Genomic DNA, 123830 nt, shown 5'->3' with positions numbered 1-123830 from the left:
TTCCCACCAAGCAGGTAATAGTTTGTATGTGCTTCAACAAATCTGAAATATTTTGGGTTTCTGTGTCTATTAAATTATATAACAAAACTTACAAGTTACATACCAAAATAACAAGTGCCACAGGGCATAAAGGCCCTCCTTGTATGCCTACTTTACGCTTGCCACTTTAGCGCCTTTGGCCAATGCCTGGGATTCAAGGCTGTGTGAACTTGAGCTAAACAAGTCATTAAAGCGTACGTTGTTTTCTAGTGCGCATTCTCTTAAGGTAGCACAAGAAGAACAAGGGTGAATCAAGGTAAACCTCAAACATCTGAGAAGGATGCTACTGGCCTTTGAGGACACTCAAAGTAAAAGTTGTAAGATGTATTTCAGTATGTACTGTGCTGGAAAATGGGAACTCCAGATTTTGGTTTGGTTGGGGTTTTGGTTTGGTGTCTCTTATCCCCAAGCCAGTTAGGACTATTGATCTTTAAAAGGGCTTTTTGTGAAGTGAGAATTCACTTTCTAGTTGATAAGTTTTGTCTGATTTATGACTGCATATTTTCAGATAAAGGCAGTTCTTGAAAGTGCTACCTTTGTTGGTTTTGTCATATTTTGAATCATGCTGCTTTTTCATGAGCCCACTAATGAAAAGTGGCTACAAAATCCCTTCTTCCCTCCCTGAAGGAAGACGAGAAAGTGTCTGAGCCCTAACCCTGTAATCATACTGTGTTTCTCTAGGGTAAACAATTCCTGGTTTATTTTGATGGCTTAACTTTTCCTCTTCAGCATTTATGCCAAGTGTAAATCATATTGCATTTGCTTAGTGGACAGATTAAGCTTTCTTGTCTCCCAGCTGCATACTGCTTGCTGAGGATCTCTTCTGATCCTGTCAGTGCATGTAACATATATGGATGTAAAGGTCTCATTTATCACTTCCAGAATGCCCATCTTGAACATGAATTTTGCTATTTCACATTTGAAGTGGTTTAGACATCTGACTGATCCGGTTTTGGATTGTCTAGCTGTAACATGAAAGAGCAGAGTGGGCTAGCACTAAATTCAGCATACTTGGGCATTCAAGATTACACCAGGTCATAGTGTACGTGACTTTTTGTGACTTATTTTAGTTGCTGGAGCTCCTCCATATGTATAGTTTGGGTGGTATTTTTTGTTCCATACATGTATAATCTTGTCAAAAATCTGAACTCACATTAGCATCGGTGGATGAAAGATGTTTGCATTGAGATTATCTTACACATCCTGTAAAACATACCACATGTTCTGTAGACAGTTGGCTAGTTATCAATCATGAATGAGTATGTTACTCTCTACTCTGTTTTCCTTGATGGAAGGGGGTCCTAAATAGTTTCAGTAGTGGAATATTAAAGAAGAAATTTTGTTTCATATTAAGCCAAGCTCTTTCTTATTTCTTAAATCTAATTCATATGTTTATATAAAAATCTATAGTCATCTTTTTATCAGTGTAGTGCAAATGTGCTACTACTTTATTCATAAACTATAATGAAGTGTCATGCCAGATATGCAACAGAACATATTAAGATCAACAAAGTAGTTACAATGAACCTAAATCACACTGCTGCAAATAGGTATTGTATAATTTTGGAGCAGTAAATATTTTCACAGCTACATGCTCCGTGTACAGAGGTAACTGGATGCGGTATTAGTGCTTTGTCTAGATTCATTGAAATGGACGTGTACTGTTGATAGGAGTACAGGATAGTACTGAAGAACCCAAACCATTCTATGATTCCTCTGAGGTGTCTGCCAAAAATATAATGCTGCATCTGAGTTCTGTTACTAATTCTAGTTTAAGTTGCTGTGGACGTGCATTTAACTGAATTTAATTATGTTAATAGGTTTTATTATACCAAATATCTGTTGCATATAAAATAAAAGCTTTCATTTTGTCTGTATTCTGTACATAAATTCTGAGTTTCTACAGTGGATAATTCATTATCTCTTACTGGAAAAGTGAAAATTGCCCTCATGTTCCTCAGGCTTAGGGAATTAAATAGCATATCCACAATACCTGCTTCTCCAAGTGCCTTATACTGTGTAAAAGAAAAGTGTTTCAGACCTGACAAGGGCAAGAACCCTTTTCCAGGTATAACCTCTTAGAGATGTACAGCTAACACCTGCGGAAAAATTTGGAAGCTTCTGAGTTAGGCTGAAGCTGCATTCTGAGTCAAGGAAATGCAGCTGATTGGGAGTCGGGGGGGGGGGTGTGTGGTTGCTGTGTTTTGCCATTTTTTTGTTCATTTTACAAGTTAAAAATGCCTTAGTTGCTTGACAGTGATAAAGCAAAATGCTGTCAGTTTTGTGAAGTGAATGAGCTTGTAGGTCACTTGCACCACCTTGTGATCACAATGATGTATAGCAGTCTTTATAATCGGATGCTTTTTGCCATTTAGAGGTCATAATGTATATATATGTACAGCAGATAAATAACCTGTAACCAGAATTTTTTACTTTCTGTGTATTTCAGCTCTGGTGAAGTTAACTGATTTACAATGCCTACACATTAAAAATATAATTTCAGTATACTGTTTTTCTGTTGTGCCTTTGTACTCAGCATTTTTTTGTATCATGTTAAATGCTGCTTTTGCAGTTTCTGTAATTAGCATGGCACAGGCTGAACAGCTCAGATTTATAACAAGTATTATCATATGAGAGGAAAAATGCCTTTTCAGTTGGTGGTTATGAATGTGCAGTGTGTATTTCATAAAGCATCTCATACTAGCTTTTAGCAAGAAGGTATTTTAGCAGTGCCTGTTTCATGCTGTTTTACCACGTGAGAGTTCTCTCATGTATGCTATTTAATACAGTTATTAATGGCTCTCCAAAATGTTTTTCAGAACAGCGTTTACCTTTTAAGTAGATGGGCATGGAGATTTGTTTTTTTTCATTTTCAAATACATTGTCCTATTCCACCCTTCAGCTTCTTTACACTCAAGTGTAGTGTCCTGGGTTCAGCAGTAGCAGTCATGTTTCTCCTCCTTGGTAGCTGGTGCAGTGCTGTGTTTTGACTTTCAGCTCGGGAACAGAGCTGATAGCGATGTTTTAGTTTGGCCAAGGACTTTGTGAGCCTCATGCTCTGCCAGGGAGGAGGGGAAGCCAGGAGGAAGCAGAGACAGGACACCTGACCCAAACTGACCAAAGAGGTATTCCATACCACAGCACGTCATGCCCAGGATGTAACTGGGAGTTAGCGGGAAGGGCTGGGAGACTGCAGGGTTGGAGGAGGTATCGGTCGGTGTTTGGTCGGGCTTGGGGGCCGAGTTATCGGTCAGCTGGTGCTGAGGTGTTGTATTCTCTTCCCTTGTTACTTCCTTTATCATTATTATCATTGGTGGTAGCAGTAGTGATCTGTGTTATACCTTAGTTACTAAACTGTTCTTATCTCAACCCGTGGGAGTTGCATTCTTTTCAATTCTCCTCTCCGTCCCTCCGGGAGTAGCGGCAGGGAAAGAAGGGGGGGGGGGGGGGGGGTGAGTGAACGAGTTACCTGACTGGGTTTAAACCACGACATGTAGTCAACTTCGAGATGCTTTATTGGGAAACTGGGAAATACTGGAGACATAGCATTGCAGCAGAATGTGATGCCACACACAGCCTGAGTGAGCTTTGGTACCTGCAAGGTATGTCTTCTGAGTGCGCTAATCTGCTTGACTTCTCCATCAGTAAAGAATCCACAGGGTAGAATTAGTTCCTGAAAGGTTTTAATACATCTTACTCTTGACCTGTCTTGTGTCATTCTGTCTGATGAAAACCCTATAAATAGTTACAACTTGAGTTCCTGGAGCCTTCCTGCCCCTGCACACCCCTGAAAAGGGGAAAATATTCCAACAACAGAAAAATGAGATGTCAGGGAAAAGCAGATGGATGTTATTTGTGTGTGGCCATGGTCTTCTGCAAACACTGATACTTCTTCATTTTGGGTCTGAGGAACTCAAGAGCTACGCATCGCTTGGTAGTTTTGCAGACAGAACTGGCAGGCTTTCCTGTAGTCCTGCACTGTTGAGGTCTGTAGCAAAACAGCAGCTCATGGGATGCTCTGTTGCTGCAGTGTAGTGTTTGCTGCTGCAGTCTCAGCCCTTACTTGTAATATATGTCTGTGTGATTGATGAATTTAAATATGCCAATAGTGAAAATATTTGAAGTAACCTGGTAGCATTTGTGTAGGCAGAAGAGGTTTGGATCTTTTGCAATGAGAGAGAGCTTTACCCATGAATACAAAAATTTTCAAATATGGGGGGCTTACGTTTTTTTCCCCCTTACATACTGTTTTTACAGCTCTCAAAAAAGATGAAGAACCATATATTGTAATGAATTCATAGATCATTATTATTCAGAGAAGGCCTCATTTGTGAAGCAGTTCTGCAGTATTTCTAATTCTGAGATTGTATTGAAGCATTTTTGGATGTGCAATAGATGAATAACTCTTTATGATGCATCTTATCATTTTCTACCTCTGTTGTGACATCCTTTATTTTTACATATCAATGCATAATATACAAACAAAGATAGTTCTTACCATGTAGCAACTGAACCTTGACCTCACTACTAATGCAGCAAAACTTGCTTTTTGAAACAGATTTGGGTTTTAGTCATGTCAGAGGATGTGTGGAATATGCAACATATGGAACTCAAACATCCAGCTTGCACTCAGGCAAAGATCCCACGGATTCTGGTGGATCACATGTAGCCTGCAAAATGAGTGTGTAATCTTGGCTCAGTGCCTTCCTTGGCTGGCTGGTCATCTGAGAAGCTGTGAAGCCTGCTCTATGATTTCTCGGCTTGGCCTGTGCATAATGGTTTCAATTCCCAAAACTGCTCATCCAGTGGGGACCAAAAATGGATTGGGAGAGGGAGGAGATGCAAAGCCGTGTAAGATAAAGAGAATTAAGCTTAAAACACAGCTTTAGCCGTTTGCTTTATGTTGCATCCTTTCCTATGATGAGTCAATGCAGAAGGTTGACACTGTGGGAGCTCTGTCTTAGGAAGCGCTATCCCTCTCAACTGTGGCACTGGTAAAGGATTTACTTTAGTTCAGGGATACTATGCAGTTTGGCCCCAGTAAGGCATGGGGTTCACGTTGCACCATCAGTCAAGGTCTGTGATGGAGGTGGACAGGTGGAGCATTGGTTGAAACTATGCACTACAGAGCCAGAAAGCATAAATCCTACTTTTTGTAAAGTAGCCTTTGGTTTTGAAGGGGCTAGTTTAGATACCAAGATTCTTCAGAAAGTTAGCCAGTATCAGGTGCTTGCTCTTCAGAGAGCATGACTGATGCCCAACCACTTAAGAAGATCGAGCCTGTAAATCAGCAGCCAGAAGTTAAAGATCATCCCTGGGGTGGGCAGGGAATATGTAAGCCCTTGCCATGTTTGTTCATCAGAGTCAAAAGACAACTGGAGTAGTTGCTTGTGCTTTCAGAGTAATAATTCTACAGTCTGCTTCCCCCTCATGGATTTAGTGATTTTATTTTTCTGACCATGGTTTTGTTTTGTATCCCTCTGTCCCAGAATAAATAATCCCAATGCACACCATCACCGCTTCCTGCACTGGGCCATGCTGGTCACAAAAGCAGGTCAGTGATTACAAGTATAAGGGGAGGAGAGAGAAGGATCCAGAGAAACATGAGTAACCTCAGCAACAGTAGGGCAGTGACAAGAAAAAGCGTAACTATGGGAAACCAGAAAAGGAAGTAGGAAAGAACACATACAAAAATTAGGAGCAAACTGAGCAGCAGGAAGAGCAATAAGAAGGCAAGGATAAACAGGAGAGGGAAGAGGAGAAGCAGGAACAAGACAGAGTAAGAGAGAAGGGAGAGCATGGATCAAAGAAGGAACAAGTGCACCTGAAATCTGAACCCTAATTGCTATTACACCCAAAGTTCTCTCTTCAGGTTTAAGGTTAAAAGGTAAGTGTATAAGTAATTTGTCCAGTTGTGTCAGGAGAGGAGGGAGAGAAGAAGAGGATCTGCGGTAGATTCTGTATCTTGAGTAGTCTCTACTTCTATCTTCCTCTGAATTCAGCAGGACATCAGATGTGGTCACAACCCAAAGCAGCATCTATTTATTTTTTTTCTCTTTAACTTCAACCTTAAGGATCTCTCCTTCTCCTGCTCTGGGGGATGGAGACATACTAATGATCAGAGACTCTTTACTGGTTCCTCTGTGCATAACTGCAGGTTTGGGCTTAGCGTCTGTATTCGGCTCTTCCTTTTGTGCAGGAGGGGCAGATGGGGCTGCAGGCTCCATGGGTTTCATCTCCTTTTGCTCAGGCTTGTTCTCTGCTTCAGCTTGAGTTTCCTAGAAACAAGAATTTCAGTGTTTTCCAGTGCTGAAATTCAGGAAGCAGTTCTGTATATGCAGTGGAAAGGCACAGTGTGGATATTGTGAATATGGTATGCAACATGTGTAAATTTGCATTGAGGTGCTGAAAATCAGTATCTAAATGAAAAATGCAATTTCAGAATACATAAAACCTATGAAAAGCCTGTTAATAATGATACTATCTGCTCCTTATAGCAGGATGAAACAGACATGTTTGGGAGCACACATCCCTTTCTTAGGTCTTGCCTTCCTTTATATGCTTACACTAGTACAGAAGAGAAAGTGTTATGTAAATATTGACATACTGTTGGTTGCCCCAATTCCTTGGCCAAGCCGATTTGCTGTTAATTTAAAAATACACATTAAATTGAGCAATGTTTCTGTTCCAGTAATAGTGTTGTAGTCATTTGTGTAAGCGAAGTTCTTTATTTAACTAAAAAAAATAAATAAAACCACAGCCAGTTCAGCTGTAAAGACAGAAGAGTGTTCTGCCACCTTTGGGTAAATACGTAGAACTGAGCAGGCTCTTACTAACATTTCTCAGAACAAAGTATAATGTGGGAATTATTTTTCATCAACAAAACAGTTTTCTCCTAAGTGCAATGTATTAGAGATTTAATCAGTTTTAGCTGTGTGGCCTACATATTAGATTTTGTTTTCAGGATTTGTGACAACCAGAGATCTGACTCTATGTTGGGAAGTTCACTGTGTGCTCAAGTCAGCTGGATCAGATTACTGTGTTAGGATATTTCTGTATTTACTGTTGTTTCCATAAAACTGAATCAGATGCCCTTGGGGTCTTTGTCAAGTCTATTTTATCCTTAGTTTCTTTGAGGATTTTTGTTTGCTTGCTTTTTTCCTTGCTTCTGTTTTCTCTGCTCTGCATAGAGTCCGGATCCAGGAAGATCTGAGTCAAGTTTTAGAATAGTGTTTACAGAAATTAGGTACAGCAGTTGTATCTCAGCTACTGGGAGTTCTTGCTGTTGGTTGCATTAAGGCTGCATTTTCACCTACTCTGTTTGCCCCAGCCCTCCCAGTATCTTGCAGCACCTGGAAGAACCTGCATTCTTTTCTGTGGTGTTACCTGAATGTCCTGTTGTCTCTTCAGCTGCAGCAGCTTCACAAGGCCATCTTTCCCTTTGCCTCCAAGCATCGCCTTGAACAGTTTTGGAGTTTCCTGTTTCTGCCCAAAGAGACTGGCCAAGCCCCGTGGTTGTTGCACTGGTGGTCCTGGGGCAGGTTTCCCCTTCTCCTTCAGCAGCACCCTGGAAAAAGGAAGGAATGAGAACACATAGCAGTGCTGTGAAACTGAGCAAAGCTCTTGCAGAGCTAAAGTGTTGTTCATGGATGAAAATCTGGCAATTCTTTTTGTTTTCAGGTCCAGTGGCAAGAGCAAAGCTGGAAAAGTTAACGGTTTTACCCAAGGCCCTGGTAGAGTTAGAGGCTACTGTTCAGATTTGGAGTTGCTTACCTATACCCTGGAGAATAAGTGAAGGTGTCAAATTAAGGTGTTGCAAAGCAGGTGAGAGCTTTATAGGGTGAGAAGTAGTGTGGAGGAAGAGAAATGCCTCATGTCTGCCGTGGTAGTCTCTTAACCTGGCCTTCTGGATGCAAATTCAGAGCATATTTAGTGATCAACTGGGAGTCCAGCTGATGCTTGTGAAAGTAATAATTTACCAAACTAACTTCCAGCATGGCCTATCTCTCACAGGTCAGTTTAGACAGTGGTATGTATTTTTGGTGTTCTTCAGTAGAAGAAGACACCCTGAAGATACAAAAATTACTGCCAATAAAGTGGCAGACTAGATTTTCACACCTTCTGTAGCTATACTGATTTGCAGCCATAACAAGAAGTGTGAAAGAGTGACAAGGGTAAAGATTGGATGACAGTTCCAAGGTAAATGGAGACAGTGAAAAGCAGGCGGTTCCCATGCTTCCAGTTTCCATTAGGTTACTATACAGTTTTCAAGGCAACTTTTCTATCCTTGCAAAAACCCTGACTTAAAGCTTTTTATGAACAAGGACTATACTTGCAGTCTGAAGTACAGTAAATCCCATAATACTGTAATTTTCCCCAGCATCTTGTACTTCGTAAATCTGGGAAGTCCAGAAGCAAAGATTTTAGTCTTTTTACTGTCATCAATTTGAAAAGTACACTTCTGCAGCTTGCATGAGTTTATTATGAAAATACTATACATTGACTGTCAGGCACGTGATAGTAGAACAAATTTCTTGCTTGAATTAATTCTTTGCATTTGTTTCAAGGAGCCCTTTAAAGGTGAGAGATCTCTGATGTAAACCTTCCAGGGCACAGCAACTGATAACCTGACTCCAAAACTGAACATAACTGCAATCTTTATCAGAACAGTGCACAAATTCCTGTTGGTGCCTAGTTTTTCTAGAGACATGGCTGACCACACAAAGAGCATGGGACAGAAAAATTGCTGGGTGAGCAGAATACATGGCCTCCAGCACAGGGCAGGTACTGTGTATCTTTAAAATTAAACAGGGTGTCCTGTATCTAGTCTAATATCTAGAGAGGGTGAGAGCTCAGATGGGAGTGAAGATACAAAGGATGGATGATTAAGCTCCTGCAGTTGAGAAAGGCTGTCTGGAGGAAGCAGTATTCAGTGGTTAGGCAAGATACGATTAGGGTGGGCAAGAAAGAAGGTGGCAGTGTGGGACAGAGACAGGAAGAGCAAGTAATGATGGTTGTACAACTGTTTAGAAAGACGCTGGAGAAAAGTCAGGAAGGATATCCCTCATTTTAGTGGTTTAGTGGTGGTCTTGGCAGTCCTGGATAATGGTTGGACTTGATGATTTTAAAGGTCTTTTCCAACCTAGCTGATTGTATGATTCTATGATAAATGCAGGGGACCATCAGTCAGTGGATTTGTTCCACCTTTCTACCTGTTGATGCTGGTTTTGAAAACTGGGCAATGAGTTCATTCTGTGTCTTGATTCCCTGTTCCTAAGGGACGTGATGATTCTCAAGATACTGTCATTTGACAACCAGGGCTGTTGAAACATGCTGAATGCAACCATCTGCTAGCACTTACACTAACCAAAATGTCACTCGTGTGCTATGTTTAGTCTGTTCTGGTGGAATTTCTAATCTGGGAAAAGCCTTCCAACCTTTGATAGCAGGGCAAGGCAACAGCCGAGAGCAATGAGTGCTGAAGTATACTAATAATGACAATATATTTCAAGTATCTGGACCTTTTGCAAGGTAGCAAGTTACTAACTTTGTCATAAATTTGTGAGAAAATATGACAATATTTTGCTCTTTCAAAGCTGGGGAAATAGTGATTCTAGCAAGCTACAACCAAAGCAAGATGAAAAGCAATTTGGGTTTGAAATCCCATTTCAGAATCTTTTTGAACAAAATGGACTTTTCTCCAATCTGTGTACTTTTATCTTGTTGGGCATTACTTTAAATCTGTTCCTAATGTGAGAGGTAATAAAGGGTTAATGAAATTTTGCTTTCGCCAAGCATATGTGGCCTGCACAAGATAAAGGCTTATCAAACATGACCATCCTGTAATGTAACACCAGTGAAAGAAACTGAAAGAACTAACACCCACAGGACTAGTCAGAACTGGCTCAAGACCCAGGATGAAAAGTTCACCTTAGAGGAAGACGTCTTACTTCATCCCCGAAGACCCCTGAGATGACCACCAGGAGGCAGACAGCATGCGCCAAAAGGAGGAGACCAGGGCAGATTTATGGAAATCCTTTTGGAGAAGCAATTGTAATAATTCCTCCCTGTTCTCAGGATAACTATGTATTCAGCTGATGCAATATGGAATGGCTAAAAAGCTTGTGTACGGGTATAACTGTGTGCCTCTGGCTATGGTCATGTGCTCAGCGCTGTTTTCTTTGATCCATTGACTTTGTCCCTAATAAATTTTATTTAGAAGTGAGCACGTTTCTCGCAGTAACTACTGCTTGAGGTTTTGGAAATGAATACAAATATGAGTGCATTGAAGCATATCTCTATGGAACTAATTCTGAGTGTCTGTTTGCATCTTTGAAAACCTGCTCCTTAACTGACTGTCCTGCAGTTTGTTTCTTGACTATGTAAGGAAACTTAATATACCTCTGTATCTCCTATTTGTTTTGTTACCTTAAATACAAAGAAGGTGGCCGCTACAGTCAAGACTTCATTCTTCTTACCATATTTCCACAACCCTTGGAATCCCTGCCAAGACCATGACTTCCACTAGATACTGCCAGGCAAACCTGACTTCTAAATACAAATGTGTTTACATCTGTTACTCTTCCAAGAAAGGAGTGCAAATCTGTCTAGAAGCCACAACTATCCATTCTGCAGTGAAATAATGTGATTTAAAAACTGTTACTAGGACATACTTTGCTTTCTTCATGAGAAGTTTTTCTGAGTCAGGATAGTGCACCAAGATTTCGTTGAGTGTTTTCTTGTCCAGAATGAAAAGGTTGGCAAAACCGTGAGCCACCACGTTGGCAGTCCTTCGATTTCCTCCACCTGCAGCTAATAGACTGGAATGAAAATAAACATTGTCAGTCACATTGTTACTTGTCCTAGTGAGGAATTTCTTTGCTGATGATTCTCCATTAGAGTAATCCTAAAGCATGTACCCAATTGTTCTATCTGATGTTCTTTATTGTGGGGAGTGAAGGTGATAAGATTTGCATGAAAAAGAGTTTGGCAATGAGCTCTGAGGCCTTGAAGCTTCGACAAGCCCTGGGGCAATGAGTTGGAATGTTAAAGGGCAGAGAAGGTAAACAAAGCAAGCCTTGGGAGTATGGACCAGGATGTAGTTGTGGCGGAATCTCAGTTGTAGGCCAGAGGATGTGGGGGTTGTGAGAGGGTCTGCAACGTTGTGATTGGACTATTTACCCAGATAGTTTCACAGTGGCCAATAAGACTGAACGTTGTATGTATGTGCAGGTTGGGAAAGTACCGAACAAGGGGATAAAAACGGCTTGGTGACAGTAAACAAGGATTTGAGTCTCTGCATTAACTTGATTCTGTGTCATGATACGCCACACTTTAAAGGCACTTTGCAGTAGGGATTAGAAATATTTTGCCTCAGGAAGGCAAATTGTCACTGCTGGTCAGGCATATGTAGATGTTAAGGGCTGTGAAAATTCTTTCTAGATAGATTTCTCCCAAGAGACACTCACTGAAGGGACTACATTTGTTTCAGTCCTCATGTGAACTTGGCATTTCCTCAATTTTATTGTTGAAAATTGTTTATATCAGAAGCAGAGCAGCACAAATCCCTTATTAATGAAAGGGTTATTTGCAATGAATTAATGATTCTCCAGGATTTTGATTTTCTTGAGTGAATAACTTCTGTGGGACTCCAGTTTTCAGTTTTCTCACATACAGTTTCTCATGTTTTAATGTTGGCAAGTTGAATTATATGGATTAGGAAGGCCTTTCAGGCTGAGAGTGACAAATGTGTCCGCCAGAAAAACAAGGCTATTTTGTTTTGAAAGTAAGGCATTAGACCAGTTTAGGGAGCAGCTGTTGGCCATAGGAAGGATATCCACATAAAAATTAGGTGTTTTACAAATAAAAATTAAATTGTTCATCCTGCAGAAATGAGGAGATTTCACTTCTCAGCTGTGGTGATAAGTAAGAGAATTCACATTTTGCTGATAGTACTAAAATTGCTTTACCACTGTATTCAAGGAGATCTGCCCCAAATTTTCCCAGTGAGTTAATATTTTTAGAGAATACTTAGCAGTCCCTACATTTAAAATTTATTAATAAAGGATAATCTGGAACCCATAAAGCATGTATTAATTGTTACCTAATTTTAATCAAGGATATACGATTGATTTTGATATTACATGTATTTATAAGACACATCTGTAAATATTGGATTATACTGATAATATATTTGATTTATGATAATATAAGACTCCTGCAATTTTTACATATACATGCAGAATGCTTTTCTGCAACCCAAGACAGCAATCAATATATGAACTCAAGCTGAAAATGCAGTTTTCTCTTTAAACAATTCTTTACAATCCCTCAGATAGAATAAAACTATTTGCACAATAAGAAAAGCAACTAAAGAAAATTGCAAACAGCTTTTGGGTTCTGATTAATCACTTCTCAACAAGTCGTTGAGCAATCATTTTCAGGCTTTCCTAACAGAAAGCTCATTTTATGGAGGCAGACTAGGACTAAAGAGATCAGCTTTTTCATTATGGTGATGATGTGAGGTGAATTTTACAAGTAAGGCAGTTGTCTCAAACAAAATCCCCTTTGACTAAAGACAGTGTTACAGGTTTCATCATTGAATCTAGTGTGCTGGTACCTCAGAGACCAAATTTTATAAACCCCCTACATTTGCCTTGCAATAGTTCTTGATAATTTAAGATATATATTAACAAAGTATTTTTCCTTTTTAACCTTATATATTTTACTCCAGTTGTTACCCTGAAAAGCTCTAATATTAGTATGAGATGATAACTTTTGAATTTTTATGCTAGCAAATTTAATTTCATAGAATCATAGAATAGTTTAGGTTGGAAGGGACCTTAAAGATCATCTGGTTCTAGCAGCCTGTGCGAGGGTCTCACCACCCTCACAACTCACATAAAGAATTTCTTCCTAATATGTAATCTAAATCTCCCCTGCCAGTTTAAAGCCATTCCCCTGGTCCTGTCACAACAGGCCCCTGTAAAAAGTCCCTCTCCAGATTTCTTGCAGGCCCCTGTTAGATACTGGAAGGTACTACCATAAGGCCTTCCTGGAGTCTTCTGCAGGCTGAAAAAAACCAACTCTGCCTGTCTCCACAGCAAAGGTGCTGCTGCAGCCCTCTCTGATTGATCATCTCTTAGGTACAAAGTTGTCAAAGTGACAAAGTGATGAGTCAGCTTGCCTAACTTTAAGAAAAAAAAAGCAAAAGATGAGAGATCTTCCTATAAAAAATAAACATATAGTGGAGAAATGTTTTAATTTTTCCAGAATTACCATTTTCTGATAGGAAGTATTCCTAGTAAAATATCTGTGAATGGATGAATGAGGACATGTGGCTTAAAGTGTAAATTTCTCTGCGCTAATAAAGTGTTGTATTATAGCTGAATTTCTCTCCTTCTCAATTGTCTGTGCAGAGAGGCTGTCATTAAGGCAGCAATCTGTTTGCCTCTGATTCTGAGATTAGTTTGCTTTCCAAAACTGATATTATCTATATGGGAAAAAAGTAATGAGGCTAAAATGTTATTTGGAAGGCAACTCCTATTACTTAATCTGTTTCTGTAAAAATTTCCAAGGATGAAATTGGCTAAGGACATGTTTGAACGTTAGTCTTGCAATGGCCTTCTAGGATTCAGGGATTTTTTTTGAAGTAAACATGTTTTGTTTTCTTCAACTCCTTCACCCTCAGAGACTTTTTATGCATCATTTACATGCATTTTGAACAGAGTGAGATTAGATAGCAAGTGTCTTATAAATCATGTAGTTAAACCCCTTGGAATGAAGCTGATGTATTTCTCTAAACAAATCTTGAATCAGAAATCAGAAGGAAATCAGTCTGATATCAGGTGATAACCATGCTGTGAATACTGAGGAGAAAACTTGGATGTGTTAAATGAAGCAGTTTCTCCCATGAAAGAATATTTTTTCATTTGCTTTTGCTATACAGTATTCAGAAGACCCTGACAAAACTTATACAAAAAGGCTCTATACAAACTCATTATTTTTTAACACTTTGCCACAAGGAAGAAGACAAATCTCTACCAACAAATTTAGTGCTTCACGTCTTTGATTTTCTTCAGTTTTGGAGGTGTCTGCCACTATTCTCCTTGAGTTTGTCCTCTACCTCACATTTAGATGCAAATTACGTGAGTCTGAATGGGTATGCTGCCGCAGTAAGTCAATGATAAGAAAAACAAGACTAAAAGTGTAGAGTTAAAGCATTGCTGAGGGTTTTAATGGCCATATAGGCAGTTATGTGAAGAGTAACGCATACTGCAAAATTAGTCTTTTAAAGGCTGTTACGTAGTTCTCAGGTGCTCACCTGTATTAGGTCAAAAGTTTGCAAATCCCTTTCTTGCTTTAAAACCAGTCATTATAATGTCTCAGTTTAAAAAATAAAGCCCTTGCTCCAAATACAATACTAATAAATGATCAAAAACTGTGTGTGTTACACGTTTGGGCTGCTGTAGCCTTTTCTTTTATCCTTTCACTGTTCAGCCTGTACCGAACACCAGTGCATTCTCAGCCTTTCCACATAACTTATAATGCAGCATTTTGGTTTGAAGCTTTGCTCAGGTATTATATCGAAACAGAGAAATACCTTTCAAATACCCTTCTCTCAAACAGCTGATATAATTTCACTTTCCCACTCAATGAAAACAGTCTGTATCTGTGGGATATATCAGGTTTTTTTCCACTTGAGGTCTAAGCAAGTTCTGTACACATGTTCCTGGATAAATGCATGTCCCTGGACTGTTTCTGCTACTACAAAGGGAGACACAAGTAGAAGATAAATGTTAACCTGGCACAGATCTGATTACCTCTTTTCAAAAGGCAGATTGAAGCTACCAGCAAGAGGATTAACAATAACAGGAAGGCAGATGGAAGAAATCAAGGATCCAGTTTATCACATACAGCAGCACATGTATTTTATTACTTATCCTCAGGCCAACCTCAGCAGGGCATGTAGTACCTAAAATCTAGCAGTTGCTTGGTTAATTGGGGAACATGGCGTGTAAGAGTTAATGGATTTTGCATAGCAACCACATGAAGAACATAAAAAACATTTGTAGCTCTCAAAGAAAAATTTTATCCTCCAGAAAACTCAAACCCCAAAATCTGATATGTCAGCCTTTTTCTTGTTTTGAATGTTCTTAAGCAAATACATTTTCAGATGTGGATTCCTGATTTTTGGCAACTGGATCCCTACTTCAGATCCTAAATGAACTAGTTTTATTTGCTATTTTAGATTATTTTATCTCCTTTGTTGGAAATTAATTATCATTTTTACCATCTGCTGTGTAAGGGCAATTAGTCTCACTCTACAGGCAATAAAATCTATTTGGTCCTGCATATTGCAGACCTCGGAACAGGAAGATGTGTTAAATCTTTTAAATGCTGAAGGAGAAATTTGTCTGTATATCCTTGTGTACATTGCTGAAAACTCTGGTCTGAGATCTTGCCAGATTTGTCTGTGATGCTTCACTAAGATTTTCCTTTACTTACCTACATCTCCTTGCTCAGTGTCCTCTTGGTTGATCCTACCCACTTCCTAGCCTCCCTGTGGTAGCTGTCATGCTTACCAGGAAAGTAAAGTTAAACAAGAAGTAGAACAACCATTTATTATTTGACCAATTCTAAAGAAAGTGTTAAAACAGTGATTGACCTACCTGATCTCCCCAAATACAGCTCCTGCTCTTAGTGTAACCAGGACTTTTGTACCATCAGGGCCTCCAAGGACTTGAACTTCACCCTGTTTGATGATGTACATCTCTCTGCCAATCTCTCCCTGAGCACACACACAAGAAAGATCCCATGTTTTAGCAGGGCCAGTTGTTTGGTTTTTTTTTTGTTAGAATAATCAGTCAGATTCTTTAAATATGTTTCTACTCTCTCATAAACAAGTTTACTGCTATTATGGAGAAATTAAAGTTTTTACTGAGCACAAATGCAGGCACTGACTTTGGCAGCTCTAATTGCGATATGGGTCAATATTTGAACAGAAGTAAGACCATCTAGGCCATCTTGGAAAAGAAATGATAATCAGGATTGTAGCAGTCATATGCACCAACTGTTCTGGTCGAAACTAAAGTACAGCAGCAGTGTATTTAATAGTTGAGACGTTCAAAAAAGCCTCTGCTTCATGGTCTAAAAGCTTCAGGTTTTACACTATTATTTTTACTATCACTTGCCTAATATAAAAGGAAAATAAAGAATAAACAGCCATTAAATTTATGTAAGCTTTTGTGTAATCACTGGATGATTGAAGAGATTATTTGTTTATTTATTATCCTTCACATATTTACTAGGTTTCAGTGGTGTGACATCAGTACATGCAATATAAAGCAGGTAAACTGGAGCAAGATAATGAACTTTGCAAACATGATCATAGAAGTCCTAACAACATTTCAGTAAGGCAGACGAATAACTATTTTCGCAGTCATGCAGCTGGAGTAAATGAGGCAAAGAAGCAGTTTAATTTTAAAAGTGAAAAAGCAACAGCAACAAAGCTAGGATGAAATGCAAGGCTTGCACTTCCTTCCTAGGAGCACTGGTTGCTCCTCCCAGCCTTTTTGCATAGCCTCCTCAGTAAATTATGATGAGGCCAAAATACATCAATGGAGGAGGTTGTTCTAACAGGGCTTTTTTCCCTACTGTGTGTTACAGCATTAATAGAATTGCTATGGTTGTTGGCCACATAGTAAATTTATACAGGTGAGAGGCATTTTAACTGAATCAAGCTGGAATTTCTCATAATCCATCCTTGTTGAAAACTTTTTTCATCTGACAGCAGTATCAAGACCTTGAATCTTTTACTGTCATTTATTATCTCTGTTCTTGCTGCAGTCTAAGATCCTTCCATGATGTGCATTGCACAGCAAACACACCAAACTACTCTTCCACCCTTCCTGGCTAACAGTAATTCTGGGATTGGTCTTTGAAGACAAACACCTGATCCTTCAGTGCATGTACAACTGTTTAACTTCCTACACTGTGGAGTCAGTGGGACTAATTTAGCATTTGGGAAGAGGATCATACACTTAACTCTTGGAGGGAGCAAGACCTAGTGAGCATGATGGACCAGAACTGCTAAAGAAAGTAAGGGGTTCTGATTTTCACTTCTGGGTATGGTGTGAATTGTGGGTCACTTGCCAGAACAGTAAAAGTGCTGATACTTCATCCCCCCATGTTTTCATTACATCCTGTCCTGCCTAAGAATGTTTATATTCCTTCAGAAAAGACACTTTGGCTCACTTGGTCAGAAGCTGAGCTATCTACCTCTGTTACTATAAGGCTGCATTTGATGGAAGTCTTTGTGAAGGGACAGTGTGACAGCATTCAGCTGAAAGTCTGGAGGTGGCTCTGAGCTGTGAACGAAGGTAGAGCAAGATCAGATCCTGCTGTAAGGAGTGGTTTTGATGCAGTGTAATTTCTTCATTCTTGGATAATTCAACTTAAATGTCAGAACACACAAATGAAGCACGTGCAAAGCATCATACATTGAGACCTGTAAGCTAGGTTTGTATGTGTATATATATATATATAAGCAAAATAACCTTGATCAATTTTAATTATTAAAACTTCATGATGTATGATTAGATAAACCTTATTTACATTAAATATTTTCCCATATTACTATATTTTTTGTTTGATAGTGTAAGTTTTAAAATCTATATTGTCTTGTCCTAGGTTGAAATTTGAGAGCACATTTGTTATTATTACACAGAGAACCTTAATTACTTTTATGCTACCTAATTCACTTGGGGTTAATTTTATTTAAAGGAGACACTATTGACTGGATCTGAACTCTTTTTTGAAAATACATACTATTGATTATTATTTGAAAGAGACAAGAATGCTCACCTTTTTGCAGACAAAGTCACCAGGTAAATACACAATGGATTTCAACCTTAGCAGCATGTCATATATCATCTGGGTATCGCACCCCTGTTAAAACAGAATTGATTGCTCTAGTAATTCAGTAGTACAAGTGACTGTTAGTGCCTACACTGAGCAGCGAAACCCAACAATACATGAATGATGCAGAGATTCATAAGTGTAATACAAACTATAAACATCATAAAGATCTGCTGTTAGAAGAGAAAAAAGACTGAAAAAATGTCACTTCACATCTTACAAAGTTCTCTTTAGGTTGAACATCTCATTTTTTACAAAGTAAGCTTCTGTACATCTAAATTCACTGTGGAAGATCAGTTAGTGCCATGTTCAGAGCTTTATAGATCTTTGATGTGAATTCTTTTTACAGATCCAGGGAAAAAAAAAACCACAACAAATTATGTCAAATGGTATGAATCTACGAATTCCATGTCTTCAGCAAATGTGGCAGAAACCATGAGCTATGTGATGTTTTTACAGTGATATCATATGATTTCTTGTAATTATCTTAACAAAGAAATTAGTGTTAAGGTTACAGTATATCAACTACTTCTAAACATGCAGTGTCTCCTTGTTTTTGGTGTCAGAAATCCAATCCTTAATACCCAATTTAACTTGTATCTCTGGAAAACTACCATGATAATAAAGAGAAAGCTCCTTTGCACAATAGGGCACTAAAAAGTATCATTCGCTACATCCAAGTTATGTTGCCGGAACACACAGCATTCATGTCTCTCAGGCAGACATAGGCAGCATACAGCAAAGTGGAGTGTATTAAAAATTCCATTCCTTATGTCCGACTCTTGAGATTAGTTATATTCTGAAATCACTTAAAGACTGACCATAACATCAGCTTTAGTATGTCAATGTAACAGCACGGTGCCTCATTTGCCTTTTTTTTTTTTAACATCTGCTTTCCAAAAAGCATGTCGAAGGTACAAGAGAAGATACAAAAAGCATTTCAAAGGCAGGCACTTGGCTTTGTGCTTACATGTCTCCATTAACTGAGATATTTCTTAGACCTATTTTGCCTTGCATATTAACAAATCAATAAATGCTCTTAAGGGTTGCAAGATACAGAAAACAAGTTTTCTGTCTCAGGAATACCACATATTTTTGCATTATCCTGTAAAGCTACTTGCTTTGAATAAGTCAACTTTATTGACGATGGCAAAGTTCACATCAATTGCAATGGCTAATTGCATTTTGGATGGCATCTGCTCCAGTAATTCTGATTCATCTGTGGAAGAAAAAAAAAAAAGAGCAAACTCTATTAGTTAGAAAATATAAAGGAAGAATGCCCATAAAAATGAGCATCATACAGAAAAATAATTTAATGGAGCTATTCTAGCATTTACGAGTTTCAATGTGGAAGATGCTAATATGCTTTTACTAAGATATTGTGTTTTAAGTTACATATCTTGTCTAATGGTATAACCAGAACATTATACAAATGAAAGGAATTTGTGAAGTAGTAAGTATCATACTGCTTTGGAGCTTTTTTCCTTTCTAAAGTAAGTTGAAGTCCTCTCACTTCTCACATGCAATTCAGAAAAGGAGGAATGTGAATTTCACCCTAAGTCTGTATATGTACCACCACTTGGAGTTGTTACATAACTGGAATTGAAAAGCCTTACCCAGCATTCCCTGAGAGGCCCACGTGTACTCATACCAGGTTCGAACTCGATTTTGGACCAATTTTGGAATGGAGTAAGTGTTCATGTAGGAGACAGTGTTGTCCATAGAGGAGCGGTAGTAGTTCTGTCCTGCTGTGGCTGCTCCAATTACATCTCTCATCTGCAAACATCAGTTGTGGTTACTACACATTTCAGCAAAAATAGTTCTGATTTGAATATCTTGTCAACACATATAAAAAGAATAAAACACTTGTTTGCAAAATCACTTATTAATTGTACCTTCAGGTGCATGTTTGGCATAGGTGCTTAATCTGCTTTTTCAGAAGTATTACAGATTTAATCTGATTGTGTTAGAAAGTCTGTAGTTATAATTTTAAAGGAATCATTTTGGGTTTTATTTTATTGTGTCTCATATTTCTGGACATGAATGAAAACTAAAGAGAATGTTTTTCTTAAAAATCCATAATAAAGCTACTCTGCATTTGGTGTGCAATGCAAGTCAGAAGTGAAGCAAAGTAGGCAAAATTTCTCTAATAACTTCAGCTGGCACCACTAGAACCACTGTTCAAATAGGTAAGAGATCAGATCTAGATGCACTTTGATCTAAATGTGACCTTGAAGTTTTTAGTAGAGGCATATCACTTAACATTCCAACACAAAAGTAATTCAGCTTGTAGAAAGTAGATAAGTTAATGTTTGTAAATATTCCTTCTTCAAAAGAAGCTTAGCAGAATGACTTGATATTGCAGTGGCCAAAGATTAGGGTATTGGTGGTGTGAATTTTGCTCTTTATTACAGAGATGCAACTGACTGCAATAGGAATATTAATTTTTAGGCAGGTGTGCTAAGCCAGGAATAACTCAGTAAAATTAAGAGCTTTTTGTAAATGGGAACGTCAGTAAAGCAGTTCGTGTGTTAAGATTTAAGGTTTAAGTCTGCAAATGACTGTACTGGTTACAAAAACTAATCTGCAGAATCTTCTTGGGGAATGGTGGTTTCATTGAAAGTTATATCAATTTAGGAAAAAAAATGCACCCTCTGAATTTTAATGCAATATACTTGTATTTAATAGTTTTCCAGAAGAAATATATCATATGAACTACTTTGTTTTATTTTTGGTAATTTTTGTTTGTGAATGAATTTTAAATCCTATAGGCAAGAGTCTGTTTCATGATGGTTATCTCTTCATGAACTTCTAAACAGCAAGACACGTACAATTTTGAACTGTTTGAACAATTTTCAGTTTTCATCTCTGTTTTTGGTAATAATTCTTCCAATAACAGACATGTACAAATGAAAAGTCTGGAATGAGTTTTACAGGAATCTAATAAGACACAGTCTTACATAGGAACCATGGGATTTGTTTCTCTGTAGGCAAGGCATTTTAAAACTTATGAATCAGAGACACAAGTTTAATAGTTACAAGCCAGAAATATTTCACTTATATTAATTTGGAAATCTAGCTGATTTCCTGTGCTATGGGTTTTGGTTTTTTTTTTCCTTCTGCCAAATGAGACCAAGAGAAATAGAATACAATATATTTTCTGGTTAACGATTATATTGTAATTTATGGAAGAGAGCAGAATTCTAGTTTGACAAAAATCATGGGGTTTCCATTAACAGTACTCTATTGGCAGTAGTATTAAACATGACTTATTGAATAATTTGTACTTGTTAATATCATACCTACAATTATATTTTTTTATGTCTGATTTAACGGCATAAAGTGAATACCAAGGGACTGTCTCCTTGCCCGTGAGAAATTCAAAAAGAAACTATGCATAGTTTCAAGAATCATCAGTGTCCTGCAGAGTCTTGGCTCTAAATCAGCTTTTGTGCAAAAGAGCTGCAAAACTGGGAACTGATTAAACACATGTATTTGTTGGAAGAATAAGTACAAATGACAGTTAAATAGAGGGACATTCAGATGAAAGCTAAACTTTTTCCCAGAATTAAGTTGAATATATTGTCACTACATTACAGTGATTTGAACATATGTAGTTACTGATTTTTTGATGTACCTGACCAATTAAGCTGGAGAAGACAAAGACACCCAGGAAAAAATTCAGCAGTTGAAAAACTATCTCAAACAGAGTTTGTGGTTCTGGAAGGCCACCGATGGTGATTAAAGTACGAACTGCCCAATAATAACATCTCAGATACCTGCGGATACAGACAAAATTTTTTGTTACTGATTAGGTATTTTTGAGGTTAAAGTTAAGCAGATACCTACTTGAGTTGAGCCTTCAGTGATGCTTCTCAGTCCAAAAGACCTTCAGCATCTTTTATAAAGGGGTATAATTTTACAAATGATAGTTATATAAATGGCATTGAGCTGAATGTTCTCACTGCAGCAAAATAAGGTATATGGGAAATGCAGTGGCTACCTACTGTTCTCCAGTAACTGCAGTATTACAGAAGTTTTCTGTAACATATTGCCAATATGTACATTACAGTGTTAGAATGCTACCAGTGAAGATGCCATCATGTTAAAGGCAGTGTAAAACTGTTAAGAGACTTCCCATCTGTAGCAGACTAGATGCACGCACAGCTGAAGGTCTTTTCCATGGCTTCACTTGATGACACCAGTGTGAAGGCACGACAAATACACAAGTGTTTTTCTTGTGTCCATTAATTTTCTTCTGCCTTTAGCCACTTTGGTCTTCCCCCTCCTCTGCTCCTGAGCACCCTTCATAACCTCCTGGGTTACGTCAAACAGGAGTTGTATGATTTCACAAACTGTGTGTTAATCCAGGTTCTCCAAACCACTCAACTTATTCTGAACTGAAAGGTTGACTCCTGCATTAACTTCTATAGGCTCTCCGCTACTACCCATACTGTCACCTTAACAAACATTTCTTGCTTTCTTCACTTTCATAGCAGGGAGCAATGGTCAGTCACTAAGACTCTGCTTCAACATGTGGCTTATATTGATTTCTTCACATTGGTCTGCTGGCTATCAATACCCATACCAGAAGTGTGAGCTCTCTGGACAAGATTTTTTGTTCTGTTTGTACAACCCTCTTTGTACATTGTGCCTTGTGCATGACAGAGCTTGTTGCATTCAAGTGATGCTTTTCTATTTGTATGATTACACAAGTTTATGAAAGCAGCGAACTTTTTTTCTTTTTCATTTTGCCAGGATAATCCTACTAACTCTCTTTAAAAAAAAAAATAAAATATATGTAAGTGTCTTGGGATCTCTAAAATTCTGTTTGAAATGTATTTCTAGAACATGGCACCACTAGTAATTCAGCATCCCCCATACTGTGCAGTGGGGATTAATTAGTTCAAATCGTTGTGAATGTACTAACATTTCCTTATTTTTCTGTGCTAACAAGTAATTGGTTTAGGAATACTTTCAAAAGCCTCCTATTAATTAGAATTTGACTTCCTAAGTCTCTGTATAATCATTCAGCTTCACTAATGATTAGGAGTGGGAGTTCATTTTCTTTAACTGTGCAATGAGATTTTCTATTATTTCACCTATGACTATTGCTGCTGAATCAATGAAGATTCCTTTTGTTTGTTGAATTTTGTTGTTTGAAATAAATTAAAAAACCCACCCCAAAACAAAATCACAGAAGAAAAATTTTTGGAGATGTTTGCTTTTAAATAGAAAGTCTTGCACACATCTTCTCATGCCTACCCTGAATCTGAGGCCACCCAATCTACTTGCTTCAGGTGTACATTTTGACTTGGTGGTCTCCAGTTCTAAACTCTGCTGTTGTTCGTACACACTCCACTCCTACTAACAAGTGGTCAGCGTAACAGTGCAATTGGAGGGTTAGTTTTGTGCAAACAGGAGAAAAATCCCTCACAAACCTAACCAATTTCAATAAGGGTTTTTATTGAAATCACTCAGAAGTGTTCTCAAATCTTTAATCTAAAATGTCAGGCTTTACCAAGCAATCAATTTTTGCTTTTCATTGCCAAATCACTTTTTTCTTAGTTGCAAATTAATGAAATGGAGTAATAATAATCACTTTTACAATAGTTTTCTAATTTGAGATTTTAACAGCCAGAACTGTCTGTTTTCATTCAGAGTCCTTAAGTGAAAAATCTCATTCTGTCTGCTATCATATCATTTTTCCTTGTTAGGGGTGCAAAAAGAATAACTAGATTACACCACTATAGTATTTTCACTTGAGTTTAAAAAAGTCATCACCTATGCATGCTTCCAGCCAAGTATGGATATGTAGCAGCTTTCTCTTAGACTTCTGTAGCATAAATAAATAGTAAGAAAAACCCTCAGATCTGTTCTGGAAGAGTTGCAGATTTAAGCATAAGATGATTTCTCTAGCTTGTCTGAATTATAAATCGTATTCATATCATATTCATTTCCCATATTTATTTCCCATAACTGAGAATGCTATAGTGCTTGAAACATGTATAATTTATTAATACAAAAGTAAAGAAATTAACATTACTTCTTTACTAGTTACTGTAGGAAATAAAAACAATTAACCATTTCCCTTACCCCCAGTGGCCTTGGATTACAAGATAGCTAAATCCACCATGATAGTCAATCTAATCTTAATTTTGGGAATGTCTGCAAAGAATGAAAGCAGCTTCTCAAAGGAATTTAGGGGTCACATTCTTGTTTGCAGTGTTGTAAATCCAAGAGGTTTTTTTTCACATCTGCCCACCCCTTTTTGAAGATGTACTTAATACAGCATATTCTTTTGTAATTTTAGTTCAAAAGACACTTTCTACTGTCAAAGTCACATGATATTCACTACCTCTTAGGCACAGGTTTTATATTTTCTCCTTTTATGCATCTTATTATTTTTATTTAAATCTGAAAGAAAAGTTCCACAGTTAAAATATAAAACAGATTTTGATTTTTTTTTTTTCCCTAAGAATGGGATAAATGAGACTGTAATTTTTGTTTAAGGAAAGTCAGAAATAACAGGCCCTTATTTCAACAGTATTAGCAGCTCTGCTTCCTACTAGCTGGTGTTTGGAAACCACCATTGCTCACCATACGGTTTACTGGCCTGCTATAAAATTACTGTTGAAGCAAACAACATGAAACAAAAAAGGGATTTTCCCTCTGCACAACGTAGTGAGTAAGTTTATCCTTCAGGCAATCAAACTACTAGAATTTTCACTAAAATAAGGCCTAGGTATGAAAACAGTCAAAGAAACCCAGTGCAAGTAATATACCTCGTAATATTATGCCAGTAGAAATATCTCTTTCATAAAAGTCTATTTCGGAGTACACTAAACTTCTAACAAGGTTTTAGTTAATAGAGCAAATTAAATCTTTGTGAACATGGCTATCAGATTTTAAAGTGGTATTAACACATTCATTTCAGTCCAGAGGAACATTATTTCAGTGCTATCATGTTTGACTTCCCTCAGATTACTACCAGGGTAGGTTTAAGCAGGGTAAAGAAGTAGCCTTTATAAACTGGTACTCTAAATGTCTTCCTTCTCGGTACCTCTTTTTCTTGAATGACTTATCCACCAGATAGCTGTGAGAATGTGATGATCTCAGGGTGGATGATGTCAACTACAAAGCTTTTATCTAAAATATATCCTACAAGTATTAGCTCTGAAAGCATTAGGTCTGACATGAGTTGGGCTGTGCTTTCACAGATTTTCTGGAGGCACAAAACTGTCTCTGTGTAGCAAGACAACAAGTGGGACGCATCAGACCAGCAAGTACAATGTATAGCTGATACCCATGAGCCGCCTTTTAGGATACGTCAGTATTACTGTGCATTGGGCAAGGCATACAAAACAAGTAGAGTTGTTCTAGACACGTATAGGGACAATTTTCTGGGACTTCCAAGTATCTGCTAAGTCTGTGGCCAGAGCAGGAAGAAAATGAGCTACAGAGAAATATAATTGATGTCTTGATTAATAAATATGCCAGAGAATTTTGAAGACTACTTGTGGATGCCTTGCAAACAGCAGAAGAACTATAACATGATCAGAATTGAGTGATTTGCTTTGCCAGAATTTAATGCTGACCTGGGGGGTTTGCATGAGAATTTCAGCTCCTTTAGCTTTGGTTTCCCTTATGCGCAGTGATGAAATGGACAATTCAGAACAATGACATGAGCCTGCCTTGAATCCTTTCTAAAGGATTTGCTCATTTTCTTCAGGAATTAGGGAAATCAGTCTCTTACTTAGGTAGTTAAATTAGATTGTAAAGAAACACATATAGTTCAAAATGATCACTTAGCTGTAATTAAGAGACCTTTCTAATATCCTGCTTACATAGGCTTTCCACTATAATGTTGCATCAGGGATGCTATCCTGCATTAAGAGAGACTGAGATCTGTCTACCTAGTTATACCAAGCTCATGAATGCAGTTTTAATGCTGGGAACATCTTGTGCTGCTAATTTGGATGAGCTGCACGGAGGCAAACTTGATTGAAGGCTGCCATGCAAAAGACCTCATGTATTCTTGAAGTGGCACTAACACTTTAGAGTCTGGAAACAAGCTGGAAAAGAAAACAGCTAGCACAAATTTGCAAAAAGAAGCTACTTTAATATTTTGCTTGAGGCTTGAGTGCTGTGTATAGCTGTTAGTTGTAAATTGAAGTTCACCCATTAGTATGCCTGCTAAGGAACATATAATCAAATTGATAAGGGAAAGTGTTGTCTGTGTATTCTTTTTAGAATAGAAAGGAAAAAACAAAACAAAAGAAAACACAGAACAACCCAGAAGTGTTGTCGTTTTTAAGAACTGGTTTTGGCCTTAACTAGCAACATTTTATGGGCACAACACTGATTCTACAGAAAACGGTCATGGCACAAAATCAGTGCCAGATCATTTGCTTTGGGTGAGTGTAATCTGAGACCTAATCTAGAATTTTGGTTTATTTATCAAACTGCTTGCTGTAATATTTTTAATTAGCTAAGAAGCTAATTATTATTGTTTATAAAAATTTCTACTCTAAATCCCATGTGATTTCAGTGTGACTTTTGAGAAGTGTTTTGTGTTTTCGTCTCCCCACAGAAAAGGGACCACAAAATACTAGAAACCCTGACCATTGCCTCTGGGCACAACTGCATTATCTGTGATCAACCTAGCAAATAAATTCTACCAGTTGTGTTCCTGAGTGAAATGCAAAAATTTATTTCCTGTGAAAAACAGGAAGATTTTCTTTCCTCTTCTCCAGGCTATTCTAAAGAAGCATTAAAAACCTTAAGACTGAGTAAGCACTCTCAGAGTTTTGAGGTTGCTCAGCATTAAGTTACCTTATTTTTTAATTATGAAGCAAGCATTCCCAAGAATTGCATTAAAAAAAAAATATCTGTAACAGAAATTCATTCTAAATTTTTCTTGTCAGATTTCTGGAAGCCTTGATCCTACAAATAAATGCCTGTGTATTAGCTTCAGTTACATAAGTGGTCCCACTGAGCTCCGTTATCCTGCTTGCACATGTCTGACTGCAGTACTCAAGCTGTGTGTTTAGTGGTGTGTGGAAATTTCAGCCATGACATTTTTTTGTTAGAGAACCCTATTAAAAAAAAATCAATGCTGCTTTACACAAAGTGTGTTTTACTCTCAAAGGCGATTTCTTACCCTTCAAGATAGTGACTTCACATAAAACCTGTGAAGTCTGACAAAATTGCAAGCAAGAGCAGCATGTCTCTAAGAGAAATGTGAAAAGTTGTTTAAAGGGTGATTTATGACAGCAGTAGTGTATTATACATTTTTTTTAAAGAACGTAGTTAATGAACAAATTGAGCTTCTATGGCTTTAACTGTATTATGGCCTTCAAAAGAAATAAACACTCATATATCTGAACTGACTAGGTATGTGTTTATATAACTGCAAACAAAACACATTGACTTCTCTATTTTCTCTTGCTTCCTCTCAATCATTTTAATGAATGTCCCTTACTTGGCATCCAGTTTAGTGCTGTCACAAGATGTTTGTGAAAAAGTGTGCCAATATCCATTCCTTCCCACTGGAGACACTCTGCCACATGTTTAAGTATGACCTCCTCAAAAGATCAGAGAAAGCGGGTGGATTTTTTTTCAGACCTATCACCATGGTATCCAGAGGGACTAAAATGTTGCATTTTAATGACACCATGCTGGCAGAAAAAAAAAATAATCTATGTCTCTGATTCCTTTGAGGGATTGTTCTACAATCCTTCTAACAGTTCCCATGTGCATATGCAATCAGTAAGTTTAATTTATGACCTTTCTAAATGTTTAATTACGTTAGAGTTTAGCAGTGACTCACAAACCTATAAAAGCTGAAAGTGGTAAACTGATTATTCACTGCACCTGCCCTCCAAATATGTTTTAGTAATGAAAGCTGCTAATCAGCAGTCAGGGTGCTAAAAGTTTGCTATCCAAGTACTTGTAAAGTAAGGACATACCTTGCAAGCAAAGGCATGGGAAGCTGAAGGGGATGCAGGAAGAAGCAAAACCAACAAAACTCTCTTGCAAGTGAAAACCACTTACATGTTTCCTTCGCCATCGTACACCCATCTAGTGCTGCCAAGTCCTTCATAGTCTGAAGCCCAATAATACAGGCATGCATTAATGTGCAAGATAAACAGCAAATATCCTGTTGTTCGAATGACCCTGTAAAAGTCAACAGATTCCTTTAAAGCAGCTTACATTTTTCCTTCCTTTTAATATGGCATTTTTGGATCAACAGTGTTTATGTTAACCATCCACTAAGTAGTTCCCCGTCTGTATTGATTCTTTGAAAAAAAATAGCTGGCAGTTATGTCTCTCGTGTTTCTCCAAAGTCAAATAAATATCCTTCTTAAAGTATTTGACAGGGTAATTTTTAAATTATGGTTCCCTGAGGGCTTTATAATCCACTTCTTCAACTGGCTATGAATATTTACAGAAATCTGAAGCTATATTAATGAGGTTACAGGGTACAAATTAATTTATTCACCAAACTCTATTCAAGATAGGCTCTAAACATGTGAAACAAAGCCAAGAAATATCTGAGGTCAGAAATTAACTGCTTTACAAGGGCTGTGCTAGGAAGCCTGCAGTAGATACACTAAATAGTACAATCTAGTAGCTACAGCAGGAGTCAGGAGTTTTATCATTCCTAATCCAAGTTCTTATGCTTATGCCAAGATCTTTGAAGAACATCAGTGATGAGCTACTTAAGCACCAAGCAGCTTCCTGTTTAATACAATAATGATCTCATTGTATATCCTCCGATCAGTGCACAGGAATCAAAAGAAAGATTTCCTGGCTTTAGGTCTCTATTTGAATGTTCATACAGACAGCGGATAAATGAGCAGGAAAAGTACAGGACTTGATAAACACAGGGAAGCCAGTATATAATGAGTTCATCTGCTATGGTTTTATGAAAATTTAATAATAAGGTCTAAGTTAGGTCTATAAACTAACTTAATGAGAGATAATATTTCTATGGCTGCTTCTGTATTATGCACTCCTTTGATGGTTCTTCAGGTGTTGTTGCATGCCCTCCTTTGCCTCTCCATGCCATTGAACAATCCATGTATGTGTACTCTTCTTCTTTACAATGTTGATGAGTGGTGTGCTTCCAGGACAGCTGTGTTTAGGATTGAAAGCTTTTGAGAACAGCAGATAGCTGATGTGGTCTAGTAATATCGCAATATTGACCATGCTGGGTGTTGTGCACAAGTTTGAATCCACACAAGTGGATTCCTGAGGTCTGAGTGAAGGTTCAGGGAGCCTTTGTTACAATTTATAATATATTTCTCTAGGCACTGTTGGATCTACTGCAATGGGTAGATAAGACATAGTCATTTTTGTTAGCTTTATTCCTCCAAACTCAGACTAATGAGTTTGAGAAGAAGATCCACCTAGGCACATAGGCTTGCTGTGTAGTTTGGTTTGACATTGTCCAATTAATTGGTGCCTTATTACTCAAATGGTGACCACACCATGATCTCAGATCAAAACAACATTGCTACATTCAAATGAAATGCCATAGTTTGCAGAGCCTGTCATTTTTTTTTAATATTTCTATCTCCTATTTATCCTTATCTTCTGTATAACTACCTGCCTTCTCCATTTGTCCTTTATCTTTCCTTACCCTAATGGCTTCTAGTAAACCAATTAAACGATCTTTGCCTTATGTTTTTACCAATGAAAACCTCAAAAACAGGGACTCAGTTTTTTTTGAAGTATGTTTTAAAGCACTGAATGAGGGCACAGCATGACGTACATAATAGGTGATTTTGCAAATACAAAATATAACATTTTGGTAGCTCAGTATGCAGGCTTTTATTTGTTTCCTTCCTAGCGCATATCTTAGTTACTCACTGGTGGGAAAGCCTATAGATAATAAAGCATTAGTACTGTTAACCCTGTATATGCTGTTCCATGTTGAAGTCCATGTGCTCTACCATCGTTTTTCTGAACATCTTCAGTGGGATTTAGAACTGCATTTTATTTAGTTATGAAGAGTGCTCTACTTCACACATTTCAGGTTTCTGGCCTGTTAAGGCTATGAGGTAAAAAATTGATTCACTTTGTAGTATTTACATTCTGTAATTTACATTCTGCAAAGGATTTAATATTGGAAAATCATAGAATCATAGAATCGTTAGGGTTGGAAAGGACCTTAAGTTCATCTAGTTCCAGCCCCCCTGCCATGGGCAGGGACACTTTACTCTAAATCATATCACCCAAGGCCTCAACCAACCTGGTCTTGAACACTGCCAGGGATGGAGCATTCACAACCTCCCTGGGTAACCTATTCCAGTGCCTCACCACCCTAACAGGAAAGAATTTCCTTCTTATATCCAACCTAAACTTCCCCTGTTTAAGTTTTAACACGTTGTAATGTAAGCAGGTGTCCTGGGTTCAGCAGTAGCAGCCATTTTTCTCCTTCTCAGTAGCTGGTGTAGTGCTGTGTTTTTGACTTTCAGCCTGGGAACAGTGCTGATAGCACCGATGTTTTTAGTCTTTGCTAAGTAATTACTCCAATCAAGGACTTTTCAGTCTCATGATCTGCCAGGGAGGAGGAGCACAAGAAGCCAGGAGGAAGCAGGACACCTGACCCAAACTAACCAAAGAGGTATTCCATAGCACAGCACATCATGCCCAGTATATAATTGGGAGAGTTAGCTGGAAGGCCTAGATCACTGCTTGGGTCAGGCTGGGTACTGGTTGGTGGGTGGTGAGTGGTTGTATTCTCTTCCCTTGTTATTTCCCATATCATTATTATTATTGGTGGTAGCAGCAGTGATTTGTGTTATACCTTAGTTACTGGACTGTTCTTATCTCAAACCATGGCAGTTACATTCTTTCCATTCTCCTCCCCAACCCTCTGGGAGTGGGGGTGGGGGGGGAAAAGTGGGGAGTGAGCAAGCAGCAGCTGAGTTACTGGCTGGATTTAAACCACAACAGTGGGCCTGTGACCAGAAAAGGAAGACATAAGAAGTAGCGCACAGTTGTGGCACTCATGTAATACCGTGTTACAAAACCGCTTAACGAGGCAGAACAGCCTTGGAGAGTAGCTGCTTCTGTCATTCCAGCTACTTTTGACATTTTAGAGGACCAGTGAGATCTTGCTATGTGTCTCTTATCTTTTCTAAATGTGAGAATTCCCTGTTTTTTGACATGCTAATCAATATTGTACCCTTCAAATTTAGGCTAGGTTGAAGATACACACATCCCATTCTCACTTGCCTTTTAAACAACCATTTCCCAAAACGTAATGTTGTAGTTGCAAAAGTGCTTCTTTGGGTGAAATCAGGTTTGCTAATTTGTTCCTATTTCTTTGAAATCAATACACACACAACATTATTGTTAAATACAACTCAAAACTATCTATATTAAAAATCTATATATTCCAGTGTTCACTGCAAATATTCTAGGAGATACAGGGAAGTCATAGAGTCCAAAGTAAAGGATGTAATATTGAAAATACTTGATTAATCTTAAAAGATCTCAACATTAGGAAAAAGTTAAAAAATATACGCAAGACAGATAAAAACCCGTTCTTTTTCATGAAATAAAATTTGGGGAACAGAGGGAGGCAGTGGTATAGAAACTGACAAGAGAATTCTTCAACCTGTGGAAATTCAGAGAAACTTTCTCTTATAACAGCAAATTTTTTTTTTTTTTTAAAAAGAAATAAAACCAAACCCAAACAACTCTCAAAGTCGAAAGGCTCTTCATAAGTGAAAGGAAAGAGCAACAGAAGAATAAGCTTTGTGTAGGTCAGCATCTCACAAATACTTTAACAGAACTTTCAAACTTCTGAGTTTTGATTTCTTTTGCAAGTACATGAAAATGTGACAATGATGATTCTTTAGCCTTCTTTTCAAGTTTAACTGGCTTCTAAATCTCATAAAATATCTCATTTATAAGGTATAAATGCCAAGTTTACAATTTATGTGCAATCTCAGAAATAGAATAAGGTGGTAAACAACAGATCTTTATTTCTGCAGCACAGCAGCACACAAGAGCAATACGTGCCCCAAAATATAGGCCAGGATAAAAAAAAAACTGTCAGTTTAGGAATTGCACAAGATAAACTAGGACTGATGATGTTGACAGTCAATGACAATAATGGTAACAGTAGATTGGTTCACTGGGATTTAGCAGCATCACTGACAGTTAAGGGGCCTATGAAATTTGCCATAACCATGACCACAAGCTGCTTGAATTGGATCCAAAACTCTTCCTGCCGATGCAGAAGATGAGAACATAGTGCAGCGGACAACAGTGATAATCACCATTTGGGATCTGTGCTGAGTTGATTCTTATTCCAAGTTTAGAAAAAGCAGTGGAGGATCAAATTTCTGTATATGCCAGGTTCATGGTGAGAGCATATTTGAAGAAAAATATTGACACAGGCTCAAGCTCATAACTCCTATTGAATACAAATAAACAGCTACTGAGGATTTGGAACTGCTATTTGCAACCTAAAGAAACTGTTCGTCAGCTCTTTCATTGAAGAAACTTCTTTCTCGTGCTTCTGATCAGTTAAATTTTATCAGTATCCTGATGCTGCTGAACATTTTGTCTGAACCAGGCCAGCTGTACCAAGTTAGTTTTCACATGTGAGTGAAGCTTTACGTTTATTATTTTAATGATTACAACAAAGACAGATGTTTTAAAAGATTTTAACTTGAACTGTTAAAGGCTTCACTGACAACTTGTGAAATCAAATGAGATATATTCTGTGCCAAGCTTTGCATGCTACAAGAGTTTAATAAGCACATACCTGTAGATGTATGCTTTGTCCAGAACAGCTTCCAAACGATCATTAAACTCAAAGAATGTGTTATGCTGAATGGAAAATGAAAGTAATCCAATCACTATTCTTCACTACATATGCTTTTATAATAGTACTGATATTAGTTCACATGCACAGTTTGAAAATAATGGATTTTTCAGTAGTTGGACTTAAACATTTAAATAAAAGGTTAACTGAAAAAAAAGAGATAAAAATAGAGTTAAACTTTGTTTTGGGTGTTGAGAGAAATAATCTACTGTATAGGTCAGACTGCTGCAGATAAATGACTTCTTCCTCAAATATATAAAACTGCTTGGGCAACTTTATCTGAGAGAATTACACTCACAAGAACCCCTTTTTTCTCTTTCTGAAATTCCAATAATTCTTCAGTAGGTGGTCTTATGTAACAACAACTGCATACTAGATGATACCATGTAAAATCAATTGCTCCTGGATTGAATTCTTCCTGTTAATTATTTGCCATTAATATTTGCATGTAGCTTTTTTTCTTTGTTTTTGTTCAGTACATGACTGTATGCCTGAGATACTATTTAACTTTTCATTCTTTCATATTTTGTTGGTTCTGATTTATGTAAGTATGATTATGTAATTTTTAAGTTTTATTGAAAGCTAAAGTGAAGAGCACCCTCATTTTATTCTCAGATTTCTTGTGTTACCCCCCAGCTTTAAATAAAAGCCAGTTTTTTGTCAACATATTGATTGTGTGAAGGGGGTGTATTTAGTAGCAGAGCGGCCTGCTAGGGACTGTGAAATGCAGGTAGAGGTCTGTTGTCTAATCCCTTCTCACTCCCTTCATTCAACAACTCCAGATGTCTTTGAACTCAAAGTCCAAAAGCAAAAGTGGGTTTATGTTTGTTAAATATGCTGTATATAGTTTACATTGTCCTTAAAATTCCCCCCTTTTCTTTTAAATGCCTGACATTGCCAACAGAATGTGAAAGTACATTGGCATCAATCAATGATCTTAAATTATTCTTTTTTATCTTTGAAAACTAAACAGGTAATTTAAGAATAATCTAATTAAAATAATATAAATAAACCATCTTTAATCAGAAAAAACAGTTTGAAAGTAGGAAATAATAGTCAGAAGAAAATTAAGAGAATAAAGTCTTTATCAGCTAGACTATATCTTGTATTTTTTGTTGGCTTGTTTACTGATGTTATAGTTTACCCTGAAGATATTCTCCAATCTCTGAATTTCATATTCCTAAACATTATAAACAGATTTCTATTGTTTTGTAAAATATTTATGTGTGGTTAGCCATCAATCACGAACACAGATCACAGATCTTACCTTTAGCATCCTATTTGCTCTAAACAGTGGGTTAAATCCAAAGAAGAAGTATAAAACTTCAAACGGCAGTACTGATACCACATCAAGCTGTTGAAGAGCAGAGAGGTCTGTTTAAACTTCACAAAAATTATAATGCATTTATTTGATGTCAAAAACCTACTTAGATTGAATCATGATTGTGTATAATTGAACAGTCAGCATGCTAAGCCAGTAACTTCCCAAGTACTGTCAGGCAAGATTATCTCTTGGAAAACACCACCAAATTTGCTCTGCCCTGCTTTTAAGTCCCCCATGCCTGACATTTTAATCTGTTTCATGGGGACTGTTAACAGTATCTCTGATATTTGATTACTAATACATTCTGTTATTTCAGTTATAGTCCTGACCAGACTAAAAGGGCAGGCATGTGCCTGGTGAGTGAAGGTGAGGAGAACTCCACAAGCTCTTCTTAGAAGTTCTACATATTTCAAAACCAGGTTGCCTAAAGCAATGCAGAGGAACTGGATGAACAGGACTTCTTGTTTGCAACCTGAAGAAGCCATGTGTTCCAAAAAACAGATTTATCATAGGATGGTAAGTTTGCTTGTTTTTTTTGTTTTTTTTTTGTTTTTTAATGTTGTCTTTTGCTGTATTTGGAGGTTTCTTCCCATATCACTGAGATTTTCAATATCTCCCTGCAATCCATCAACATTGTGATTACTCTTCTTTACCTGCTTACTTTATTCTTTCCAAGAATTCTATGGAGAGAAGGAAAGCTTTGGCAGACTTGGCTTTGCCTTTCCAAAGATCCTGTGGTACCTTGTTCTGTTGCTGATATCATTTGGGAACAAAACAGGGATGTGGGAGGGTAGGCTTCATCTCACTGTAATCAGATGTGCTTTTGCTCTGAGTGATGCCACCCACGTTGGTAGCAATTAGCCTGCAGCACTGAACTTTTATTCCAAGTAAGATGAAGTTAATACCTGAACTCTGAATAAAAGCCAACCAAACCAAAATATTGAATGAGGACAACAACCTTTTATGGCCTCTGTCCCTCTCTCAGACACATGACTAAGAGGAGGCAGAATTTAGTCAGAAGTGTTTCAAGATCAGTAACTGTTAATTAGTACTTAATCGTATGACAAATTCCCAGATTACATCTATCTTCCATGTGGTGAGAACACTCAACACTCATTAGTTTCTGCATAAGTCAAGAGCACTAGACACACTGCAAGTGTGAACTTAAAATAAACCCATGTATATCCGTTTAGTTCTCTTGCTGTAAGTTTGACTCTGTACTATTCACTTACCTGTATATATCCTGCACTTTTGAACAGCTGAACCTCAAGTACAAAAGTAATGATACCATAGTCACTGAGACAAAAATAAGACACATACAAAAGTATTTACAGAAGAGGAAGGGGCAATAATTGAGATTTCAGAGATGTGGGCTTGGAATCACAGAGCAGTATGTATACAATGGACTACCTATGCTTTGTTGGCAAAAAAAAAAAGTATTTAGGAAAAAGTTAACAATTTTCTTAAGTCAAATTAATCTTTGTTTTTACGAAGTGCAGTAAGTGTCCAAAATATTAGTTTCAATTTTTGTTTACTTGTGTGAGTAAAATCCTATTCAGTACCATGACGTCCTTCATGAGAATTCACTAAATAGAGTTATCATCTAACTTCAAGACTTTTTATTTTGTTTAATGAATCTCTGGCATACTGTGCAATTGTCTTTCAGTGTGTAAGGGGACTACCTTGCAAAAAGTCATCAAAACACGGAATTTTAATGGCAGAATCACAGAATCATTAGTGTTGGAAGGGACCTCTGGAGATCATCTAGTCCAACCCCTCTGCCAAGTCAGAGACAGATAAAGCAGGTTATAGAAACAAGTCCAGGCAGATTCTGAATATCTCTAGAGGGAGAGACTCCACAACCTCCCTGGGCAGCTTGTTCCAGTGCTTTGCCACCCTTTGTGAAGATAGGAATCTTGAGCTGTTGAGCACTGGCCTGGCATCAAACCAATGCTTTCTGGTGATGTTTTTAAACCAATGGTGATTTTCAGTGAATGAAAAAAGTCCTGTGAAATCCTCAGCCAGAACTTGCATATTTACATCAATAACACAGGGTCTGCTTACCCGGAATTTAATAGAGCTGCGGTAGAATTTCTTCATTTCCACTTTGTCTGACTACAATGATAATGAAAAGACAAAAAAGCAGTCAAGAGCAGAATGTCAAGAATGAGCCTCTGGTACCTGACAGTAAAAATAATTCTCTTCTGACAGTAGAAATGATGATAGCTGTATTATTGATGCCCTAAAATTATGAATGAAGAACTACCTGTAGGAAGAAGTAGTAGCTTTAATTACACTAGCTTTTATTAGACCTACTTGAAAAAATATCAAGTTTAGGGCTTGTCTGATTTTAGTCAGGCTTGGCTGTTGGTCTGAAAAAGTACGTTATATTTTTCCCATAAAACTACCCTCTCATGTCATCTCTACCAGTTGTTGCTTGAGGCAAATCCTTTCAATTCCAGGGCCAAAACCTCCATTTGACTTCAGTTATTCCAAGAAAAATGCAAAGAATGTTTCTGATGGTGCTATACAAAAGCAGCTCTTTGAAAGAAAGCATTAACATGCTAGCGTTATTAACATTATAATAATCAACACTGCATTCATTAGTAATGATTAGATATTTATTTTTGAATTGCTCTCCATGGGAACTGATGCTTATACCTTAATAAGAAAGGGTAATCACAAGCATCCAAAGAAATGTATCTATTATGCTTTCTATTTATACCAGGGACATTTCAAAATGGCTTTAAAATCTTAAGGATATTGCCAAACCAACTTTTCACTATTTTTAGTTTAAGCATTAAAGTAAATGAAGGAGATCAGACAGTAGATGATCTCTTCATGCACTAAAATCTATAAATTGTACGAACAACTTCAAGGGAAATACAAGGTAAGCTTCTTACATTAGAGTTTTAACTTTGTTCATAAAACCTGAGTTTTGTAGGATTTAGGAAAGATTGCCAGTTGCTAAATGTCTTGGCATGGAAAAATATATTACACTGCACAGCATTTAATATATATCCAAACTATATTTGCACAGTTTTATCTGAAATCCTCTGTAAAGATATCACTAATATCTTGTATGCCTAATGTGTAAAATTTTATGTAAAAGCACTGAACTAAAGTTTGCTCCAAATTGCATTTTACTATATATAATTTTGAATTTTCTATCTATTGAGCACAGTAGTGTCACACTGAAGTTATCAAAACTCATTTTTTTCCACATTAGGTTTTCTTCTATAAGTTAAAGAATCAAAAGTAGAAAAAAAGTTCCAGATGCCCTTTTGATATGTTAACGCTCTTTACCTTTTTTTCAGATAGAGTTTTATTTTGCATTTTTCAATAAAAAATAGCACAAAAATAGTAGCAAAAAGCAAAATTGAATGTAAATATTTTCCCAAAATAAAATATTTCATATAAATAATTTTCTATGCATCCTGAGATAACAGGGATTTGCTCTGATTTTGTCATCCCTCTCCTCTCCCCCCCCAGTCTCACAATCTGTAACAAAACACACATATCCTGCCAAGCCCTAGCAGAATATGTGCGATCTTCAACTACGATTCTTGCACTGATTCCAGTGAAGCTGCACCAGTTTACTCCTGGTGAGAGTAGCCTTACGCCTGTTCCAGCTGCTCTGATCTATTACTTTCAAACCTGTTTTTAACTTTTTAAGAATGTAGACAATGAATATTTCTCCTCTTTCCAAAATAGGATTATGGAAGGTCAGTGAAGAATAATATAGGTATGGAAAAGTTGTGTAGATTTGACATAGCAAGAAAAAATGTGTCAGATTAGAGGAAATTCCTATATACATTATTTTCTGATGCAAAACTAGTACCGATGGAAATACCACTTCCAGTACTTACTATTATATCTCCCCCTCTTATAAATTGCACTCGGGGCTGGAAAATTAATAAGTCACACAGGTAGCAGATATCGCAAAGGATGTCCATGGTAAACCAATATATTGTATTACTTGGGGTTTGATATGGGAACACAAAGCGAAGGGGAATAAACCAGCAATTCCAATTATAGGCAACTGTCACAAGCATAAGCCATGCTACATAACGATGATCTGAAAGAAAAAAAAAACAACAAACCCACATTGAATTTACAGGCATGAAGTTAGAATCTTTTTTCAGTCTTTTAGACATATTTATTCTACTGCAGCCTCTGGGAATGCTTCTGCCTAGGGCAACCTATCATTCTCCTTTTTTCAACAGCACAGGCTGCTAAAGTGACATAGGCTGGAGCTAGGAGTCACACAAAGAATTTGCAAAAGGGAAAAAAGGTGAGTTTACAAGAACATAGAATTTAATGCAGCTGAAAAAAACTCAATACATTTTGCATGTTATTGGTGTATAACCGATAAAACAGTTATTTGGCCCTGATGAATGGGACAAATTCTTGATCAAGAATCAGAAGATTTGGAGTTTAATTGTGGTTGGTTAACATACCAGTTTTGTGCATACCTTCTTTACAACTGTTGTCACTTTTCATATCTCCTCCTTGTTTGAAATAAATGTTCTTTAGGGCAGGATGTATGCGGCCCTCAAAGTTGCAAACTGGAATGTTGATCTTATGGTGGTTCACAGGTACTATGTAACACTAGGTCACTTTATTATACCTTTGCCCCATTCTATTGCATAGCTTTTAATTTACCTGTGTATGAGTCTATGCTGTCTGGTAGCTGCAGATACTTTAAGTATTTTTTCACTGGAGGTTTTTTTAATTTACAGCATAGCATATCGCAGTAGTGATCCTCCTCTGGTTTTGCTTCTGCTTCCTCTTTCTTTTCTTCTTTTTTCTCTTCTTTTGGTGGGGGTGCAGGCTTCTTCCTTGGTGCTAGCCACATAGAATGCCACAAAGGATGCCATTTTAGTTACTACACTCTGTTTCAACAGGGTACAGATAAAATCTGTTCTAAAAACGCTTGGCAGTGACTAAAGCTACAATTCATTGTAATACTGAATGCCTTAGAAAATAGATTGGAGAATAAAATCATGACCTATTGGAGAATAAAATCTGCTACTAACAGCAGGACACTTTATGTAAGAATGCAATATTACTGTATCTCCTTGGACAGTGCCCACAACTAATACCATAAAAGACTCACAAGAAATAAGGTAATTCATAATACAGCATTCATTAATGCAACTTGGTATTCCTTTTTACATGACTGATGCAAATAGTGCATACAGTTAGGAAGGGATAAGAAAAAACATTTGTGTCAGGGCTAAGAGAAGACATTTGTGCCATGGGCTCATGTCTCCCCTCTCCTGAGATCTGATACACAAGATGCGGCATGTGAAACTAGTGGGAAGCTAATGGTTTTGTATGTTTCTAGGCTCACAAAAATCTTGTCGCACTCCTTTGAGCCTAGTTCTTCCATCTTTGAGCTGTATAATTTTGTTCACACATTTGTCCCATTAATTCTCATGGCTTCACCTCTGAATAAGATACACAGTCTTAACAGTAAACTGGCAAACTGGATCTTTAATGATTTAGGAAATAAAGGATTTTAAGTTCCACAAAGAGAACAAAAGAGGTAAATGAACAAAAAAAAAATAAAAAAAAAGGTCATTCCTTTATCGGCTGCTGTAGTTTATAATAATACTTCAGGCACTATTTTTTACAGCTTATTAAAGAAAGTTATGTTTCTAAGATGTCAGAATATAAACCCACACTTAATTATTTTTAAAATGAAAAAAAAATGAAATCAGATTTTCTCTGAAGAGGAAACACATTGTATTTGTTTTGCATTTCCTTTTCTTCAAAAGTTAATTATTAATTAATTTAAATGATTTTGCTCCATTTGAAGCATGTACATAGAGTCCTCAGTGTGTCTGAAAGACTGCCGCCATGGCTAAAATTTTATTTACTTTTAGACAGCTGATCTAATCTTAAGAGTGACAAATATCTACTCGTATATGTATATGTCTTCATATGATTCAGATTCATCTCCATAAATAAACATATCTGGCAGCATTTTAAAACACAGAAAACTTCTTGTCAAGGATGATTCTACATATTGCTCAAGGCTTTTTCCCCTGATTTCCTCAGTGATAGGGTTCAAATGGAGCTCATACCTAAGGACCTGGCTTACTGTTGACTGATACGGATAAACCTGCTTCAGACAATGGGCACAAACTGATCCATCCCAGTGGGTAAACACACTACACTTATTTGAAAATTTTACCACAGGATTTTTTGTTCCCACAAAATAATTTTCATCTTTAAACTCAACAAGCACACAGCTATTTCTAGAGTGACTTACAAGCTGTAGGACTGCCTTCAGGAGAGGACAGCACTGGGTCTTTCAGCTTTTCCTTATAGACTGTTGCCCTTTCCCGCATTTTTCGGACAAGATCTTGAAGTTGGGCATCAGCATAATCATTCATTTTGAAATCTGAAGGTGTTGGGTTCTGTGTGCTGATTAAAAGAAAAGGAAAAAAAGCTTAACGTTCTGGAAATCAATGGAAGGAAACAGTGCCAATTCTACTTCTGGGCAGAAGTCAGATGTTAAGATTGGATCTTTATTGGCCACAGAGCTGATTCACACCACTTAGTTCACAGTAAGTGGGCACCTAATTTAACTACTTTTGCTTCCTTGCTTATGCCAGCAGCAGTCTACATGATATTTCAAGCAGAGGAGATCATGGTACCCTGTGCTTTGAATCGCCCACTGCAATAATGACTTCCCACAGCTGCTTTTCACAAAGTTCTACTGTAGCTATGTAAGGCCTAGAGCTTATCCGATGTATTTGCTAAGACACAAGGCATACTCTTACCGTCTGTGCATGAAAATGTCCATGTTATTTGATGGTAATACCCTAATGATGGTGGGACATAACCGAGTTAAAGACTAATGTGCAGGTGGGAGGAAAGACTATATTTACTTTATGCTTTCTAATACTGGGAAAATTGATTTCATCTAGGTTTTGTTGCGGGTATTAGCTGACACAAGATAAAAACTGATCTGTTTTTCTAAGTGAAAACAAAACACTGATGTTCCTGCTGAAGTTTCCACTAAGAGTTTACTCAGGGTCATAGTAACACTGAACTGTTATTCTAACACTCATCATTTCTTCAAACCTGAGGACCACTGATTTTCAAACACTCTCAAACTCACATTCTGCAATGAAACTAATGCTTTTAAGAGGATCTATGCATGCTGCACAGACAATTAGAAAATCTAACGGAAAGTGATTTTTGATCAACTCTTTTGGTCTTATTCATACTTGAAATTTGATCCTCAGTTACTTGCTACTGTATGATTATGCAAACTGGAGCTGTTTTACAGTGCCACCCAGCTGGCAGCTGGGCCATACATTTGGTCTTCCTCTATGTGGGGACCAGGATACGGGATTTCTTCTGTATCCTAGACACAACAATATTCAGCTGATGTTACACACTCATGTCAGAGCTGGTTGTAACTGGCTGTGACTGCCACCCCTGTACTGAAACCCTGTCAGCTGTGCCCAGTACTAGAACTACATCAGAGAATTTTTCTTTCTCAACATTTTTTCATGCTGTTTCAAAATCATGGGCTGTGGATGTTACAGCAAAAGAGGAGCCTGATCAACAGTGAAACATACCTGAAATTTCTAGATTCTTAAGACTATCTTCCCAAAAGTAAGTTAGAGGGAAAGCGGTATGACATGGAAGGGTGGGTGGGTTGGGTAGTGGTATTGTGTAGGGAAAAATTGAAAAGCACCACAAAGTGATCTTTGAATAAACACCATTTCAAGACCTAAACCTACTTTGAAAGTCCTAACAGAAGGAGCTATAACTCAAATAGGAGAGTGTTAGAGTGGAATGTGTCTAGCTTTTTAGAAGTACAGCTTTCCAGAGACACACACACATCACAGTGCCCAGGGAAGTATAATTTAAGGATGTGAAAATTCTGCAGCAGTAAAACTAGTGGATAAAATGAAGATGAGCTGTTAAAAGCAGAAGCCTGGAAGTATGTGCTTATCATTCTTCTAATTTAAGTCTTCTGTAGTATCTATTTCTTAAAACTCCCCAGACAGGAGATTAATCAAACAATTCTGATACACTTTGTAACCTTGTCATGGTTCTTTTAGTGTCACATTTTCCCTTTGCTCAAGCCATCTACAGTGTAACGAAATCCTTTCTTTTTTTGAACTAACATGTCACAATTAGTTTTTCAGGTTCTATACAAGGAATTTAAAATCATTCTTACTCTTTTCTGTTGCTATATTTGTTCAGAGCGCTGGCTATCTTTTAGTAAAATACACTTATCACATTTGTCATGCCAAAGGCCTTTTCTGCTTTCTAGGGATAACCTGTAAGTTGCACATGATTTTCTTGTTATTTCACAGCCTTTCCAATAAAAGTTAGTCTCCTCTATCATGAATTTTGTGCTTTATCATTGCAATGTAGCCCAAAGGAATCACATTATTATTTGGCACTGATTAGAAACTGCGAATTTGTTTAAAGTTATATGCCCCACAGTTGATGAGAAATTGATTTTCCTTGCCCTACTTCTCATTTGGTTTGCATTATCTCCTCCTCTATTATTTTGTAGTAACAAAATGCTTACTTTAAATTTGCTTTAGAAGATGCATGTTGAACACTGCTGATTTGAAGATGTGTATTGTACACGTGCTTTGTGTGGAGGTGCACTTAAAATTGTTTTGGCTGGCGAAGCCCATTCAGAATTGACTAAATCAGTTTTAATAAACTGGGCTCCATCTCTCACATTAGGTGGTGCTAGCATTTGTCTCTAAGCTGACATGTTATCCTTTAATCAAATTTATCTCTGACTTTTGTGTAATGAGTTACAATAAGCCTAGGTCTGTATTATTTACTACATCATATACTCTTTTACAGAGCAGAAATGTTTATTCCCTGCTGAAGTATCTATTTCACATGGCCTAAAAGGTCAGGACCACAGCTCATGTACTGTGCACACAGTTTTATTACTACTTTAAACATGTTTTGTTTAACAATAACAACATATGTAACAATAGAAGTATAACAACAACGTAGTTTTCTTATGTTTTGCTTTTGTGGGTTTTATTTTTCGAACTTGTAGGATTAAACTTGTTTGTTTAATGAACAAAATTACGGTGGCTTAATTCTCCCCATGCCAAGAAAAAAGAGTTAGACACCTAACTCTTAGGCATAACATAGTGGAAGAAAATAGCCCTTGAAAGGACAGGCCATGGAAATACTGTCCTGAGCATGCTAATGTATTTAACACCATCAAATACTATGGCTTGAAAGCTTTCTGTGTTAAGAGTTCAAACAAAACAGGGATCAAGAAATTCAATTGGCTATATCAGAATAAATCAAGTTTACCGTTTTGTACATTGCAATCTAAAGTTTAATTCTTTCTTGCTTTTTGGCCATGAGCACCAAATACCTGAGTGCAGTTCCATCTTTTATCTACCAGGTGACCTCTGACAAAATGTATTTCATAAAAGTATACTGCTGCCTGAAAAGAAATACAGACCACTTTTTGCTGATTTCAGTTATAACCCTTCTTTTCGCAACACTTAAAAAACTTTCTCTACTTGGAAATAAAATTCTTGATCTTGCAACAGAACTTCTAATTCTTTTGTTGAGCACTGTCAGTATGATTTATGATTGTATTTACAACTGTGTCTTGAAAAAAAACAATTTACAGCCTTGAATAAATGATGGAGAATCTCTGATTAAAATAATTTTCAGAGCGATATGTCAATACATACTCATACATATGTACAATGCATTGCTATAAAAATGCACACAAGATGTGACAGTACAGCTGAGAAAGGTTTCAGTGAGATAGTAAAATGTAGTTCTAGGCATCATGAAAAGTATTGATTCAAAAACATATCTTCAGTTTGTGCTGACAAGCCCAGTGTGGGTAATGTTATAGAAATCAGAAAACTCTATTTATCCCCAAGTACAAGTAATAACTAGGAAACTTAATGTTTCTCTGTAACAGAAAAAGAGTTGTTAGTCATCTGCTTAGTACAGGAATAAGGATATTCCAAAAGCTAACTTTAGCTATTCTTATTATGCTCCATTGATAGTCAATAGAAGGCATCTTCTCTGAGGAGATATTCAGAATAAGATAGGTTCTTGCTCTGAATTGCCTGAATTATCTGCACAGAAAGCTGATAGAGTTTTAGGAGTGAGCATTAACATTTTCTTTCATGACATTGCTACAAAATATAGTAGTGTGCTAATAACATTTGATAAGACATTGGATTTGGAAGATTAAAATGTAGGACTGATTCCTATATGGGAAAAACTGAATTATTGATATCAATTAATTAAAAATGAGAACAAATCTAACACTACAATTATGTATCAGACATGCATTTAGAAATAAACTGAACGTATTTCTTTTTTAAATGGGTAAATGGGTGGAATTGTCAGTTGCAGATGACAAAAGGCTAAATATCCAAGTGTTTTAGTCAACAGCATACTATAAGCTGGCTATGAAGAAATACTGGTGCAAATGTTACCCTAGAATGCATTTGATATTGCCAGTGAAGGAAGCATTAGTATATAAGCCAATAATTACAGTTATTCTGACCAGCTAGCTCACTGTATAGAGTCTCAGAATTATCAAGACTACTTGGAACATGGCTTTATAAAGGACAGGAAAACAGCTTGATATCCACTAGGACCATTGCCTAGAAATTTTGGTGGAGAGTCATGTAGGGAAAAGAGGTATTTGAGCTGAGGAACAGTATTGTAATAAGAATAAATATGAATAGGAGCATCACAAATCAGTATGAGTTAAAGGTCTCGAGAAAACTTCTGAGCCTTTAAATGCAGGGATCCTAGACAGCCTTCTAATATGTGAGGAGTAGTTGAAATAATGTGATAGTCTTCAAGATTATGACAGCTAAAATCATGAAAACTCTTTTAGGCATTGGTTCCCAAGAATGTAAAATAATGTATACAGCATGACAGGAAATCCTTTTCAGCTAACAAACTTGAAAAATATCAAGGCTTGGAACTTAAATGAGTGATTTGTATAGGTAACACTCATTTGGTCCCTAAGCAAGTGTTTTTGAAGCAAAATGCAGAGGTCTTCCATTTCTCATATCTCATGTATTCATACTTCAGAATGGATATAGAAGCAGCAATGTTCAAGGAAGGCACTGCATACTGGCACTGGACTCAGTTTCTTTGACAGCCCTCCTAGTTATTCAGTCACAACAGGCTGTGAATCCTCTAATCTTCTTTACACTACTTTCTAAGAAGTCTGTCTTAATCCTGAACACATGGGACTCTCACTGAGGTACCGTATTAAAATGTGAACAAAGTTTTACGTTTTTAGTAATTTTGCAGAGCAAACTATGCAAAGGAAAGTAGTATGAATGTTGAAAGTATCAATTAAATTTGAAAAATCATATTTTTTAAACGTCACTGGTGATATAAAGTTGTTTAATTGCGCTGCAATTGCATCATATTTACTATGATGTAAAAAATAAGGGCAGAATCATTTCTGACACTAATAATTTTAGAACAAAACTATAATATTCTCAGAAAGAACTGTATGATAATAAGTGAGGCAGTTTTACCTCACTGATTTTCTTACCTGGTGCTGTGTCATTGGAGCTTTCTTATCTGTTAAGTAATTAAGTCTGTCTGGAACATCTGCCTCTTATCAGGAATTCTTAAAGATATTTCTTCTCATTCCCACACAACATCTGCTACACTCAAATATATTTAAATGGAAACTCATAACTTGTTTACATAAGCGTATAATAATTGATGGCTAAGGGAAAAACATCTTAATCAGCATATGATCCAGTGCTGTACAGACTTCATGAGCACAGCACAAACCCTTCTTCAAACTTTCTATTCAGATGTTATTAATCTGCAAAGAATAAAAAGCTAAAACACTATAATATTTCTCATAGTGTAACTCATGCAGTAAAATGTCTCAGATTTGAAAAACTTAGTTTTCAATAGATGTTTTAATTTTTCATCTGTTTTCATACAGATCCTTAAAAAATCACACCAGCATAGGACTGTAGAGAACTTTAAATCATCCTTCAGTCCTAGTCCCAACAGAGCAAAGCCATTCCTGACAGATTCTTGCCCAACCTATTCTTAAATATGTCTAGTGATGGCTATTCCATAATCTTCCTGAATAATTTATTCTTGTGCTCCACTAGTCTCATTTATTTTCTCATTTTTTTCAGTAGTTACAAATTTTTTCTCAAGAAAAATCTTTTTGTACAATTTATCCTACCCACTATGAACATAAGACAAAATATATGGTCCCTTCTCTTTTATCTTACTTTTTGGCCATTTTAACATTTTCATTTTCTATTACTGGGTGGGTTTGCTTTTTTTTTTCCAAAAGAAAAAGATTTGTGAAAAAGTAATAATTGTGGAATGACAAAGAATATTAGTTAATTTCATAATTTTCAGTGTGCAAAGATGTGAGTACCTGGATAAGAATCTTTTAGCTGATCAATGCTCCAGGAAGCTTTAATTAAACAGCAAGGGTACACATAAAAAAATAAAAATTGGTGGTATAGATTCAGCTTGCGCGGCCAGTGAATTTACCCCATTCTTGGGTATCCAGGCAGACTTTCACAATATCCTGAACTTCATGCCATGTACTATTCTTACCTGTGCTCATTATATAAAATCAGTTTGGTGCAATTGACTGTTGCAATTCTACCTTTGTTAGTGGTAAACCACTATACAGCCACCTGTGCAGGAAGTTATTTCATGTTGTTTTCCCACAAAGGAATTTATCACAAAGGAATTTGGTGAGAGATCCAAATTGGTGAGAGTCATCCTCTGAGAAGTCATCCTCTGAGATGTCATCATTCCAACTACCACTAAGACCATCCTTTCCCCTTCTGCAGGCTCCTGCCACATTCTTTTCCAAATTCAGCAAGAGTAAGCATGTTCCCTGCAGGAAAAACATCATCGCATTTCTCCTGAGTATTATTTATCTGGCACTGACTAAGACTGTGCTGCCAGACCGATTTGACTTCCCATCTGAACCTCATATCTCTGCCTGTCAGCATTTCCTCTGTTGTGCTGCACAACAGGGAAAGTTCTAATCTTAAACAGATAATGTTTGGAAAATTAATAAATAACTGAAGGCATGTTTTTTAAATAAAAAGTATTGGGCAAGATTAGTTATAGGCATGAATACTTCATTTGTCATAAAGTAATAATCAGTTTTTCTGTACTAAATGATAATAGCTGTTATGTCTCTTAGATCTATCACAGAAGATCCCGATGTACTTGCAAATGTTTGGTATAAATGTAATTTATACCAAATATAAATACAGTTTAAATTGTTTTATATTACACACACTAATATACCAGTCACAGTGCTCATTGCTTTGCTTTTTTCTACACAATTGACTCAGCAAACAATAGCAGAGGTAATGTTTTTAATAAATTATAATTTCTTCTATCACAAAAGAGGTACCTTCTTCCTTCAAAAAATGTAAGGTCAATGAGGGATTTGCAGAAAATGCTTTTAATTAAAGAAATAAGTCAGTGGCAAACTATGACAAACTATACCCTTGTTTCCTTACATATTCTAAAAAAAATATTTCTCCCATTTATACACTCAAAAATAAATATATATTAATATTATGAATACATGTTTTCAAATAATGCAAGGGAAAAAAAAGCAGCATTTCAGTCTGTATAATGATATTCCTACCCCTTTACTCGCTTTATTTATTCTTAAGGAAAAACTTCTGAATTCACTCCCTTTTTTAATTTCAGGATACCTACATGACTGTTGTGTATAGTTAAATAGAATGGGTAACTGCATCCAGCAGGATGGATAGAATTTAAAGGCTGCAGGAAAATACATCTCAGCAATGATTACAGTAAGTTTTATCTGTTTTGGTACACGCAGCACACCATTCCCTTTCTATTTAATTTGCAGGTTCTCAATTTATCCAGTGCAGAAATTCAAATCCAAGCAGTAAAAGTGATAAGGTCTGAAAGAAAGACCTAAGCAGCAGGAATATAAGTGCTAGGAAAAGTATTTTGATTTTTTAATACATTAATGTCTTTTCAGTCAGGCTTACAAAATGTACTAGATGCATTCCAACTGTTTACAATTTCAAGTACTGCAGTGATTATCTGGAAACAACTAAGGAATGGTATTAGCCTCTTTACAAAATATGCTTGGAACTATGTTTAAACTGGGATTTTTCAGAAGTGCTCAGTGGCCTCGTTTTACTTTATCTCAAGTCGATCAGAGTTTAGGGCCATGAGTGTCACCTTTTTGTGTCCCTGGTGTTCCTACAGGTATCAAGGACTTCTGGAGACTCTCAGAAGCTTGATGCTAGGTCTGTTTTACAGGGTGCTGAGATTTTGTTCTTGGTCTAGCATAGTTTCCCTAAGATGCATCTGCTTGGTGAACTGATGTGCTGCAACTAGTGGATGGTAAGCACTAATAAGCACGGTAATATTCTTGGTTGAAGTAACTGAGCGAAATGAAGTGCATTACTCACTAAGAACATGCAACCAGCAGTTCTCTTTATTAACCTGGCTATGCACCACATAGCAAATTGCCTCTTGATCTTTGTTTTGTTATCTTTCTTTGCTATTAGCCAAATTAGAGAGGAAAATAAAAACCTCATTTATGAGCCTGAGAAGGACTGGTATAGCTTACTAGGTACCAGGATGTGGCTATGGAAAAGACAAACTACAAGCACAAAACTCAGTCTTCCTTAACCCTGTGCTCATATGGCAGTTTGCAACACTGGAACTCCCTTTTTTAATAAGTGTTGAAAGTTGTGTTTTTCTGCATTTTAAAGCAGAATCAGAAGAATATGTTTATTGGTTGGGAATGCTCATGTATTTTGTAAAATCTGAAAAATTCATTTAGAGCATTTTATATGAACATGTTTTGCTCATAATACTGAGATTCTGAAGGTAGCATATCAGCATATCATTTTTTTCCCCTCTAAACATAACCCAGAACATGTAAGATCATGAGTTGTAATCTCAAAGCTTCTGAAGTCCCGGTTACCCACTATATTTTTTCCTCATGTACTCTTGGATATGCTGCCTGCAAACACAGATTGTCATTTTACACAGCATTTTGCAGAGTAGGGTTCATGATCTTTGGCTGGGGTTTCAGAGTACTGCCTTAGTATAAATAGGACATTGTAATCACTTTGGTAATCTGGGAAGATTAAACAGTCTTACAATTTCAGCCAGGCTTAAAGGCTTTTAAAAGACACAGAGGAGAGAAGGGGGTCATAGAAGCTCTTTGCAGCCTTCCATTTTCTCTGATCTATGCTCTCAGATGCCTTACTTACCATTCTTCCATACTATACTTTTCCTACCACTTGCTGCAACTTTGATACCAGGCATCCACTACTACTTTCTCCTTAGGCATCTGTCTTTTCTCTGCTCTTACATGCTAATACAGTCCTCCTCTTCATCAGTGCTTTCTACACCACTTCATTAGCACCACATGCCGCAGCTTCTGTGTTGGCTCCCAGCCTTCAGTGTAGGGTCATACAAAGGTTTCACATTTGTTTCTCCTATGTGATCTTTGTGATCACTTAAATCATGTCTTTTTAATTTTCTTTGTTAGATTCTGGGTTCCAAGCAGTGCCCTCACAAAGCATGTTGTCATTTTCTCTTGTGTACAAACGGCTATATTCTTCTGTGTGCAAAGCAAGCTGGTCTGGAGATCTTTCGGTAGTGCCTGGCCCACAGCTACAGCTCCTGATGAGCAGCAGGCCATGGTCCCCATGGATCTTGCCCCACACCTGCAGGCTGGCATCATTCCTGACACAGCCCTGTCTGCTTGGCTGTCCTGGGGCTGTATCTGACCCCAGTTCCCTTTACTGGGCACTGACTTCCTTCCCACCTTGCCTCCGCACCTGCCTTGCTGCCACAGGCTTGCCTGGTGATATGGGCTATGGGCTGGCCTTGGCTGCTACCTTCTGTCTGCCCTGCTGGTCTTGCATCAGTCCCAGTCTGGGGAAGCCCCTCCCTTCCCTGTCCACCATACTGGGAACTTCCCATCTCTAGGGCAGGGGCTGGTCCTTGTGGCTCCCTCGTAATGTGATGTATTTGCTTAAGTGCTACACAGTATCTCACACAAAATGCTTGCACTGCATTTCAAAAAAATATAGGATTGTGTGTTCACATATGTGTTTTTATGAACCCTCCAACAGAAAGCAATCTCCATATATTATAAAGGCTGCAATGATGTTTTGTTCTAGTTCCTTGCTAATAAGACTCCACCGTCTTCTATTAGACTGCAAATGAGGTCTTGAGTGTTGTTCTGTTCCCTCGTTTCTTGCTGTGAAGAGACAGCATAGCCTTAGCCCTCCTTCCCAGGTGTTATTATTGCTCAGCAAATAGCTATTCATGGAAATTACCTATCATTCTGATACATTATCATTAAAGACGGAGAGATGGATAGGAGAAACAATATATTGGCAGACAAGGATGACTTGTGTGCAATCCTGTCAAAGCTTAGGAAACAGGCATTAAGAGTTTCAGTCACTCGGCTGTAATTCAGCACCTTGGCACATCAGCCATTCTTGTGCGTCTCCTCTTTCAGACGTAGCATTCAGTTGGCTGAGACGAGTGCTGTGTCTCTCTAGTGTTTATTAATGTGCACTGCCATGTGCTACTGCATTTTAAAGATGAGGAGTGCTGAGAAGGAAAGCAAAATTTTTATTTTTTTTTTCTTGTGGACAAACAATTTCTATTGAAATTTCAGAAGTAAATGCAGTCTTTGTCAAACCTGTCTTTCACTTAGCAAGAGAAAAAACAACAGATTTGTTCTTTCAGGGGAAGTTCAAAAACCTGTTTTTACATATATATAGGTAATACAGGCTGTGCTGCCCCATGAGTAAAAATCTACTCTAATGTAGCTGACCTGGAAAGATGCAGATGGTGCACAGTCTTACACACAGTCTTACATATAAGTAGTCTTACTGATTTTAGGTAAGTTAGTGTTTCATAAAGCCATATTACCCAAGATTTAAAAAATTAAAATTCTTACATGGAAATTCATAATTTTCCCCTGAAATTCTGCATGGAGAAACACAGGTCAGATCTAAATGAAAAGTGTGCTGTTTCAAACAAGATAACTGACTTCTTTCCTCTTCTTTTGCACGGGCATTTTAAAGAACCAAAAGTCACAGAAGCAAAAGATAAGGCAAAACCTTTTCTATTAACATACTTCCCATGAAAGCTGAGGTGCTGTGGATGCATATGGCTTGTGAATAGTTATATATCCACAAACCTTACCTTATTATGTATCTTGCAGTCTATGGGCAAACTAATGGTTTCTTACTGTGAAGATCAAGCGACTTGTTACTACATTTAATCTCTTGGAGGATGATCAGCATAGGAAAATAGTCTATCTAATTCAAAATATAGTATCAGGACCATGAGTACATCAACAGGCTGCCCTGAGCAGCCTCCAGTGGGACTTCTACCCACACCCTCTGCCCATGGGCCTAGGATGCCCGATTCAGCCCAGGTCTTTGTCACTGCCTGAGCTATGTATAGGTGTATCTAGCTCCAGTTTGGTCTCTGGTTCTGTCTCCCAGATGGACTTTGGAGTCATGTTGTAGTCTTGTTTCCAGTCCTGTCTCTGACCCTTGTGGTTTTTTTGCTCCTGACTGGACTTGCTGGATGGGCCCTAAACCTGTTGGGGGCCCCAGAGGTGAATGCAGTACTCCAGGTGAGATTTCATGAGAGCAAAGTATAGGAGCAGCATCACCTCCCTTGACCTTCAGGTCATGCTTCTTTTGATGCAGCCCAGTATACGGTTGACTTTCTGGGCTGCTAGTGCACATTGCCAGCTCATAGCTAATTTTTCATCCACCAACACCCCCAATTCCTTCTCTGCAAGGTTGTTCTCAATCTGTTCATTCCCCAGCCTGTACAGATACTAGTGACGGCACTTGGCCTTCTTGAACCTCATGAGGTTCATATGGACCCATTCTTCAAGTCTGTCAAGGTCTCTCTGTATTGCACCCCTTCTCTCTAGTGAATCAACTGCACCACTCAACTTGGTGTCTCTTGCAAACTTGCAGTGGGACTCTAAGTTGATTATCCCATTGAGCTGTACAAACAGTCCTAGATATGGTTTTGACTAGTTAAACTAGCACTTTTCCAAATGATTTGAGGCATGGAAATACACAGAAATTAGCATTAAACTAAGATAATTCACAACTGGCACCTTTTCAGGAGGCATTTTGCATTATTCTAGTTGACCTCAGTGCCAGAGAGTGATTTGAGTATGTTTCATTTCCTGCTATTTTTGTTGACTACATGTATCTATTTGACTCAAATTCTCCATATGTGTACTTGTTTACATAGATTTTTCCTTATAAATCAACTGAGTATATTTGAACAAAGACACAATAAGGTAGTGACCTTGATCAAGAATGGTGTCTGAACAGACTCCCATGAATCTTCAGGGACAATGAATTAAATTCTCTCCAAGGCACATTTTAGAAATTATTCTGCCTCCAGCTTTGAAAGTCACATGATAGACTTGTTTAGTTTGGTTCCATACAGAGACAGTGACACCAGCACCATGCCTTCCAAGCCCTACTACAGAATTTAGTGGATAACCATTTCGACAGTAGAATTTAATAAGTTTTACTGTATTTTTAGAAGCTGCAGCTGAAATTAGACTGACAATATATAACAGGATGCACACATGACAGTGAGTCAGAACAACTTTGAGAAGACAATGTTTAAGATAAATGTTTTTAATTTCCTTTTAACAGGCAGATTTTGTCTTCTACTAATAAGCAAAATACTCATTTGTTTCATAAGCATATAGTAATTATGTTAACCATGGTTACAGGGTTTATCAGTGGAACTATAACCATCTTACATCATGTTCTACAGTGACAAAAAAAGGAGATGCTTTTTTAAGATTTTTACTTTTGACCTACTGATTCACATTCAAATTACCAAGTTATTTATAAAATTTCCAGTCATTCTAGTCAGAATTATTTTTAATTGTATACATTACTTTATAGAGGGGTATGCAGTAGCATTTTGCTGGATTATTCTTTGTCATTGAAATACAAAGTCTGTCTTGGTGAAGAAGAGGAAATAGATAATCTTTTCTATAAATTAAATAAATCCATGTCAGGGAAAGTCTTTTGCTTTCTGTCATCATGGTAATCAAAATAATAGAAGACAAAAGCAAGCAGGAGATGTGTTTACCCTGTTCTGGATTTAGTGTATCCATTATTTTTCACTCAAAGGTATCTCAACAGATTGGGAGGACAGACTGGCAGGAAACCCACGAAGTTTAGCAAAGGCAAATGCATGTTTCTGTGCCTGGAATGGAATAACCCCCATGCAAGAGTAAAGGCTTGGACATGAGTGACTAGAAAACAGCTTTGCGTGAAAGTATCTGAGAGTCCTGGTGGACAACAAATTAAACATAAATCTGCAATGTGTTCTTGCATTTATGAAGGCTAACTGTGTGCTATGCTTTAAATAAACAGGGGAGTTCAGGGGGATTGGTTATTCAGGGGGAGTGGTTATTTATGATTCAGAGGGAGTGGTTATTTCCCTCTGTGTAACATTTATGAGGTTGCATCAGTATCCAGCTGTAGTCTCCCTTGTACATGAAAGGCACTAACCACATGGTGCAGATAGCTATTGAGATAACTGGGGACTAAAGAGCAGGACATATGAGGAGATGATGAGAAAGCTGGGTTTGTTCAAGCTGGAAATTAAGTGTTCTACTACCCAGTAAGTGGTTATAGAGAACATCGATCCAGACTGTCCTTGGTGGTGCACAGCAAAAGAATGAGAGGCAGCAGAAGCAAGTTAGAGCAAAGGAAAAAATTACTTAGATGTAAAGTAATAATTTTCATAATAAGGATGGTCAAACGATGGACTGCATTGCCCAGAGAAACTGTAAAAACTCTGTTCTTGGAGATACACATTCATAGTTATACTAAACAAAGTTCTGGGCAACCTGATCTAACTTCAGATTTGGGTCTAACCCTTAAATGCTCTTAGCAGGAGTTTGGACCTCATTCCATCTGAAGCAGCCTTCCAGCCTTAGCTGTTCCATGAAGCTGTTTAATATCTTCATCATTGACATAGGCAATGGGGTGGAGTGCGTCCTCAGCAAGTCTGCAGATGACACCAAGCTGAGTGGTGCAGTTGATACACATGACAGACAGGATACCACCTATAGAGACCTTGACAAGTTGAGCAGTGGGCCCATATGACCCTCATGAGGTTCAACAAGGCCAAGTGCAAGATCCTGCACATCAGCTGGGGCAACCCCTGGTAACAGCACAGGTAGAGGAATGAACAGACTGAGTGGTGAAACACTGGAACAGGCTGCCTAGATAAGTGATAGATGCCCTAGGCCTGGAAACATTCAAGGTCAGGTTGGACGGGGCTCTGAGTAACATGATCTAGTTGAAGATGTCCCTGTTTACTGCAGGTGGGTTGGACTAGATGACCTTTAAAGGTCCTTTCTAACCCAAATGACTTTATGATTTTATAAATCTATGCTTCTGTAAATGAATGTGAGCTATTCCAAGATTACTGTTTTCTAGACTTCATATTTATTTCTGTTTTAGCAAAATGGTCACTAAAGATTTTTAAAATGTTGAATTACCCTAGATTTTCTCTGAAGGGACATAGCTGTTTAATTTATTTATTTCTTCTTGGGAAGAGACAGCCTTAAACCTCTGGTTGAGGGGACAAATTCTGATTTAATGGTACAGCTCAGCAAAAAAATGTGCAGGGGAAAAAGCTTTCAAGTCAGAATGATGTCATGAACATTCCAGCTATTTGGACTTTCTCCATTGCTAAGACAGAGTAATGATAACTGAGCAGCAGCATTGTTAGAATTAATATATAAGTGTAGTGGAGCAAATCCTTTTCTTCATTCCTACAATTTAGGATGGCCTACAAAGGAAAATATCAAAAGCACATACTAAATGAATATCTCACACATATGGTTGCTTTAGATTTGAAATACAGCTCTTCAGAACCTTACAGGACAGGAGGGACTCCAAAAGAGATGAAACATGGCACACAGAAATGTTAAGTCAAGATGTCAGAGAAAAAAAAAACCACAAATTTTTAAATTGAATTTACTCACTTAGCATCCTCTTTCCCATCTTTTTGCTGATGCTGTTCCTGTTGAGTTGTCTTAGCTGGTTCAGTTAAGTTTTCAGTTTTTGAAGGCTCATGTTCTTTTGCTGGTACTGTATCTAGAAAAAAGGTTTTAGTTTGTGAATAACAATTTTTAAAGAATTATGGTGATATTTTTTTGGAGGAATCACAGGTTGGCTGACATTATTTCTTTAGAGGACAAGCGCTGCACAACATTGATTCTGGGACCTGGCCTTTGAATACTTTCCTTTTTATTACAGTGCCAGCTGTCCAGAACATGGTTCTGATGACTGTACTTTTTAGAATATGTAACTCATTTGTGGTTTTTAAACTAGATGCATCTGTAGCCAGGTCAACAATGGTCAATACAGAGCTCTTCTATATTTATAAGTGAGAAGAACTCATGCAGTATGATGAATTTTAGTGTGTGCTTATTTAAAAAAAAATACAGAAAGGACAAAAAGATAGATAGATCTGTACAGAAATGCATTGTAAAATCCAGGAAGAAAAATGAAGAGTAGCTTATTTGGTTATGCATAGAAATGATAATGACATTATTTATACTACAGTATTTGAATTATGTTAAACCTCTTGTTATTTCAGCTGCCATGACAGTCCTGTTTGCTCCTGAGTAAATTTTGATCGAAGTATATCATTAAGGATGTGAGTATGTAGAACTTTGGCTAGTCAATTATTTCATTTTTGTTGCAAGTACTTTTTAGAAGCTGTGTAAGTGGGAAGTTTGCAGTTTGAAACTATGTAAATGTTATAGTCTCTTGCCATTTTAATGGCCTTAAGTGATGAATTTTTATAATTAGTCTTATATCTTTATTTTAAATTTTCATGCTGAAAGATAATTTGAAAGCTCTCATCAGTCTGACACTTTGGATAAAGGAGGAACAAAGTCAGCCTTCATAAATGCTTTAAGTAATATGATTATAGAGTTAAAAGCTTGGCAGAAAAACATCATAGTAAATAAATCAGGAGCCTGTTGTGTACTTTAAACTCAAGACAGCTCAAAGAAAATCAGACCTTGAATTTGTTTAGACAGGTAGCTTAAGAGTAGTTTTCTGGTAGTTTATCTCCATATTTAGAGAGTTTTTATTAATTTCAAAGGGCTAAAACCAGTTACAACAGTAAACTGTTAAGCTGCTTACAAGGAAAGTGGTTACTTGAAATGGCATTGGAACAAAAGTAAGTGAAGGACAGTGAGCGCTTCTAGATTTTTTTTCTTAGTGAGAAAAGATTCTAGATTTTTTTTCTTAGTGAGAAAAGATTCTAGATTTTTTTTCTTAGTAAGGTTAAGAATTGTGTAAGCCCTAGTACTCTTACAGGAATTCATTTCTTAAAGAGGATCAGAGACAAGACCTAGACAGAGTTATCTGTGGGTGCCAGAAATAGTCAACCCAGAGCTGGACAAGGAACTGAAGAGAAGGCAGAGAAATTCATGTTCCCCAATGTGCTGGTCAATTGGGGTTTGACTTTGCAAGTTCAGGGTTTAATTTTCAAACAGCCCTTGGAGAAACTGAGTACGAAGAGACAGTGCACAGGATTTGTATTACGTATCACCTGTAAACTGGAGGGATTTTTGCCTCCCAGAGGTGTTCTTGAGCTATGTACATAAATATTTGAAAGATGGCTATAGATTCATGAAGATGTCAAGAGAAATAAACACACATGAAATCTGTCGATGAAGGAGAGGAGAAGCTTCAGTTCTGATGCTACAAAATACAAACTTCAGTGACTTTCCAAGAAATGTTTTTTTTAACAAATGTTCTGTGCAGGGGAAGACAGTTCAGAAATCAGTGGGGTAGAAGTAAAATAAACAGTAAGTATGTCCATCTTAACCCCCAACTTCAGTTGCTAACAAAAGTATTATAAGTTTATTTTCCATGTAAAGAAACAAAGATGGTATGAAGAAGTTGGGTTTGTTTTCCTAGAATTTAGCCCTGTCACTTGTGATAAATAAAGATCTGAAAGGAATTAAAAGACTTCACATCAGCAGGAGTAGAAGCAAGCTGATTAAACAGATTCAAATTCTCAGAAATCTTTGAAAAAATACATTTTATGTCTGTTGACTGAGTGCCAGTGAAGAGTATAAAAGACAAGAAGACATGGAGTAAGATTATTATTTGAAAGTCTCTTTGCATTGACAGGTTTAGTTCATTAAGCTGAAGCATATTATATCAAAATGCTGTACTTGATTTGTATTTTTAAAACACAAAGCAGTTACTTAAGCCGTGATTTTCAGGCACTATGGGGAAATTTTTGTAAAGCAGCTTAAGAGTCAGATTTAAAACAAGCCAAAGATACATTTTAGCTGTGAAATTCAACACTTAATGTAAATGTTCCTCCTTCTGTATCCTGGGTTGCATCAAAAGCAGTGTGACCAGCAGGTCAAGGATGTGATTCTGCCCCTTTGCTCTCTTGCGAGACCCCACCTATAGTACTGTGTTCAGCTCAGGCACCCACCACATTAGAAGGATGTGGACCTATTGGAGCAAATCCAGAGTGGGGCTTTGAAGATGACCAGAGAACTGGAACACCTGTCCTGTGAAGGCAGGCTAAGAGAGCAGGTCTTGCTCAGCCTAGAGAAGAAAAGGCTGTGGGGAGACCTTAGAGCAGCTTCCAGTTACTGAAGGGTGCCTACAAGAAATCTGGAGAGGACCTTTTTACAAGCGCTAAGGATAGAAGGAGGATAGGACAAGGGGGGATGGCTTTAACCTGGAAGAGGGTAGGTTTAGATTAAATATTAGAAAGAAATTCTTTACTGTGAGGGTGGTGAGCCATTGGAACAGGTTGACCAGAGAAGCTGTGTCTGCCCCATCACTGGAAGTGTTCAAGGCCAGGTTGGATGGGGCTTTGAGCAACTTGGTCTAGTGGAAGGTGTCCCTGCTCATGGCAGAGGAGTTGGAAGTAGATGACACAAAACATTCTATGATTATCAGGAGCTTATAACTTGGTCATAGTCCATGAAGAGTTAGTGCCTTATTAGCAGGGGTTTTACAGCAATAGTGATTTTGTACCTTTAATAAATATATCTGCTTTATTTGTATCTACAGGAGAACCGAGTGACTATCTTTTACATAGAAGCTACTGATTAAAGCTTTCCTCTGAGAAGAGAAAATCTTGACTCTGGGCCTTGTTTATTTGCAATACAGTCAAATTTTCATTCTGAGAATTTTTTTTCTTTTTTTTTAAAGATTCAACAATATAAATACATCCTGAAATTAAAGTTCTTCATTCTACCTATAAGGATAGTGTTACAATTAACTTCTAGGTTAGTTCCAGGCTCTGTGTTATATTTAAATTTTCCAGACTTCACAGGTTTTTGTATTGTTTTCTGCACCCTGGCCCAGCAATTGGGAGGGCCACAGAATTTCCTCCCACATCTCTCTAGTCTAGATTTTACGTGAGTAGCTAGGGAACCCTACTGGAATGTGAAAGATACAGATTTGAACTCCCTTATTATGCAAGTGTGGAGGCAAAACAGCTATGCTAATATATAAAAGGTGGCAACTTTCAGTAGCTTCTGCTGCTTTTCTTTTTTTTGGTGAAATATTTAGTGGAAAAGAGAATATACCTTGAGTACCAAAACAAAAAAGTACTCACTGAGAGAGAGTATGTCATGGACTGAAGTTTCTTTTGAGCAGCCCTTTGAGCTGCTACACATTCAAAGATGTCAGTTAAAATTCTCAGTTAATTGGTTGTTTTGTTTTTTTTTTTTGTTTTTTTTTTTTTGGTGCGGTTTTGTTACTGTAATTTTTTTGTTTTGTTTTGGATTTTTTTTTTCTTTTTTTTTTTTTTTACTCTGCCTGGGCTTCTCTTAGGATATAGATTTTCTGACTATGAAAAGCCCTGAAATCTCACACATTTTAGAATGGCACTTGCATATAAGTTGTAGGCAGGTATATAACATGTTATATATCTTCTGGGTACTTTCCAAAGCATCTAGGCTCTGAAGATAATAAATATCACTGGGGGTTAACATGGTAATCTCCCAAATGGAAGGTTCTGTCTACTTTATGATCCAGAGGTGCAACTATACCACATATAAAGAAAAAATTATAGCCTTAGTCTAGATTTTTCACTCAAGTCCTACCAAGAACAAAGTGATGTCAATATGAACTTTAGTAAAAGGTCTATAAATATGTCTTTGAATCTTTGAGACACTTGCTGATTTAGTATAAGTAGAAAAACCAAACCCCAGAACGTTGGAGACAGGCCAGTTTCTAGTGAGGGAAAAGAGATGGAGATGAGGGCAGACTTCAGAAGGGGAGTACTTAACTACAGTGCTGAGAGGATTTAGAGAAAGAAAAGGGACCGAGTTGGAAAGAATCATACTGAAAGGATCTGCTAGGAGGACAAAACAAGTTGTGATACAGAGAATGATAATGCAGACACCGGTTAGCAGGTGGAGTCTTGATGTGGCCTTCTAAATAACATAACCATAACCCTAACAGTGACATTTGTATAGCCAGTCAGTTATAGGAAGTGATAAACATGCAAAGAAATTATAGCAATTGGATTCAATATCACAGAGACCCTGTAATTAGGTGAATCACACTTCACGATGTACAGGGAACAAATAATAAAAAAGTAATTATCCATTATGGAAAAAACTGACTAAGGGCTGAGAATTAATTACAGAGTGAGCTACTGAGAGAGTGGGCACCTGAGGAGGTGGACATGAGGAAATGAGTAGCCAGCAAAGAAGCCAAAAGTACCAGGTGTTTCTGAGTGATGTTAAGTGGCCAAGTTTTAACCAAATGGGCTCCAATTGTGCCTCCTGCTGAGTTCTAATCTGTGCTGAGAACATCATGCTGCCTTGTTAAGTGCTAGGAGAAAGGGAGAAGGTGATGACTAATTTTGGCCATGTGAGAAGGAGGGTTGAGTTAAGCTCTACTGTTGACTTGTTTTTCAAGTCTACAGAGCTGCAAACCACAACTGTGATTAGGGGCTTTACTCTTTATTAATCTATTTTATTTTGGTTATACCAGAGAAGCTAATAGATCTTGAAAAGGCTTTTCTCTAACTGGTTTTGAGTTTTCCATTTAAATGATCTCTCTTAACTTGTGCTGGATGAGCCTTGGTCGTGTTTTTGATAATTCTACCCAAATATGTATGTACACAAAAAAATGCTTTCTCCTGTCTCCTGTCCTTTACTTACCTGCAGTTATTCCTATTTTCATTTTCTAGCTGCTGTCAACGTGATTTTAGGTCTGATGCAAAGTTCACCAAGTTTTGCAATAGTCTTTGTCTAGACCCTCCTGTGAACTGCTTGAGACTTGCCTCATTTTTCTGCCAAGAATAAGAAACTGATGGAGTTCCTTATTCAGCTTGGATGGTAAGGGCTTAAGTACAGGGTGCTGGAATTCAGAAGTTTCTCCTGAGGAGAGGACCCTATGTTAGTTTTCTGGCTTGTATAGCTGTTGTCTTTCTAACTTATTAATACCCACATGGAAAATGAGAAGCTGTCTTGTGCCTGATTGGAAATGAGACTTGAAGCACCTTCCAGGAGACCATGGATTTAAAAAAACCCAAACAAACATGTAGCCGAAGTATGTTGTTATATTTTCCTGAAGTAATTGATGAGGTAGTTACTTCTATGTCACCACTTATTTTATATTTCAGTAGGAAAAAAAAAATAAAATTTAGTATTACAAAATATAGATTCATGAATTACATTAATCTGTAAAATTAGATCAGGTTTTGGATGGAAGTAAAAGAAATTTTGATAATGACACGTTCTGTGTGGGATAGCATCTTTGATTTAATATTATTAAAGAAACAATGAAACTTCAGATTTTTTTTTCCTTTGTTAGCTTATTGCTACAATTAATTCATGTAAGACTTTGTTTACCCTTCTTTACTGCTACAGACGTTATCTAACAAAGTAATTTCATTAAATGGACTCTGTTTAAAGTTTCATTAAATGAGGAAAGGAATTGTGATTCTTGTTATGATTACACAAAGCACAAGTAACGATTATGTAAATTTCCTTGCAACATTTTCCTACTTGCTCCTCTCCACAGAAAGCTGGACATTTCTCTGCCTTTGTTTTGCTGCTCCAGTGAAATGAACCTGAATTGTTCTCCCAAAGGAAAAATAAGAGGTGACAGGAAAACTGGACTTGGTGTTTTTCTCCAGTACTAGAGGATGGAAAAGGAAAGGGCTAGAGTGCCTGCTGTGAAGGAAGAGGGAACATGGCCCAGCAACTGATGTTGTTTCACCCATCCTGGGCTTTTGTTTTGATAGCTGCTGCAGCAGACATTCTGGTTCTAGTATGAGCAAAATCAGCTTGGCTGTTGGGAGGCAGGGGAAGAGGGGGTCAGAGTAGCCATAGCCAGCTGCCGCTGTATTCAGCTGCTTAGGCAAATAATTACCTTGTATTGCTGCCCTGAGCTCTATGTTCCTGTGTCCTAGCCCTGAATGTCTTCTGAATGGTGATGGCAAATAATTTTTAATGTCATTGCCTTTTTTTTCAGTTATTTGTTTGTTTGGTTTTTTTTTTTAAGAAATTTTGAATGGCTGTTCAACCAAAGATTTGAATGTCAGATAAAGTCTGTCTTGTCTTTGCAGTTTTTTGATACATATGAGAAATACATTCAAAAGATACATTAAAAACATGCAGTTTTCTGTCTTTAGCTACTAAATGTCTTTATTTTATAATAAGATTTCTAAGCCGTCAACTTACAGTAAGAAGAAACAGGTTTTCTTAGACTAGCTGATTAAGTGGACAAGCTCATGAAGGGACTGTGCTTTAAAGCTTTCTGCCTTTTATTATTATTGGATTGTGCTTGTATTTCTGTAACAAATCATTGCTTTGGGGTCAGTGGGAATTCAGAATTCTTAATTTCTTCCACAAATAAAAACCCAAATTAGGCACCTGGCAGAGGATTTGGAAGAAAAAAAAAAAAATTTACAGTCCTATTTAGTGTTACATACATTTTGTTCAGATAATCTTTGAGTGTACTCATAAATAGCTTGCTACTAACCTTGTTGCTTTGGTATGAGTTCTGTTTTCTTATTGGCCTCTGCTTTCTGTGGTTCAGCTCTGTTTTTATTTTCACCCTTAAAAAAAATGAACAGCATTAGAAACTGTAGATGCTCTTTGCTGAGAATGATTAGGATGGTTTAATGTCTGCAACGTTCTAGGAATTTGATTAACCAAGCTGACAGGCACTGAGCTTTGTTCCTGGGTGTTCTGTGTATGTTCTTGGAGAAGACTTTCCACATAGGTTCACAAAAGGACTTAGATGCTGAAATAAGAAACTAATATCTTCACATCTGCTCTGCAAACCCAGTTACTTAGCCTGGAGTTCTGCCATAGTGTGCTCCCAGAGCCTTCTTCTTGTCATCAAGGCTAATGTGTTCAGTGCTGCCACTTACAAACGGGTCTGCATCTCTGAATCAGTCATTCTTTTGCCTAAACCTCCTGCTGGACTAAGAGGCCTGGTATGTTTTGAGCTACCTTACCGCACTGACAAATCTCGATCTTCACAAAATATAGAGGCAGAATCGACTTTCACTGCAAAAAAAAAAACAAAACCCCACAAACTTCCTCCCACACTGGTTTAGATTCATGAACCAAGTCCTCATGTACGTTGGTTTGTCTGGCTTTGACAGGATGGTCCTTTGAGAAGGGAGTGAGTAGTGTATGAGGAGTCTTAGGTGTTCACAGTACCATGAAACAGCATGCTGTTAATCAAGACTGTAAGCCTTTTTTTTTATCCCAGATAGAATGAATTTGCCTGGTGTTTATTGTGTTGATTAGTAGAGAAAAATATTAGAGAGTATAAACATATGGAAAAATACTTGACTTCAGAAGATTTCAGGTCTTTTTTTCCCCTCTTCCTCTAAATTGTGACCTTCTCTTTGAGTCTCTCAGATTAATTTGGGGGTTGCCTTTTTCTATGAAAGTATTTGTTTTTTCCTGTCTGGTTTTATGTGTTATGTAAATTTCTTCTTTTCTCTTTAGATGGTATCTTCTTGCTGGCAGGAAATGTCTTAATCCTTGACCCATTCATCTGCCTCCATTTTAACAGTATGTAATAGCGGAGGCTGCTGCTGTTATGATCTTAGTGTTGCACTAATCTATGGAATTATTCTGGTGAAAGAAGGAGTCCATGTCTCCAGTTTTCCAAGTGAGGTATCAGGCCAAACAGAAATTAACTGTTGAGATTCAGAACTTTTACTCTTTCACGACAATGACATCAGAAAACTGGTGTGCAGAACTTTAAAAGAAGCACAAACAATACTTTTTGCCTGCAGATCTGAGGTATGAGAAGTTTGCTGAACATAGATATTTTGCCATTTTTTGTGGATGGTGCTGTGCATGTATCTATCCATAAAGCAGTTGTTTTTTACATCTTTAGAATGAATCAAATTTGAGTTGTAGTTGGGCTGGATTAAAACATGCCTCTTCGTGGGTTTATACAAGCCTTTGAGCTTCAGAAAAACATCAGTTCTAGGAAATGATTCAGACTTACGAATATTCATGGTTTTATCACTTTAAGTAAAACTATAAAATTTATGGCATTTTTGTACATGTAGTTCAAGGCTTCCAGAAGTTAAGTCCGAGTCTTTCTATATGCTCGATAGTGGATGTGTGAAAAGGCACTGCTTATTTAAAATTAACTTTACAATGGTGGAATTTCAATTGTTTCCCTAAACAAGAATTCAGATTAATAGCTCAGACTGATACTAAAGAACTCATTTAATTGGTTAACCAGTTAACTGGTGAAACCCCAAATTGTTGCCAGTTTGCCTTTCGAAGTTTTGATTCTGTCAAGCAAGAATAAAACAAAAAACTGTCTAGGATGTTATTGGGAAAAGATAATTCAAAAGTAACATAGTCTCATTATAAAATATTCCATTAATTAAAACAAAAATAACGAGCTAACTTTTACAGTAAAGAACTACCAAATAAAAAATATAGGCTGTAGATTAATACAAATTACTGTATTTTTCAAATAGGAGTTACATTTGTAAAACCAAGCCAAATAAAATACTACCTAGAAAAGCTACGAAACTACTTTGCCTTTTCAGCTCTTATTGAGAAGCAGGTTGATATATAGCTGTATGGCATTCCAATATTCAGAAGGGATATACTGACATTTCCTGCCAGCAGGGAACAAGATGAAGAGGAATACATCAGCACATCAAAAGCAGTCATACCAGTATTTCTAATTTGCCATTTGCAATGTTGGTGAAAGCCTCTCATAAGCTTGTATGTACTATTTGAGGTTAGCCCTATTTGTAAAGCAGTTTACAAAAGGAGGAAATCTTTGCTTCCTTCAGAAAGAAAAGGTGGGAGGGAAGAGAGGAATAAAAACATTAATTTTGTTTTGCTAAAGATTGATTCTGTGCACAGTAAGCATGTTTGAAATTCTACAGCATTTGTTTACATAAATATCCTGGCATTATAATAATGCCATATACATAAATAATCTTTGGCATTTACATAAATACTTCCTAAACAAAAGGTAAACCATAAAAAGCTATACCTGGCCTGTAGATACCTTGGATGGTGAGGAGACACCTTCATTCTTGCAAAGTGCTTCCTCAGGTGATAATTTTGCTCTAGAAAATACTGCTTTTAGATTTTTAAACATCTTGTCTGTTCAGCTCTCCTGAAGCCTCTATAACTCTTTCACCATGAACTTGTATATAGCATTTGTTTTCTTGCCATCAAGCCAATTAGACACTTAATCAGGTTTAGGTCTGGTTAATGCCTTAAAGAAATTCCTTGCACAGTCTGTTCCAGTGATGTCTTTTTCTTACCTTAGTACTTTTTGTTTATGTTGTAGACTAAGTTATTTCTAATCTTGACAGTTACACTCAACTTTTAATGCACAAATTCAGAGGAGAGTGAACATGTTCTGGTTAGAATAAATCAGTGTCTGATCTTTCATGTATTGGATATTGAACATTTAATTTATACTCACAAATGAAGTTTTAAGTCCTAAAGACACCTGTATTTTAACCAGGAAAGGAAAAAGACTAATTGAGCAATAATCAGCAGCAACTCAGTAAATTATGTGAGATCTCAAGATGTTTAATTTCCTTAAAGTCCTGAACTAATTTTTATTTTTTATTTTCTGAGTGCATGATACTAAAAGCTCTGTTGTTGTTTATATTAACAAGTTTATAGCTTGTTTTATTCCACTCTTCTTATTTTAAAATGTGGAAATAATTTCATCTTTCTTTTTCTAATGTATTTACAGAAAATACTATTTTATGTAGAATTTTAGCTACAATTTTTATGAAATCAAGTTTTGACTGAATGTCCTACAAATGAGGAATATATAAGTTTTGATAGTGTTTATAACTAGCACATGATTTTGAGAGTCTAGGCTTTGTCTCATCCTATAGAAATCTCTATGAAATCAAGCATGATTTAGTTTACAGGTAAAACTCAATTTCAGATACCTGTAGTATCACACTGATTCAACTCCTCTTAAGAAGGATCTTTACAACTTTATTGTCTCTTCCTTTCCTTAATTTCGCTTTATTTTTTACAAGTCTATGCCTTCACTTTAAGCAATGAATTTGTGCTAATAACTTATAATTGATTTGTCCTGGTGATCAAGGCATCAAGAAATGCAGAAACCTATTCCTTTGAGCTGTTTCCATAACTACGTATTTAGCAATTAGATTGGAGTATTGAAAATGTCCCAATGGCTGCCTCCTTGGGGCTTCTGTTGTCTGGCAAGGTGGTTTTTAATATTCATTCTAGTGCAGTAGTAACTGTAAGAATGAAACAATAATTTTCATTAGTTAATGCAGGAAAAAGACTTGCAAACTGACACTTATGAGGCAGACCTTACAGTAGTTGGCCAGACTTCAGTCTTGCAACTGGGAATCACAGGCATAATTTCATAGCTCTTAGATGCAGCAAAAGCATGGAACCTCCCTTTTTTATTAAGGTCTGTGTTCTGTTTTACTTTAAAGTCAATGCAGTTCTTACTAATGCTTCAGTCTGTGCTTAAGCTTAGTGTTTGAATGATTAAATTATAAATTAATATCTAAAATATTTTCATTTATAAAATATTTGCAGGTCTGGAAAATATATAGCTTCTTTTCTTTTGGATGTGAAATTATGCCTCTGTCTTCTTTTTATGTTCTGGCTCATTACAGAAGAATCTCCAAAGATATCCTAGAAAACAAGTTAATTATTCTTTTGCTATGTGAAATTTTAGTGGATTAAATTGGCTAATGAGGAAACTTTAATCCATCGCCAGATACAAGCTATACCTGCAGACTGAGCTTTTTTGAGATCAACTGTTTTCTCATTATAAAAGAAGAAGTTCTTAATTATTGAAAGTTCTTTGAATAGGTAATTTTGTTTCTTGTTTCTTAAAAATGAAACAAGTTTTGCATGAAGCATAATACAATACAAACAGATGGCACTTATTAGCGGAAAATATGTATCTCCTTTGGACTCCTGCAAAACTATGCACATTCATCTTTTAAAAAATGCCAGACAACAACATGGTTTAATTTTTTATTTTACTATAGTATTTATGCTGATATTAACTTTTAATTAAAAGGCATGCAAAAAGAATGTAGTGGACATTAAAAGAAAAATACCTTTGGGAACATATAAAATAGCTATTGACATCCTCGGTTAATGAATGTTATATTGGTTTAGTCTGTGACTAATTAAATCAATGTTTGAAGCCCCTTCATATGATGGGATTTTGTAAATAATAAGCAAACTACAACAAACTTAATATTTTAATACCACTGGAGGTATAAGCTCACCTCCTGACCCAGGTAAGATGATTCGTCTGCTTCAATATTTCATTGTCTTCTGTGTACTATGGCTAGTTAGCCATTTTTATCAGGCTCTGATTATGCTAAAAGCACTTCAGTTAATTGGCTATCATGATTCACTGTTAAGTAAGAAGATTAAGAGTGCAGCAGCGAAGCAGATAGCCTGTAACCAGTTAGCTTCTTAGCTATGTTGGTTTGACCAGTGCTTACTATATGCTGCATTTATGGTCAACCCTGCAGGGGTACAGGAATGTCAAGCCTGTCTTATATATTCTGCAGATACAGGGGGAGTAATTTATTAATAATGCACCCCCTTTTCCACTTTATTTTTCCTTCAAGGGAATGTTGCTCATTCATTTAAAATTTTGGCATATGCATCAGCTTTCTAAACTTCTGACAACCTTTTTCTTTGAGGGATTTTTATTTCTTAATCTAAAAATAAATTTGAAATATGGCACTCACAGACTGAATCTTATATTCTAAACTTGCACAAGAGATTATTCTCCATGAAACAGCAGGTGTCTTAGAAACCCAGGTAATTCAAATGCCATGTGGCACTTGATTTGCAATAAATGCTAAAACAATTGGCAGGACTCTTTTCTATCCCCCATTTGAAGCAGTATTAATGCAGCATTTCTTAAATCATAAGAATATACAAAAGGAAGCATGACTCCTTTTTCTGAATAATTAGGATAGTTGCTAATGCGAAGAGATTCCTTTCTTCAAGACTGTTCTTGAAGGTGTTTATTGTTGGGCTTTTTTTCTCTTTTGTTCCTCCTGGTATTTAATAAGCATCGAATGTGAATTCCAAGGACTGCTTTGCATTCCTCATCAGGCAGTGTCAGTTTCTCCATTTGTTTGAGTCTACAGATCAATAGACACAATCTCAAGTTGTTTTTTTTTTTGTATTAAATCAGGTGTAGCGTGTTAAAAGACTAAAGCCTGAGCTTCACTTCTATTCTGATCTTCCCGCAATACAAAACGTAATGTGCAGGTGTTTTTCACAGGTATCTGCCTTCAGTTTATCTGCATGATTCAAGGATCTTGACAACTAAGAGTAGTACTTCTTTCTTTAGGGCTCTGTAATAGTAGACAGAATCTAACATTTATCATATTTTTTCCTCTGATCAGTGTAAGATTTGCCAATTTAGCTATTTTTTATAGATTAAAGGAAGTCATAGGACTAATTTATCTAACTTATCTGTCTTCCTTAATTCTGAGGGCTTTGTTAAAAGACTTTTTTTTTTCTTCTTTTTCTCAGATAAAAATGGTTCTGGAGCTCAGATTTCTCATACCTGCTAATTGTCTAATTTTTTTTAAACTTAGATGAAACTATCATTTAACTAACAATGCCTTAATAAAGAAAATTAATTCATGCTTTTAATGGAAATTTGTCTCTTTAAATACACAGTCATGACCAAAAAGTAACTGTAGTATTCAATGAGGTGTCTTCAGAAACAGCAAAGGTTACTTAAAAGAAGACTTTTTGCTGTTTCAGTTAGTTATATACTTATAATAATACTTCATATTGTTATATACTAATTTTGTTCTGATTCATAAGGCTTTTCTTATGTTGCAGTTTATACACTGGCACAAATGTACCGCAATCAGTCTCTGCATCCTAAGTGAGGCATAAAAGGTTGTATGGTCTGGAGTAATCTGGAAATACACAATAATAGTGATTGTTTTGACCTTCAAGGAATGCAGACTCTATTTTTCCCTTTCAAATTCATTTTTATATAACAAATCAAATTAACAGGATTTTTTCAGCTTACAAGAAAAGAAAAGATGGGAAAACTTCTGCAGCAAGAGGCTGGAAAAGACAGTGTGCTGGTACTTCCTGCTCCTTTTCACATTCCTCTACATGAAATTACTTAGTTAAGGTAGGAACCATATCCTAAAGACTCATTTTCTGGAGCCTTCACCAGATCCTGGCTAGCTCTGAGTGTGATACTATCATCATGCCATAATGTGATGGGTGGGTTGGAGGAGGTGACAAAATTGACTGTCAGCCTGCCAAAACTATGTTAGGTGGTATCACCTCTTGCTTGTGACCTCTTTTGATGAAAGTAACATGTGAATCAAATGAATAGGGCATAAGATAGAAAAAAAAAGACCACTTATGTTTGATTATGCTATTGGTCTGAAGGCATAAAAAAAGGTGAAGAAAAGTTCTTGTCTACTAATAAAGTACACATCCCTTAGTATGCCTGGTTTTTTGCTTTTTTTTTTTTCTTCTCAAAACAAAAATGGCACCAGATGTATAAGTGTCCTTATGGGCAGAATTTCCTTAGTAGCAGTATGTTACTGCTTAAAATGTGACTCATCACATGAAAAAGTTTTATCAACTAGGGTAGTGCTGCAAAGTCTCTCTCTCTCACTTAAATAATATTCCAAAATGAGTCTGTGGACCAAGGGATAAAAAGGAACAATCCTTTGGAAAGTGATCATGAGGCCTACCTCGAAGAGCTGTAGCCATGGGCTAGGTCACTGAAAGAATTAGACCTCCTGCAGCCCCTCCTGTAAGACCACATATCTCAGATTGGCAATTTAGGGTCTCCTCACTACCTTAGTTGGTAACAATACTGGTTTGGAATGTGCAAAACTTCATTCTCAGAAGCAAACAACTTAAAAATCAGTGCTCTCCTGACAAATGTAGTCATTTAGAAATACTATTGATGTCATAGTCCCCTTTCTCTTCCCATTTTTCATGCATCTCCATGGAGAAGAATAAATCACAATAGAAGAGATTTTTTGCCACATCCTTTAGATGGGAAATCACTTGTATGTGGTCTCCTGGATATTTTCCAGGGGAAGCCCTCTGTGTGTGAGCCGCTTCTAGGAAGACTGGGGTTATTCAAAATATAAAGTACAAGTTCTTGTCTTTCATAAAATGTGACATGAACTCAAACATCATCTGTACCATTCCATTTTCTGTGAATATGTACTGCAGCTGTTCACAGTAGGGAAGTTGACAAGGGCTCCTCTGCTGAATACCTTCAGTAGGAAACCCTGTGAACAAGATAGTGGGGGCAGACAACCTTTCGCTTTGAAAGGGCTGACTCACTGATTGGAACCTATATTTCAGTGTGGACCTGAATGGGTTTACAATTTACCACATTTAAAAACTTAAGAAAGAGGAGCAAATGTGGTAACTTCAGTGATGCAGCCACATTACTTTTTCCTGAAACTACTTTATTTTTCAATTATTTTATTTATAAAAGCTTGACATACTTTCTTGAAGAGGGGCTGGGGGGTGAACATATGGCTTAATTTGGAGGAAGGAAGACTCAGAAGTGAAAGGCAGGCACCTGTAGAGAAGAGCAGAAATCAAATTAGAGGACAAACATCCATGGCTATGGCTTTTTATGCTCTCTTGTAAGCAAATTATCATGTGGGGAGGGGAGGAAAAGAGGGTGATGCATTTAGGGTGTTTCATGACAGTAATGTTAACACTTGTACAATGTTGGCACTTCTATCTGAGGGAAATGGAAATAGAAATTTGGTTATAAATTGCTTCTCTTCTGGAAAGCAGAGAACTGTTATCAAAAGAGTGATAGCTCTCAGAAGTGTGTAATGTATTCCTCTAAACCCATCATATTTTCTACATACCCTCAGAACATCCTCTTCCCACTGCAGTGATGTTAAGCCTTATGTTTTTGCTAACATAAATATTTAAAGCATGCCACCAACACAAGCTATCTAATCTAGTCAACAACATAGCAACAGAGAACTGAGCATTGCACAAACAGTGGCTTCGGAGAGGGGAAAAAAAAAAAAAGCTCCTAAAAACCACTCTCTCTAAATATAGAGTAAATTTGATATAGTTGATAAAGCACTGAATTGAGACTTGCCCCAGTTTCAACTAGTCCATCAAACTTTTAAGGTTTTCCTTTGTGTATTTATCGCTAATTGAAGAAGAGTTGCAGAGTTGTGCACTACTTGTGTAGTAGGTAGAGTTGTAACTACTGAGGAGGTTTTCTCTGCCACAAATAGATTAAGAGCAATCTATTAGTTTTCGATTTTAACATCCTTTTGTGCTTTTGCTGTTGTGATGAATGCCAAATTAGTTGTTTGGATAGGAAAACCTCTAATGGAGGCAACAGGAATTATTATTGTGTTTAAGGCATTGCTGATGGTTACTTCTAAGGCAAATTAACAACCCAGTTCACTCTGATGTGATAGTGCATTATAAAAACAGATGTTCGGCAAACATTCGGTTTTCATGCAAGTAGCTTGGTTCAAAAAAGTAGTGCCTAACATGATTAACTTCTTCAGAGTGCTATATTGGCTTCTGCTGACTTTTCTCATCTTCTTTTAAAAGAGAGCACTGAGAATATTTTAATGCAAATATCTAGTGGGTTGCATCCTAAACTCAAATACCAGACTTGGCTTCAGTTCTGCCCTCTGACAGAAACTGGATTCGTGTTCATATCTTCCACTCCTTCGGAGTACTAGGTTGGCCTTTTGTAAAGATGGAAAGAACTGTTGTCAACATCTGTTGAATCAGTATAGCTGTATTGGTTATAGCTCAAAGATTAACTGAAGCACAGAAAGAGATGGAGGTCAAGACCAAGTGTTAGCCTTGCACTTTCATCTTTGGGGAAGGGCAAAGCACGATGGTAGTTTCTACCTGAAGACAGGAAATTTTATGAAGATGATTTAAATAGACCTTACTGGATAAAATACATGAAACTTGTAGGGATGGAAATTAAAAGAAAAATGCTTCAAATAAGCCTGGCCTCTATAATGCTCATTACCTGTTTAGCCTGCACTTCAAGAGGGTCTGGTGTTAATAGCTGGCAACTCATTTGATTCAGTAACAAAAGATAGAAGAGTAATGACGCTATGAGCAAGTCAGATGCCACTTGTTGTTTCTCCTGGACCTCTCATTTGCAAATAGAATATTGATTATACTTCTGGTGACATGCGAGCAGCTCTAAGGGAAGCTGTAGAGGATAGTATTTCACTATTAAGAGTCATTCCCACTGACAGTGAGATAGGTTTGAAAATAAGAACATTTAATGGCAAAATAAGTCCTTTATTGGTTTGGCTGACCTACTATATTCGCTTTATATTTGTAGGAATAGGTTTACTTATGTTCAGGTCATACTCCCTTTTTACTTAGATATTTCAGAGCAAAGTGAATGAGAAGCTGTTCTACCACTCTCTGTTAATTAAAAATACTTCTCTTAATTCTGACTTTTCTATTTTGTGGATAGGGAAACCCTACAGCATCCATTGCAGCCCTGCTAACCCCAACAACGTGATTAAATTTAACTGATTTCATTTTAGTTGATTCTCTCTTTAACCTCAATATTTCAACATTTCCACAAAAGCATCTTTCTTTATTTTTAAGGTTACCTCAACACAGCTGTCACAAAATTTACAGAGAAGGGTACCTTAACCTTCTCTAACTCAATGTACTGAAATTAACTTACACCATTTGAAATACCAATCTGTCTCCTGTGTCCCACATAACATAGGAGTGATTCTTTTATACATGCATGTCCAGGTTTTGGCTGAGATGATTTGGATAGACGTGATTTTCTTCCTAGTACCTGGTGCAGTGCTGTGTTTTGACTTTAATCTGAGAACAACACTGATAACACACTGTTTTAGTTGTTGCTAAGTAATGCTTACTCTGATTAAGGAATTTTCAGTCTCTCATCATCTACTTGTGAGAAGGAGCACAAGAAGCTGGGAGGAAGCAGAGACAGAACACCTGACCCAAACTAGCCGAAGGGGTATTCCATACCACAGTACGTCATGCTCAGTATATAAACTGGGAGGAGTTACCCAGAAGGGACTGATTGCTGCTTGGGTTCAGCTGGGTATAGGTTAGCGGGTGGTGAGCAATTTTATTGTACATCACTGCTGTTTGTTTGGTTTTTGCTGGGTTTTTTGTTTGCTTGTTTTGTTTGTGTTTTTTTTCTTTTAGTTTTATCTCTCTCTCTTATTTCCATTTTCATTATTATTATTGTTATTAGTGTTATATTGTACTTTATATTGATTATTAAATTGTTCTTATCTCAACCCATGGTTTTACTTTTTTTTCCCTGATTCTCCTCCCCATCTGTCCTAGGTTTAGCAGTAGCAGTCATTTTTCTCCTTCTTAGTAGCTGGTGCAGCGCTGTGTTTTGACTTTCGGCCTGGGAACAGAGCTGATAACAAGGATGTTTTAGTCTGACCAAGGACTTTGTGAGCCTTATGCTCTGCCAGGGAGGAGGGAAGCCAGGAGGAAGCAGAGACAGGACACCTTACCCAAACTGACCAAAGAGGTATTCCATACCACAGCACGTCATGCCCAGGATATAACAGAGAGTTACCCGGAAGGGCTAGGACTGCAGGGTTGGAGGAGGTATCGGTCAGTGCTTGGTTGGGCTGGGGGGGTGAGTTATTGGTCGGCAGGTGGTGAGATGGTGTATTCTCTTCCCTTGTTATTTCCTTTATCATTATTATTATTGGTGGTAGCAGTAGTGATTTGTGTTATACCTTAGTTACTAAACTGTTCTTACCTCAACCTGTGGGAGTTGCATTCTTTTCCTCCTCTCCGTCCCTTCAGGAGTAGGCGGAGGGAAAGAAGGAGGGGGAGTGAGTGAACGAGCTGCCTGACTGGTTTTAAACCATGACATCATCCCACTGGGCTGAGAGGGAGCGAGCCAGCAGCTGCATGGTGCTTAGTTGCCAGCTGGCGTTGTACTACAACAGCACAATAATTGTGTGAGACAGTTACTTACAATAGTGATTCTTCTGCTTGCTCTCACACTCTTTGATTCTGGGTTTGCTGAGATGTGTGCATATGGCTGACTTAAAAAAGGATAAATTCCTGCACTGAACTTGTGAGGGGGAAAAAACATGAATTAGATGAAACTATTTTTCTGTTTGAAGTTCACTCTGTCACTAAGTCTCTGGAAGACTGTGTCTTAACTGTTAGAAGTTATATTTGAATATTCTTAGACTCTGAAGTACTCTGTGCTGGACATAAACCTAGAAAAAGCCATTAAAGAAGTAATATGTTTGGTGGTTAAATGCAATAAAATATTTGCTTTTTAAGGTCACTAGTGCTGAAGGGCTATTATTTCCGGGTGAAAAAAATCACAGAACACCTAAAGAGTTTAAAGCAATGGTTAAAATAGGATTTTTATTTTCCCTTCTGTATTGGACTTTGTTCATGTACCTGATATCATCCCAGGTTTAAGAGTGTTCTTGGAACAATGAAAGTTTTAGCACTGTAAGAAAAGAGATTTATTTAGTATTTAAAAGCTCAATCAGTTCTGTAAAAGCTGGAAAGAAGCCATTTCCCTTCTGTTATAGAGTTAGGTTGTTATGGCTCTCACTGCTACAAAACTGCCATTACTTAGTCAGATAACATATGACTTTTTTTCTTTCCCCAGTCATTAATCAAAAGCACTACTGAGTTTGTGATTAAGCAGTTTATGAAGAGCAGTAAATTTTATCAGGGAAAGGAGAAGATTTATGTCTCTTTAAAATTATAGTTTTTCCAGAGTTATAAAGCAGCAGACCAGTAGCCAGTTTTCTTTCAGATGAAATTCTGGGAAAGTTCTTACTTACAATTTTCCTCTTTATGCATACATGGCATAAACATGTATGCATCTGTTTGGTCTTTAACAAAGACCACCTATTTTTAAGGGCAGCTGACGGATGGAGGTGGGCTAGAAGTAAAACACTGTGAGCTCCTGGATAACCCATTCTTCTATTTATTTCTATATGCATGTATACGAGCATGGAGCACTTACTCATACCTCCAGTTACCTGGTCTTTTGCATCCCCAACCTCTTTGTATCTTGGGAAACATGTTTCTTCACTTGTTTAGCAAAAATTCTCCCAGTTTTCACCCCCAGTCTAATTTCATCCCAGAAAAAACATGAATCTTGCTATCAGTCGTGTAGTTATCAGTTTTTAGTTGTATGAACTTTCAAAATTGTTTCTTCCTCATTCCTATTATGCAAAATCTCTCTTACATATTCCAGTTTCCCTCTTCAGCTATTCCACAACCACTAAACATGATATTGTTCCTTAGGTGCTTTATCTTGATTCTTACCCTGCCAACACCAGAGGATCCTGAGATCCAGCATCACTTTGTTGTGCTACCACTAGACTCCTTTCTTCTTCAGTCAGTGCTCCAGTGCTGTGACCTGCTTGCAGATTTTATAGCAGTTCTCTTTCATCTGCTTCCTGACTTTATTTTTTTTTTCTATTAAGCTTCTATGATCTCTTTCCTATTGCTCTGCCAAATCTGTCATAGAGAAAAAAGCCCATATAAGGTGATGGTGATGCTTTTCGGGATCCTCAATTAGTGTTCTATGACCAAGAGCAGTGACAACCTCTAATGGTCAGTCAAGCTTCTTACACCACTAATTTACAAAGTAGACAGGGCTCTTCAGCTAGGTTTTTGGAGAAGAAATTTGTTTATATGAAAGAAAAGAAGAGAACGGTTCAACAGGCATGTTTTTTTCAGTTTATTGTTCAAAAGTAGTTAGTAAGTCATGAGCTGATGTTTACCACTACACAAATTGAGCAGTTCTAAGGGTAACACTAAAACTCCAATTAAAAAAATCAGGTTTTGTAGCATCCTTTTGATAACAGTAAATCAGAACCGCTCTACTCTTTGGTGAGAGCTAAGTGCTATATCTACATTGCTTACCTCCCTTGAAGTCAATAACCACTAAATGACTACTACAGTATAAAGCACACATAAGTACCTTTTGTGAATATAATACTGACTGCTTAGGGACCAAGTCTGGTGAATTTACAACCAAATGCTATAGATTTAGAGCCTCCTGCTGCAGTCTTTACTCTCCTGTTGGTTAGTACTTAAAACTATTTATGTATTAATTTATTCTAGTAGATAATGTTGTACGAGAAGAGACCTCTTGTGTCATAAGGTCTTGCCTTCCCTATTACTTTTTATCCCAAGGTTGTTCTAGAAAGGTTTGTAGCCTGTACTTAAATTACTGTTTTGTCCTGCCACTTCTCACAAATAGCTAAACTCTGCTTAGCATTAAAACACTACTGCTTTAGTAGTGCCCTCAGGTGCAAATGATGAAGAAGTTGTCAGATAATTGCACCACTGTCAGATGGACAAGAGTGTATTTTTTTTTCATACATTCTCAGCTGTATTGGTTTTGAAAGACCAAAAAAGGTAAAACCAGTAACAAATATTTTCTATGTATGCACAGATGATCTTGGACTCACAGGAGGAGCAACTTTAGAATCCTTATACAATTTGGTAAGACAATGTCATGTTTTTACAGTTCCTTTTAACATAAACTGAAAATTATATTCTGCTATTTCTAAATGAAATAGTTCATACTGAATACACAAACATTTTAATATAGATGTTTCTTTAATTTTTCGGGCGTAGGAGCAAGCAGGTTTTTCTATACTGCTCTGTAGCACAATAACATGAGTTAGATATGTTCAATAGGGTAAGCTATGCAGAAGAGTTTATGCATTCCCATTGGATTTAGTAGCCTAACCACATGCAAAGCTAAAGATGGTTTTGAGGTGCTTACTGCCTACAGAATCAGCCAAGAAAGCAGATGTTACTGATAGAAAATACAATAACCTTATCCATCTACTATGCTTTAGCTTTTGATAAATAGCAGGCTCCAAATCATCACTTTCTTGCCAACTCTTTGTGTTGCATTGTTTCTTAATCCTGCTGCATATTTTATTTGCTCTCCTTTTAAGCTGTTTTACTCTTTGTCACACACCTGTCCAATGAATTTGATAGCAGCAGTTTGGAAAAGGTTTTATTGACAATAAGCACTGTTTAAAAACTCTGACTCAACAGGGTCATGTCGAATGCTTAATCTCATTTCTTTGCTGTGTTTTAAAGCAGTAACACTGGCTAGCTGAGAGCAGAGACTGAGATTCATTTTTACTATCTGGAGGGGGAGCAATAGATCTCCTGAAAGAAGATTAGGTTTATTTATGCCTTTCTTCTCACAACATTATGAAAGGAATCAGAACAACTGAATTCTTGAGTTGGGCAATTCAGATGAGTGCTTGTAGATGAAGTTACGTAACATAGTCTCTTAGAGGTCTTGTAGGAAAGCCACAAGAAAGTAAATATCAAGAATCCTTTTACAGATGCACAAATTTTGTTCAGTGGTGCATGTTAACTGTATAGTAAGTCATATCACACAGAAGGTGTGATACTGCAGTAGTACCCAGGGATGAGAGTGTTCTATATTTCCTTTGCATCTCAAAAGTTACACAGCTTGTCTGTGTTCTGGAGTGAGTCATCAAGTCCTGCTCTTAGCATAATTTGTAGTTTGGAATTTTCCTGCACCATCTTTATATGTTTTTTCCTCTCTGTATAGTGGAAGACCATGGCTGCAATTTAATATTTTATTTACCTCTACAGAAGTAATTTAAAGAATAATATGGAGGGGTGGTCGGGTTGAGGCTTTCTGTCATTTTTTTTCCTGTATTCTCATTTGGGAAAATGATGGAATAATAATGCAGACAGAAAAACTGCCGTAATGATTGCTGACTTTGGATGCTAGATTAATCTAATGAATTGATATGCTCCAGGTACCAGAAATAGTTATTGAATACATGTAATATAAGTGGATGGCAAATGTTGGCTCATGGTCTATCAGCAATGTTAAAATTGAATTTTACTTCTTCAAGGAAGAGGATCTACTCCATGTTGTCATGGCAGAGCTCTGAGCTAGGATAAAAGCACATTAGATAGTTGAGTTTGCTGCTCCTGCATTGTGGACAGGTATCATAGAATCATAGAATGGTTAGGGTTGGAAAGGACCTTTAGGTCATCTAGTTCCAACCCCCCTGCCATGGGCAGGGACACCTCACGCTAAATCATATCACCCAAGGCCTCGTCCAACCTGGTCTTGAACACTGCCAGGGATGGAGCATTCACAACCTCCCTGGGCAACCCATTCCAGTGCCTCACCACCCTAACAGGAAAGAATTTCCTCCTTATATCCAATCTAAACTTCCCCTGTTTAAGTTTTAACCCGTTACCCCTTGTCCTATCACTACAGTCTCTAATGAAGAGTCCCTCTCCAGCATCCTTATAGGCCCCCTTCAGATACTGGAAGGCTGCTATGAGGTCTCTACACAGCCTTCTCTTCTCCAGGCTGAACAGCCCCAACTTTCTCAGCCTGTCTTCATACGGGAGGTGCTCCAGTCCCCTGATCATCCTCGTGGTCCTTCTCTGGACTTGTTCCAAGCCTTATTAGTAGCTGACATACAGACTTATTACTTCCTCAGAAGTCTTCTGCAGAAGTAAGGAGAGCTTAGTGTTGGGAGGATAGTTGGCAGTGCCATTTCATCTTAAACAACTACGTATTTTGCTCATTTATCTCTCAATTGGTTATCTTAGACTTCCAAAATGTAGTTGTCTGTGACTTGAACTAAAAATTTTTCCTGTCTTATCCATTCATGTTATGTCACTTCTCTTCTTTGACCAGCTATTCAAACGACATTATATCTGTTAACAGACCCATACTTCCTAACATCAATGCTCAACATGAAGCTCAAAAATATGTGAAATCCATGCAGTGTTAAAATACAGAGTTCAATTTGTTTTCCAACGTATAGGAGAATAAGCATATAAAGGATGTTATACTTTTTCAGGATGTGCAAATGTTTATTCAACTTCAGAAATTCATTCCATAACTCTGAATAGACAAATTAAATATGATGTTTGCTAAGAAGAATTAATGGTATAAAAGGCACAAAGGTGGAAAGATATCTTCATAAAATCAAGAAATATGTGGAAAAATTAATGAAGTGTTCTTACTTGAAATAGGATTTTAACAGAGACTCAGATGAAGAGAATAGGCTATGTTCCATTATGTTCCATGCATGGATTGAACATGGCATGAATGTTTAAAGGGGAATAGAAGTAGCAATTAAATAAGCTATTGAAAATGAGACTGCTATGACTGGTAGAGCCAAGAGGCTGTTTGGATGTTTAGTACAAAAAAAATCCAAAATGAGAGAGCAATTTTCACAGAATTTTAAACACAAAAATATTGAGATATTTGCATATTGTGAATGGAGAATTTTCTATAGAGCACATGATGATTACACATGGCTGAACTTTACGACTAACAGGTAAATGTGACATTCATGAGGAACTCAGATGCTCCGAACTCTACAGGAAGAAGAAGGAGGCAGAACACCTTCCCATCTGCTTACACTGGAAATTTAATTCTGAAATATGTCTTAAGTTTAAAGTCCTTCCATTCCTGCTGTGTTTTAGAGATAAGTGGGTTCTCTCACTGATGTGGGGTTTGTTTAATTGTTCAATGTGACTTCCTCAGAATAAAAACAAATTAAGGAAATAAAACACTTCTCTCTGTGGGATTTGCTTCATTCTGTGAAGCCATAAACTTTGGAATCACATCCTTGTACAGTGTGATCTCTGTTCTCTGTATTTTCCTCTCACACTGTTTTTACTAATGAAAAGTATGCCGGTGTGTATATGTTTTTAATGCTCTGCAATAATCCCATACGATTTGTGAGCTGTGGACTGAGTCTGTGACAAGAATTTGTATTTGGATAGGAACATAAGTCTTAAAATCCCTTGGGATAAGAATTTTTATAGGATTTCTTCATGCAGGTTTGTTTATTTAAAAGAAAATGTTTTAAATTACTTGAAAAGTATTTTAAGGAAAAAATCTTTAAGCAAGATCCATAGTTTTCTAGAGAAACTGACAATAAGCAGAAAGGAAAAAAATGCTGCATCTTTGAAAGCAAGCTAGTGGAGCAGTTACTGAGCCATAAACAAAAGGAGTCTCAAATATATTGGGTTCTTAAACAATGCATATTTCAAAGGTACAAAATTCAATTTTTAACCACGCAATCAATCACTCAAATTATACCTATTATGAAGGAAATAAAGTCCTTGTCTTCAAATCCATGCAAGGTGAAAGATTTCAAGGAATAAATCCCAGCAGATTTGCGTTTCTGCAATATTTATTTAATATTTACTGGTTTAGAACATTTTCAATACTCCTCAGTTTATAAAGAGTTCACAAGAGGTTAATGGGCTTTCTTACTAGAAGAGCCCATTGAGGAATGGATGAATTCTTACCCAGTGTCCTGAGACAGAATAGGAGTTCAAATGAGATTGACACATCATTAAGTCTGTCCTTGTCAAGCCCATTTTATTTATCGTTAAGGCCACTGCCGCATAAATAAGGCTTTACATGGCATTGCATTGCATACACCATGTATATCAAGTACTATATTTGCAATGGTTTACATCTCCCAACTATGCAAAGTGATAAAATGCTTCTGATTTTATGCTGAATTTCTTGTCTTTTGATTGAACTTGGATGGTGATGTGTCTGTACAGTTTCATACTACACTTCTTTTTTTTTTGAATGGGAAACAATGAAAAATTATGAATTTTGAACAAGGATCTTGTATAACTCTTTCTTGTAACAATGCCAACATTTGAGGGACAAAGCTTAGTGGTCTTCCATCTGCAGCTTGCCTCTAAGGGGCGTGTGGACTTCCTAATGCATATGGGCAGCACAAACCTGTAAGGGCTTGTGATGGCACAAAATCATGATTAAGCTATAATGAAACAGTGTATGAGGGAAAGCATGCTATGAAGAAATGTGTCTTTTCAGTGTCTTGCCTTGCAGCAGTTTCTGTGCTAACAAAAACTGCCTTGCAAATAGGGATAAGCAGAAATCCTTCCTTGTCGTGACTTCCCTCAAATCCATTGTATGGGTTGCGTTAAACTACAGGCAACCCAGTTGAGAGTGGATATCAAGAGGCTGTGCCTTGTCTCATCAGCCCCCTTGTTGATGCCCTGCCCTCTCAGGTCTGAGGGGAGTGGGGGGTTGGTACTTGGAGGTCCTGTGCAGTTTTGCACAGTTATGGATCTGTTGCATAGCAGGAGGCAGCACTGAAGGACACACAGCACGCCTGAGGTTTGTGAGAGCTTTGAGACATGTCAATAGCTTTCTGTGGCTGCTGCTCACATCAGCTTCAAGATAAAGGTATTTTAATGCAGGGAAAGTGAAAGCTTTAGCTCTAACAGGGCAAAATACCTCTGGGGCAGCAATTTAAGAGACACAGGTCTTCTAGAGCAGCAAGTTGTAAGTTATTCTGAAAGCATAGCAGGAATGAATATTATAACTCTCCTTGAGACCTTGAGGAAGGGAACTGAATTCAAGTTAGGGGGGAATTTTCCAGAGGAAAGGCTTTTTTTTCCATCAGAAAATGTTGCTTCACCAGAGCTGAACTTTTCCTGGAAAAGCACATACAGAATCTGACAGAAAACACTCTTTAAGTGAGAGGAGATTTTTTGTCATCAGGAGAAGAGCAGAAAAGAGACTGATATTTTTATTTTATTTTTCTAAAGGTTGCTTCTGTTTATGTGGATTAAGTTTGTGCTTTGATTTCTTACATATATAAAAATAGGAAAGGAAACAGTTGAAAGTCAAGTCTTTCAGTTCTATGGACAATCACTTGTCTCATTTTTCTGTCAGTGAGACAGAACTACTTTATACAGAAACCTAGATCTTCACACCCCTAAACGCTTCCTGCATCTTAACCACTCAGCTACTGGTTATTGCAAGGAAGCTGAAGACTTTTCAGATTTTTCTAAAAGTAATTCCTGTCACAATAAAAAAAAGAAAAGTTAAACAGCTTATTAAAATTTATTTTTAATACTGCAACAGTACAGTTGAACTATTGTGTATAAGTGCTGGAACTGGATGGTAAAGACTCGATGTCAGAGAATAGTTCAGTATTTTTCAAATGGGTTAATCTCCCTGAGTTATGATACAAAATCTTAAGAAAAGTACCCTCAACTGTAGAACTGAATTGATTAAGGAAGTGATGGTAGCAGCTTCTGTGGGAAATGTGTGCCAATTTATCATCAGACATGCTCATGGATAAGGCGGGTGGTACTACTACTCATGTAAGAGTAGCTGTTCTTCAGTACTCCTTTCACCAAAGTTTAAAAAATTCTTCTTGTGTACTATTCTGTTTTCTAATGCTGAATGGCAATATTTTTTTTCTGAAGCATCACTCATTGTGAAATTAAGTAATAACAGTCCTACATGCACTTATTTACAGGTAACTGTTCTAGCCCTTTCACCTGTGAGCCTCACTAACTACTTGCAAAGTTGTTCTTTACTCTGCTTATAATGGTTTTGTGTTTGCAAACATAAGCGTAAAGGAGTCCAAGTCTGGGGAAAAAAAAAATAAAATTGAGTATCTGTACCTTTCAGGATATCTCCAAAGATGGTAAATTAATGAATTGCTAAAAGCTTCTTCCAGAGCTCTGCAGCCTCCAAATTTACAATAAATCCTAAGGCATTCTCAGGTCAAATAAATAATTCTGCAAACATACCGTTTCTATTGTTCTGCTTAAATTTAAGGTCAAAGCTACATGGAGCATTGCAATAAGCTTTTAGAACATCATACATGGTTTTCACAGAACCAGAAGTTGAAAGTGCTTCCAGGAGACTATAAACAGTCTTTTATTGGGATTTACAGGATGTACTTGTTCAGAATTTCTGTGATTTTATAATTCTTTAAACTACGCAATACAAATATGACTCAAGGTTTAACAGAACAGGATTGATGACAATATCAGTGATATTGCTTTTATCCTGACTTTCTAATAAAATCAGGCTTACACAGTCGTTACCTGCCCTTTATTCACCTCAATATTTCTTTTATGTTGTGCAGTTTAGCAAACTCTGACAAAAACTTAAAGGTATCACAAAGTTAGATAGAGATTTGACTGTGTGTTCCTGCTGATGCTGCAGGAAGATGTTAGCCCTGAGCTGATCCAAGAGGTATCAGCCAGCCAAAAAGTCTATGAATACTTATCAGTTTGTCCATAGCTCTGAATCAGACTACTTCATGGTGGCTTGTACTTGGTCAAAGTGGTGGGACAGGATGAAGCACAAGTCTGGGATCTAGAGGAGGAAAGAGAAATAAAATTTACTGTCCCTGGGAGAAGTGCTGGGGACACACACTCAGTGATCACTGAGTTTTGCAATTTCTGCTTAGGAGCTAACTTGAAAGGCAAGTGATGGCAACTTTATTTTTTCTTTTAATTATTTAAAGAAAAAATATAGAAATATTTATATTTAGTAATATTTTTAGGAGTTTCAGCCAGCGCCTTTTATCTTTTCGTAATAATTTGAAGTTTGGAGAAAATGTTATATATTCAAAGCTCAAAATCATACTATTTCCACTTACAAACTTACATCAATATTTTGGAAAGAGAAAATGAAACCCTGGAAGGCTAATAAGTGAATATAATATAAGGTATATCATAGTACTTGTTTGATTTTAATTTATTTAGAATAATCCTCTCCAGTCGTTTTTCAGTTCTGCTTTGATAAACTACTGTAATACATGTTATAACCCTGGAGAATTTCTGCAAAGTGTTCAAAATTATATGTGTCTGAGACTGCAAGCCTGAAAAAATACAGATTTTTTTCAGTGCTAATTTAATTTCCCTTGAAGTAAAGTAGAATCTGAAATTACTAACACTGGAGTAAACGATGCACAAAACAGACTATGTAACTCAAATAATTATGATGGATAAATCTCCTGGTGTTATATCTTCAGTGCTAAAAGTTTTTTTTGTTTTTTTTTTTTTTTTAAGAGATGAAATAAAATAGCTTATGATTCAAACTAACCTGCTTTAAAATTCTTATGATTTTCTGTGGATTAAATGGTGTTTGGAGCCTGATACTCATCCTCAGATTAAATTTAAATGAAAACAATCTTCTATGAAGATGGTGGAGTTGTTCCAGTGTAAAATCAGCTCTGTTGTAAGGATAATCAGGCCAGTTAGAGGGAATACAGAAAAGATGATGGCAGTTTTACTCATGGGAAGTACATATAGTTTCTTTAGTCTCTGCAGGATATCTGTCTTGCCGCACTTCAGAGAGTACAGTCAATAGAGTAAATATGTTGGCCACATTTTGAAAATTACACTTGCTAAGGTGATTATTAGGAGTTTGAATTGTAGCATTCAAAACATTTAAAGGTGAGATATGCAGCTCTGCATACTGAGATCCAAAGGATGGCAGATAGGCATGTGAAATTTCTCACTCATTTTAGTGTGAAAAAGAGAATACAAGATCAGTGAAAATTTAGTCTGTCTCAGATTGGAGACAGCTTCTCCTTGGCCTCTTCAGGAACTCTGTATTTGAAAGATGGTTATTACCATTTTATAATATGAGAAGAGCAGGAGTCATATATTTAAATCATGTAACTCAGCATCAAGGGTTTCAGACATATTTATAGATTTTCTTTGCATAGTGTCCGCAGCACTATTGCTCTGCTTCCTCACCTGAAAAATATCTGTATATTTGCAATTTGTCACCATTAAAAATTCACTTGTCACTAGAGTCGTATTTGATATCATTACAGTTTGGCCCACTGCAGGAACAGGCTTGGGTAATTAGAAACAGTAATAATACTTTCAAAAAACTGAATGTTGTCACTTCCTACCCTTGTAGCACATGGCCCAGCTGCAGACACATCAGTAAGCTGGGGTCCAGTGCAATGTAGAAATCATCAAAATATCTGTGGAGGAACTAGACTAAGTCACTGGAAGCAGTAAAATTCAGCAGGTTATAAATTTTCAGCTGGTAAACTGGACAGCAGGTAACACAGATGCACAGGTAGAAACTTTAACCTTGGATGTTCCACTGGATATGCATCCATAAGGGACCTGATGTTGCAAAACTCCATCTCATCTGGCTTCTACTACATCTTTCTCCTTGGCAACGTTATGTTAGTTGCCTCGTCAGAAACATACCCATATTTACACCTGTGATGTTTGCATATAATTTCCCAGAAATTATGGTATTTAGGTGTTGCAAGAAAGTGTACAAGATATTCTTAAAGTGTAATTTTTGGGGAAATAAAGTGAAATTTCAAAGTGCAAAATTTTACCAAAAATTGTTTAACAAAACAGAAACAAAGTAGCTGTCACTTAAAAATGTCATTAACTGATATAAGTAACACATGCAGGAACACCTTGTTTACTAACATTTTCAGATAAAATGTAATACTGGACTTAAATGAACTTTGAGTTACACTGTCCAAATGCATGCAGGGAATGTTGTCTGATATGATTGTATAAATTCAAACAGACTTAATATGTTTATCTTTTACACTGATAAACAGGGAGAAAGCAGATTGTTTTCAGTCTTTCAAAGTGTCAGCTTACTCTGGAGAGGGATGTATATGAAGCTTGGGCACCACTATGTACACACTACTTTAGAAATCTATTGATACCCAATGATTTACAATCAAGGAGATGATGCTTACAAGAGAGGTTAATACTGTCAGGGTAGCTATGCCACCTTTTCCTGTGCCTAAAATAATTGCTGATTTTCCCATTGACTTGTAGGTGCTGGAATAACAATTTGGTCCTCCTAAACTGATGCCATTTCTGATCACCATGTACCACGCCTCCAGAATCCTTCTGTGCTGGACATGCACAAGTTTTTTGTTCTCCTGCGTCTTGTCTGGGCATTTTAGGGAGAAATTCAGGTCTTTTTATGTCAGTACAGTCTAAATTATCATCTCTTTTTTTTTGGTATAGATTAGTGATGGCCTTCAAATAGATGCAAAAAATCATTAAAAACCTGGGATCCTAAAGTCTGTGTGGATTGCAAAAGTCCATTCCAGGTCTGGTTAAAGTTTGAGGCATATTTGCATAAAACCATGGCAACAGATCCAAGAACTGCAAAATGAAATGTAACAAACCCAGACTTAGAAGTACACAGATTCCTGTGCCTGGCTACTTTTTGGAGTTGCTATAAGAGATCATTCTGGGTATGAAACTTAATAGGATAGTAGCGGCCATGGAAACCATAAACTATAGAATAATGTACAAGGTTTTGGCCTTTTTTTTTTTGTTATTTGGTTTGTTTGGTTTTATATGAAGAGTAGGTAATCAGGAAAACTTAGTCTGATTTACATTGCATGCTTTATTTTCCGTCTTTCAGGTGTCAGAGAAAAACCATGGTAATAATGAAGCACTAGGATGGATAAAAGTGCATGAGAGAAACACAAAGCTATTAAATTAGGTTTTGAGATGAAACAAAATGTTTCATTATGGCTAATTAATGGCAGTTTTAAGTAACTTGAATTTGGATTACTTTGCTCTTGCATATACTAGGTGTTCCTGCTCCGGCAGGGGGATTGGACTAGATGATCTTTCAAGGTCCCTTCCAATCTCTAGCATACTGTGATACTGTGATACTTTAAACAAAGCAAAACTGTTAGGAAGAAACTTCAAGGTTGTCTTTATGAGCATCAGAACTTGTACCAGTGAGTAAATGTAAATAATCGGAACTGAAGCCGAGGGCTTTCTGCTGAAGTCACTTGCAGAACCAGAAACTTACTTTATGGATGTGGGTCTTGGATTTGCTCTGTGCGTTAGGCATCCCCTAGCACATCTGTGTAGCTAAAACAAAACTACTTCAGCAACAGTAGCATGCACTGTAGCTGGAACTGTAGAAAAATGAAGAGACTTCTTGAGGTTATGTCTTCCAACCCTTGATATAATCAGTGATGGCCTAGGACATTTGTTCATGACCTTGTCCAGTCAAGTTTTGAGTACCTTCAATGGTGAAGATTACTCAGCTAGGTTATCTGTCTCCATGTCTGATTGCCTTCATTGTGATGCTTTTTCTTAATACCTGTGTCTATCTCCCATCACCTTATTTCTGTGCACCATCAAGAACTGACTCCATCACCTTTCTGCCCCATTAAGAAGAGTTTCCAGCTAGGTCACCATTAGCCTTCTCCTGAAAACTGAACAAAAATGGCTCTCAGCTTCACTCTGAATGCCATGACCTTCAGCCCACTGGCTATCTGGGTAGCCTTTCCTGCACTCATTTCAGTGTGACATCTCTGTATCTCTCCTCAAGTTACTGTTATACACAAAAGGCAACGGATGGTTTTGTTTTTTTCTGGTTTATACCTGTGACATCCTTTCACCCAATAAGGAACAGGAAAGAAATTAAGAAGCATCTCTTCCAGTTTGTTTCTGCTGCCTAGTGTAAGAGCTTCACAGGAAAAGAAATGGTACATGCAACACGAGGGGTTTTTTTATAATTTCAAACCAAGCTGTTTTAGAACTGAATTGCAATAATGTATCTGAATGACCTAGGACAAATAAAGTTGCTAGGAAGCCGAATGTTTTTTATTTAGGGAGTTCAGAAACAGGGATGAATTTAGATCCAGCTGTGTAAAAGTATGGAAATTCTTATCCAGAACACTTACATAATCATAATCTGCCCTACTCCTTCATTTGTAGCGATAGGTCAAGTACAGTGGTTAAACCTCTTAATTTAACCAGAGTTCACAAACACTAAAATGCCAAATGCAGTGTTTTGAATGATATCAGAACACAACAATGTTCAAGTTCCACTGTAAGTGAAATTTCCCTAATTAATGCCCTTAAAAATTACCCTCATCCTCCACACACAGATGCTGTGCAATTTTTTAGTGTCTTATATCTAGAGGCAAATGCAGCCCTATTGTGTGTACCAAACTTTACCTCCTATGATGCTGCAAAAGCCAAGGACCACATGGTGAAGTCTATCAGGCATCTTTTCATACAGTTTTGGCAAAGACTGTTTAATTGTCTCAACCTGCTGAAACCTCAGGAATAAACTTCAGCTTTCTTTTCTTGTCTCCCTTGCCACATGTAAAGTGTTTCACAAAGCATGAACTCAGTATGGAAGGTTCCTGTTTCATTGAAGTGGTATTTTTTATCAGGGAATAAAGGCCCACATTTTACAAATTAGGCTTATAGATATCTATTGTATTGCACCAATATAGACTAACAACCTCCATTTTTTGTGCTGCATGAAACTTTTGCAGTGATTGAAATGAATGTTAAACCCTTTCTCCCTATACTGTTTGTAAAAGGTCAGCGTGTGTATTAACAAAATTCTCCTGGAAATCCAGAAAGGTAAAAAGCAGAGCCTGCATGCAGGAAGATATGTAATCAAATACAGAATACAAATTAAACAGAGGACCCTTATTGTTTTGTAACTCGTTGTATTATTACATTTTTAAATCCATTCTTTTCTTCTCTCCCCTTTGGCAGTCTCATGTCTCTTCAAATTGTTAACATTAGAGGAGATATGAAAGTTATAATTTATGGGTAATTAAAGTCAGGTTTTCAAATTCTGAACTGCTGAAACAGAAGGATTATTCAGAGCAGTTAAAATTAAAATCTCTGAATTTTAAATCAGCTTGATGGTACAGCTAAGTAGATATTGGTAAATGTTTCAGAAGTTCTGGATACAAAAGAGACTGAATTACTGTAATGCATGTATGAAAACTTAGCCTGGAGTCTGGATCCAGCAGCGAAAATCTCAACCCTGAGTTAAGTCAAGACCTAACCTGAGATTCACAAGCACGTGCCAAGTGCCGGGTGCCTAAATAGGCCAACAGATTGTTGCCACTCAGTAGGGGCTTGCTCAAATTCTGCCTTCTCTGAGTTTAGGTACTAAGGACATGCATTTGTGAAGGACTGCCTGTATCATCCCTGTTTCCTCTAATAGAAACCAGAGTGATATTATTCAGGACATGTAACAGATTTGTAGTTACCAAACAAAGCAGTCAGTTTAAGGTCTATGCACACCTTGGTACTGTCCTAATCCCACCTACTGTGTTACAGGGGAGCACAAGCACAAGCCAGGTAGAGGGCAGTAGTGGTGTTTTCCTCCTTTTTGCTAAGTAAAACTATTCCTCTGAACCATTATGCAGTTGAGAACACAAGATTCAAGGGGCAGTAAAAGAAGACAAGCATGAGGGAGTATGCCTTTGCATTAACTAGGGTACATAGTGGAGAAAAGGCGGGTGCCATTCCCTAGTCCTTGTTTCTAAGTATATTTTATGCATTTTAAAGCAGGCACTTACAGAACAAAGTTCTCATATACTCATGAGAACAGTTTGGTATACATATCTTTTTGTTCTGGGAGAGTGCCTTAGCCCTACTTGCCTGGTAGTTAGGATACTCTTATGGAAAATTATGAACTTAATTTCTATCTGATATCTGGAAAGCCCAGGTGTTCTGCTCTCTAGAGGAAAGTTCTGGGCTGGAGTATAAGGCTGGCAACACTCCAGCAACATATTTAATGGGAACAGCTGAAACTGCTATGCTTTGTATGAACTTCTGCACTGGTGGTGTTTTCTTAGCATTTCTACAGGGCTGGGGTGCCTTGCTTGTGAACTTCAAACATGCCTGCATGTAAAACAGGGAGCACAATTGTCAGCACAGATAAGAAGCTAAGAGTTCTGAATATAAGCATTAGCAAAACTGAAGGTATGCAGATGCTTCTCAAAATATGAAGTTAGCATCTTGCATTTCTCACTTCGGTGTCACCATACCAGCTAATTTTCAACCAGAGCTTAATAGATATATTTTTAATTTTTCTTTTTTATTTTAATTACAAACAAAGCAGATGATTGCTTTCACCCTGAGAAATGTGAAGAATACTATTATCCAGTTATGAAAGAGTTTTCTGGAAATAAATGCTGCAAATTGAGGTGGAATGCTATCAGGTTTGAGGTGGTATGTTAGCACTGGCTAGATATGTCTGCTCACTCCTTCTTCCTTTTTCTCAATAAGGGTAACTGCAAAGATAGAAACATTAGCAAATCAACAATGCTCCCAGAACCCTTTTCCTTTAAAGAAGATTTGAGTATTGTCTGGGCCCATTCCAGCTATTGATGGCTTGGCTTTGCGAGCAAAGATTTGGGAAGGGCTTTAACCATGCTTACTACAGGCACGATGACTAAAGGCATGTGGTATAGGCAAAACTGATTAGATAAAAGGGTGCTTAGGCAATCAGGAAGTGTCCAACCAGGACTGTCATCTCCTGGGGCAATCTCAAGTGACCAATGACCTGATCTGCCCACATGCAAGGTTGGATCTGCAGCTTCCCATGCACCTTGTCACCTGCCGTTTTGACCCTCACCTGTCCATACAGACAAGTGAGAATAAGCCTTTCCAGCCTGCACAGTGGACTTTTTAGGTGAGGTGCAGCATGCACGGAACTGGCCCCACCATTTACACCTGAGGTTTGTCTGCCACAGCCTAGCTAGCTAGGATGGTGACAGCAAAATCCACAGGTTGTAGGTTTTGTAAGAGTGTCCTTCTCTACGATGGATGGCCTTACAAGGCTAGATGAGCTCCATCTGCCCAGGTTTGAAGATAGGAGTTTTCCTTCTCCTATGAGGAAGGCTTGTCATTGCTAATTCTGAACAAGACTGTCATCTCCTGGGTCAGTCTTGAGAGATCGATGACGCAACAGCACAACATCAAGCATCTAGGCAGGAATTCTGGCTTAGAGGCGTTCAGTCATAAGCCCGCAGATGGTAGCCTCACGCCAGTGGCTCCTCAGCCAAAAGTGGGGCATCATGATCCTTCTGGCTTTTTAGGTTTTAAGCAGGAGGTATCAGAAAAGTTGCCACAGGGATAACTGGCTTGTGGCAGCCAAGCGTTCATAGTGATGTCACTTTTTGATGCTTCAATGTCAGCTCTTCCTATCCTTGTGAAGCAGAATTCACCAAGCGTTGGATTGTTCACCCACTAATAGGGAACGTGAGCTGGCATTAGTCCATCGTGAGACAGGTTAGTTTACCCTACTGATGTTGTGTTTTTGCAATAGTAATCCTGCTCAATATGAGAGGAACCACAGGTTCAGACCCTATTCCAGCTATGACACACAACTAAATGCCATTCCTCTTCTCTTACTGCAAGAATGGTGTAAGAAAATATAGCCAAGAGAGAAAGAAGTGTATATAAGAAATGGTAACCAAGAGCATTTGGTTCTTCAGAGAGTTTCTAAAACCAGACTGGAAATTGAGCTAGCTCCCCAGATGTCATGATATTGTATTCACTTTCTCTTACCTCCATTCTGACAAATCTGGTTGATTTCAGCAAGACCTGGAAACTGCCTCCAACTATGTGGGCAAACCAGTGTTATACTCTGACCATATAAGTAAAAGAATTGCAAATTAAAGGCAAGTGAGAAGAACTTAACAACAGAGTGATTCGTGTAAGTTACAAGATGTATTTCCAGGAGCAGTGGTTTGCAGTCATTTTTATCACATGCTGCATTCTGGATTTGTCCTTATTTTACAAAGTCAACCACCCCTGTATGTTTTTTTTTATTTGCATTTTTGCTAAGATACTAATCAGTGTTTCCCTCACATGAGGAGATTTTGCAAGGAATAAGTTAATTTCTGAGTTTTATTTATTCATTTATAAGAATATTTATATGGGCAAATTTTCTTGGTGATGACAAAGAAACTTATTCAATCCCTGTGGAGTATCGTAAGACTTCTTCCAACTATAGAAGTCTGTCAATACACAGAGTAGCTTTGATTGTTCAGGTTGTTGACTGCCAGCTCACATACTCCTGACAACTATTCCTTCTTAGCGTTCTTCTTTTCCTCACTGCATTAATATCCTATGCAAATTATAGATTTTTACTTGTCCTGTCATGTCCTATAGACTATGAGATTTTCCCACCAAGATACGTGACACTTGTATTTGTTCACAGTGCAGATTTATATTGCTTGCCTATGTAAATGCTCTATTATCACTTATGAAGATTCCAAAGAGATTTTCTCCCTTCCCCTCTTTTCTCTCATTCTGATTATGCTTCAATACCTGCTTCTCACTGTCTAGCAATCAATACAATTCCTCCTTTTTCTTCTCATGAATAGAGTAGAAAAGTGGTCTGATAGTGCTAGACAAGGTGGTGAAGATTTTGTATTACTTAAAATGTAAACTAGGTGGCATTTTAAAAGGTACTGCATTACAATGCCTCTTCAGCCATGCATCATGCCATTTCAGCTTACAGTAGCTCAGACTGGATGAGAGGAAGGGAGCTGCAGTGGTGAAAATGAATGGTTCTGTCTTTCAGTGAAAACAGATGACAATCAGATTACAGTCTTCTTCATCAGCATGGCTAATTAATTTTTATACTCACTGACTATAAGAGTTTATTCAAAATAAACATATAGAGAAACAAATTTAACCCTTCTTAGGGTTTGTTTCCACAGGAACATTCAGAAATATTGAAGAAAACTGATAGAGATCATGAAGTCAATGCCAAAGTTCTGAAGATTATTCTGCAGTTAATTAAAACCATTTTACTCTTCAATCTTTTCAATAAAGGAGTTTTGTCAGGGATTTAATGTGTGCTAAAGATGAGAATCAAGTTTACACCCTTAGTGCATTTGCCCAGCTTTTTTAATATTGAATATACAGACTGTAAAATATAAGTGAGTGAGTACCAATACTGGAATATCTAATGAAAAGCTTTCTTTTTATAATTAGGGAAAACACTTACTGAGATATTATTTGATGTAGAGTTAAGTAGAAAACTCTTGTGAGCCTGTCTTCAGTGGGATCATAAAGGAATACAAATGAATCTGTCCTTAAGCCCCAACTAGCAAGAGGTAGGATGGTGGCCATAGCATTTATCTATGGTAGCATGTTTTCATTAATAGACATTTTCCAGCATTTAAGAATGTTCATATGGAACCATACCAAAAGGCAGTTTAACACAATGTCCTGTCATTGAGAATGGTCAAAAGGGATACCTAAGAAAAGTTGTATGAGGAGTGAAAGCAGAAATAACAAGTATATTGCATTTCCCCTGATGATCTCTCAGATTCCAAACATTTTTAGATCAAGCCAAGATTCATTCCTGTGCAATTACTGACCCTTAGAGGATTTTTTTTCATGACACGCTCTGGTCTTTCACTGAAAATGTTTACTTTGTGTAAATGTTTCAAAATATGCTGTCCTTCATTTAGACTATACAGCTAGACACAAACAATAAAAGTATATTTTCCAGAAAAATCTGGAGTACACAGTTCTTTGGATTTACTGAAATCCACAAAAATCAGGAACCAAGAAACATTTTTGTTTTTTATAGCATACTGGAGTATCTGGAAAGACTTGATAACATTTCCATTGTTCAGGGAGTCTTGATGTTAATAGTACAAGAAATTCCAAACCAGATATTTTTAAAAGACATAATAGTTTTAAAATTATGATTTTTACTTGCAACCAGTTTCAGACAGAAAGTTTCTACCATATGGCAGAGAAATAATTTGAAACCATATGTATCCAGCATTGGGACTGTGTTCCTGAGAAAAAGCAGTTTGCTATTTTTATACTGGCCAGCAGGTGTCAATACCCCAAAGTGAAGAAACTGTCCAGCAGCCAGATACAGTTAGAAAAAGTGAGGCTGGAACAGGGAGTAGATGTAATTTCTACTGTCTCATTTTGTCTCACTTTGAAATCTGACTTTGTGAAGTTCTTCTGTGCTTCATCACTACCAGGAAGGAATCCATCTTCTGAGGGGAAAAAGAGACAGGAAATTAAGCAACACTTCCATCCCCAAAGGAACTAACCTCTGAACTTCTTTTCTTACTGATCTTAGTATTTTTATTCCCCATCCCCACAACTCCAAAGCTCTGTGCTCTCTGACTTTATCCTTCAAGCCTCAGGGCTCCCTAGCCAGTCTGGACACGTGCACTCAAACACTGAAAAAGTGGCTAAGAGTGGGATACTTGGCTGTTTTGATCAGCGCAATGGACTTTAATTAAAAATATTGAAGTATTATTGCACCTTATTTATTTTTCTCCTGAAGGTGTTATTCTATTAAGTATTAATGGGTATTTTTCTATTTATGATCATAATATTTGTCAGCTGCCGAGGTGAAAAAAAATTCAGTGAAATTTGTTTTCAACATAAATTTCAACATTTATATGATCTGGTGCAAGTATTGTCTTTTGGAACCCATTTTAGACTTTCATGGAATAGAATCTTGTAACATTTTGTGTAGTTACATGACATGTCTTCCCTAGATTAGGCTTTGGAACTTTTTCAATTAAGAGTAAAAATATCTATCTTTCCATATTATTATAGATAAAGCACTTTGAATACAGACTAGGTAGGAAAGATATGTGACTTCTTGAGATTTTTCAGCCTTTCTTTCTTGATTTCCATACAGATAGTGCTTACAGGATGTATTGTAGTGTTTTAAACACTGTATAACCTTAATAATGAAAGAGTAGTAATGATTGCATTCTTTCACAGATTTTTTTTTTACTTTTATGTAACTACTTAAAGTAGGATATTTTACTTCAGAGAAGTTTTTTTTTGGCTCTCTGATAATAAGCAAAGATTTGGTTAAAAGCTGACATAATTTAGGAAAATGTAAAATTGATCATATTATTCTCATAGCATTGGTCTCTACAACTATTCTGGCTGAAAATGAATATTCTGAGTATCATGGTTTAGACTGAAATTTAAATTCTGGCCTTAACTACCTGCCAGCTGCTATTTTATAGTGAACTGGTAGAAGCTAGGAATTTACATACTCCATTTTTAATTTAATCAAATGTTGTCAGTCAGCATCACATGTTAGATACTATTTCCATCAGAAGGAACTTGAAAAACAACAACCTGAAAGTTTAAAAACCTCTGCCTCTTGAAGATAATAATCTTAGTGAATTTTAACAGATTGCTTCAGCAGATGGAGATGTGATATTCACTGCAGTAAATTACATTAACATGCTCTCAGACAGAGATGTCACATTTGCCACAGTAATTTACATTAACATCATTTGAGACAGATTTGATTCCCCCAAAAGAATTAGAGATAATATTCAATTCACTTTGCCTTGTCACTTATTCAGATAATTGTCATTCTGGATTGGGACATGTTTTTTACCAATGGATGCCATGGTGAAGAGGACAGAAATACTGTTTTGCTGTAACCATCTATAAACACCATGTACCAAGACATAAAGAAAATGAATCCCAATTATTGGTACAGATTAGTAGTAAATAAGTTACTTTTGATTCAGTGTAATAGATGAATTTTACTCCTGGACATGACATCTTCATTTCTGTACATCATTATAGCTTTCTACCACTGCCTCTAAGAGATCTTGTCACTCACAATACTAGGTTGATGGAAAGCACGCTGGAAATAAATTTAATTGTCTCTACTGTGTGTTAGCATCTTCAGCCAGAGGACTGTGTGGGTGCAATTCTGCTGTTGTCAAGTATTGTGCTGGGAATCTGGGAAGCATGTTTATTATGTCATCTGCTATACTGGTTTAAAGAACATATGCCTGCATCTCTGTGGACTAACTTGTGGTCCCAAGTCCTTAATCTAGTCATAAAATCAGAACAGAACATGCAGAATGTGTAAGCAATAAACAAGCCCAATAAAGCTGCTGAGAGAAAACGAAGCACCCATCTGATGATTTATAGATGCTTTCAAGTTCTGTTCCTGTAATTACTGGATTTCTGAGTAACACAAGCAAGAGACTCCAAAGTTCCTGCTGAGGCTCTTCAAAGGTTTTTTTGCAGTAAGAGGGTTAGAGGCCGGCAGTGGAGAAATTTCAGGACAGTAAACTTGAGGGTGTGGTGAGACCATTTCAAATGATTGTCTCTGTGATTTAACTCAAAATAGTTCTAGGCAATGACTAGAAATGTCTGGGAGACATGTTTCATTGGACTACGAAGCCTTGAAGTCTTAAGTATAAAAAGACTTGGAGCAACTAAAGATATATTTCCTCAACAAACCTATATCAAACTAAACCCTATATATAAAACTTCTACATGCCTTTAGAAAAAGCTGTTGCTGTACATTGAGGGATGCTGAATTATATATTAGGCTGGTTGGAAAGATACAGTGTTTTAATGCAGAACTCCATGAATGTCCTAACGCCTCTCAAAATACAGTCAACTGGCTGTGGGAGCAGGCACACAATGAGATTTGTCTGGGATTCTTTTTTCTGTAAGCATTCATGCTTGAACTTTAAATTTGGAGATTACAGTGCTACACAGTTGTAAATTGGAATATGACAAGACTAAAATTGCTTTTTAATTATTCTTTGTGGGTAATTTTGTCATGGTTCAGGTTTGTAGCATCTGTGATGGAGACAAGTTTGTGCCTCCGCTACCTCAGTTATAAGGAAAAGTGTTGAATCAAATGGCATTGCAAGCAGACCCTCCTTCCAAATGATGTGAATTCCACCTTGGAAAACTGACTGCTGATTCTGCCTTATCAAAGAGCTCCTTTTGATATCAGGCAAAGCACTAAAACAAGTGTTATTTTGATCCCTGAAGGTCTCATGCTTTGTCTCTTGGGCACCTGACTGAAGACCTTGGGTTCCAAATTGCAATGTTTGAAACCTTCTGATGGCTGCGCACTGAGTGTGCAAGTGTTCAGTGAGGCTGCTAAGAGATGAATCAAGTATTTAGTATCTCAAACCAGACATGCAGATTTGGGTAGATTTGGCTGGGATATCTCATTGCTTCCTCTATTTGTAAAACTGGGATTATCCTCATTCATCTCCATGTAGGGACAGTTTGATAGAACAAAGTATCACTTGCCAAACATTGGTTAGAAGGAAGAGCATCATGGGATGGCTAGAAGAATTTAATCATCTTTTTCAGAGCCAAGTTTTAAGGTTAGTTAATTAAAAATTGCTAACGAAAAAAATTCAGTTACAGCAAAATAAGACATGGTATAGATGCTCATTCAGTTAGGTATGGGTGCTCATTCAGTTAGTAATCTCCTTTTTGGAATGAATGAGGCAGATGTCCTGGGGACCAAGGGGTCTTACCACCATACTAGGAAAGCCTATCAAGGTCTTATAAGCAATATTAATTTTGTCATTTCCTTACTTTAGGTATTTTAATGTATTTTTTTATTCTTATTTTTTCTTCTGAAGGGAGGTAGCTTGCTACTTACAAGCAGTTTAATAGACTATTTGCAAGAAGTGGAGTAGCAATGGGTGTTTGCCTGCCTAATTTCACATGAGTTTAGCATGATCATGATGTGTTCCCAGTTTGATAGTGTAATTTTGACTTTCTGCATAATTCACACAGATTTAGATCACTTGATTCTGGCATTTGATGTAATCATCCTTTAGGAATATTGCTGAGCTGCAACACCAATATGGTGTTGTAAATGAAAGACAGATATTTGGGTTAAGGTATAAGTCCCTTTAATGCATTTTGTTGCTTTTTTTTTTACAGGACGAAAGTAGGTTATACTTTTCTTACACACAAAGCCAAAGTCCTTCTAGGTATTTTAGTTGTATAGTCTACTTCCACTGACTCGTCTTTTTCAATCAGGGTTTCACCAGTTGCCCATAAAGTTTGAGTGTTGCTCACTGCTGTGCTTTCTCAGTCTCAGTCCCAGTTTTCCTAGATGCTTCTCAGATCTAGCAAGAGTTTAGAGCAGACTGGCTCCTACGGCAGTGTGAAAAGCTCTTATCACAGTGTGAAAAGCTCTCACACATGACAGTGTGTTAGCTGAAGCCAGGTAAGGTGTTGCCTTCACTGGAAATTTATAGTGATTTGAGACTGGTACAGTAAGTAAACCAATCCACTCTGCCACCCCAATTCCTTTTCCCTTATTATAAGCTTAAAATTTTGTGGAAGATATATGCAATGACATGTGCCCATATCCTATTCAGTAAAGCATTTTATAACTGAAAGATTGTACCAGTAAAATATTAAGTAGAGAGAGGGGGTTAAACCTTGTCTGAGAAGAATTGATTTGTGTACTAACATCTCACCAGAAATGGCTACAAAGAACATACACTCTGAGGGAAACGTCTAAAACATCCTTTCTATGTGCTCCTTTTACCCCCTTTCTGAGTGGGAAAAAAAGTGCGATATTTTTTTCCCCTCAAAAAACGTTTTACTTTTAAACAAAGAAGAGACCTTCACTCCTTTAGGTCACAAAGAGTCCTGTTTTCCAGAACTAATAATACTTTCCAAAGATCTTGCAAAGACTGCAGAAGTCACTACAATGGTATCCTGCCAAATAATTATACCAAAAAATTTAAAATGTGCTATTGCAAGACTTTAGAGAAAAAAGCAGAAAGGAGGATCAAGAGTGAGTTAAAGAAGTGTTATATGAAGAGAAGCATGTTGATGATTACCTTAAAGAATTCCATTATAATACACATTTTTTTTGCATGTAAACAAACATGAGGTAGCATAATGAATCTGGACAGTAATGCTGCTATGTTAGAGCCAAGACAAACAGATAAACAGTCCTTCCCTATCTGTTTTTACTTTAGAAAAAATGAGCTGCAAGGAGCTGTAAGACTGTATTAGTCATATGACTATATGCTTGAAAAAGTTTCACAGAAATCAGCAGGGCTTCACAGAACTAGAATCCATCTGCATGCATCAGCTTGGAGGACTGGATTTTGAACAATTTATATACATAGTAGAAAGTAAAGCTTTAATAGTGCAAGATATCTTTAGTAACACTATCGTGTCTAACGCATTTATCTGGAAGCTATTTCAGTGCAATGGCCATGCCTTGAGGGGGGAATGCTGCACACAATCCTGTGATGTGGCTCACTGTCAAAGAGAATTGAAGGGTTAAAATTGAGCACAGTGGGATGAACACAATACAGGGCTGCTTTCAAAATGCTTTCACAGAATTATTACTCTAGGACCAGTGGCGGCTGGGAACTGCTGTCTTGCACATTTCATTTAATCTAAAACCAAACTTTTCAAGAGAGCTCAAAGTCCAGCCAGTGAAAAATCTTGGACTCTTTTGAAAACGTTACTCTGTGTTCTTGAATATAGTGTGATAAATGCACTAGTTAGAATTGCAAAACATATTTTTCATTTTGGATCTATTAAATAGATTCATTTTTATTACACTGGAAAAATAACCTCAATCTTCTATTTTTCACACTTTGTGGAAACGGAAGGGTTAGGCTGAGTTTATTTTTATAAATATTCTGCACTTGCAGATGAAGTTTGACAGAATGTCACAACTTACTTTCCATTTAATTTTTAGCAATTGCCAGTCTACACCCTCTCCTGAATTAACAGCCTGCAGACATTACAATTTCCCATTCTGACTCAGCTGCACTCAAATTTCAGTCTTTTTGTATTTTTTTTTAATGCTTCCTTGAAAACTTTACTGTTGTGACTGGCAAATGGTAGTTTTTATTTATTTTATAAAAATTAAATTCTGGATACCTGCTCTGAGATCTTCTTTCCTGACACAAAACACAGCTGTCATCACTGATGATACTCCTTATCTTATATATAAACACAAGTTTATATTCAATCTATTAGGTAAACTATTAAATGAGACACCTGTACAAATTTTCATGAGTGCCTTTGTAATTTAGTGCTCCCAGCTCCACTCTGTAGATCTTCTGCAATGTGGGACCATGGCAGTTACTTAAAATATCCCTTAGTGTCATATGTTCTGGGTTCCTTGCCTGGGAGACAGGAGAAAAAGCAGATAAAGAATCCAAGTTAGATCACACCAGTAGGGTGGATGAAAGTAAATAATGGTTGTGTTGAGCAAAGATATTTATTTTTCTGTTATTGCTATGGTTATTAATAAAACTCTTTCTGGTTTAAGATTGGAAGCAAGCTAGGCCTACAGTTAAGAATGATTGCTGTTGCTGTTCTGTGCAATGCCTTATGAACTCCTGCTGGGCTTATAATTAATCCAAAGTGCACTGTGAATATTACATGGCCATGCATGTTGATTGATCCTCCTCAATATCTATGCAATTTATTGGCCATTAATGCTCAGATCTAGATTAACCTAGAAGTCTGGTAAAAATAGGGTTGAAAGGTATTTTCTGAGTACTGTGGGGTTAGACTTCTCAGTTCTCCTTGTTTTCCTTTGCTCTGTTGGTAAAAAGTAATTTGTATTGGGCAAACACAGGGACAGGCCACCTTCTTATCTAGAACAGGAAAGAGGGAAATCTTAGTTCAGACCTGAGTTATCCTTATACTCCTCTTGTCAGTTCCAGGGTCCTGGTTCATGGTTTATTCTACGTCTTAAAATTACTTAGTGACATTACCAGTGTTATTAAGTTTGAGGACAGAGTCATGATACTGAAGACAGTAGGATCGTGTTTTCCTCCACTGTCGGCCACTCCCAGTGATGACAATGTGATATTGCTCTATGGTGCTGTAAAAACACAGAAACCAGTGGGCTCCAGAGACTTGAGTTTCAGCCCCAAACTTTACATGGATTTTTGTCACCTAAGTTGTTATGTTAGTGAAAGTGGTTGGTTTGAAGATATATCTGAACTAAAATCTTCAGACCTGTAAGAAGTTTTAGGGACAGCAGAGTTGAGAAGCCTGTAGACTAACAGTAGTATACATAGAATCAGCTGAAGAAAGGAAGAAAATTGGTTTGTTAATGCGTTTAAGGTTTGTTTTCACAAGACCTTAATTCACCGATATGCCTTTTGAAAGTACAGCTTCAAATGTGTAGCATTTGAGGCAATGTTACTGGTAGTCTTAAAGTGGTACTGGGGAGAAGATGAATTATTAGATAAGCTGAATTCTGCCCTTGGAGGCACTTCCTCTGACAGTACCTTCACCATGAGAATCACCTCTTGAGAGTGCAGGTGTTTAAAACCTAGACATCTAAATCTTAGATTACTATATCAGGCTCTTTCTGTTACAAATAGAAATAAATAAACAAAGGTCAACAGGACAACCCACCTGCTAAAACAGGTCAGTTGACTTACTTTAAATGCATAGCAGTCTAGGTCTATGAATTAGACCTAGAATATTAGAAAAGCTGATGTGACTCTCACCCTCAGTTTCATTTAATATATGAAAATTTATCTCCCTCAAAAATAAATCAGAATGAAAAGTTATTACACCTCTTTTGTACTCTTGTACATATCTTCACAATCTGAAAACTGTTGGTTGTCCTGTACTCCAAAACTTTGTTCTGTTTTAAAAGGTAGAAAGTTATACTTTGAGGGATTGCTCTCTGTTTAAAGAGAGTTCCAGGTCTCAGGCAACTGCTCTAAACCATACATGCTTTGCATACCATTTCTGAGTTCAGATGAAAATGGATTGAGAAATCTGAAGGTGAATGAGAAAAGAGAGTTCTTATGATTAAAAGTACACTTCCACATTCCAAGATACCTCTGAAGATCTTGAAAGAATAAGATGTCCTTCTTTAGCACCCTAGTAATCGCCATGGGAGATAGTGCCATGAGGTTAGTGTTTATGAGGAATTTACATTGTGGTGGGGTTCTCTAGATCTTTCAGTCAAATAGGAGTGACTGTGAATGCTGGATAGCTCACTGATTCAGTATGTGGTCTCTAGTGTATCACTGAAATGATTGCCTTTCTCCATTATAAAGGAAAAATGTGCTCTGCAGCAGAATAGAAGAAGTATCTGGGCTCTGGTACCCATGGGATAAGATACCAAAATGAAGGGTAACAGGACTCGTAATAGCCATTAATTAACCTCAAATGCTTTGGAGGCTATGTAATAAATAAATCCTGGACTTCTGTGTATCCATCTTAAAAAAGCATTTTGTGTATAAAATTTCTTAAACACCTTGTGAAGGCATCTCTGGGTTTGTATTATCTTACCTGATGTTAGCTGCAGACTGGCTATGAACAAATCTGCATTTGCAATGGCAGGTTCTGGAATTTCCATTAAGCAAACAGACTAGCTGCTTTGCAGATGATGTTAAATGCACTAATGAGCGTGATGGCTGATAAATGGCTGTGTTGTCTGGGGACTGGACTCTGTTGAGATATTGAAGTGGAAGGCCTAGGTGTATGGTTCAGAAAGGCTATACAAAAGGGAAAACAGTCTCTACAGAAATGTGGGGAGTTTATGCCGTATACCATGGTGTAAAATGCTACCGTTCAAATCTTGTTTAAATCTCCCATATGGGCATTTTGTAGATGTACAAATCTGCAAGGGTATAGCATAACAGAGAACCTAAACCCTGGACCTAATTGTGGGTGTAATGCTACTGAATATGATTAGCGCATTCTGTTGTCTTTGAGAGGTGAATGCTTTACAAGTGAATTGCCCTGGTTACTGTCTTGGTTAAACCTCTGTAAGATTCAGCAGTACTTGTTTCTTCAGCCACAGACAGTGATAAATTTTGCATTTTAGTAGGCATGATTCAATTCTGGTATAAACAAGGGGCTATAAAAGCAATTTACTTGAAGCTGTAACTTCTATACAGAACTTGGGGTTTGGATGTAAGCTTATATCTAAGACCTTGTCATAGAGAATCTCAACAGGAGAGCTCTGTATCTCTAACAGATTTAAAATTAGACTATTTGCCTTGCTGTCTTGACTAGCTTCTGATATGTTTCTTAGAACAAGGGAAGTTCTCACAGAGTACATAATTTATATAAAACTTGTTCTAATGTCTACAGCTTGTAATGGCATATGGAATAACAAGGCAGATTTTGCCTTCAGTCAATACATTTCCATCATTCAGTCTTCAATTTTGAAAAGACCTCTTATCAAAACGCTTGAAAAGCACTGTATGAAACCAGCCTAATGTTCTAAAGTTGTTTGTGTGTTCTGCTATTTCATGCTGAAAGTCAATTGTGGATGGAACTATTTATTTGTGGAAATGTATTTGTTGCACATAAAAGGAAAAAAAAAAATGCAACACTCATTGTTATTTCGTTCTTCCTGATGGAAACTAATAGGTGAACAGGAATTCTCTGAGAACATAAAAACATCCAAGCATACAAAGCATTGAATCGAGGTAATTGCACAAGCCCACAGTATATTTCTCTTTTTGGCTGGTGACAACACAGGCTGAATTTTACATGGCAGGGACTTGATAGAAGGCAGTGGAGTACATTAGCTAGTAACAGTAGATGACCTACCTCACATGATCTTTGATGAGACTTTGCATTATCTTTGTGTCTTTTTCAGATTTTCAAGGAAATCTGTCTATGCACAAGGTTAGAGACAGCCAAATCCAGTAATCTTTGGCGCCTAGGGCATTTCTTTTGGTTTAATTATGTTGTGCTCCTGAAGGAAATTACATATGCTTCGAAATTAGCATTTAAATTCCGTCTTGGAAATGTGGCAATGAACTTTCCATTGGATGTATGATCTGAATGTAGACAATCTAGCAAATTCCTGTTTCCTTGCATTTCCAGTCTAATGCTTCTTCTCTGCTCAGTATCATCTTACACAGACGTTTGCATTGCAAGGATTCACTGCAGTTCATAAAGGAGACATAAAGCTGATAAAATCAATGGGTGTATGCATGTGCCCCATGTGTGTATGTAAAAGCACCACCACCATAGTTGTTCACCAGGTTAGCAGAATGGAATAACATCACTCCTTAATTGAAGCCTGACACTTATGTGAGTTTATCTCACATATGCTTAACTCTAGTGTGAGTTACTAAGATTCTCTGTAAGAATGCTATGGTTGGATAATAACATTTCATAGACATGCAGTGAAATGTTTCTTACTAACATTCATTACAGCTGCTAGAGAATTTAATACCTCTACCTTTTTTTCCCCTAATATTTCTATTATTTTTTCCACATTATCATTTACACTCTGATATAAAACCCACAATAGCAAAAGAGTAAGGAAGAGCAGTTTCATTATCAGCTTGGAGACACTGAGGAAAAGTCTGGCCATGCCATAAAAAAATAATAGATTATGAAATATATTTGTTTAAGGTAAAGTTGGGTATGTGCTTGTCATAGGAAGTTTCATATAGAAAAAGCAACTTCTTCCCATATTGCAACAGCTTAGTAAAGCTGCAAAGTATTCACAATGAATAATTTATAAGTTAAAATAACTAAAATTTTAAGATGTGAAATATGACTTCACTGGTCTCATATAATTTTGTGTCCCAAGGGTTTTTCATTATGCTTAAACTACTGGATTACCATATGCATAAAACCTTAATATTCATTAAAAAGCTTTTTAAAGAAGAAATTTATCTTCTAATATATCTTTCATCTACATGAGGGCATTTGACAATCAGTTCACTCAATTGTAATGTAGTCAGACTGAGATGTACCTCTTAATCTTTTTTCATTTTTTAATAGTTTTTCTATTAATTAGGCTAAACTTGAGACTTTGAATGAAGTATCATCAGAAATCTCATGAATGAGGCTTTGTGCCTTAACACTTTTTCTGATAAAAAGTTTCCTTTGTGCATTATTTTTACAATGTTGGAAAAGCTTCTAATTGAGCATAAAACATTTGAAGTCTTTTGCCATGAACCAGTTCGATTTTGTTCTTAAAATACTGCTTAGACAGCTTCATCCCTCTACTGACAACTATTCTTGTGTATTATACCTTGCAGCTGTGTTTGAAGAACAAATCCAGGTAAAGGATCCTTAGCTGTAAATTCATCTTTCTTTCTAGTCAAGCATGTCTGTAAAAATTCACTGCCTACCAGCATTCTGTCTGCTGTCATTTATAAATGCCTTCTTGATCTGTACTGCCATGCACAGCAGAGTGGCAACAAATTTGAAAAGATGGATTCCATTTTTGTAGTAATAAGTGTTTGTTGGGCTTTCTATCTTGTCACGATAAAACTTTGCTCTTTTCTTTAGTTGTTGGCTCAGAGTATCATGACGAGAAGGAAACTCATCAAACTGTCACACTGGATCTAAATAGCCCAGTAAAAACTTGGAACTTAAGTTACTAAGAAACCATATTTTTAAAAAAAAAAATCTATCCAAGTAAATTTGTAATGTATTTTCCCAGTAATCCTTTCATGTCCACAGTCAATTAAAATGAAGGTTGGTATTAAATAATTTATTTTTAATATTAATTATTTAATTATTTTAAATACCTTTTAAAATGTTTTTAATGAAGAAATTTTAATGTATATAGCCAAGAAATAGGATAAATAACTGATCTGCTGTCTCATAACTGCACAGGAGTTTGAGAATTTTATATGATAAAAATGTCCAGAGTATTTATACTTATATCTTGCAGTGAACTTCCTTAGTCAATTCCTGCAATCACTCTAAAGCAGTTATGGAAAAAAAAAGTGGGTTTCACAGTATTTTTGTTTCTCATAAAGATACAAAGTTATATTTTGAAGTATCTGATTGAAATAAATAAGATTGCAAGGCATTATGGAATAACTTTATAGATATAAACTGGAGTTTAAGACAGATTGTACAGCTGCAGAATTTAGCAACCTCTTACTAATTTTATCTGACCATGTCAATCTAAAATTTCTCTTCTAGAATAATCACCCAGCTTCAGCAAGAATGTATGAGATGGGTTCTATCCTAGTATTGCATCTAAGGTATTATTTTGTGTGTCATTAAAAGGCACAGGTGAGAAGTAGCTTTAAATTTTAAGGCATTAAGCAAATGCACCAACAAGAAGGCAATATGAAAAAGGCTATCCCTAGGGATCACTACCTTGCTATATTTCTCTTCATTTTAAGTCTAGAAAAGAGCTAATTGAGAAGCTTCTACTCACAGACCTGATGATGCTTATGCTTCTATCATGCCCAAAACAGAATCTAGGACTTTAGCTCTACTACAGCCACCAGGTTCTGTTGAATTTGGTGGAGTATGTCTGAACAGGCCAGTGAGGAAAAAAACATAATGCTTGAACTTGCCACTCGGTGAAGGTATAAAAACTTATTATGCTCCTGTTTATTAAGGCAGACTGGTTGCCTGTTCTCCTTTGTTCACTTTTTCCTCCTGGGTTTTTTCAGATAATGTGATTGCCAGCTTTGTGAACTTTGTCAGTAGTCTAATTAACACAACAATTAATTGATGCAAAGAGTAATCTCAGAACTGTAACTGAAAAGCTGATGAGTCATCATTCACCTTTTTTGCTACTTCCCTAAATTTCTTTATTTGGATATAAAAAAGAGGATATATATGCACTGGTTTTGACTGTGGATGTAGGATTCATCTCAACCAACCTGACATATCTGTAGAGGAACTAGTTGTCTAGATTGACCTCTGATCCATGACTAAGTACCTGATTGTAAGTACTCGTTTCTCTCTACTGGCTTAGCATAATGGGTTTTGTAAACCATATTTAAAAGAGTCTGGGTCTTCTTATTCAAGAAGGAGGAAAATTAGGCTCCTAATTTAGATTCATGTTTTTTATTTCTGAGACTTGGTTCTTAAACGTTACATTCCAATTTATGAAGTGTTACTTTGTGTAATTCCTCTACAGTCTTTGATCCTACATCAGTACTTCTTGAATACTGCTTCAGGTATTCCCTGTGATATTATGCCATGCTCAATAAAACAGTCCTAGGTTTCTGTCTGCCTGTTTGAAGTCAGAGATAGGGAGAACTCTGAATATGGTTATTCTCACTGTTGCCCAGAAAGTCTTTTAAATCCACATTTGTAAAATTCATTCTGCTATTTGTGACAAGTGTTATAAACTGCTGTAAAGTTTTGTGAGCTTTTCATAAGTGCCCATAGAGCTGTTCGAGGTCATTGTATGCATTGTATGCAGGAGCTTATTATGCATAAAGCATTTTTCCACTGCATGTGATAGCAAGATCATAGGGTTTGTGTGGTTGACCAGCTGTGGCTGCATGGAGAATTCTGAAACAGAGACAGCTATATAGTCCTGCAGATGGGGAGTGTCCAAATACTTTTGAACAGCTATGCTATAGTCAGGTACACCTGATTTGTAGGCATTCATGATTCATGACTGGATTTTCTTGCTCAGTTGCTCATCAAGACTGAGCTTGGTTTGCTGGAACCACTGGTGTCCCACCAGTGATAACTGCTGCTCTGTACTATAGGCTCCAAAGTGGTAGGATTGCCTTCTGTTACATTTTAGCTAACCCTGTAGAATATACAGGGACAGAATTGCATCTTCCCTAGCTCAGTTTCTTGCTTGTGAAATTTCACTGTTATTCATTGCTGCAAAAGTAAGAGTTTCTCTCGGAAGCTCCTTAGAAACAGATTGTTCTGGTACCTGTTTGTGAAGAAAAGTCTGTCCAGTAGAAGGAGGATAAATTAATGCTATTTAGACCATTTAATTCACCTGATAATATTAAACACCAGTTTGTAGCTGGACAGCTGCTTTTGCTGCCATTGTCTTATAATGGAAAAATAATACCAAAATAATGTAATCTGTCCAAAGTGTCATGTAAAAATCTCATTTTATATATTTGTGGTCTAGTTATTACAAAACTTTTATTTCTCAAAGGAAGAGTAATTTTGCTTAATCTTACTCTCTGACCTGGAAACATAATATGCTGGCAAATCTCTAATATTTTTTGTATTATGAGACAAGTCTATGTCTGACATACAAAGCATTGCATAAATGGTTTAATTTTTGAGTGAACAAGTGAACAAATAGTTCCAAGTAGTTTTTTAGGCTCTCCAAATATTCATATTATAAAGATATCCTTCCCAGGAGTCAATGAAAGGCTTGGAAATAGCCTGAAACACTGGAAAGAAATGTAATAATGAATGATAAATAAATATAATCGTAGCTTAGGTGTTTTTCATAGTATTGAGGGGTTTTCTTTTTCTGTGATTTTTTTGCCTTTTGTGATTTGCCTTTGATGAAATTCTTATCTATCTGTAGCTGGCATACACCATTTTCTAGACTCATGAAATGTACTTTCTTTAAACCATGTACTGATGTCTCTATCTCTTACATTTAGTTCTCTGGGGTGGACAGCTGTTCAGCTTGTTTCTGCTTATAATGAGAATGTCATCCATCTTTTGTATTATACAAGGGATACTTTTCAGCAATTTTTCTCTCTCTGAAAATTTCCAGGTGCTGATAGTATTCCATATGCCATTCTGGTTCTAATATATACCTTTGTGAGATATAAGGACAATATGGTTTAAACCTGGGAAAACTTTAATTGTTTATGCATAGACTTTACTTTGATAAAATATAAAAGGCAGCTTGTATTTTCCGGACAGATGCCATCCTGAGAAGTTATCAATTTCCCTTAATTTTCATCAGTGAGAAACCCAGATCATGTTTGGGAATGCTGAAAACACTAGCATTAATAGACATGCAGAGAAATGCATTCATTAATGTGTTTTTAATAACAAACTACTACTACTGCTGACCGTGGAACTCTAAAATCAGCTAGAAGGTGAACGTGTGTTTTTCCATAATGTGTCCTAGCTATGTTTCTGATTTTGTATTCTCAAAAGATTCCTTATAGTTGCTTAATTGATTTTTTTAAATGATGAATCTTCAGACTCCTCAGTATGAATTAGTAGAACAATCTTTAAGCCATAAAAAGATTTGGATTTGTTATTTGTTTTTTAAACACTTGCATTTTCTTAATTAACCCAGAGTTATAGAACTGTCCCTCAGGCAGAGTAAATAGAAAATTGTACACTGCAAAAGCAAAAGATCACACAGGGTCTCTTGCACTGTGGCATCAAACTCAGAATTTAGTTTTATTATATCTGCTAAATTTATTTATGAAGTTATGAATGTAATCTTCCTTGTGAACTTACCTTAAAACTGTAATGTATCATGTATCATGTATCATAACTGTAATGTAAGTAAGCATAGCAACATGGCCACTTTAAGTGCACTTGCTAGCTAAATTTTAACAATTGTTATTAACAGTGTCTAGAACAGGCTTTTTCTGTCAAAATTCAATGTGGGTCACAAGCAAAAGTGTATCAGTAAATTTGTGTAATATGTTTGTTCATCATTAGGACCTCATTTCAGATTATGCCAAAGAGTTTTGGAGTGCATAGCAATAAGGTATTTGTGATGTTTCTTCAGTCTAATCTTCTGAAATACTAGTAAAATGTCCAGGATAATACTCCCCTGTTGCCAGCGCAGTGAAAAGGTCTAGAGGCCCTGAAACTGAAGGACCTGAAAACTTAGTATCTGGGTCCATTTTCTCCAGATTTCCCCTCTACTCCTCCTGAGATTTACATCTGCTTTTTAGGCAGTGTATACCCTGTATATCTTCCTACTTCACGGGGTAAAATATTACCATCATTACTCATGCAGCTGATCTGTCTTCCTGGCTGCTTCCTGACCTACTACACAAAAAGTTAATGTTTCTGGTTTAAGGTTATTATGATGTCTGTACAACTCAGACTTAGGAACAAATGTATAATGGAAACCTTTAGAGGAAACACTCCTAATGAACTGTAGTCTGTCCAGTAAACTTCACCTTTTATTGGCTCAATTTAATTATCCTGACTTTCATAAGGCACCCACTCCAAAGCCCCAGAAGTTTCCCCCTACCACCCTCTAGAAAATCTGCTTTGGAAAAGACCAAGTTTCCCTCTGATAGCAATAGTTTTGGGCTTTTAGAAAACATAACTCACACAATTCATGTCTGATTAATGTCCAGACCTTAGGTATTTCTATCTGTCTCCCCTGACATGACCACCCCTTATATCTTATCAAAGAATAAAGCATGTTTTCAGAGCAAAGAAGACTAAACTCCAATTCCTCCTGGTCAGGAGGTTCAAACTAAAATGTCCTGTGATTTTTCTTTATCCACTAGGTTATGGGATGGGGAATATGTGTTTTCTATTCTGTAATAAAACAAAGAAAATAAAAGATCTTCAAGATAAAAACAAAAGTGGCATCCTCCTGCTGAGACTTATTCTTTTGGTGTAAGCAGAAGTTCAAGTCCATTCTTCAAAATTTATTGTCACTTATATCAGTTATCTTGTAAATACTATGAAATATTTATGCAGCTGTAAGTGTATGTGCACTTTATCATTGAGCCTGTATCCAGAAAGGGAAACCATTTTCTTTAGGCTTTTAAAGAAAAGCATTTTCTGCTTTTGACATCCTATAATATGTCCATCAAAGGATGCTGGGCTGTAGACTGGGAGGAGCTGCTCCATATCAATGAGAACCTTTAAGCCCTCTGAATGAAACATGTAACAGAGAGATGTGAGGGCCTGGATCCACCCTGCAATGAGTAAAGTATTTGACTTCATTGCAAATATTTTAGCAGTGTATTCTAGAGTATCTCAGAGGAATATAAATTTTAGGGTAAGTCTAATTAAGAGATGTGCTACAACTAAGAAACTTGGGTAATGTCTAGTGGATTGCACATAACAAAGACAAGGGGAAGTGGGTTACAAATGGGAGAATGATGTTCTAGTTATTAGGAATGCATGACTGTCATTTTGGTGGGAATTATGGGAAGCTCACATTAATTGGTCTGATTATGATCTCAGCTTCTCTGCTATAAGTGTGTACTTTGACAGAACTACTCTTCGTTCAGACACAGGAAAGATCAGAACTAGGACTCCTGAGTGAGTAGGGATTAGCGATGTGTAAAGATTACAAGAAAATACAAACATTTTATTATCTGAGTAGTACCTGGAAGTTTTGCTGGCTAAACTGTAGAAAGTCATTGCTGCTCTATTTGAAGTGCAGGATGGTTCCTGCCCTGCTCCCACAGCTGTCTGTAGCAAAGGCCAGTGTCTCTGCAGCATTTTATTTATTAACCTCTATCTTATTCTTATTTATGTGTTAGGTGATTATATGGGGTAGGAAAGAACCATTTTTTCCCCTCAGTTGTACCCTGAGATATCTCTTTTTGCATTGAACTCTTGCACACTGAGATTTAGGAAATCTCCAACTGCCTTGTTACAAGCAACAGCTTTTCTTGCTGGTCCTTCACCCCTGGAGACAGCTGCATCTGTACAGAGCCTGGCTGTACAATGCAGAGACAGGAAAACTTCTTACAACTTGGTACTTGGGGTAAAAAGGAAAAGGTGATACAGGATGTTTTACAAATTACCAACTCTGTATCGAGGAACACCTTGTTTATTTAGCCATGTTTCACGTAACAGGACTTAAAACAGAAAAAAGTGAGTGAGTCAAACATTTAAAAAATTTACTAAAATATATTTAACAATAAATATTCTCTCTAGCAGTTTCAGACTCTAAACTGGTCCTCTAATCTGGCTAAGTGTCCAAGAAAATCATTTAGGTATTGGTACATCTTTGGGAGCTCCTGGAGTAGCTGTTATCCTGCTTGAGCTTTGGCAGGTGTTTACTGAAGTCATCAGTTTGGGTTTGGGGCAAGACTTTTCTTCTGAAGTCCCAGATGAAATTATCTACATTTCTCTCCTGTTTATTGCCTGGTTGTCATTTCCTGTGAATTAGTATCAGGATATCATCTTCTAATTCAGGGAACCAAGTTCTTTCCTTTCTCTTTTCTTAAGTCTCTTGATTAATATCTGTGCACTTTAATTAGCAAATTGCTGGCTTCAGGCTTCTCTCTCCTATTACTGACTTCTGAAAAGAAACTGCTAAAATAGTGTTATGAGGAACATTTCTGCACATTTTTCTTGCTGGACACATAATTATTATTTTTCCTGTAAGCCTTATGTAAATATTAAACACAAGATACCAGAGGGTGAAACTAGGATTAGGTTGTTCTAAGTAACCCTCACCTTCCACTCCTGTAGTTTTAGAGGCAACCTCATGGTGCCCTGTCTATTACAGTATCAAAGCAGAATCAGCATGTCAGGACACCAATTCTCATTAGCTGCCAGTTTGTAACTGTGAGATGTTCAATCTACCAAAAGAAAATGCTTTAAAATAACACCAGTTAATAAAGCTTCTAGGATATTATTTATTTGTTTCTGCATTTTTAATTGGGAGCATGTGCTCTCCATCTCTTTTCTCAGAGTACTCTACTGGGAACTTGGTCTTTCTCTGCTGGAGCTGGAATGCATAAGTGTTTCAGCTGTGTTTCTTGAGAAATTTGTGTCAAGAATGAAAGTGTTTTGATCACTACTATGGAATTGAAATAAAAAAAAATCAGCAACTTCATTTGTGTTGACAATGATTGTCTTTTCTCAAAATCATATAGACGATGCTAAAATCTGAAACCAGTTTCAGGATCATGAAGTAAAAGACTAGGAGATCTTTGACTCTTTCGAAGATTTAAACAGGGAATGGATATCACAACTTGGTTTTTTACTCATGCACTTTTCATCATGTGAAGATTTAAAATCTTGTATAGCAAGAAAAAGTCAGTGTTTTTTCAAAAGCTCAATAATAGATCCTTCTAAAATTCATTTTTCCTGGTACTACTATTTCTTTTTGTCTTTTGTCTCTTTATTTTTGAGTCTTCTGACCTTCTTCAGACAGTGTTCTAGTCTACCTTGGACCCTTCTGACAACACTATGGTTCAGTTCTAGTGATTTAACAGAGTGCCATCAGGATAAAACACCAGGATGCTAAAATTCGATTTATTTGCAGCAGACCCCGTCTAAAGGTCTGCTTCTGTCTGTGATATTTCCACAGATATTTGCCTTTACTTGGAGAATGCTCTGAGCACAGTTTATTCTTTGGAAGCTTGCTGCTATGCAACAAAACTGTCAGTGCACTCTAGGATAAGAAAAGAGACCTCAAAATAGAATTATTGTATGTAACCCAGGATTTTCAAATGCAGTGATGTTTCAACAGCCCTCCTTGCCCTCTGTTTCACCCAGGCTCAGATCCTGCTACCTGTTGTACCCTTTCTGCAATGGTCCAGGTTCTAACATCTCAGGCTGGAGCTTCTCGCTGCTCAGAGTCCTCAGTGGACATCCACTGCTATCACATTAAACAATGTACATGAGATAAAGGGCTCTGGCTCCAAAACTAACACTGTGGCTTCTTATACCCCAGGCCAGTGTCAAGGGCTGAAGCATAAACCACCAGATTAATACTTTTCTAATACAAGCTAAAAATCTATGTGCTGAAAGTGAGCATTTAGTATCCTAGCCAAACTGACCTCTAGATGTTACAGACGATTGAAGATACACACTTGTGCCAAAGTAAATGCTTCTAGGAATCTGAGTCAGCATTCATTTTAGATTTTTTTTTTTCAAATTCTTTAGAATGCATGAAAAATAACTAGGATGCTATCAACCAATTTAGGTGATTTGTCAACTTTAAAATTACATTCTTGCTTATGTTGTTTGTTTTTTACAAGTAACAGCATTTTTTTGTATAATCAAGGGAACAAGAAAATAATTATCTTTTACGTCTTCTGAATTATTTTGTGGCAATTGCTTGTGGCACACTGACAGGTTCTCTATGATCAGTTTTCCTCAATATTTGTTCATTGAAACGGAAATGAAAGGAATTTCTACATTAGGAGAAAAACACAACCCAAACTAAAAAAAAAACGCACTCACCTTAAAAATGTCTTGGCTTGATACTCAAACAACATATAGTACCTAAAAAAACTCTAGGATCTTATCTTTTTGTTTGTTTCATTTGAAACCAAGGATATGTTAAGGTCAGACTCCCCTGATGTCTCCTTTCTTCTTTTATTTGTGCTGCAAATAATCTGAAAGACCTTTATGACCATTGAAGAAATAATAAATGAATGTACAAGGGGCACCTATGTATTGCTTCTTATGATGCATGTTTATTTTCATGAAGACTAATGTTTTACATAAAGCTTAAAAAAATACATGTGCTACAAAGTCAGCTTTACATCAGAAACTTTAGCAAAAGGGATGTAGTCACTTTGGTTTCAGATGGAGTATCAGCAGCTAGTGGTGCATTGATTCATTCAAACTCACAGAGCCAGTACCACTAATAATCATATTCCTTCTGCATATGCAGGACCACAGTTTAGGGTGGAAGGGTCCTCAGGGATTCCCTAGTCCATTCAACCTCCTACTCAAAGCAATGTCATAGGGAAAAAGATCCTTCTTAATTCCACTCTGAACTTCAATTTATGCTTGCTGTCTCTCATCGCCCCTTTCAGAAACCATCGTGAAGCACAGTGCTTGCACAGGGATGCTACTGAATTGCATCAGAAACCTTTTCACCTGAAGTAATCAACCACTAATGCTTCAGCTAAGCTGTTGCACCTGTTTGTTCCAAGGCTGTGATAAACTCCTTGCTGTCCTTAAGGTGGAGCAGCAGGAATGATTACCCTGACTGTGTAGATGTTGAGGAAGAAAAATCTGTTCTTAAGAGCCGAAGCGCTGTGGCCCCTTGAAATAATCAGATTAATACTTCTGCGTTTCTGGTGACAAGACTTGTATCCAGTTCAACAGCAATGGAAGAGATGATATTGTACCCTCAACATTATTTTTTTTAATGTTGTCAAATGACTACTACTCCTCTCTGGGTCAAAAGTCATCTTGTACAAACAGGACAATTATTGTATTCATTCTTGTTTGGAAACCCCAAGAAAATCCTTGAACAGTGAAGGGAGCTCTAATACTGATAGCTTTTCATCTGTCAAATTGACTTGCTAAGAAGGCTTAGAAAGTAAAACTAATTTACCAGAATTAAAATGAATTAAGTAAAGAATGGCAGTAAACTATGTATAAAATTAGGGAACACTGCAACTCTGAGAATCAAATAAACCAGTTTTAATTTAAATGCATTTGTCTGAAGACAAAATGAGAATGCACTTTCTGTTGCCAGCATTTACAAAGGATTTATTTTGGGCATTTCTTCTCCGAGTTAAAATAATTATGACATCTACACTTTGAATGACACATATCTCTGGCACTCATCTGATACATTTTACTGTGGCCCAATTATTTTTTGTGATGAGTCAGGGGTGACTGAATGTGTTGTGTACATCCAAAGGCTATACTAATACTGCTTCATTAGGCACAAGCTGTATGCCCAGGGACACTCGAAGCAGTTAAGCATCTGGGCCAATTTAGACTTCTATGTTTTAAAAATTTTCCTTTAAATATTTTGCATCTCTCCCCGGCCTTCTCCCAGTCTCACCAGAACACTTCTGTCTTTCAGCCCCATAATGCAGAATAGGCATTAGCATCTGCAGAATATGCAGAAGATTATCATATGCAGAATATGTTTTGAGCAACCTGGTCTAGTGGAAGCTGTGAGTATGGTTCCTTCAGCTAAGTCTTTACAGGGGTGCCTATATTCATTTTTTTTTGAGGAGGAAACTTTCCTTCTGTTCTGTACACATCTTTCTCTTTTCTGAGCTCTTTGGGCCTCTGTAGCCCCACTCCTTAATCCTCATATGTTTTACTATCGTAATCCTTACGTGTTTTAGCTGAAGATATCATAGGAGATGCTGCTTAGATGACATATCACTTTCTCTGAGGAGTTGCCTGAGTTCTAAGACTCCCTGTATTATCTGTCACATAGCCTGGAATCAGCCCTTCATGGTGACTCTCTGGACTTGTTAGGTTTTCTCAGGTTTTTGAAAAAGAGAGAAATTTGTTCAGTGTCTTTGGCTGTTTATTCACTGTTTTCATTTTCAAAGGGACAGGGCTGGTATGTTTTAGACCAATATTTTTTTCCTGCATTATTTTTGGCTTAAATACTGATGATGTTTTGGGTTACTTCTTTAAGCAACTTAATACAGAAGTGACATAAATTAAATTTTCTGATTCAGGAAAAACAGTTTAAAAAAAAGGTTGTATGGAATAAGTGAACTAATGGAACAAAAACATAGAGCATAGAAACTGTATTGCTGTAGGATTTTTATAATGAGGAATGGAGTAGGCAAATGTGACATACTTGTATAATCAGTCATTTAAAGTATTTATTATAATTAAAATTGTAGAAATTATGTGGATAGTAATCAGTTTTCATTATAGTTCTTTGCACATTTCAGTGCTATAATTATATTGTGGCATTTGTCATTGCTGAATATTTTGTAGACAGCTCTATCTTCCCATTAAAATATACTGTGTATGATGGCAAGATTTTTGTTATCTGAAAATATGAAGTAAAAAGTGTTAGTAGTTTGGGGTTATTAGTTTTTTCACTTTGTAATTTTGGAATTGAGAATATCCTAATAGGATCTATACCATTCTCTGTGAGCAACACTTGTGGAAGGAGCCCAAACAGTTCTTTTTGGGCTTATAAAATAACAGCCATTTCTTTCTTAAAGCCTTTTGCTGTGAGCTCACACATTTTGGGCCCAGCAGTCCATGAAAATCTGTTCTAAGGGTAGGAAGTTTCTTTATGAAACCAGGCTGTGAAGAATAACAGTTTCATCCAAATTGCAGAAGATTTAAATACCTCTGGGGCTCCTTCTGTGTTCTGTGGAAGCTTGGTCTTGGCCTCAGTTGTACTAGGATGTTGGGGTTTTTACCAGTATTTGCTATTTTGGCTGTTGTCTTTAAAAGCTTCCTGCCATAAGTAAATGAAAGCTATAATGTCCCTGTTCTGTTCACTCAGCTATGGGGATTCCAGAATGATGTGCTTGCTTAATTTTTGCAACTGCATGTAATATATTTTCTCTACAGAAAAACAAATGCATCTGATTGATGACCTGAGCTAGGTCTGCTTAGCTTAGCTACTCTTGTTACTTCTCCTACAGGCTCTACTTGGGCTGTACTTTAGGATTTGCTGGATTTAGCAGTAAAGGTAGTTTATGATGCAATTTATGAAGTGACTTCTCCTTTTCCTTGTTCTCACCTCTCTGCAAGATTTCACAATCTCCTTTACTGTGCTGGCATTTCTTTTTTTCTGTCTTCAGTAAAAACTGATTCACTGAGCTGATCTAAACTAAAAGATAACCTTTTTAAAAGAAGACACAGGCAGCAACATATGGGCAGAAATAGGAATAAGATCAAGAGAGACAGGAACTTTCTGATCTGTTTCTTTGCCAAGATTAGCATGTTGAGACTGTACGGCCTCAGTCTAGTCTGCTGCATACTAAATCACAGGGAAATCAGGTAGGCAAAGCAATCAAACCAAGACATACACTGGATGTGCCATTTCAGGACTGGACATTGATCCTCACAACAGCTTCTAGGACACTTGCTTAATGAGTTCATATTTTTACAAATTTTGCTATCAGTTTTTTAATCCAGCTACAGTGGCAAAATTTTCACTTACTGAAAATTTTCTTCCCTGTACTGAAAAAAAATCCTCAAACACACTTTTCTAAAAATTGGGATCCTTCCACAAGGAAATCAAGAGCTAAATGCCAGATGTTCATGGTATATGATGAAAAAAATGATGATAGCTTTCAGTGCTTTCAGCTCAGAATACTACCATAGCTGAAGATGGTTATAGCATGCAGCCAGGAAGTCATTTTATGGGGACTGAAATCAGCCTTTTCCCAGATCAGTTAGGATCGTGGATTATGTCTGTACAATTCTTTTACAATTATTTAAGGTTGAGAATTGCATGGGATATTCTTCAAATTTACATATGGCCTGTCCTAGTCCCATAGAAACAATTTATCTATTTGCGTATTTTTTCACTTGTTTTCACCCTTGTAGGCTTTAGGGTTTCAAGTAGTGCAAGTTTACAGATAAGTGGAGATCTCTATAGTTAATGAGAAATTAAGTTTAATATAACAATGAACTTAAGTTTTCTTACTTAAGTTCTTAAGTAAGAAAACTTAAATTACTTAATTACTTAATTGCTTAAATCTGACATCAATATGTCAGATTTCTGACATACTGAATTGTTTTGTGATATAAGGACAACTAGAAGCGGAAAGAGAAGACACCAAAGCAGTTCATGATACAGCCACATTCTTCCCACTGCATTAACCCAAATAAGCAAAGAAGAGGCAGAATGCTTTTGGTTAAGTGTTGCCTTAGATAATCTTGGTGCTATGTTCTAAAGAGTTTTTTCCTTTTTCTACCTCACTGGTATTCAGAGGAGTCTTACTTTGCATGCAAGACTCGTAGCCATCTTTAATTTTTACCCTTAGCAAATCTATAAGGAACATGATCCCATGCTGCCACCTCTCACAAGAAACTCACATTATTCTCACTCCAAACAAGCAGCACTTTTTCCTCATAGCCAAATCAATTTGGAAATTTTGTACATACCTGTTCTGCCAGACTGTGTGTACCACATGCAAGCTGCATCACAAAAGATTCAAAATGAAAAAGAAGTCTTAAATGAAGACTTTTCCTAACAGCAGTCAATATCAAACACCAAGTCTAAACTGTAAAGATTAACATATCTTTCTTTAACATCATTATTATAAGTTTTCCTCTCATCTCTCTTCAATATATTATTTTCCTCTTCTTTTCATTTCTTCCAGCTAGCAATACAGGATTATGCTTGAAGATTGCAAAAAGGTGCTTCAAGTTAATCTCAAAAATCAACTTATTAACCTCTTATTTCTCTGGTCCTAGCCAAGAGCTTCTTTTTTTAGTTCCCTGGTTCCCTAATAAAATTCTAAGGCCTTCTGGAATTCATCGTATCCTTATTCTTTGGATTTGAGTAAGTTTCAACCTGGGGCAAATAAGAAGGATTGATCTTTGTTGTTCATTTCAGTAGCAAAAATGGTAACATCTATCATTCCTGTTTAGGACTTTCAAGTTAATATTTTTCTTCCTACAAAAGAAAATGACTAATATTTGAATCTCAAGCTGCACTTTAGCAAGATGGTATAAACAATTCCAGTTTGGAATGTTCTCTTTAGAAAACAAAGATCACAGAAGGAAGAAAACTAGGTAGTTTGACTTCAGCAATTGCAAAGCCAATGAAAGCAAGATGATATAGTGAGTCATCAGAACTTGTTTCTGCCTTCCTCTGATCTAAGCATTATTAGAAGCAATCTTATTTCAGCCTGAGACCTAGAATTCTAGCTGATGTAGAAGATTTCAGCCTAATAGATTTAGTAAAATTGTAGATAAATAAAACTAGTCTTATGAGGAGTTGCATTAGGCAACATTTTCTTACCCATCTAGCTTCATTTTTTTTTTGTATAATTAGTTGCATAAATATTTACACATATGAGTAGCTTCACCTGTTTAGATCTTGCACAATTTTCTAATATCCTGTGTTACTGAACCTGAAGTAAGTCCTGTGGAAAAACTTCTATGCAATTATTTCAGGCTTCTAAATGTTAAAGCTAGGCAGACGATCTGGACAATTTGGTTTGCTTTTAGTGGAAAAAATAACATGTTAACTCACTTCTCTTTTACCTCATTAATTAAATCCATTTTACATATTAGGTAAACAAAGGTTAAGTTCTGTTTCTATTTCTTCACATAAGAGAAATGCTGTTTTTTCTGAACTGGACATACACAGCAGTTTATACCTGAAAGGTTCAGCACCATAAAAGCCAGAGAAATAAAGTGAGAGGCAAATACAATGGGATATGTGTTAGACTCTTATGGTTCTGTTCCAAGCTATTCCTGGCCATTCAGACTTGAGCTTTATTTTTACCCAGGTATTACTGTCATTCATTTGATTGTGACTGACATCCAAAACCCTGTTCAAAAAGAATATTAATCCTATCTGAATATTTTCGAGAGCTTTCATTTTTTCTAGGAATGTAATTCATATTTTCTTACTGATTCTTTTCAAATAAGTAAAAAACTTCTCAAAAGGTAAGTTATGATAACTCAGATGACAGCAAGTAACTGTAAGTAAGTTAATGCCAGTGTGCTTGTTAAAGTAACACTGAAGGAGGAAAGTAGTTATGAAGATTCTGAAACATGGCTTTGGCCCAAGAAGTCTATGGGGTAAATATATCTGCTGTAATTTCCCCCCTGCTTATGTTTAGCACATTTGTCTTTCTTGGAACTGGGAGTATTGCAACTTATACTAAGAAACACTACAGAATTAGGACATATTGCAAAACTGGTATGTACTGTAGCATGGAAATATACTCCTTCACTTTTCCAATACCAATAAAGGCCTTCAGTACCATTTAGAAGAAGATGTTTCTGACACATATTGAAAGTAGGCTTAACATTGATGAGAACGGTAACTGTATTAAAACCAGAGTATGCAAGACAGAATGGCTCACTCTAAGAAATATTTTTACGAATTCAATTACTTGACAATATCATATGGAAAAATAAATTCTCATGATGATCAAATATATGCTACTAATGAACCTAGTGTTAAACAAATGTATAGCTGGCTGTATTAATATTGTAAGACATCCTGCATGTTATGTCCTGTATTGTTACAGATGCATTTTGTATGAAATGCTTTATGTGATAGTCCTGAGAATAACACAAGTTCACAGAAGTCTGTCCTTGAAAGAAAACAGAAGTCTTAGCCTATCAGGATTTCTGTGCAAGGGGAATCTCAACCACAGCATTTTATTAATGCAGCGATTTCATTTATTATGCTAAAGATCATTTGTTTGCATATGCAATGAATTGCTTCTCTGATTTTTGGATGAGATAAATTTCATGCAAATATTTTTTTTTTCTGTAGATATGCATGCATCCCAAAATTTTAAATCAAAGATTTTTATGTTCTAATTAAATATAAGATTTAAGGCACATTAAGCAGAGAGATTGCATTATGAAAAAAGCCGAAATGAGCTGCATATTGCTGTGACTAATATATTGCAGGTATCTCAATGACATTGCCCTGTGATAAGCAGTTCATGAACAGTAGCAAGAGTATAACAAGAAAGAGGGAATTAATAGAAAAAGTATCTTCATTTATACCTAAGCCCAGGAAGGAGTCTAGAAAGAAATCCAGGATGCAAAAGTCGGCAGGTGAAGTGGAGAGAAGGTTGTGGCAACTGCTGTTAGGCATATGTACTGTCACTTTCCAGCAATTTCCTGTCATATTCAAAGTTATCTTAAATCCAGTGTTAGTATTTTTTAAGATAATTCTAAAAAAAGAGGTGTATTATGTTGCAAAAATTATTGTCTTTCCCAGTCTTGTGCAGTTTATCCTTTTTGCAAACTTCTCTGTTTTCAGAAGAACTTTCTCTTTCAGCTGAGCTTCGTTTTTTTCCCTATCTTCAACATTACTCTGTCTTTAATAAAACCTGACTGATACAACTGTATTAGGAACAGGAATCACTTCCGCGTCTCTATTTTACTGCTAATAAATAGCGACTTACTGCTAATAAATAGTGGTTTACTGCTAATAAGTGGGCTATTATGGAGTGACTGTATCAGTGTACAAGCAAAGAATTACTATGTAATATACCTAGACTTTTTAAAAGCCTTTGATACAGCCCCCCACAACATTCTGGTCATTGAATTGGGTAGATATATGGTATTCTACGAATACATTACGTTACATAAGTTGTTCAGGATTGCTTTTTCACTCCTATAATCAAGAATCCATTAGCAGAAACAGCTACTTAAAGTAAAGGTGCCTTATTTTTATCTTGATTTTTTTTTTGCTTGCTACAAATATACAGTATAGGTCATCAGAGCAAGAAAGGTTGCAGACATAGATTTTTTAAGAACAATTAAAAAGGATAGTATTAATAAGACAGATGTCTTTCTTTAAAGAGGAAAGCTTACTGGTTGTGCATTTACAGTATTTTTTAACTTCAGGAAGCCAAATAGAATTTGTCAGTTTCTGAGTCTCAGGAATTAAATACTTTTTCTTCCCGGACTCCTGTAAATAGCAAAATGCAGGTAAAAACAGCAGTGTCAAGAGAATTAACTCAAAATGTGCATTCATCCTGTTCTCGCTCCGGAACTTCTTTGTAAATGAGGCTAATTTTGATTATCATAGCTTAGAGAATTTTCCTATGTGTAAATAGATTCAAAACACTTTAGAACAGCTGTTAATGGCCAGGCACACACATGCTTAACTGATTGCTGGTATCAGTCCTATAGCTGGTCATTTGCTAGGATCCTTAAGAGAAAGTTTGACTAGTTTTCTTAGAAGAAGAATTTATTCATAGAAATACATCCTTAAAGAATTCATTTTAAGTGGGTTTTCATCTTCTGAGCACTGAAACAAACTGAAGGAAGCTTCATGAATGGTTTTTTTTTTTCTGCTTCCAAAGATTCAAGACCCCTTTATTTTCATTTTTAGAAAAAATAGGAAGACTATGATGTTAAGAAGCATATACACTAGAGATGGATGCTAGAACAGAGTGAGCATGAAAATATTTAACAAAACTAATTTTAGCCTTGGGAAACTTACTCCTTGGTTACTTTTACAATAAAATGTTCTTTTACATTCATTGACTTGCTCAGTGGAAGAATATTCTCTTTATATTCCCTTCTGTCTTTGAAGGTGGTAACGGTTGAAGAGGTAATCCCAGCTTTATTTTCTTTTTCAGATACCAAAAAAAATGCCAATCCTTTCTGCGTGCTATCAGTTGTTATGTCAGACTCCAAGGAAACCCTTTCAACTGCATATTGTAGCTCCAGCATGATGTGCATACCTCTTCTATGGGTCATGCTTCAGTTAATTCTACCAGCTAGTGTAGAGTTTACCCTGAACTGTTGCTCTGAGGACATAATATTTTGGACTTACTCTTTCTGCCATAATCAATCCTGGCATCAGGTCATTTAGGAAACAAAAGACTGTAAATGAAGAAACTCAATTTTGCTAGGAAATGACCTCGCTAGTGTTTGTAATGTTTATATATAACTGCATGTTATGGTTTATGGAGTATCTACTCCCCCCCCCCCCCGCTCCCCGACAGATAGGAGGAGAATCGAAAGAATGTAACTCCCACGGGTTGAGGTAAGAACACTTCCATAACTAAGGTATAACAAAAACCACTACTGCTTCCACCAATAATAATAATGATAAGAGAAATAACAAGGGAAGAGAATACAATACCACTCGCCGAAACGAGCCCGGCCAAGAAGAGAGAGTGCCTTTCTGGGTAACTCCCAGTTATCTCCCCTGGCATGACGTGCTGTGGTATGGAATGCCTCTTTGGTTAGCTTGGGTCAAGTGTCCTGTCTCTGCTTCCTCCCGACTTCCTCTCCTCCCTGGCAGAGCATGAGGCTCACAAAGTCCTTGGTCAGAGTAAACATTACTGAGCAACAACTAAAAAAATCAGTGTTATCAGCTCTGCTCCCAGCCTGAAAGTCAAAACACAGCGCTGCACCAGCTACTAAGAAGGAGAAAACATGACTGCTACTGCTAAACCCAGGACACTACAATATATAAGTATGTCCTCCAGCAGAAAAGCAAGTATGGACTCCCACATGGCAGATCTCTGCACAAAAATTTACATGAATAATATGTCAGAAAAACCTGTAATATGGACATATATGAGGCTGAGGCTCTGTTCTATTTAATTTTAGAAGAGATTAAGTGTAGTCTGCCTAAGGCTGCAATTACCACAGAGCTCATGGCAAAAAACATGGTATGAAAGCACCTCTTTTTTCATTCATCTGAGAAAGTGAAAAAAAAACAACTAAATTAATACCATTTTTAAATGCATACCAACAGATCTCAAAATATCTTAAAACAATCCCATTGTCTTTCAAATAATTTGTGGAAGGAAAGAGGTATTAGAAGCCAGAGACAGATACACTGTATATGTACATCATGTTTTATTTTTCTTTTAAAATTTGCATTTCTTGTTTTTTTCTTAAAAAAAAAAAAAAAAAAACACAAAAATAACCAAAAAAAACCCCAAAAAACAACCAAACCGAGAGCAAAACAATAACAAAACCTGCAAACATTAAATTATTTTTACTTAGTAGTTTATGCCCCTCATGGTAGTGACCTTTTTATTTTGGTTCAACATTCTTGTTCTTGCCACTCTGCTTCAGGAATGCCTTATATAAAAGCAGAGCAACTCTAGATCTTTACTGGTCAGGGTGTAATATGTCTGTCAGTATAAAATCAGGCAGCTAGAAGAGAATTGCATAGTACATTTATGAAATCTGCAGTCTAGGCTGATTTACTTCATAAAGCAATTCACATTCAGGACACGTTGCACACAGAGCTTGCCTGTTTACTGTTACTTTTTAGCAGCGGGGGGAGAAGAAGAAAGTTATTTGATAGTTTGCCACAGGAAATGATAAATTGGTGATTTTTAGGAAAACAATTGCTTGGTCTTGGCTACAGAATTTTAAATTTTCCTTCTGACTGTGCTTCTCAGAAGAGAAGAAAGGTATAATTTGTTGTTGCACTTATGATAGTTACTCAGAATGTGGTTTTCAACTTCAAATATTTTTAGAGTAAAAAAAACCACTAAAATCCACAAATGTGCCTTGAAACCTTAAGACTACTTCCTTGCATGTTTCTCACAATGTAGCTGCATTGAGGACTAGATTCACAGCTGAGCTTAAATGCATGCAACTACTTTGACTCACAG

General features: G+C 36.9%; 1 protein-coding gene across 1 annotated transcript; it reads right to left on the bottom strand.

Moving 5' to 3' along the window:
• Positions 1-6027: 6027 nt before the first annotated feature.
• Positions 6028-65027, bottom strand: CNGB3 (cyclic nucleotide gated channel subunit beta 3). The gene is made up of 18 exons (XM_061448169.1): positions 64766-65027; positions 62255-62330; positions 55243-55354; positions 40414-40568; positions 38799-38981; positions 38003-38211; positions 36198-36248; positions 34077-34163; positions 32750-32814; positions 28015-28137; positions 21596-21737; positions 19575-19734; positions 19080-19177; positions 17905-17988; positions 15711-15829; positions 10713-10859; positions 7426-7606; positions 6028-6317 (listed from the first exon to the last, which is right to left on the bottom strand). Exons 1-18 carry the CDS (start codon positions 64871-64873, stop codon positions 6078-6080), a joined length of 2340 nt encoding a protein of 779 aa, XP_061304153.1. The 5' UTR covers positions 64874-65027; the 3' UTR covers positions 6028-6077.
• Positions 65028-123830: the final 58803 nt, after the last annotated feature.

Source organism: Pezoporus flaviventris, unplaced genomic scaffold (assembly GCF_033815535.1).
Source record: "Pezoporus flaviventris isolate CSIRO_AGI_PZ_B2104156 unplaced genomic scaffold, CSIRO_AGI_Pfla_v1 ptg000007l, whole genome shotgun sequence".
NCBI lineage: Eukaryota > Metazoa > Chordata > Aves > Psittaciformes > Psittacidae > Pezoporus > Pezoporus flaviventris.
The sequence above is the reverse complement of the archived record's forward strand: the minus strand, read 5'-3'. Positions and strand labels throughout refer to the sequence as shown.

Bases quoted from the DNA above. Each gene is read 5' to 3' on its own strand.
- CNGB3 (XM_061448169.1), bottom strand. From the start codon at position 64,873: ATGTTTAAAAATCTAAAAGCAGTATTTTCTAGAGCAAAATTATCACCT. The intron at 21,738-28,014 runs GTAAGTGGTTTT...CTGTATCCGCAG, and splicing joins TACGATGGCGAAGGAAACAT to GTATCTGAGATGTTATTATT. The intron at 15,830-17,904 runs GTGAGCATTCTT...GTGTGTGCTCAG, and splicing joins GTGACTTTGTCTGCAAAAAG to GGAGAGATTGGCAGAGAGAT.